Source organism: Ixodes scapularis, unplaced genomic scaffold (genome assembly GCF_016920785.2).
Source record: "Ixodes scapularis isolate PalLabHiFi unplaced genomic scaffold, ASM1692078v2 PGA_scaffold10__122_contigs__length_95168666, whole genome shotgun sequence".
Lineage (NCBI taxonomy): Eukaryota > Metazoa > Arthropoda > Arachnida > Ixodida > Ixodidae > Ixodes > Ixodes scapularis.
In genome coordinates, this window is record NW_024609836.1 from 81999213 (window position 1) to 82142529 (window position 143317).

Here is a 143317-nt window from a genome sequence, read left to right on the forward strand (position 1 = left end):
GTTCAAAATAAATTGAAAGTCACGTAATATAGTCTGATTTGCAATAAATGAGTACTGCTTTATTCGTTCTGCTCATGAATATGTGCGAAGATGCTTGTTCTGTGCATAAATCATCACCCGCGCGCTCCAAATCTTTGCAAATAGGGGGAAGCCAGAGAACAGGTGTGCGATAAAAACTGCCCGACATAGGAAATAATAAGAAAACACACCTTTCGTAGCCCACGTACTTTATTCTTCACGTTTCGAACGTTTTTTTTAGTCACTCGTAAAGATGCACGACGGGGTCATTTTTTATAGTGAGAGGACAGGCATATTAGCAGTATATAAGCACCAACGGAATGCTGGCGAACTTTGAACACACTCTACATTCCTTTCGATCGTTATTTTGCTTAGAATCGTCGGTCGTTTCTACATACCTGCCATGGAACCGAGGTTTGGGCCTGAAATATAGAGAAGTTTAACATCGTTCAGTGGTAAAAGAAAAATGCTGTAACTAAAGCAATTACACTTTCACAATAGTAATAAAAGTGCATACTATCCGGTACAACCGAAATAACAAGCGTTATTCATGTTATTTTCCGGCGACGAGACAAAATTCACGCGCGTTTTCCCATAGGAATACACAGGAAGACTGGAAAAGTAGACAGCATGCTGTCTGCTTCAATTTGCAACCGGAAGTCCCGTAGACACTAGCGCCAGCTGAGCCTCTAGCGTTTATTGTAATAACTCTATGGCGGCATTCATTGCTGTGGAAATGCTCGAGACACGTGCCGCGCGCCAATTCTGGGAAGAACATGGCGTCGGAAATCTCTGTGCTGCGCTGTGCCGTCATGATCTTAAGGGCTGCACGTGGCAAGTGCCTCGTGCATCGATGCACCTTGCGCTACTTTTGAAACATGAAGGAGCTTTAGGCGATATTGGTTTAGGTGAGAGCTGAGCCGTTTATTGGGAGAGTTTGGCCAATGAGCGGAGCAAAGGCCGCCGCCAGCGCCGAATACTGCCCCCGCGGTGAGAGCGTAAACTAAAAGGGTGAAACAGGGTCGACCGATCAGCGGAGCGTGACGTCACAATATTGAAAACGACATTTAAAGCGTGAAATAGAAGCGTTTAAACTCGGCGTCTCGGTGACAGTCTGCTCTGCCGGCTTGTTAGAACAGCGTCTAAGCTGAGACTGGCTGAAAGAAAACAGTGTAAAGGCTGGAGCGCGCGACCGTCTCGAGACGTGGCTTGAGTCCCGCTCAGCCAAAGGACCTTTTCTGAGAAGAGTTTTGCGCACGCGCGAGCGCCCGATGCCAAGCGGCGGAAGTCGGAAGGAAAAATCGAGGAAATTCGGAAGGAGGTTGTATATCAGCGAGTAGAACACGTAACTGCAGCATATATATAATTGTGTTACACAAAAAAAGAAAGTCGACGGAAAGAAAAACACGACGTTTGGGTGGACGCCACGGATTCCCCTCTTTAAAGGGATACTACAACGAAATTTCGGCGCTCATTTTTTGGTCTATATGTGTTCAAAAAAGCAGTATCACATGGAACATATCTTGTTAAAAAAGTCTCGAAAAGGAATTTTAAAACGAATTAAACGATTAGCAAAGAGCACCTAGTGGATGTCGCTAACGCCTCGTTTGTAATGCTCGTCTAGGAACCTTGACAGCTAGTGACGGAGGTTGTCTCGTCTCCGGCCACGACGAGAGAAGGGGGGAAGGAGGAACTCCCCTCTTCCCGAGAATCCCTTTTGTGCATCGCAGAAGTCGCTATTGTCCCCCTAGAAGATTATAGAAGATTAACCCGTCACTCAAAATTCGTACAAAAGCAGCCGCTTCGGTGGCTGGAACGACTAGGCCATCCTCTCGACGTCAGCCTCGCCGTAGCTTTGCTCGTCTTGAGACGACCTACGTCACGATTGCGTTGGATGTCACGTGCTCTAAGCTGGGCCTTCTCCGAGCGCTTGCCAGAGTGGGCTGTTTATAACGAAAAATACAGCCACCAGGATCAAAATACAAACGTGCGATTGTCATTTACGGATATTGTGGATAATATTCAACCTATTTTTGAACACGACGGGAATATTTCAAATTTCGTTGAAGTATCCCTTTAAAGTCGCGTTGGGCACGCGCAGCTGCTCAGAAAGCGAAGAAACTGGTAGTGTAGCCCCCATTATCGATTGGTAGCGCAGGTAGGTCACTTCCTCGATTTTTCGTTCGTGCAGCCACCGCCTGGTGCCGTCGGTATGTGGAAAAGGTCTATTTGGCTCGACTCGTGCGCTGACTTTGGCAGTGCTTTCTTTCCCCAGTCTCAGCTGAGACGCTGTTTCTAGCTAGTCGGCCCTTGTTTGGTGGGCACGTTCGTTCATTCTGCCGTTGAATATGGACGTGAGGAAAACCTCACATGCGCGAAGTTTTCAGTCACCGAGGTTTATACCTTTTCCCTCTAGCGACGCTAAAACGGCTTAAATTAGTCGTGTCGGATATTTAGAGCTCACAACCACCGCTAGGGGCTGTTTCGAGGCTTGTGGTTGGCCCCGAGATGCTCGCCTATTCAAACCAATGTATGGCCAAACTCTCTCAATAAACGGCTCTGGGTGAGAGCAGATTGCAACGCCCTCCCTTTGCGGGAGAGTTCCAGATTTCTGAAAGTGGGAGCTACGCTTGGCTATACAACAGCACTCTACACTATTTTCTTTTTTTTTTTCCTTTTTTTTTGCGAGCGAATTAAAGCTAAACAATTAGGCATCCCATTAAGGTGCTTTGTAATCGGGACACAGTAATCGACCACTCACTTTATTTTTGTAACCTATAGGCTGCTTCGCGGTGGAACGAAATCGGGCTTCCTCCGTGCAGTACACGCATTCCTTCAAACCCATATCTTTTGCAGATCCATATGCGCCTTCAAAAGAACGCGTAAGAAGAGTGAAAAGACTTTTAGTCTACCGAAACTCCATTCCCCAATTGTTCTGTGAGCGCCGCCATCGTACAATTCAAAAGAAAAACACTTTTTTTTTCGATGCGCTTTGTAATGTACAAGATGAAATAAACCTGTGAAAGACACCTTTGACGAAAAGTTTAACTTGCTACGTCCAGGCGCCGATTTTTACGGTCCATTTTAGATCGAGCCTCGTTATTTCAGACACCCTTCATATATATATATATATATATATATATATATATATATATCGTGCTGGGTGCTCGAGGACAAGGCAGTTGGCGATCGAACCGTTCTGTAGAGCAGTCTGTTACCAACCTACTTCCATTAAATCATCCCCATTAAAAACCCCTTCAATATATATATATATATATGGAGAACGAAAAGGCGTTTCCCGTGATCTCAGACAACGATTTCGATAACTAGCCACAATTATTCCAAGCACAAAGATGGCGGAAGCGTCGTTACTCTCTCCATGTGTAGCGACTCCCCCCACATAAACCCCGAAGCAGAGGAAAAAGGTGCCTTTCCGTTAGCGCCCAGAGACGTCCTCGTTTACAAATCCGCCTAATTCTGGACTCGCAGTCATTAGAGACCCTATTTATTGCCGAGGCGAAGCGCGTTAGGTGAACTTCCTTGTGCTCAAGACAACACCCCTTAACGACGTCACTAATGGCTCTACGTAGCGCCGCCCCTAGCCCGCGTCAGCGTCCCCGCCAGCGCGTCTTGCAGCGTCTCAGGTCGAGCGCGACGATAGCGCGCGGCGACACCGAGACGCACGCGTCAAGCTTCGGCGTGTTTGCCGCTCGGGGCGGGTCGGGGAGCCACTAGCGGTGACGTCACGAGCCGGCCTTGTCTTCTAGGTGGTGTATTGGACATGCGGCGAGGAAATGTGGCCTTGGCTATCTCCCCCTTTACCTTCTTTCTTCTTCCTTTTTATTATGTTCTCTTTTTTTTACCCCGAATGCGCCGTGGTAAGGCACTACACGACGCAGCTGGGCCGAGATGCGAAATCAACTTGGCAGCTGGCAACTCTGCAAAAACAAAATGAAGGTTGGGGATTGTAGCCCCCAAGACGGAGGCTACAAGAGGGGACAAACAAGACTACCTGAAGCGGGGCGGATTTAGAGGGGTGTCCGATAACCTGATCCCCTCGAAGGAGGGGGAGGGGTTCCTAGACATATGGTACGCTGACCGACACCTGACCCCCCCTCAGGAAATTCCTGCATCCGCCCCGTGGCCCTGAAGTGATAATAAACTTGGGTATAATTCTCTGTGATCTTGCCTCAAAGATCGGCCTGTCCCAATTTCAACCATCTGATGTTCTCTCAGCTCGGCGTCTAGGAAACGGACAAACCTGGCACTGCTCCATCGATTTTGGTCAGCTTTGCATCGTTTCCCCTGAAGGAACAATGGATGGGTTGCCGTGGGCGACTGAGGGAACTCAGCCACGCCGGACTGGTACCGAAAATATATTTCAACGAGAACCTCTCTCAATCTAACCGTGAGCTTTTCTGGAGGGCAAGGATGAAAGGAAAGGAGAAGCAGTACAAGTACATTTGGGCAAAAAATGGGCAAATTTATGCAAAAAAAAAAAAGGCGACAACACAGCTTTCCTACGTATTGTCTCCGTATGGGATATTGAAACCCTGGCAGCTACGTTTACGCAGTATAGTAACTTCTCGGACTTTCAGACTTCGCTCGACAAAAGAAAGAACTTTTATATGTTTGCATGTGAACCTACGAAGCCTCCTCCGCAAATACTGGGATAATTTTCAAATAATCGTTCGGAATTTAATGTTTCATGTTAATGCGTTTATTTTTACAGAAATCAATATTCCGGAGTTCATGCTGTGTCAGTACACCCTTACAGACTGCAACACCTTTTTTTTTCCACACGATCGAAGCACAGTGGTTGGGGTATTGTGGCTTATGTCCATAAAACATAGCAAGTTTCTCCCCTCGATTTATTTTTGTTTTTTCACACTGAGGTCCTTTCTCTAAAACTTGATAATTCGAGTTTCTCAATTTCTCTTCTCTGTTTTTATAGACCTCCGGCGGAAAGTGCTCGAGTGTTTCTTGGTGAGCTTGAATCAACACTTCATGACTTCTCCTCTACGCTACATCTTTGTCTGGTAGGCGACTTTAATATCGACATATTAAACACAACGAACCCTATTGTGTGTGACTACTTAAATATGTTATATAATGCTGGTTTGTAATGTGGTTTTTCTGCTCCCCCTCGAGAAGAGATGTTAGGGACCAAATTAGTCTCTTCGTGCATTGATCACATTTCCATACGAACGCCGAACGCTTAAGTGGAATCTGCCGTAATTCAAGAAAAAGTTAGCTGATCACTATTTTGTGGCATGTCGACTAACAGATAATTTAGCACTCAAATCTAAATGTGGAGCTTCACGACAAGCCCAGATTATTGATATTGTTTTGTTTGACAAATTGGTTGCCTCGTATGACTGGAAAGGCTTTCTAGGCTCAGTTAACACTACCAACGTGTATCCGCGGGGTTTGTGGAGGCTTTTAAAAACTTAACCGATTCTGCAAAACTAACTGTAATTTTAAACAGACGTAGACCTAACCATCAATGGCTCAGCTCTACTATCCTTAAGCTAATTGAGGAAAATGACCTTCTTTGGAAATGATGCCGGAGGTCTCCTAATAACAATGATTTGCGCAATGAGTTTCGACAAGTTAGAAATAAGGTAAACCCAGTAATTCGCTCTGCAAAGCGAAGATATTTCATATCAAAATTTAAAGAATTGAGATTTAACTCGGCTAGAACATGGTCGCTGATTAATCAATTCAGAAGTACTGGTACTGCGCGTTCCACTGATGACGCTCTTGAAAGAAATTTTGGTTCACTCCCATCTTCACTAGCCGACGATCATCAACAACTTCTTTGCCATATATTCTGGCGTGAGTAGAGGCCCAGTTGATAATTCGTGCACATTGAGTGACGCATGTTTAAAGTCAGCTTTCCGTCCCTCTTTAAATGAGATGGACCTCCATTCTATGTTGTTTAGTTTCAAAGCAAGCAAGCCACCTGGTGCTGATGGCATTCGCGCATATGATGTGCAGAGGAATTTCACACGAATTAAGGATGCTCTTCTAGTTATGCTGAATGGTTTTATTACTTTTGTCAACATACCTGATGGTCTAAAGGTTGCCATTGTAAGACGTCTCTTCAAATAAGGCGTCCGATCGAAAATGGAGAATTATCGTCCTATTCCTTTATTACCAATATTAGGCCAAATATTCTTGAGAAACACCTCTTTCAGTCGATGTATAACATTTTGGATACGAATGAAATATTTTCACCCACTGAGTACGGTTTCATCGGTGGAAAAGGCACGCAGCCAGCCCTTGATGATTTCTCTGATAACTTATATTCCACATTTGAAAATAATATGTTCGCATGTGCGCCTTTCCTTGACGTGTATAAGGACTTTGACACTGTTAGCCGGCAGTTGCTCCTAAGGAAATTACATCACCTGGATTTTCGTAGCCCTTTTTATTCTTTACTAGAAAACTTCCTCTCTCAACGTTCTCAACTCGTGTCAATCGGAGGTCTTAAGAGTTGTCTTCTTCCTCTAAGGGCGGGGATGCCTCAAGGTTCAGTGTTATCGCCTCTACTTTTTAACATTTTTGTTAATGACATGGCTAGGGTCGTCAATGGATGCACGCTCTACCAATACGGCGACGATACCCTTCTTGTATCGCGTCATATTAATTTCCATACCTCTGTCAACACACTTGAAGAGAATGCTACCCATATAATGGCTGGTTTGCTGACAACATGATGGACATAAATAGGTCCAAAACAAAGCTCGTTTGTTTTCGTAACCTTTTCAAACGCCACCCTGCTAATGTAAAATTTCTTCTTCACCGATCTAATTGTGATCCGTGTACATGCGTACCGATCGAGTCAGTTAATCATGTTAAATACTTAGGTGTTTATTTTGATTTTGATATGTCGTGGAACACGCATATTTATACTTATGTAGCAGACTACGAGCTGTGTCCTGCATGCTTTATAACACTAGAGTCTTTACACCTGTTGCTGTAAGGCTGCTAATGGCTCACGCACTTGCTTACAGTATCATTCGGTACGGCGTCACAGTTTTTGGAAATTGTTCTGGCCGCTTGCAAGATAAGGTCGATACCTTACTGAGAGGAATACTTACTAGCGTTGCATATAATACACCTATGTCAACCACTGGGGATATTTTTAAAGCTCTCCAATTGAAAAAATTGGCTTGCTCATTATGTTTATACAGCCTTGATGGAGATGCGCCTCAACGGGTAATCGGTCTCTTAGCTGTAGATGAGAAATTTAGCCAGTGCAGTACAACCGCTAACCTGGGATTCTTAACGTGCATCACGCAGTAGTGATCACACGAACGCGTGCCGGTACGAAACTCATCCAGATCGAAACGGGCGGGGGCGGCGGGGATCAAACCCAGGAGGTTCCCAGCGCAAGCTTTCGCTCCACGCTCCGAGCTGAGACGCGTTAGCCCACTCGGCCACTTCCTCCCTGTCTCCAGTTGCCAAACCTCCGTTCGCTTTATATTCAAACTGTTGTATTACGCAACTTTTGGAATAAGGATTTCTAAACGCCATCACTTCCGTCTCGCTCATTGCGATGCACACCTCGTTTCCAGGTGCCACATTGTTGGACCCGTTACGGTAAATGCACGCGCGAGTATTATGTTCCGAGTTTATTCAACGCTCTGCCGGACTCCAATCCTGGACATCACCTCACTGAAAGCATTGAAGGAAGGAACTGAAATGTGCTGACTGAAATGTGCTGAAACGTACTACTTAGTGAAAGCTTAGTGCCAGTATATACAAAGTGAATTTGAAGGGCTACTTTTTTTTCTTCTTTTCTCTCTGGCTTAGCTTATGTTTTGCCTCATCCTTTTTCCTTCTTACCTTAGTATATATGTAATAACTTCTTTTCTGTCTTAATTTAATTTGTTTCAATTTTTTTTTACCTTTCTTTTTTTTTTGCACTGCATATTCATCGCTCCACCCCCCCCCCCCCCCCCTTTTCCTAATGATTCTAATGACATTTCTATGTCTTCTGTATTTTTTTATGTTTTCTTTTACATATCTTTGCTTTCCTCATGTCATGTAGAATCGTTTTGTGACTGTCTCATTTTGCTTTCTCGATATTTTTTATTATTTTTTCCTGCTGACATGTGCTTTATTGTGCTTAATATTATTTTTTAAATTTTTTTTTTATTGTCTGATGACATTTACGATTTTTCCTTCTGCTTTTCTTTTCCTAATTGATATGTTTTTCCAACGTCATGTTTTCATGACAATATGGGTCTGCTGAAATCGTTTAACTTTTTATTTCCTTTTTTTTTATTATGATCAGCGACATTTCCAAGGTGATGTGCGGGCTGCGCTGAGGGTGGAGTGGAGATGAGAAATTTCCCTGCTACTCCGGACTTTCATCTTCTTCCTCCTCTTCAGATCGCTCTGTGCTCTTGGCTCGTCGATGATTATACATTCATTTCCATTGCTCTAATAGTTCTGATGACATTTATGTATACCTTTCTGTCCTAATATTGCCTTCCTTTAATTCGTCATTATTTCTACTTTTGACTCTTTGCTCATCTTATTGTATTTTTTAAGGCGTCATCACACAAGCCTTTTGCTGGCTTTGATGTGCCTATACTTATAAATGTTCATTCCGATGGGCAAATAAATATTATTATTATTATTATTTTTTTTTAATACTGGAAAAGCCTGGTCTCTTGTGAATGAAGCAAAAGGCAACAATATGCGGAGCTCTCTCGATGAAGTTGTTGAAAAAAACTTATTCCATATGCCTTCTGTTTCAATCTTTTTTTTTTTCCTTCAATCTTTGGCATATTTGACGATGGAAGTGCTTAAATTCTGCCTTTCTCCCAAATATGTCTGAACAAGCTCTTCATGTGTTGTTAAGCTTTCGTCCTCATAAGTATTCTGTTATAAATAAAATTAAACTCGGCGCTTCGCAATTTTAATGCCTCAAAACGTGTTCTTCTCCACATACTATACTTCGTTTCAGCTTCCGTCCGAGCGCAGCCAAAGCTACGTGCGGCCGGAGCCAATCACATGCCGGCAATAGGTCACGCGATCTCGCCTGCACTTTTGTATCACTCCGCTGCGCCGTCGGTCGGCCGCGCCGCCCCTGCTCGCCGAGTATTTCGTCTGCTACGGGTGTATCAACGATATCGACTGCTACAGGTTTAAAAAGTGTCCTTTCACGTTCTGAAACTTAGTCACAGGGGATGTAAGTACGCATGCTGGCTGCTGGCATCTGTGTCCGAGCTTTCCACCTGTTCGGCGTAGTTTCGAGTTGTAAGTACACGTTGCAAGATCCCCGATGACCCGGCCGTCGATGTTTCCTTGTACTGTTTGGATATACCAGGGCTCGAGGCGCAGTCCTTTCCACCAGCTTCTCGGCGTTCAATGTGATCGGCAGGTAAAGGGGTTCCCTGATTTCGCCGAGTATCTGAATTGCAGTGGCTTGGACGTTTTGCTTGTTTACAACGCGTCGGTACGACGCGGCCGGAGTCTCCTGCCGAATTTGAAAGTAGACATTCATCACGACTTCTCGCGCCCGACGCCCAAAGGTGCCTTTGCGAAAGGACGTTTTGAAGCGACTCGGTGAGGAAAGCAGCGAAGCACATGATTCGGCGATTACGGGAACGAAATCACGCAGAAAAACCGAGCGCTGCAGCCGTGTTGCCAGCGGATATACATGTTTTCACCAAACCACATGCATTTACGTATATTAATAGAAATATAAACTTCAAAGATTTGATTCCTTTAGTTGCAAATCATTCTCAGCAGTACACATCTGGAACATTGTGCAGTTTTTACGCACAAAGCAGTTATTTTAAAATAAATTACTTTTGTGAACTATTTTGTGGTGCGTAGGAATGCTCTTCTCGAAGTTGCGAACCGTCCCTCAGCCTTTGGCTGCGCTCGGACGGAAGCTGAAACGAAGTATAAACGGAATCATTGACACCGGGATTGTCCTCAAAAATTTCAAAAGCGCGTCAGATCTCTCTATAAAAACGGTGCACGTGGCATTGTAAAAAGACTATCGTCCCATTTCTATTCTTTCTTATTTGGCATTGGTTCTAAAAAAAAAACAAAAAAAAACATCATTTTAATACAGTAAGTGCCTGCTTGATGAGTACAATCTCTTATTACCTACTAGCCAACACGCGTTTTCATCGCCGGCCGCAGCACTATCTGGGTACTTGAAGATATGTCTGACACTTTACACACCTCATTCAAAAGCGTTTGATTCAATCAATCACCAGACACTGTAGAAGAAGCTTAGTGATTACAGATATCGAGATCCATTTCTTTTTTCATAGCTTCAAAACTTTCTGATTGACATATCGCGACAGGTATCGGTTTGCAACAAAATAAGCGCCAAAGTGCCCACATAAGGGAGTACCGTAAGGTTCGGTCCTGTCCCCATTGTTTAACATTTACGTGAACGATCTCGCCAGATCAACGTTACGATGTTGAGTTTATCAAAAAGCAGATGACACATTGTTATTATCTACTCATATCAGCCAGCGTATAGTGCTGTCAACATGCTCCAAAGTAAATTCTATGAGAGGCATAAAATGGTTTGAAGAAAATCGAATACCTGTGAATGGTGCCAAAAACGAAACTTCGTCTGTTTCCGTGATCCATTCAAGCGGACGTACTACATCAACGTACCTTCTATGTTACATTCATCGTCTTGTGTATCTTGCAGCTGTACGCTATATACCATTCGTAAAATACAGTCAAATACTTGGGCATTTTCTTCGATAGCAATCTCTCGGTAATTGATAGATTAACCAACCGATTAATCAATTAATGATATTATCGGGATTACCATTTTAACTGGTTAATCAATAGAATTTGAACGAACAAAAAGAATTCACGCTTTCACCACGCATACGTGGACGTATATATCTATATGATGGACAAGTTTTAGGTTAAAGTTTAGCCTAAAGTAAGCTAGGAGCAAGATTTGTAACTGCCGACAAGTAGAAAATTTACACGTGTGCTGACCACTTCAGCGCCTTTCGAGTGTCCGTCTAGAGCACGAGCTCAAGCAGTATTCAGCAGGCGTTTGTTGCGCACTATAAGCGGCTCTTTGAGACGAATGTTCAGGGAAGAGGGGATCCATCGTGTGGTGGTGCTTCTAGAGAGACGGAAAACCTGTCGCTGCCAATCACTATTCAGGAGGTCGAACGGGCGAAAGACGACCTGCCAACCTTGAAAACGCCGGGACTCGATAGAATATCTGTCGAGTTCTTCAAAAATTTCAAGAGCGTACTCGCCAGTGTGTTGCTCAAAGTTTTTAGTAAAGCGTACGAACGGAAAGAGTTACCCCCTTCTTATACGCGCACGTATACTGTTTTCATCCCGATGAGTGACGATGTCGCGGAACTACGTCAAGTCACGGGTTACATCCCGATCACTTTTTGTAATATTGATTACAAAGTTTTCACAAATTTTTAGCGCGATGGTTTCAGAGTGTTGCTTGTAAGCTTATCGGGGAACACCAGACACGTGGGATCCAAGGCAGAACTGTCATGACGAATGTACATCTAGCGCGCAGCGTGTTAGAAGCGTGTGATGGGGGCATGCAGTGGCGTACCAACTTGTTCTTGAGTGGGGGGGGGGGGGGGGGTAAACCATACCCCCCCCCCCCCCCCCCCCAGGGCCGGGGAGCGGTGCCCTTGGTATCCCTTGGGCACCGCCGGCCAGTGTTGGCCCTGCGCAGTGGCGGCCGTTTCAGGGGGGGGGGGGGGGGGGGGGGGGGCCCGGTTGGTACGCCCATGGGCATGAGCCAAGTAGATGCATGCTCCTAATAGATCTAGATAAGGCGTTCGATCGTGTCAAGCATGACGTCCTTTTTGATGTTTTAAAACGTGTAAACGTAGGTGAGGTCATTTTGGAAGGGGCCAAAATGGTCTATAAAGATTGCACCACAAGGCTCGTCGTAAACAAAGAAGTGACCGAGCAGATTCATGTGCGAACGTCCGTAAGGCAAGGATGCCCTATGTCACCGCTTTTATTTAATTTGTATTAGAACTTTTGTCTTAGTGTTTTGAACAGTACGGATTGTAGGGGCTTTCGACTGGAAAATGCCGAGATAAAAGCTATGAGTTACGCAGACGATATTGCAGTATTTTCCAGCGATAAGCGAAGTGCCAGTGCCGCGGTTGCTTTGGCGAAATCTTTTTGTGACGCTACAGGCGCAGCTATTAGCTGGGACAAGTGCCGCGGTTTTCGACACGGCGCATATAGGCCACAACGCCTTCAGAGTACGAAGGCGTTAGCTGGGACCGCGTGCCCTGCGCATATACCTCGGTGTGCCTTTAAATTCGTACCGCGAGAGCAAATCCTTTTGGTCGGGAGTCGCCACCGTCCGGACAGCCGCGCTTCTCGTTGGAAGCATCGTGATCTGTCCATCCTTGCGAGGGTGACAATTTGCAATATTTTTTTTTATTTCAATGATTTGGTATCTATTGCAAGCCATACATTGTGGCCGTGTTAATGTTCAGAAGTTTCACCGTGCTTTTGCTGTGTTCATCCGGGGATCTAATTGGGAAAGCATGAGGCGAGACAACCTCTTTCACAGGGTATACGTCACGGAGGGCTTAGGCTGTCCTATTTATTTGTCAAACAACTCGTGTCACGTTTTCTTTTTTTTTTTTTTTCGCGAGAGCAGTAGCACCCCTTCATCCGCACGTTCACCCAAACAAATGTTTCGCCTCATTTGACATCCTTTCTTGTTTTCTCTTATGGCGGCGAGCCAACAAGACTCCTGGGTTTTGAAAAGGAGGTCGTTAATACTGTATTATTTTTGTCTGCTCGTTTTTCTTTTGATTATTTGTCTTTAGTGAGCAAGAAAACGCTCGCGCGCGATTTGATAGTCAGTTCGTTCCCGATGCCGATGTATCGAACTGTTTTTTCGTCATGGCGGCCAAGATGTGCTGAGCCGAGTTAAGCGTATCTGTGTACCACCTTCAGTGAAAACGTTATTTTTTTAAGTTACACACCAATACGTTGCCTGTCAAGGTGTAGCTAAAGGAAGTGTTTTGATGTGCCGTGGATGGCTGATTGTTTTTTATGCAAGCAACCTGAGACTATGGAGCATGTATTAATTTTTTTGCATAAATGCCGTATTTTTTTTTTTTTTGGGGGGGGGGGGGGGGGACGTGCTCCAGCGCACGCTAAAGAAAGAGATGTGCATCACCCCGTCTGGCATTCGTTTTTTTAAAGCGATGAACGATGACTGCGTGCCATTTGATATGTTTTAGGGGCGAAGCTCCTTAAGGTGTATCCACACGACGGACCGGGCCGCGGACCGATAGATCACGTGATGCGCGGCCCGCGGGCCGCCCGGCTGCAATGAGCATCCACACGGCGGACCAAAAGAGCAGACGACAGAGTGAACGGGCCGGTCTAACCCTCGACCTCACAGCTCCGCCAAACGCGTGCAACGAGCTGCTTTGAGGCTATTTGTAAGGAGCCAAGATGGAGGTTGAACGAAAGAGACTTTTGGCCGCGGTGGCTTTGGCGTTGACTATTGAAGACGAGGAGGACTTAAGTGAACCGGAAAGGGCATGCATCTATTGTCCCACAGAGCGGGAAATCGCTCCACGAGCGCAATGAAGTAAAAAGTTGCATCGTTGCACCATGCCGCCATCGTCGCACAACAAAAGGTTTGTCGTCTTCGTCTTCAACAGTTGGCGCCAAAAGAACACGACTTTGGATTTGGATTCCATTCCAAACAAAAGTCAGCTTGTTGCCAGACTTAGCACTTCAATTATACTAAAAACGCCGCGGTCCGCCGCCAAGGTCCGGGCGAGAAAACTGGCTTGGCATTTCTCACAAGCGCGGGCCGCGGACCGCCGGCGGACCTCGAAAAGCGGTGGCGTAAGATCACGTGATGCGCGGCCCGCGGACCAAAACAGCAATTTGGTCCGTCGTGTGGATACACCTTTAGGGTCTAGCCTTGTCCGTCCGGCGTCCGTGCTCACATCGATCTTGCTGGTGCTCGTGCTCGTGATCGTGCTCGTAAGCTCACGTGCTCACGAGCACGTGAGCACGTGCTCACGTGCTTGTGTAGGGCAAAAAGAAAAAAAGAAGAAATGCTTGCGCAGTCGACAGGATTCGAGCCTGTGCGGGGAGACCCCAATGCATTTCTATAGTCGGATGCAACCTAAGAACAATCTTTTAGCTCCACCCACAAGCGCATTGCGCCCATGTGAAGTGCCTCCGCCGTCGAGAAAGTAGTTCGCTAGCAACGTTGCTTTTTCTTCCTCCAGGAAACGTGTCTTAAACTACTACAATATTTATTTAATTCATTCAGGACATTTAAATAAGTTAGAATACGTTTTTGTCAACGAAATAGCTGTTTAGTAAAGAAAGAAAGTCATGTTTAATGTACCGTCTTCCCAATTCATTTTCTGTCCAAGATACTGTCTGACATACCGTCTAACATACCTCTCAGCAGTGCTAAGCCTCGCGCCCGCTTCGAAATTTTCGTTGGCGATAGCGTCGCTGGATTCTCACGTTTTTGCGCAAAAACTGCTGCAAACGCAAGCCGATACCATTAAGATTTCGTGGCGTAACCTCGGGCACGTAAAACACGGTGCAAAAAAGCAGAATAATTGTCACGAGAAACTAGCGTCGCGTTGTTTTAAGGCCAGCAGCCATGTTGAGCTTCTTTTTTTTTTTTTTTTCAAAAGGATCGCGATTGGTACACGGAATCGTGACGTCATCAAAACGATTGGCTGGCGTTTCTCGGCGTAGGATTACATTTTCCTCTGAGAGGCATTTCCGGTTTTTTCTTAGCTTGCAACCAACTATAGTAACTCAAGAGCTGGGGATGTCATGGATGAAACGTTGCATGTATGCCCGCTCAGCGTCTATACAGGAGAGGGCGCTGCGGTCAAATGCGTATATAATCGCGTTAAACTTTGCATGCATTGGCTCAACGTTTATAGACGAGAGGGCGCTGCGGTCAAATACTCAAATGCGTATATAACCACGTTCCATACCACACCTTCTCTTTCTCTTTCTCACATGGGTGAAAACGAAAGAAAGGCTCGGTATGCTGCGGTTCAGCGCGTCTACGCAGACAAGCACCACCAGAGCTTCGTCCCCATCAACATCATTCACCACGTGGAGATGCGGTCATTCTTACTTTTTTACACCATCTAGGGGTTCTTCGTAGTTTTTTTTTGTATTTTTTTTTCTTTTGGGCCTTCGTAGTATTTGGCGCTCACGCATGGCAGTAGGGCATGCCGACCCCACTGCCAAAGAAGTTCGCTTCTATTTCTTCTCTCTTGTGAAGCAGGTCGAGAGTGTTTTTTTTCCACGCGCGAGCGTAAGCCCGAATGGTTAGGAGTTTGTAAAGCGCTGTTGGAAATGAGAGCCTTTTAACCTGCCCTGCAGAAGTCCTGCAGAGCTTTTTTTTTTTTAATTGAATTGACATGTGTTGTTTGTGTTGCAATAAAGAAAAAAAAAAGGGATCGGTGGCCGAGTGGGCTAGCGCACACCAGCTCGGAGCACGTGGAGCGAAAGCTCGCGCTGCAGAACCGCAAGATCCTGAGCTCAATCCCCACCCCTGCCCCTTTCGGTCTGGATAAGCATCGTACCGGCGTGCGGTCGTGTATCACTACTGCTTGGTGCACGTTAAAGACCCCAGGGCGGTTGTACTGCACTGGCTAAATTTCTTATCTAAAAATTGGAAGACTCGTCGCCCGTTGAGGCAGGCCAAGTTCTAGGCTGTATAAACATAAACACAGCCCAATTTTTTTTACGCGTTGCGGGAAAAGAGTTTGATCATATTGTGTGCCTTTCATCTCCAACAACCTTTCAGAGCACGTGTTCAAGGCCAGCATGAAGAAGCAATTAAAGAGCATATTAAATGATTAGCCTTATAACGTTTCCGTTGCCCAAATCTTGTGTCTATACAGGTTTGTATATTTGCATGTTTTTTTTCTTTGTCAAACACTCAGGCTTTCGTCGGTCGACTTGCGCCACAAGCCTCCTGTGGCTTTGACAGACCCGTTTTTGTATTCTGTTACTGAATACCTGCTGAATAAAAATTAATATTTTTTACGTGTTTCTTTATTTATGTTCTTTTTTTTTTTTGCCCATACGAATTTGTTGAGTCTAGTCCTATAAGCCATTGTCGGATTAGAAATGGTCCCGTCATTTGACATATTTAAAGTGTTGTGTGAATAAATATATTATTATTATTATCATCATCATCATCACTAATAATATTATTAATATTATTATTTTTTATTAATAAACGGTCAGCCTGTCAGTTATTAAGAGGATCTCTCGCAACACAGGATACCATAAGAACTCGAAGAGAGCCCCTCTTTGTGAACCTCATGGATCCGCGGAAGGCTGAACATACAAAAGACTTTAAACGCACGAGAAGGAAGTAACCGTTCCCTCCGCACTTCACGTATCCGAAAGGACACCCAGAGAGACAATAGCCCGAGCACCCCTTGACACACAAAGATATCTCGTCGGGGAATTTCCTTTCCATCGTATGACCTCAACGAGGCGCCGATTTGGCCAGGACGTGTTTTGCTCTCTCGCAACTATACAACTAGGAGGTGAACAGTGTTTTGAGTAAAGACCAGCAACACGCGTATGAATTCTGTTATGGCTTGCCACGCTGAAATAGCCTAATCATCATCGTGGTATTAAAAGATAGCGCGTGGCACGGTCTTCGAAAATAATGCCATTCGTGATCTAAGTACATCCGCTGGAAATCGCATTAATTTTCCCCTCTGACAATGGTAGAAAACTCTCTAATGTCTTTAGCTAAAAGGCAGGGGAAAAAAATCAAAACCGCGATTATCCTTCCACGCTATGGTGGGCTCGGGCAAACGCTAATAGGTCCCGCGGAGGCCGGGGTTGCCCACCTCACTTCTCTCAGTCCGCCTTCCGTAGAGTGCCTTCATACACACGCGCGCTTTTGCTTGAGTGGTGACATCTCAGCCATTTTTCCACCCAATCGTTTTTTGTTTTTTTTAGCATTTTGAAGCGCGCGCAATCCGGTGTCCCTCAGCTCGAGCGCGTAGCTTTGGCTAATGCATAGACGCCATTTTACCGCCCAAGTCACGCACCGAGTGCGCGAGAGCGTCACGCGCTGGCACATTCAAGGCAACAATGGATGTCTTCACCCTCAGACAGACAGACATGTAGGCACCCTAGCCTTCCGTCGTTTGAAGAGCCATCTAGATTTACGTTTCAAAACTGTGTGTTCCATAGAGTACGGTGAAACGCCATCTAGACGGCTGTCTCTCGAAACATGGTTATTCCATAGAATACACTACAGTTAACATAGCAGCCGTATTCCAAGTCCCCCAAGAACCGTGACTCGTGGAACGACGGGAGGCGAGTCGTGGTTAGTGAGGGGGGGGGGGGGGGGGGGGAGGTGTACTGCTCGTGCAAGCAGCGTCTATGGGCAGTTTAGTAACTGACTTAATATCGTAACGTTGGCTAGGGCTACACCGCCCATACTACCACGATCCGCATTAACCCGATGACAATTGTAACCACGAGATTGTAACGTCTTGAATGCTGCATACTGATCTCCACAGGGCGGGATGGCACACTGAGCAGGTATGGAGCCTCCGGAAGTAAGTGGCTTGTCCCGGAAGTGAGAGCTTGACGGGCTTTCAAACTCTTCCGCGTCGGTACGAACCCTTGGTCCGAACCAACGTCATTGTCCGAACCCGAGTCACTGAACAGGAACAGTATTCAGAGACATCGATCCAAACAATGTACAAAACGCCAACCTTTTTTTTTTTTTTTTTAATTTCAAGAGTGCTGGTTTGTTGCGCAATAACAGCGTACGCAGACCCGAAAAGTCTTCTAAAAACCCATTTGATGTGTGAGAATTTCGAATTTCTACTTGATCAAGTCCCGCGTTCCAATACCTCAGATTCAATACAAAAGGAGCTTATATTAATTAGCCCACTTAAAGATGCAAGAAAGCGTGGACCAAAATATCGTCTGATTGCACTAATACCCCTGTTATACCCCTGTTACACGGGCACACTTAACTGCAGTTACGCTAAACCACAGTTAGCGCACAAGACTTGCCGACAACATTCTGTGACTATACAGTCAAAGCTATGGGGGAACGTGCGCTTGAGCATCTTGAGCACACACCAAAGCAGTGCACGCGCTCTCTTCACTTCTTTTGAAATAGCTGTCCGAGGGTATAGTGCGGCATCTGTGCTGCCACGCAACCGCAGTTAAAGCTGAGTTAACCGCGGTTAAGTGTGCCCGTGTAATACCCCTGTTACACGGCCACACTTAACCACGGTTAACTCAGCTTAACTGCTGTTGCGCGGCACCACAGATACCGCACTATACTCTCAGACAGCTATTCCATAAGAAGTGAAGAGCGCGCGTGCACTGCTTCGATAGATGCTCAAGATGCTGGAGCGCACGTTCGCCCATAGCTTTGACTGTATAGCCACAGAATGTTGTCGGCAAGTATTGTGCGCTAACTGTGGCTTAGCGTAACTGCAGTTAAGTGTGCCCGTGTAACAAGGGTATAACAGGGGTATGACACGGGCACACTTAACCGCGGTTAACTCAGCTTTAACTGCGGTTACGTGGCAGCACAGATGCCGCACTATACCCTCGGACAGCTATTTCAAAAGAAGTGAAGGGAGCGCGTGCACTGCTTTGATGGGTGCTCAAGATGCTCAAGCGCACGTTCGCCCATAGCTCTGACTGCATCGCCGCAGAATGTTGTCGGCAAGTCTTGTGCGCTAATACCCCTGTTACACGGGCACACTTAACCGCGGTTAACTCAGCTTTAACTGCGGTTACGTGGTAGCACAGATGCCGCACTATACCCTCGGACAGCTATCTCAAAAGAAGTGAAGAGAGCGCGTGCATTGCTTTGATGGGTGCTCAAGATGCTCAAGCGCACGTTCGCCCGTAGCTCTGACTGCATCGCCGCAGAATGTTGTCGGCAAGTATTGTGCGCTAATTGTGGTTTAGCGTAACTGCAGTTAAGTGTGCCCGTGTAACAAGGGTATAAGAAGCCCACCACTAAATCCGGCAGTCAAGGACCGTCATCGAGGATCGAGGTCGCGCGTCGCGCACGCCGCACGCACCGAGCGTGGCCTGGAGCTCGGGCCGGGCGCCATTCTCGCCCAACTCTCGTTCGAACGAGGAGGGCGAAGTGGGACGGGCCGGCTCCGCGAGTTCGAATCTCCTCCGGAGGACGCCCCGCGCTTCCGCACCGCGTCCATCGGACGCCCTCGGCCAGGATGCGGCTGAGCGGACCCCCAAAAAAGCGGCGAGACGCCGCCCCGAACCGCATCCCGCCCATGTGGACGTCGGCCAGGGCCCCGGCGGTGACCCCGCCCGTGTGGCGGTTTCCGCCGCTGCGCTCGCCTTTCTTCGTACCCGCACCTTTCCTCGCCGGCGGCGCTGATGGAGGACCTCCGCCGTCCATGTCACAAGGCGGTAGTGGCGGCGCCGCGGCTGCCGCAGCGGCCGCCAAGAGGGACAAAGCCAAGATCGTCCAGTTCGAATGGAACGGCTGCACCTTCTACCGCTACATCCCGGATGGCGGCAAGCTGGGAGGAGGACGCCTGATGCCGGGTGAGCCTCCTTTCGGCAGGCCTCGGGGCTTCGAGTGGCAACAGAGGGGACCCCGGTCGCAGAGTCGACGTCGCAAGCAGGTAGTACCGCCGCTCCGCGCGGCGCCCACCGCCCCGCCCTGGTCAACCCCTGGACTGCCCGAGCGTAAGCCGTACGGGGCGGCTCCGTTCCGACCTCGGGACAACCCCAGGATTCCGCGCAAGGACAACAAGGCTCCTTCAAGCCATCTGCACCTGCCACCGTTCCTGGTGGGAGCGGCAGCGGCGGCTGACAAGCCGACGACGTCTGGGTCTTCGACCAAGAGCCAGTCGCCGGCTTCGACAACGTCGAACCTATTGGGCCCGCCACCGAGATCGGGCATCTTCCAGTGCAGACCCAAGGACACCGCGTTTCCGTTCTCCGTGAGGTCCTACAGGACCCCGGACGACTGCCTGCCGCCTCTGCAGCCCAAGCGAGAAACCGCGCAGACCAAGGCCAAGCCGACTGGCATGACAATCCACAGGTCTCAGGAGATTCCCGAGTCCGATTTGTTGGGAGCCAAGCCGAAGAGACCGCTTCGAATGACAACGACCGTGAAGCCAGAACGTTCCGCGAGCTCCACGTACAGTAACGCTAGCAGCAGCAATAAGACATTCTCGAGGGCACCGCCCTTCAGGAATAACCCACGAGTCTACAGTTCTACCGTGCTTAAGGATTTCAACCTGGCCGGAAAGCAGGACCTGGCAGAGAATCCGTCCGGAGACAGAGGCCCCCTGGTCATGGCGACGCCTAAGCGCGACTCGCCGCCCAAAGAGCAGCGCAGGCCGGAAAGAAGAGTGCGCTACAAGGCCGAGATTGTGGGCTCCAACATCATCGTAACGCGGGAGGAAGCCAGTCCCGACAAGAAGCAGGAAGGCGCTTTCGACTGCTCTAAAGCCTTTTCCATCGAGCGACAGGTCTCCAAGGTCAAAGAAGGAGAGTTCTCAAAGGGAGAATCCTCAAAGAGTATTTCTGCTGCTAAAGAACCACCGATAACGAGTTCAGAGGAGGAGACTGCGGTCTTGAATCAATCTCTTGAGGCTGACTTAAAGACAGGCCAAGGGGCTGAAGGCCTCAACCCGGCGAAAGCAGACGCGTTCACACAGCTTTCAGATGATTTTGCCACCAATGTTGGAGACAAGCTCGTTTGTCCCAGACAGCTGACACTAGCCAAGATAGACATTTTGTCGCCAGCTGATAGCGAAGACGACGGCAAGTTTCGAAGTGTTTCGGTTCAAACCCGAACTTCCGACACGCCGTCGGAGATGCAGCTTCTTAGCCCGGGCACGGAAACAGAAGGCAGCAGGTCTGACGACAAAGACTGGGATTCCAACGAAAAGCCGCACCCTCTTGACGACGCAGATATGTTCGCTGACCGCTACCGGCAGCTCACGGACGAGGAACGAAACTGTATGTCCGAAGATCCTCCCACTAGCAGCTCTGAGATCTACTTGGACAGCCTCGTATCGAACGGCACGTCGTCGTCGTCGCCCAAGGACGACGCCCAAGGTAAGTTGAGAAGGAATGGCACCGACGGAAAGACTGACCGGACGGCGCTCCTAATGGAAGATCTCGACATACTTCTCAAGGACTGCAGCCCAATCAAAAGTGCCGACGAAAAGAGTTCTTGCGAGTCTAATCCTAACACTTCTTCGACGCCGTGTCTGGATCCGATCAGCAACGACGACTCCGGCAGTTCGAGGGATGAGTTTCTTGACGTGCCCAAGCTCGCAAAAGACTTAGGGGACACTATCTCGACCACCAGCGATGTGATCCTAATCAACTTTGCGGAGGACACGACAACCTTAAAAGAGCACCTGGACGGGATCGTGGCCGATTACAAATCTAAGGCGGGGATCGACACCGCAGATTCGGGATGCAATGACCTCAACGTGCTGGAAAGTGACGCTGGATCATCTCTGGCGGAGTCTAACGCACCTGTTCTCAAGCCGGCCGATGTTTCACCCGTGCTCCACGACGCCGCTCTAGAAGACGCCGCAGCAGGAGACTACAGCCAGGATGGTCGGCAGGGGTGCCCGCCTCCAATGAAAACTCAGCAGAGAGAAGTAATCTCTGACAGAGGAGACCAGAGGAGCCTAGAGTATACCGGTTACACCGTAGCACACGGGTCGGGACCCGGTGTGACTGGCAGCAGTGACGAGAGCAAGAGCTACTGTAACAGTTGCGGAGTGTACAGTCCTTGCTGCAACTCGATGGACAGCGAGGGCGTGGTCAGGGTTTGCTCTTGCAAGACTAGGCTCGCCAGAAAGAGAGACGTGTGCAAGGCGGTGGCCGACGTGGCCCTGAAGGAAGAGTACCGTGACCCGGAAATCGTCCCTTGTTTTGCGGAGGAAAGTGTCGAGTACCTCCTCTTGGAAAGCGAGGAAGAGGAGTACGAAGAGGTGAAGCGCCGGGTGGCCACAGGCCAGCCGGGGGAAGAGCGCAAGAGGTATCCAGAGAACAGCAACAGTTGGAACAAGAGAGATACGATCTCCGATCAGGAGCCGGAGCAGAACGAAGCCGGGGCTTCGCGAGGACTCATCTACGACTGCCCGTGGTGGATCCACGACCACGCCGAAGACGCCATGTGCAAGAAACTCGTAAAGGAAGACAGCAGCAGCGTTGGATTCACGCGAGAACTCGCGCCCGCGGCCCTAAACCCGTGGTCACTCTTGACCGCGCAGAACAAGGAGTCCGGCCTCGACTGCGGCGGGCCGTCAGGAGAGGGAACCAATCCGTGGATCCCGTTCCTCGCAGGACCCAAGGTCGGGGTGATGATGTCTTCCGGAGACCACCACGGATCCGCAGAGGCCCGTCCTACCCGCTCGGACGCCGACTTCAGCACCCTCTACATGGAGGGACAGCCCCGAAAGCCGCTTCTCAAGCAACACTGGGCTCCGCTCAACATGACCCCCGAAGAGCTGCGAGCGCGCGGCTTGGACCGGGACTCGTTGTCCTTCTACGAGTTCCCGATGAACGAGCAGCAGGACACGCACGCGCAGTCGCTCAGCCTGGAGACCCTGGTGGGGTCGAACCATCAAGACGCGGCATCCACGTCACCAGCCGAAGGAGGACGGCTCGCCGAGGGAGAACTGAGGCGCGGTTCTCTCAACGGCAAGGCGACCGGGAGTCCGTCAGACTCTCAGTACTGCGAGGTGGAGTTGTACGCGCCCGTGAACAAAAGCGGGCCAGCCGTGTGCACCGTGGTCGTGCCGTCGCACCCGACTTCGGACGCGGACGGCAGCAAGGGCGATGTCCTGGTGGATGGAGGACCCGGGGCATCGACGCCTCCTGATGACGTGGTCGACTCGTGCGGTGACAAGAAGGCCGCGGAGAACAAGCCGATGGGGAAGATACGCACCCGTTTCCGCGATTTCTTCTGGAAGCACAAGTAGCTTTGTTGCTGAAGTCGGTTGTTGCTGTTGAGTTCACTGAAGGGACATCACTGAGCATCGTTGTTGGACATTGACTTTTTGTGCGACCAAACGATAGTTTCGCGTTAGCTTGTGTCCAAGCACACGTTAGAAGTGCAACACAGCGGAGCACGGCAGAATGAGGTTTAGTGAGTTGTTATTAACGCGCTCGCTGTTAACTCGGGCATTTTTTTTTGTTGAGTTATTAATTGGCTTATTACAGTTGTTTAGAAAATTCTCGTTGCAAATGGTGTTTTTGTAATCCCATTTTCGCGCAATAAACAATTAAACGTTCTTTAGTGTGTGGATCTTACCGGACCCCAACAATAATTACCTGTCATTTTGTTTTTATATTTTGCCGTTTGACAGCGACAGGAAGAAATTTCAGCTACTTGCAAACCGCAAATTCCAAGGCCAGCTTCAATACCGTAGACTTGTTCCTTTTTTTAATATTATTATTAATGCGTTAGCATTAGTACCCACATGACAGGAAAAAGGTGACGGCGTCCATCTGTGGACGGACGCCGTCACCTTGCCTACTGGAGAACCACTGCGATGGGCTGCCTCTTGAAACCTCAGGGTTCAATCAGGAAGGGATGTCACTTAAAGGGCCTCTGACACGCCAAAAAAATTTTTTTTTCCATGCTAGGCATTGAAATGGCATGTCAGGACATTACAAAAAAAATGTTTCACTATAGAGGTGCGTAGTTTTTTTATGAAAAATAAAAATACGAGTCCCAATTCAAAGTTCTTGCCAGTGCACTGTGACGTAACAGTGTACCGCAAGGTGTCGGGGCGGTCAGAAGGGAGGCATCGCCGGAAGTCACGTGAGTTGTATCCCTCCTCGGGCTTACAGCCAGCGCGTGTAATATTTTTTAAATATTTTTGTTATTCTCCGCACCTCCACGAGCGATCCAAGCAGACAAGGTTTCTTTTATTTGCTTTCCATCGCTTAATGTTGCTGTAAAGGTAGAAGAAGAGGAGTCAGTGAATTGACGTGATCAACTACAATGCCTAGAAGGTGCTGTGTGAGGGACTGTCTCGGTATTTCAGCAACTGAAGAAGAGATCACACTGCATGAATTTCCGAGAGACGGCAGGCATCTTCAGCCTGGAAAGTATACAATAATTCGACGAACTTTTTTTTTTTTTTTTATTTGTGCAAGAAGCATAGCTTGATTGTTTAGATTAGGTGCGCTATTTGTGCATCCCGTATAAAGCCCAAAGGGCTCCGGCATGCGCGTTCACTCTGGTTCATTTGTAGTAGTCCTCAGGGGAGGCCAGGTTGAGGTCTTGTGCCTGAGTCAGGGAAAGGAGGCGGTGCTGAAGATTTGAGCAATTCCAGAGAATGTGTCGGAGGCCAACTGTGGACGGCCTAGCAAAGCAGTAGGGGCACGCCGGGCTGGCATCATCGGGGCCTCGGGAGGAGAAGGTGTCCGAACCTTCAGCAATGCAATGCTCGAGACACGTGCCGCGCGCCCCTTCTCGGCGTCTGAAATCCAGCTCAGTGCTGCTGCAGTGTACTAGAATACTGTAGTGCTGCGATGTGCCGCCATGATCTTCCCAAGGGCTGCACGTTGCACGTGCCTCGTGCATCGAAGCACCTTGCGCTACTTTTAAAACATGAAGAGGCTTTAGGAGAGGCTAGAGTTCCCGTATCGACGCTTTACACACGCGTCAAATTACAGCCGCCATTGCTGACCTTCTCTTGTATTACCGAGATGCCGAGCAACTGAAACGGTTGACGATCCTCTACAAAGGCCGATGCTTTAGAAAAGGACACAGTTGAATCTAATATGGCAATAACCTGGCCTGCTATGGTAATGATGAACTGAAATGAACGAAATAAGAGGAAACAAAAACTGAAGGTCAATTATGGCGGCATCCATGCACAGTTGCTGCAAAGCGTCTATAGGCTCCCTACGGGAACCAGAGGTGCGCGTTCATCTCCATAGCGCCGTCTTTCCTGCACGGAATGTTGATCCCGCTCGTCACGTGACTGAATTCGGCGAATAGCGGCGCCGCGCGTTCGAGGCGCGCGGCGCGCTGAAAAAGCAGGGGAACGTACGCCTGGGCGCTTGCAACGTCTACTTTCCTGCACGGCACTTGATCCGGCTCCTCACGTGATCGGATCTCGGCGAATAGCGGCGCGGCGGCACGTGGAAAACAGAAGCGCAACTCTGGCTCCCGTATAGGGAGCCTATACAGGAAATCTAGGCGAGGCTAAAGCCCCTTGATAAAGGCGCTTTCACAAGTACCGCCAACCATTGTTGTGGAAATGCGCAAGACACGTGCCACGAGCGGGTGCTCCGCCGCCATTCGCTTCCAAGGGCCGCTCATTTCAGTGCTGCGCCGCCATTCGCTTCCAAGGGCCGCTCGAGAGCTGGGCCACGTGCGCTCGCGCATTTGGCGCTACTTGCAAAGACAAACGAAAACATCGAGGGGCTTTAGGCGAGGCATGTAACGGGCGCCCCGCTGCGGCGAGACGCCGAAACACACTTGTCCCGAACGATGGAATGTCCGCTCGTGCTCCTCGCGTTCTTCGCGCTACCGCTTCTTTTCTTGTCGGGTTTGAAACCCATGTTTCGGGTCCTCGCCACTGCAAAAGCTGTGCGCTGAATACCGGAAATGCTTTCTGCTACCAGATCCTCGCGCTCCAAATCTGCGACCGGGCACTCTATTACTCCGTCGTCGAACTGCCAGGCTTTGTGAGTACAGAGAAGGCTATGGTAATATGCTTGCTTTTAATTCGAACAAATAAAAAAAAAGTGGGTGAGAGTTACGTGAGCGCCCTCTACACCATATCTTATCAGGTTTGGCGGACACGCGGTGGAAAAAACATGTGTTTCTTGCACCGTGGGCGGACATTAGATGAGGAAATAATCGTCATGGTAATTTGGCTCATTAACTGAAATCCGTTAACTTTTTAATGATTAATTTTAGGGGTCATATTATAAGTGCAGTAAAGATGGCAATTACTATTAGAGGTCAGATAATTTGAAAGAATTCGTGTAAATGCCATGGTTGTTTAGACGTTCACTTATCAATATTTACGTTTTCCAGTCCATTAAAAAAAAAGCGTTCAGCCTTTCTACTCTGTGAAGAAGGGGAGCCGTAGCTTCTGCTCTCGGCGGTGGCTTTCCAGGCGAGCGATCTGCTCTTCTTTCGCAAGGGAATCTGAAGCGCTCGACGCAGCGGAACTTTAGGCGATAACGGCTTCGCGGCGGTTGCGGAACCATTCGCGCTGCTGCGCACATCGCCGCTCGTTCCGCTCCCACTCTTCTTCCTCCGAACCTCCGAAGAAAGGTTGCCGCCATCTATGAGCGACGGTGGATACCAGTTGTCTGATTGCCGCCGTCGTTCATAGATGGCGGTAGCTGTCCAGAGTTCGGTGTCATCATTTCTAATCCGGCGGACACGACTAACCCCACCGTTGGTTAGTGTGATTCTGAACCAACAGATGGCGGTGGGGTCGTTTTAAACTTGTACATCAGTGCAAGAAATCGTGTGTGATGGCGCTTCGATACAGGGGGGCATCTTTTCATATCCTGAAATTTACATCTCTGGTCCTTCGCTTGTTTTTCTCTGCACGAGCTTTCTTTGGAACGCGCATGGCTGCGCCAGTTCTCGTGCAGGGGGGTAGTTGCCTACGCTCCGAGCTCACGTCTCCAGCAAATGTGGTAAGAACAAAACGCGAAAATCGTCCTGAGCCGAATGACGAAACACATATACAAACAAACAGCTGACGCGCTGCAAATTATAAAATTGCCTGTGTGCCGTTAGCACCCCGCGGGGATTTCGGAGGCCAATTACACATGTTTCAATGTGAACAGATTTATTTGACGGCCCGGCCCTTTTGTCGTACAAGTGTTTGGCTCTTAGTAGATTTCCATGAAAACGTAATGACGTGATAGACTTGGGTTTCCAAAATTCTAGCTTGAGGAATTAAATACCTAAAAAGTCAAAACAAATTAACTATTTTCGGGGGGTTAGGTGTCTCATTTAGGTAGCTGGGTGTTTATTTTGACCAAAACCACGAGAATGGAAAACGCAAAAAAATGTCACTCAGGTTTAGATATTGAGTTTGGTAAACCCAAAGTAGGACGGGTGCGGGAGTCATAATAAAAAAATGCCAAGGTTAAAAATTAACTCGCAGCAATAAATTATAAGAATTCATTCTAATTTGGGTTCAGTGATAAATGCAATGACTGGCCAGGCAGATTCTGGGTCTGTGGATAGCTTTTGCACAGAGTTTAAACAATGTGCGAGTCTTAATTTGGTGATTTATGTGCGCAAGTAGTGGTGTGCAAAAATGAAGATTTATGCAAACGGGTGGAGTTTGACGTTGTATAAAATATAGGGTAAGCGCGCACAAGGTATACTGATTAAGACTGAGACAGCGCTAAATTTTGCGCTAGCGTTGAGCGTATCGAAAGTTAAGGTGTACCGAAAGCTAAAGCTTGTGCACATGTACTGCTCAGGTCGTACTGTTTGAATGTTCATAGTATTTTATTAACCTCAGATTTTGTGTAAGTCGAGTTTTCTTGTGATTGCTTACAGCAGGAAGAAGGAAACATTCTAACTCTGGGTTGATAAAAAAAATTCTACCTGGTGACAGCTACCAATCATCTCGGCGCCGATTATGAGTATTCACTGCTTGCCAACGGTCCGGTGCTTAGAAAGAGTTTTTCCCACGTGATTTCATACAATCGCAGTTGTTTTTGACAAACAATATTGTTTACTCACGCAAGTGGCCACGTGCGAAGTTTAGAATATTTTGTATGGATTGTGAAACACGTAACAAATAGCATAGGCTTTTTTTTTTTTTTTTTTTTTGCAACCAGCAAAATAGAATGTTTTTTGGTTACCTTGGGTCTCTAATGCATGTAGCACACAAAAGAGCACGAGCTGAATTGCAGCGGGAAACGAAAACAATAGGAGGTATTCACTGGACGCCATATTTGAGGGCGATGTTTAGAGCGCATGCTCAGAACGAGCTCACATTAATAGTCTGCAAAGACCGGCAGCCTTGATGGTGCTAAGTGCACGCTCCCAAAGGAAGCTCGCCGTCAGCACGCGCTCAGCAGCAGCGCACACGGATATCACGTTAAAACTGTGTGCATTGCACGTGCGCAGAAGGTAAGCTTCGGTTCACTAAATACATTACCTGTAAAGTATTTGGTTTTATCGTGCGAGCGCAGGGGAACATAGAAGCGCGAACATGCTGCCCCAATCTACTCTTCCAGTGTACAAGCGCACCGTTCAAATCATGAAGCGCGCTTTTACAGTCTTTGGTGCGCTCAAAATTTTTAAAACAGAATTATAATCAATCCCATTATTTGAACTTTTTAGATGCGGAGCATCTCTTGCTCGGGTCAACGTCCCGTGGCGTCGTAGTCCGCACTCACACCACGCATGCGCAACTCTCCCCCGTCCCTCTCTCCAACAGCTGCGCGTTACCGTGTCCGCACTCTCTCTCTCTACCAGCTACGTGCACTTCGCGTGCGTTCGCTTCTACTCACACCGCGCGCGCATGCGCAACTCTCCTCCTCGAGTCTCCTCTCCTTCAAGTGTGATTACAAGTAGTGGTAGCGCGCTGCGCGCGTTCAAGGGGAGGAAGTGGCCGAGTGGGCTAACGCGTCTCAGCTCGGAGCGTGGAGCGAAAGCTTGCGCTGGGAACCTCCTGGGTTCGATCCCCCCCGCCCCCGCCCGTTTCGATCTGGATGAGTTTCGTACCGGCACGCGTTCGTGTGATCACTACTGCGTGATGCACGTTAAAAACCCCAGGTTAGCGGTTGTACTGCACTGGCTAAATTTCTCATCTACAGCTAAGAGACCAATTACCCGTTGAGGCGCATCTCCATCAAGGCTGTATAAACATAAAGAGCAAACCAATTTCTGCGTGCGTTCAGTTCACCGCTGTTGACTCCACTTCACTCCGTTCTTCCGATGAAGTGTGATGGAAGCAACAGTAACGATCCGCGATGCTCCGCATCACCCCATGGTTCCCGCTCGGGAAGATGCATGTTTTTTTTTTTATTAAATGCGCCTATGATTTTTTTTTTGTCTTTTGCGTCAGAAGTCCGACAACTACAGTATGTTTCATCATAAGTAAGAGCCGCATAATAAAAAATGTAGACCAAAAAAAAAAAAAAGAACGCGAACACGCGAACACACATTAAAAATGCAATGTAACGGCGCATTCAAAATTAGTCTTTAGATTTTTAGAGAGCAGCGGAGGTTCATAGGGCGACACTGTTACCCGTTGTAGATTATAAATTTAGCCAGCGCAGTACAACTGCTAGCTCGGGGTCTTGAACGTGCATCACGCAGTATATGTGATACACGATCGCCAAACGGTAAGATGCAGATGGGCGACAGAACCCAGGGTCCCTGCTAAAGCCCCTTGATAAAGGCGTTTTTTTTTTACAAGTACCGCCAACCATTGTTGGGGAAACGCTCAAGACACGTGCCATGAGTGGGTGCCCCGCTGCCATCCGCTTCCAAGCAGTGTTGGACAAATACTCGATACAAGTATTTAAGTTAAGATACAAAATACTTGCTTCATAAAGTATTTAAAATACTACTCAAGTTACTTTCACTGTAACTTCACTGTAAAGTATCTTGAGTAGAGCACAAATACCGAGAAATGTAATTCAATTACTTTTGATAGTTCCGCAATCCGTAATTTGTGTCGACGTCAGTGACAAACACAATTATATAGTTGCGCAAATCTGGTTTTCCCGAATGGTTTATTAGCACGCAACAGACGCTGATTCTCAAACTTCTCGTCGTATATCCGTCCTCGTTTGCGCTGGAAGACATCACCGCATAATTTCGGTTTACCGTGACAAAAGGAAGTACAATCGCCAAATACAATACTAAACTCTTCAGGTTTTTTTATCTTCATTGCAGTTAAAGCGAACTAAATGCACATAGTAGTTGTCTGGAATGCAAATGCTTTGAGATAACATTAAACGATTGTACATGTAGAACTGAAGCATGAAAGCAAGAATAAAAATTAAAACGTACCATCAGGTGCTTCCGGATGCTGGAATTTGAAGCTTTGCCAACGGAGAGCATTCTCGTCTTGGGGACACGTAGCTTGCATTTAACTTGCAGATAGCTGCCCTTCTCGGACATACATTCAGAATAAGGTTTTAGATAGGGCCACAGTAGGACAGAACCTTCGTCTTCCATCTTGGTAAGCGTTGCAACTTGAGTGAGTGGGATTGCAGAAAGGAAAACAAATGAAGTGTTTTGCAGCCAATGAAGTGTCGAGAAGGTGGCTTTTATAATATAAAAGTATTTTTTTATTTTTTTTTTTATGGAGTTACCTTGCTGATGCGGCCACTTCGAGTCTCACGGCGTGTCGTGTCAGGGAGCCGGCGGACGCGCCACTAAGTGAGAGTTTAAGGGCTAGTCGCATCGACTAACGATTGTTCGAGAAATTCTCGCCTGACAGCTGTTGTCAGGCGAGAATTCACCGTAGCTTATCGGAGCTAGCAACAGGATTTGGTTGCTGGAAAGAATGTTCACGCTCCCTCGGGCCACGCCAATGACACTTCCTACCAAGAAACTTGGAAAATGACAGAATGTCAAAAACGTGTTTCAGATAATGAGTATAAAATGGTAAAAAAAAATGTAATTAAAATACAGTATCGAATACTCTCGATCAAAAGTATTTCAAGATACCAGGATACTTCAAAATGTAGTCTGCTTCCAAGGACCAATCCTTTTAGTGCTGCGCCGCCATTCGCCCCCAAGGGCCGTTGGAGACACAGGCCTCGTGCACTGGCCCATTCGACGTTATTTGAAAGACCAACGCAAACACATCGAGGGGCTTTAGTCCCTACAGTTTCTGCAGCGTGAGCTCCACGTGCTCTGATCTGCGGTGCCACTACACACTCGGCCAACGATCCCCCGCCGCACTTAGTTTAGCCTATTATAGTGAGCTAAATCAAATGAGCCACGCTTACCCCCCATTCACACTGGAAGCGGATCCGCGTTCGCGAAGCGGTTGCGAACGCGGTTGTATAAAGATCCAGTACAAATGCACGCGCATTTGATGTCATCAAATGCGCGTGCAATTGTACTGAATCCTTACACAACCGCGTTCTCAACCGCTTTGCGAACGCGGATCCGCTTCCAGTGTGAATGGGCCCTTAGAGTATCGGCACTCTTTTCCCCGATATTGTTGTGGGCGCCGCCATCGCGGTGATTAGTACAAAGCAGTCGCAACTGCCGATCGTCATGGTTCAAAAGTGCGACTTCCTCAGCATTAGTTTTTGCGTTAGGAAGCTCACGCAATATTGCTTTGCTTTGTTGCGAACTGTTTAAACATTTGTGGTGGACGGAAAACCGTTTCGTGCGATTTCATATAAAGCTTCAGATAACTGACAACCATATGGGTGATTTCATCTAAAATCAGGCAGGCTAAAAGCGCCTAATTTTTCATTTTGACGAAAAAAATATATGCCTTGGGGGCATTTCTGAAATGAAATGAGAACGTAAAGCGCATGTTGCCCAGATTTTCCGTTCTCGAGTTACGAAGCGTAGAAGCCGCAGTGGCGGAAACTAGTATTTTTGCCTCAGGTCGCGTGTTTAGCACCCTCTTATGCCGCTACTGTTTTTTTTTTTTTTTTTTGTTCTTTTTTATATTATCTTCACTTTATCTCCTCATTTAATAGGTACTGCAAATATACCTTCATGTATTGAAACAGTCTTAGAAATTTTAGTTTTTTTTTCTAAAAAAAAACAAAAAAACATCAGACTCGTCGGTCAGGTCGATTTTGGTCAACTTTGACAGGTCCTTACATTGTCTGTACTAAAAGTAAGTTGTTGCTCCTTAGCTCTATAGAAAGCCCAAAGCAAGCCCATTATAGATATAATAATACCATTATGATCTGTCGACTAGCCGCTCCGCCACCTTCACAAAAGTCAAAGTCAAATTTGGGAGTTTTACGTGCCAAACCAACGACGGGCATCTGGCACGCCCCAGCGAAGGACTGAGGATTAATTTCGACCACCTGGGGATCTTTTGACGTGCAACCGAAAGCTCGGTTACACGGCGTCGTCTCCGCAATAAGCCTCCGTCAAGTGGCGGGATCGAATCCCGGCACCTCGGCCGGGATTCGAACCTGCCACATAGGGATCCGTAGGCCGACGCTCTCGCCTCGGAGCCACCGAGGCGGCTACTCCGCCACCTTCACGTAAACGTTGTAAGAAACAACAAATGTTGAAAGTTTAAAGTCGATTTCCTCAAAAATCCCATTTCTGTAAATTTTTATTTCTTAAAATTTTAGCTATAATAGTCGACTACAAGAAAAAAACAATTCTAGAAATGTAATAGTTTGGATTGCGTGTCCTCTATTTGAGCTGCAGTCGTGTGAAATATGCGCTCATTTGACTAAAATACAGCAACCTTACCGGCATTGTGCGCAAAAATGTTTTTATTTTTGTTTACGTTTTTAAAAAGGCGAACTTGTGATATTCGTTGAAATTTAGAACTTGAACTAAGAGAGAAGCCACATAAGCACCCTACAAAACAATGAGTAACAAGAATATACACCATGTCAAAAACTGTTTCTTTATAGAACGGTTCAAATTAAAGGAGGGTGGCTGCTCATTATCCAGCCTATTACGATTAAATAATAAATTCTCATACCATTCAAATCTTGTACATAAATCTTTTGGTACTATGCACCGGGTTTTCTTCTCCTCACATCTTGCAGTTCGTTACTGAGGTGCAAGAACTGCACAGTTCTTGCACCTCAGTAATGTAGAAACGCGCACACAGAACCAGTAAAAAAAAACACGAAAACATCGATGTCACATATTTTGAAGGCAGTACACATTTTTACTAATTCCACGGAACTGTGAATCAGTTTTCGCACTATATGAACCACGCAGTCCACGGTTGTAGTTTCGAACATGCCGGCACGCACTCACAGATTATCTTTTGAATTTCGGGACACAAAGCGTTACGTGAATGCCTTGACACGTGTATGCAGCTACTCTGGGCTTTCGCAAATCTTTTTTAGGCCAAGGTTCAAGGCGCCTTCCTCCAGTGTCTTCCTCCACACGTGTGAGGATCGGATGCCCCCTAATTACCTTCTCCCCCTCTTTTTTCTTGAGCTCCCGGAAACGCGTGACTTTTGGCAATTAAGAGTAGAACGATCCCTTTGAATTTCGGTCTGACTGCCTCAACGAAGCTTTCCGCGTTCGGTAAAGAATACAATTCTGTAGATGTCAAGTTATACATGGATGCCTGGTGCTTGAGCACACCGCCCGCTCCATGCACACGAGCTTTTCCCATGCCCTGATGCGGAGAATATCCACTTGGAGATTACATTCTTTGTCTTGAATTCGTACACCTGACGCTTGTTTCTGGAGGGCACCGTCTGAATTATAAATGAGTCGCGTGAAAATAGGCAATACTTCCTCCAGCCGGCCATCGACAACGTTGGGCGTAAAGGGCGCGTGGGTCAAGTCGTGGACGATGGCGGCACCCACTACGCCGAAGATTGAACTTCCCTGTTCGGTCGTAGCCGTGCAGGTAAAGATGGAAACCATCTTGCTCTTCCAGTGATGTCCTTGCACCACGCGTTGGATCACGACACTCCAGCTTTCAGCAAAATCGAAGTGCAAGATGACAGCACGTAACTTCACATGCGCTTTCTCGAGCCATATGGCTCTTCGCTAGGCGCGTCAGATGAACAAGTGGAGAATGTATTTTTTGTCCACTTCTGAAACTTGCTAAAAAATGACGTGCCATGCCTTTGCACTTCCACAAGGCAGGCTCCAGTATGTTTGCGTGCTCGAGTCTGAGCTTAGCCAGCGATGCGTCATTCCTTCCTCAGACAGACTTAACATTCTAGAAAGAAGCAGTCTTGCGAAGGGGTCTTTTTAAAAAAACGTAAACAAAAAATAAACATATATTTTCGAAATCGCAGAGGTGCACAATGCGGGTAAGGTACCTGTATTTCAGTCAAATGAGCACATATTTCACACGATTGCGGCTCAAATGGAGGACATAAACCAAAAATATTACTTTTCTAGATTGTTTTCTCTTGTAGTCGACTATTATATCTAAAAGAATTAAAAAAAAAGAAAAATTTACAAAAATGGGGTTTTTGAGAAAATGGACAGCAAACATTTGTTATTTCTCACAGCGTTTACGTGAAAGTGGAAGCAGTATTATTTTTTTTTTATTTTTTTTTTTGGGGGGGGGGGGTAATAATACAGCGTGTAGTTGGTCTGCCATTGAAGTTGCGACGAGTCACACGCTGTAGATGAACAATTTAGCCAGTGCAGTACAACCGCTAGCCTGGGGTCTTAACGTACACCACGCAGTAGTGATACACGACCGCACGCCGGTACGATGCTCATCCAGATCGAAACGGGCAGGGGTGGGGCTCGAACCCAGGATCCCAGGGTTCTGCAGTGCGAGCTTTCGCTCCACGCGAGTCGAGCTGGGAGTGCGCTTCAGCCCACTCGGCGCTCTGACCCGTTTGTTTTCCCCACGCTCGGTGTTTACTCAACACAAGGCCTTTGCACATGCTGACAGGCCTTATGGGCATGTCCATGTCATCTTCTACAATAGAGCGCGGGGCACTGTTTAATGTAAAAAATACTAACAATCGACGAAGCGACGTTAAGTGCCGGATCTATCCTCAGAGAATGCGAGCTTGACCCACTTCGGCTTTTGTGCTAAGCTGGGACCGTGCATGCTGCATTGTTCATGCAGGCCGTAGTGGAAACAAAGGAGCCCCTCCTCCCCCTCGCCGGAGAACACGAACTCCAGCCGAACGCTGACGCCGCGTTCGGTTATGTCGGCCGAGCGCTGCGTCATTGTATTTGTTGTCCCCATCCGTGTAGTTGATAAGTTAACCACTTGGGGCGTCACGGTCTGTCCTCCTCCCCAATAGCAAATATTTTACTTCCTAAACAACTTTTTTTTAAATTTTGTTAATGAATACTTTAGCAGAAACGTTAGTTGAAAACATTTCATGTACGACCTATACTCCGTTTCAACTTGTGTTGTACCGCAGCGAAGGCTAGAAGCGCGAGCTCATAGCGTTGGCAGCTGCCCTTGGTGCACGAGAGCTTGTGCCGCCGAGGTGCGCCATAGAGCAAGGAGCTCGCGCTTGTAGACTTTCCTGCGGTACGACACAAGGTGAAACAGAGATAGTATGAAGCATCGCAACGGCTCTCTATTCCTTAATTTCTTTTAAAAAAAAAGTGGAGACATTATTATTGTTTGTTTTCCAGTATTTGCGTCGTTACAGGTTTTTCTAATCGGCGATGAAAAAAAAAATGTTTGGGGTCTTTGAAAATTAAACAGAGCGAGCACTAAACTTGTTAGTTCAGGCTTCTCTCCGGGACCACACATTGTTAATCAGGTGACCGAATTAATATTTTATCAGGCATCCACAGATTAGTTTCTGTATTCTTTAAATTCTAAGGAACGTTAGCGTCAGCGGACACGGCTGTAGACAATGGTATTCTTCCTCCTGGCATCAGTTAGTCGTTTTGCCACCGAGCCTATCCGAACGCCGAACATGACCATACGAAGCTGTCCAAAAAGCGTCCTCAGTTTATGCTCGGAATCACTTCGAAAGCGGCCACAACACGAGAGACACGTTTGCATCAGCGCCGAAACCGAAACCAAACAAGTCGCTTCGACTTGTTTGGTTTCGGTTTTGGCGGCGGGAGGGCGCAGCCAGCGCGGAAGGAGGGCAAGGAGGATCGCCCTCGTTGGAAAGGAGGAAAACGCGGGGATAGGGATAGGAGGGTTGCGCTACGATAGGTGCCCTTGTGCGTCTAATATAAATACCAAAGTATGTATAGCTATAAAAAAAAAAATTCCATCCAAAATTAATTTTAGGAAGAAAAGAAAAACGTTTTCAGGCCGATACGCTCGAGGTGCAAGCTGTGATAAAAATCTGGCAGAGACATTCCCACCAGAAGCTGGAGCGGAAGTAAAATGTACAAACCTTTGACTAACACTTGTTCTGTGCATCACCTAAACTTTTTTTTTTTTTTCGGTGAAGTTTTGGAGGTATAACAGTCTTCCCTCACTTTTTAAAATTTATTTATTCTGCACTGCATTTTTTTTTTTCATTCAAGGTGCAATAAAATTTGAGAGCTGTTTTATGCATTGTTCTGTCATTGCTTCATTTTCTTGCACAAAACTGATGTTTCAAAGGAACAGGTGACCTTTTAGCCTTGTTTGAACAGTGCTCATGGGGAATCTGAACCATTAAAGGGGCACTGACACATCAAAATCATATATTTTTTTTTATTATACGAAACGATTGAAAACGATGCCGGGACATTACCCTCAAAATTTGAAATTTGGGAATTCAGTATTCGTGAAGTAAAAAAACAATTTCCAAATGCCGAATTCGAAGTTCCCGCGCGATCGGCGCCGGTGCCTTGACGTCAAAAATTGCGGAGTCCTGAGAGTCCACTTTTTTTCACCACTCCCTGCTGTTGCCATGGCGACCCAAAGCGAGGAGGAAAGGAGCGAGCGCAGGCGTTGCGGCGGACCGGTTTTGAGCGGTGTCGCCTGTTTTCCGTTGGAGGATACAAATCCAGGAGACGGCACCACAACGAACTTCCGATTTTTGGTATTTCAAAAAGAAAGGCCGTAGTGCGTTCGCAATTGCGTTAAAAAACATGTTTTAGGATTGCCGTAATTAAATGTTATAGAGATGTCGCCTACAAAGCTTCTAAATTTCATGATTCTTGACGTCACCGATCAAAAGAAGCGAGGAGGCGAGAAAATCAAACGCCAAAAATAAAAAGGCGCGCGCGCGCAAGAAATTTTTTTTCGCGATGCGGTTTTTTTTGCGTGTCTATGACTGCAACTTGCATCGTTTTAGACAATAAAAATAAATACGACCTTTGGGGTGTCAGTGCCCCTTTAAACTCTAGTTTTAACACTGCAGAGCATAGCCATGAATTTTTTTTCGGGGGGTGGTGGGGGGCTGGCTGGCTGGGAAAAGGACGGGGCAAAAGTAGAAGCACATGGAACAGACACTATCCTGTGTGCTCCAACTTTTGTCCCGTCCTTTTGTGTTGTTTTTAGTAACGTTGTTCAATAACCAACTAGCCCAGCAAAGCACCCTTCTGCTGCAGAGTCCCATCTGCCTTCTAGATGTAACTAATTAAAACACATCCTCATAAGGTAAAAAAGTAAATGCTTTGAGGACGTCCAGAGTACATACTGGTACCGGACAAATCAACGTTTTGAGGACGTCCCGAATATGCACTGGAACACGTCAAATCAACGTTTTGGGGACTACCAAGAGATGTCGCAAGAACGTCCTCGGGACATCTTTACATCCGCAACAAGATGCCTTTAGGACATCCTCAGAATATCACTAGGGAGTTTTGTAAGTAATTTTAGCGCACGCTAGCGCTAAATTTAGCGCTTGCGTTAGCGCGCGCGACGCGAGTTTTAAGGCCGGTTCAAAAGGGTTCAGACACTTGCGTTTGACTGCGTTGCGTCGAGAACCGAAAGCGAGCACCGGAACATCTGTGCTTCGTACGAAGAGTGGAATCCGACTCAAGGTATCATCTTGGCACGCGATATAAGCAGAAGGGATGTCCTGGTTTCTCCCAGCCGCAACGCAGTCAAACGCAACTGTCTGAACCAGGCTTTAGAATAGCGTTTCTCCGCCGCGACGCAAAAGCCCAAGCATCTCGCGCTTGCAACGCCACCAATACACAGTCGCGATTTTATTTCACAGACGAAATGCTGTAACTTGAAAAAAAAAATATATATATATTTTTGGGTTCAGAGTAACATTTTACATTTGTTTAAACGTGAGAATGCGACGCGAGCGGTCGACCGGTCGTGTCCGCATGCGTCGCCTCGGCAAGGGTGTACTGACCTTCGCCGATAAACGTCCGCTCGTTGCAAGCATCAAGTTGTCGGTGATCGTTGCCCACCTTACTGGGTTTTCCAAACAGAGTGCAATGTCGTCCTGTATTGAAAATAGCAGTCGCGAGGATGCCACCGACGTCGCGCTCACGACGCCGCCAAAGGGGCCGCAGCCATGGTCCTGAGAACCGCCATTTTCTTTTTTTTTTTTTTTTTTAACTGTGCTCGTCTTGGCTTCAGTCACTAACCTCTTATCACGAATCCTCCTCCTCGGAGCGCAGACTTTTTGCGCACCCACGCAATTTCCGAGAAATAGCGTGCGCTAAAATAACGCACGCAAAAGCGCAAAACGTGGTTACCGTTCGGCGCATGCGCAGTGGCGACGACGCTGTTCTTTGCGTACGCAGAGCTTTAGCGTGCGCCATTCTAAAACTCCCTACTGGTAGATTAGAGAGGGCTCGATCATCCCAACCAATGGAGGGAGAGGGAAAGGGGGGGGGGGGGGTTTATTATAATGTCGGACTCCCCCGCACCGATTGGTTGCAAGTGCGCATGCGCTGCGTGGCGAGGAGTTAATCAGGCGGAAAGGAGGAGGCACTCGCAGACGACCAACGCTTTCGTCACCTCGCAGCGCGTATTGCAAATGTGGCCCATAAATCACGTGACCCCAATCAAGCAGTTCGACACTCCGTAATATCTCTATACTTTGTTTCGTCCAAACGCAGTCAACGCTACAAGCCGATGGGGCCAATCGCCGATTGGACAAGAGTTCTAGCCGAATGCCGACGCAGTACTCGTGTCCAATCTGTGCCCTTCACTGGCCCCCAGTTGGTGACGTACAAGATCTTGCAGCACAACCTCGTTTTCATTAAAGCTCTTTAGCTTGAATCACGTCGCACGCCGCACACGGTTTTCGTGCGAAGCAGATCGAGCGTAAGCTTTAAACGTGGAAAAAAAAAAGTGCCTCCTCGAACCAACAACACAAACAGAATTCATCTTCGTTTGTATTTTGACAGCAAACAGAACACCTTGGAACACAGACCTCTAAAACCGAAAACTTTTAAAAATAGTTGGGCTATAGTTGCACTCTTTCATTCCACACATTCATTCTATTAATATCGTCACCAAACTCGCTATGATGCTCCAGAGCAAAAATATACCTCGTATAAGAATTTAGATGTGGGCAAGCAATCGAAAGGCACTACAAGTATTGCAAGGGGATTCCCCACTCCCCACTGTGCCCGAGAGAAGGCGGGGTTTCGTGGCAGCAAAACCGCTACCGGCACATTCAAACACCACGGACTAATGAATGCCACGCAGTGCAAGAAAGAAAAGTTCCTTTCCAAGAGGAAATTCAATAAATAGGTCTCTCGAGTCTAAAGCGGGACAAAAATATGATTTAAATGAAATGAGCTAAGGGCACCAAGCTAGACGTCTACTTGTTAACCCTAAAGCCCCTGTATATGCAAAAAGTAATGCGATTCATTGTTCAAAATGTAATTCCTCGCCGGCCAATTCATTAAAAAAAATAGGCGTGCAACCAAAGAGAAGTGCCAGCCAATTGTGGCCTCGCAGACAAAACGCACGAAGCCACGATTGGCCGGCGCTTTCGCCCGAAAATGCAGTCGTGCAGCAGAGAGAAAACTGCTTGAACTTGGGAAATTGCGTTGCTTTTCCGTATGCAGGAGCTTTAGGTCCCTCAACAAGTCTGGTGTGTTAGTTGGAAGGCCACATATTGCATTGCGTGCCTGCAAAAGCATGGTGAGATGTGGGCGTTGCCACCGTGGAGATTTGTACCAATGTTGGGCAAGACGTGCAATGTGGTGGTAGTACCTGAGATACGCTACACCATGCGTTACGTGGGCTACAGCTCCCCCCCAAAAACGAGTCGACACCATCAAGGCGTTTTAGCGGATCAAGTTTCTATCACTTTCCGCTGCCCCAGAGAGAAAAAAAAAACTGGTCCGGCAAGAGGAAGGCAACCGTTGGCAAGAGCTCTGGACTCGTTCCGCACCAGTCCGCGCCGTCTTACGAATGTGTACGACTGCAATCGCCTAGCTAGAGCACGGACCAGGGAAACTAACCTACAACGATGCTACGTGCGACCTGCGTGCTATAATGGACGCGCGTGGGGCAATGCACGCTAGATGTGCGCAGCCCGACACACATGCTGCCGACGGATGCAAAAGGGGTCCCCTGCTCCAGCTAACCCCGACCGCGGCTGTACAACGAGGCGCAACTCGCAGACCCAACCGGGGGCACACGAGGCCAAGAGGTCGACCGGTGCTGCTACCAGAAACAACGAACCCGGCTCGAAAGCGAGTATTTTCGCCTCGCATATCAGATTTCGAGCAACCGTCTTTCTAAACAGCTTCCGACGCCGCTCAAAGTTTGTTTTTCTGCCCTTTTGTGCACCACACTCATGCGCACTGCTCTTCCGTGCACCACACTTTTGTGCGCCTTGCTAAAGTTGGCCCCGTGATAACACCAAAAATGCGGGCGTCGTCATCCCAGAGTTTCCCGTGATATTGCTCTAGTCGACCGACGACGACGTTGTGGGCCGAAGTTGGCCAGCAGCCGACGTTCTCTGCTCTTCCCCGTGTGTAGACGTTGGAAATGGCTTTCGATGGAATGTTGACCTTCCCAATGCGGGGCTTCACGCCGCACGTCTTGCCATCCTTCGACAGGGGACGGAAAGGTTTTCGTCAAAAGCTGTTGTTGTTCAGCCCGTTGAGGCGCTTCTGCAGTCCGTTCACGAGTTCTTCGAGCCTGCAACGACGACAGAGACGACTGCTGTCACCGCTGGAAAGCAGTACAGTTTTATAACTGGAGTGCATAATGGAAGCTTTCTACCGTTGAGTAAGAAGTATGGATGCATTGAACTGAACACTAGTATTATAGTAATTGTTTTACTTTACTCAAGATGCTGCAACTTTTTGTTTCATTCTGTTTTCGTGGATGAGCGAAATTTTGCACGCACATTCGCACGGTGCTTATCGTTGCAGGCAGCTTTTCCTCTGTCCGCTTAACATAGAAATCGTGTTGGTGATTTGAAGGACGGCGAAGGTGATTTTAGCCGAAAAAAGACAAACCAGAAGAGGGCTCCGAAAGTTTCAGTGATAAAGCCTCGGAGAACGATAGTGCTTGTTTTATGAATAAGAAACGGTAGTGTCCTTACGGGCACTACCATTTCTCAAAGTTGGATGCCATTCACGGATGTAGGTCGAGAATCTGAAACTTCTATTTTCAGTAATATTTCACGGACACTTTAATGACAAACTTAATTTGACGAAAAAGAACTATGCTAATGTTGTTTTAAACGTAAAATCATCCCGACCCGGGGTCTAACAACGAAAAAAGTTGCATGACCCCAAAAGGTTCACAAACGCAGGGTGCGGCCAGTCCTAATAGTCTCATGATCACCCCACAGCCGAGATTGCGGCATTAGCCAACAAGAATGCCCAAGAATAATCACGACGAAGCGCGAACAACGCCCCGCAATCGGCTTCAACGAGCCGCGGAAAACCCGTCGCAGGTATGGCCTTGCCTCTGGCACTTGAGCTCCGCCCCCTGGCGAGAGGCGATCTCGTCGTCAAGCCGCTGCCCGATGCGCCGCACCTCCTCGCGGAGTTGACGCAGGAGCGGGCTTCCGGCACCCGACGGGTCCCAGGCCTCCTCCACGCCGATGAAGTCCGTCTGGGCCTCCGTCGAGATCTTGGCCGTGTCGGCTGTCCTGTCGCTCCCACTGAAACGCAAAACTGGAGCGAGGATCCGCCGGACGGCGGCGGCGATGGGTGGGCGCCCCGGACGGAAACGTACCTTCCGTTGCCGAGCCCGAGCGTTTCCTGCATCTCGTACAGACGACTCGACGTCGCTGTCCTTTCGTTGGTCGTCTGTTGCACGGTGTCCTGAAAGAAGGGCGGAGTCGTTTGGCACCCTCACCGAGAAGTCGTGCGTGCCAACAATGCGGTGCCCGAAAAGCACCTTCGACTAGTGCGCTTATGCATTTATTAATGCATTGGCATTAGTACCCAGATGACAAGAAAAAGGTGACGGTGTTCATCTGTGGACAAAGCAGTGGAAAGGGAGGTGCACCACGTAGAGAGAAAAAGGGTAGCGATGAACAAAGGCGAGAGGGAGACAACGTCACGGGGCAGAAGCCAATGCGCACACGGATGCTAGGGCAAGTCTAAACTTGCAGGTGTGCGGGTCGCGTATGCTTTGGTTTGTGCTACAAAATGGAGTGTTAACCAAGTACCAGCACTGGTCCAAGTAGGCGGCAAAAGAAGATAGATTGTGAACGAAGGGGACGGGATACACAACATTTAATGTGTCCTCCAAAAGATACACAGCTTACGGCACAAAACACACTTCCAAAAGAGATTGCCAAAAGAAACCTCCAAAGCTAGAAAAAATTAAAGGAAGATCCATTGGTGGATCATTAGGGAAAGCGTTAGCGTGACCCTTGGGAAACTTCACACATGTTCCCCTTTGGGAAATTCTAATCCTGATCCCATAACGAAGCCAAAATGAAGCAGCAAAAAATAAAGGAAGCAAAAAAGAAACCGATAACAGGAAGCCACACAAGAGGGCCAAACGAGAAAGCTAAAGCAGAAAAGTGAAGAGTCAGCATTAGCGTCTCCCAAATGAGGATATGTATGGCGCTTCCCAAGGGTCATGCAACACATTCCCTAAGGATCCACCAATGTTTATTTCAAATACCCTCAAGGTAAATACATTGAAGAGGGGAGAGAGCTATAAAATATTAACCACGAAGTGTGCACGATAGCATGTTTAAACAAAACAGTATCAGCGATGTTATCAATAGGGGCAGGAAGGTGGTTCCAGCCTATCAATATTTCAGGCATAAAAGAACATTGAAATAACCAAGTTCTAAACTTCAGAATACCAACCTAGTGGCTACGACCAATGCAGGCAAAGGTGTCGAAAGGTGGAAATAATCAATTTATGACAAAGGGCAGCATTTTGACGAAATATTTTACGAAAAAGACACGACCGGCAGATATTTCGGCAATGAATTAGTCGCGGCACACCAAGAGTGTTTTTCACGGTAGAAACGCTCGCAGCGCGATGATACAGCTCGCCAACGCGACACAAGCCGAGGGGTTTCGAACGAACTCAAAAAGAGTAATTAGTGACGAGTGATTTTTGGCAGGTTAACATTCCGTACCGCCCTTACAACGAGGGTGGTTCTGAAACGGCAACAAACCATTTTACGAGAAACGGCACGTTGTGCAGTCGGATGTCGGAAACCCTGGCGATTGGCCGTGGAAGTTCCGCGGCAAAACCGACGAGCAAGCGCGATGGCCGCCGTCGTCGTGGCGTCCCAACTCGTGGTGCCGAAGCTTCCGTGACCTGTCAGGCTGGGGAGTGACCTAAGGCAGGACGAGCACCCGCCGCATCCGTCTCTGTCGTCGTGTCACCGCCATGATTGCACGACGTGACGTCGTCAGGAAAAGATCGAGGGACTGCTAACCGGTAATGCCGGTCAAAAGAGAGGCTGGCAATCTAGAAAGGAACGCATCTCGGCGAACTTTCTCCGCAATGGTTTACGACTTCCCTAGTTCGAAATCTCCACCGTCCTCGATTTCGATCGAGACGTAGCGACGAGAATGCAGAAACACCTTCGCCACGGTACGACCTCGACGCAATCTCTACGGAACCGAACGAGTCATCTGCGACGCGATCGAGTTTGGCAGCAGGCACTTGGGGTGGCATCTGTCGTTAGCCTTTCCACCCAATAACTCGGTTATTACTATCGCGGCCCAGGACCAGACTGGAGGGATTGTAAGTGTCATAGAGCAATGAAAGTCAATGAGATAAAAAGAAAACCACTCACGGAGCCCCAGTTTTCCGACTTCCAGATGGCCTTCATGTGGAGCTCCTGAACGTCTTTTTCCAGCACCTTCACCTGATGGACAGGCCAACGAAGACTCGTCAGCAACTTCGCTCGAATAGTTCAGACACCCAAGGCAGGCGACAGACACTAAGGTTCTCTCTCAACGAGTCTGGTACGGTCTGTTGCAGGCCAAGAAAAGCGGGACACAAGCTTTTCCCACGAAGCCCTCCAATCTTTCCAATTCAGCAGAGTGAACGCTTAGGAGAGGAAAGTGGAGGAAACCAACAGTTAGGGCGAGCTAAGAGCTTGCTGCTGCTTTTCTTAACCTGCACCAGACTACAGTGTGTACCATCCAAAGGTTTGCAAAAATATCTCCAAACTATTTTTTTTTTTTAAATTCCACGTTGATTGGCTCGAAAGCTCGTAAACTTTTGAGCGGTTGAAGTTCGATAAGTTTAGACTTGCATAACCCAGTTGGTTGTCGTCGCTGTAAACGTATGGCGGCAATTACACATTTGAAGCTGCCCCGCTAAACTTTGTACACTGCGGAGTGGGTTGCTATGCACACAGTACACAGTTTCACTCTGCTGAGGCTATTTATAGTTTTGATATTAGGCCCTGACAAGTGCCAGACAGTCGCTTTGCATGTCGGCTGCTCTGGCGGTAAAGGTAATCTGAGCGCAGGCACTTCCGATTCAGACGTTTTCTTGATACTGCTCCTTTGGGAACCAAACCCAACTAGTGGGAAACATCTTCAGGGATAAAAAGTCGACCATCAGTGGGTTAAATAGCTTTTTTGGGAGTCGATGCGAGTTCAAACGTTGCACATTTTACACGAAGCAAAGTTGGACCAGTTTTAACCTAATTTGAGAACCGAGTCTCTCGGAGATCGCGATCCGGTCTTTCAAAAACGTGGCATGCACTGCCCTCTCGACACGTGTCTACAGAGAGCCTGGGGAGCGAGTACTTGCCTTCTCGAGGGCCAGATCCCGCTGTGCCTGCAGCGCCCTCAACTGGTGCCTGCCCCGGCGGCCCCGGCTCTCCCGCAGCCGGTGCACCGTGGCCAGCAGGGTCTCCTGGTGGCGCGCCACCTTGGCCGGAGTCCAAGTGCCCTCAAGGCCTTGAATGATTTTGTCGAGACCCTGGCGGGTGGCACACGTGCGGCATATAACGTCCATCGCACTCTACAACACCGCCTTCAGCGGCGCTTCGTTAACTTTTCAATGTTATATAACCCCGCATTTTCGATAAATACCAATAAACCCCCCCCCCCCATCGCGCTACGGCACCTCCTCCTCTCTGGCTCCACGCCAGCTGTGCGACGCTCCTTTCACGAACACCCGGCGGTGTCTGTCAGTTTGTCAGCGCCACGGAGAGAGGGAGTGGGTTATGCATGCTGACGTCAGCGTTTCAGAACCCCAAATTTCGTGGGAAGAAAACTATTCTTTTTATCTGTACAGGGACGTTCTTTGAGTGTTCAGGTCACACATACTTTCCCGGGAGGTTGAGAATCTCGTGCTCGGGTCCGATTTTTTTTTACGTAAGCCTCGACAAACCTTGATTTTCTGTCAGATACTAAAAAATCGAATGCCGGAAAACACCAAATTAGTGGGACAAAATAAACCCCAAAAACCCCAGAATTCAAAGAAAAACAAACCCCCAAAACACGGAACCCTATTTATGACCGAGAAAAACTTACGCTGAGCACGAGGTTGTCGCAGTTCTCGTCGTCGCTCGACATCCCGTCCGATGCGTCACACCTGCAAGCGGTAATAATCGACTGATTGGTCGACGGTATTTTTTTCGGCTTCGGGGTACGGCCTCATACTTAAAGGCCAACAAGTGACCAGAAAGGAGGAAACTCTCCCCCGATTCCTTCATTCCATTCACGAAAGGAAAAGGCCCTCCTCCTTCCTGCGGGAAGAGGGCAACTGGGAACCAGCTTTCTGCCCAGCAGAAGACGATTCAGTGGGTCGGCTTCTTAAGACTCGCGCCGTCAAGCAGTAATAAGCATGCGCGTTTCTGCTTCAGCACAATCTCAACTTGGTTTCCAACAGCGGGGTTCGCGGCCGCGTTGGCACAATAACGCCGCAAACAAACTCGGAACAGACCTGGCGTCAGCGAGCTTCCGCAGCTCCCTCTGGCAGAGGTCTGCGCTCTGGCTGGCGCTGTCCAGGCGTTCCCGCATCGAGTCGTCCCGCTCCCTCTGCGCGTAGTACACGTCTGCCAGGAGCTCTGCAAATCGCCAAGTCACTATTTATTGGCACCGAGAATCGCGAACGTCTTTACCGAACGGGAACGAAACAATAGACCCCTTACCGAATAACCCAAGCATCAAAAAGAATGCTGGGAATGCAGATACACGCGCTGCGCATGCTGGCGTCTTCGGCTCTAACTGTTCGAAAGCAAAAATCTAAAACAAATGGCACTACTCACGCGCGCTCCACGGGCGCTTTATTCTGGTCATTTACTTTGAATCTTCTATAGGGAAGGCAAGCACGTGCAGTGCATGTGCCTACATTCCCAACATTCTCTTTGGTGCTTGGGTAATCTAGCAAAAGGTCTCGTGGATGTCCGCAGTTTGTTGGTTCTCAGGATGTGTGCTACGATGGACAAGGTCATAACTTTCCTGCAATACAGTGCAGGGTTTCCAAAACAATTCGGTTTTGTGGAGCATACACCAAGCAACGACCCAAATAACTACTAATAATAACAATAGTAATAAGGAGTTTTAGAATATCGCACGCTGAAGCTTTGCGTACGCAAAGAATAGCGTCTTCGCCGCTGTGCATGCGCCGAATGCTAACCACAATTTGCGCTTTGCGAGCGCTGTTTTAGCTTACGCTATTTTTTGAAAATTGCACGCATACGCAAAGAGTCTTTGTGCTCCTCTAAGGAGGGTTTGTGACGAGAAGTTGGCTAAAGCCAAGAAGAGAACAGTTAAAAAATGGCGGCTCTCAGGACCACCAATGCGGCCGCTACGCTGTTGTCGTAAGCGCGATGTCGGCGGCATCCTCGTGACTGCAATTTTCAATACGAGACGACATTGCACTCGGTTTGGAAAACCCACCCAGCTAAAAATTATCATTAGATCCAATTGGAATTCTAACTGGTTTTAATTGGAGCCAATCGGTTTTAATGGGTTCCAATTGAAAGCACACAGGCCAATGGGTCTCACCAGTTGGAAAAAATTTTCCAGTTGGAAACTTAATGGGTTTCAAATGGTTCCCGTCGGTTCCCATTGGTTCGCATTACAGTAACCAATCGGTTGTCCGAAAACCTAACTGGTACCAATTGGAAATTCCAATTGGAATCTAATGAGAATTTTCGACTGGGCAGTAAGGTGGGCAACGATCACCATCTTGTAAACCCTGAGATGGGGAACGATAAAAAAACGGACGAACACAACAAAATCTCAAAAAGAGATTTTGTTGTGTTCGTCCGTTTTTTTATTGTTCCCCATCTCAGGGTTTACAAGATGTCGATTAATTACCAGCTCGCTTGCACTCTCTCACTGCTAACGATCACCGGCAACTTCATGCTAGCGAAGTGCAAACATTTCTCGGCGAAGGTCAGTACACGAGACCTCTCTTACTGAGGCGACGCAAGCGGAGACGACCGGTCGACCGCTCGCGTCGCATTCTCATGTCTAAACAAATCTAAAATGTTACTTTGGACCAAAAAACTTAATTTTACTCAAGTTACAGCATTTCGTGAATGAAATAAAAATTGTGACTGTATCTTGATGGCGTTGCAAGCACGAGATGCTTGGGCTTTTGCGTCGCGGCGGAAAAACGCTATTCTAAAACTCTCTTGCATAGCGTGTGCTAACGCAAGCGCTAAATTTAGCGCTAGCGTGCGCTAAAATTGCGTATGCTATTCTAAAACTCCCTAATAACTTTATTTCCGTCGTTTATAATGGCGGACCCAAAGCAAAATGCCGTAGTGTACAGCTCTCGTCCCACTCCCACAGGTCGTACACTCAAATAGATGCCTACGGAGTGTATCGACAAATACCCACACCATAAAGAAATACGTGCAACAAAATAGTGGTATCAAAAAGTTGCTACCATATGACACAAGCAAACGAAAGACTGCGGTTAAAACAATGTGGAAGACCGTGACAATACTCTTGCATACAGCCTTCCGGCAATTCTAAGAATGTCTCCATAATAAAGGCGTACAAGGTAAAGATATGGATATCATGAAGCCCGGCCGAGATACCCTTTCGTTGAGAATTTTCGACGGTCATCGCAAAAGAGAAAGACAATCCTAAAAATGCAAATTTTCTCTTTTTTTTTTTTTGTTAGTTGCACGCTTTTTTAACAATTTCGTTCCAGTTTCTAAACAAGCTAGATTGTTGAGCTATTCATCACCCCATACTACTGATATAAAGGCGTCCGAGCAGCTGAAAAAAAGAACTGAATTTGCTGAAGACAAGTTTTGCTGCGCACAAACCGACTGCATCCAGTCAAGGAGGTGCTCACCGGCAAAAGAGACGCCCGTCGGCGGCGGCGGCGGACTTCCGTCGGGGCTCTTCAGCCTCCGCTGCATGTCCAGCTGCGACTGCAGATGCTGCAGCTGATTCCACAGCTGCAACGAGAAAGGTGTGCAGATGCATCGTACTGCGACGCATTCAGGAATTCATACTCGGCGTCGTGGTAGTTATCGACCTAATGTAGCAAAAAGGTTAGTGCGTATAAACAAAAGCTAGCGCCTGGAAAACCCGTGAACTCGTACGGTGCCGTACACGGCAGCCACCGCCGTGCGTGCGCTATGCCGTACTCGTCGCTTGTATACCCGAAAGCTAGCGACTGGAAAACAAGTGAACTCGTTCGGTGCCGTACTCGGCGGCTGTCGCCGTGTGTGTGGTCTTCCGTACTCGTCGCTAGGCCTAAGTTGTCATCTGGGCTCCGTGGATGGAGCGGCATTGCTTTACACCGCGCTGCCAGTGACATACAGTACTGGGTCCCTCTCGCTTTCGCGCTGCGGGTCAGTCCCAGACACGAAGGTTTGAGGCTCAGGCGCAGGACGCGGCGCCAGAACACACGTGGGCTGGGCTGAAGACGACTGATTTTCGTTCTTTTTTCCTCGGGTGCATAAAAGCCGCAGTCCAAAGTCCACTCGTCGAACAGCGTTTATCCCCACCTTCTCCAATTTCCGGTTCGTCAGACACTTGTGAAAAAGCACCTCCGTGTTGCGCAGAGGGTTGTTTGAGCAGCCCACAGCGCTACAGGTTGCACTCGGCATCTTCCGAGGAACAGCTGGGCAGTCTTGGGCGCACAGAGTTGCTCGCTAAAACGAGTCTTTATGTCCTCAAAAGCAAATAAACAAAAGGCTTTACCGAAGCTACACGGACTACAGATAAAAGCAACGGCTAAACACGCCAATCACAAGCCGAAGTAGCGGTGGTAGCGGCTCAAAGAAGAGCACTCCCCGCAACGCCTGCACCGAAGGAAAAAAAGAGGACGATACGGACGTCACGGCCCAATGTTGCTTTAGCGATCGGCAACCCGCCGGCCGCCCGCTAAGGAGCAGCGGCTCGCGGCGGGTCGCATTTTTGTTATCGGCATTAGTTGAGGATGCGGCGTCCTACGGACGTAATATTTTGGCCGGAGTCGTATTTTGTGTCACTACAGCGATACCAGTAATGTATTCCATTTTGAGTTTTGGCCGGAGTTGCCCTTTAAAGAAAAAATTTGACGAGTTCTAGGTGGGATTCGAACCCACGACTCTTTGGTTGTGAGCCAGACGCACTACTGACTAGCCCATGCAAGGCACGCTTGCACGGCTTGACAACGAGCGGGGGTTTAAATGTTTATATGCATACCTGTGAAGCAAAAGTGAGACGACAGGACGATCTCGAGATGTGATAGCGCCTCCGAGCATGAGAAGTGAATGAGAAGGCAATGTGAACGGGGCCCGATAACGCTATCGCATTCCACTCTTAAAGGCAAAGCTCAAGCGTCCTCCAAGTTTTTTTAATTTATTCATAAGCTGCTTATTTAATCGACGTTTTCGTGCCATTCGTATCTTTTGGTCTCGCGGCCACGTTGAGTGTGTTTTTTTCTGAGCACTGGTGCACTGCAGAGAAGCAGCAGTCGCGGAGCTTGCTTCCGCATCTGTTGCTTCTCTGCAGTGCACTAGTGCACAGTGAGAAGTGCACTCAACGGGGCTCAAGTAGGGCACCGCGAGCTATGAAAACGGGCACCACGTGGAAACTTCCGTGGCAACTTGCGCGGACGCTGCGACGTGGCGGCGTGGCATGGGTTCAGTTCACAGCGCCCGCGCAAGTTGCTACGAAAACTGCCGCAAGGTCCTCGTTTTCATTGCTCGTGCGTTTAAAAGTTCACATTAGACAACTTCTTGGCTTGACGAACAAACTTAATTGGGTTTCGAGTTGTCACATGCTGTCTAAGCGGTCCACGATAAACAACAACTTTGAGGGGTAAATAAACTTGTGTCATACATTTCGCAAACATTTCTTGTGTGGCATACCTGCTTATGATCCATAGGCCTACGTAGAGGAAATTGTCAAATGTCAGCTTCGGATGTGTACAGCATTCATATGACAAATCATAATTTTATCTGGTATTATATTTCAATGAATTTCTGATAATTCAAAACTTGCGATAATTCAGACAAAATTCGTGGCTTCCTTGAGTTTGAATTAAAGTGAGTCTCCTTACTGTACAAGGAAGAAACATGCCTCAGAGAGTATCTTCGAACTGTCTTTTAGTATGATGTATTAGCAGTGTGACCACAGCCTAAAGTTTACGGCCACCTGCATGTATAGTGACACAATTCCGAGTAGGGAGGCGTCTGCATCTCGTCGCTTCTCCCAACGAGGTGGTGGGTGGGGGGGGAGGGGTTACCTTAGCATTGATTTCCTTGAGGGCCTTGACTTCTTCTGGCAGCGGAAGTCGCAACCGAGACGGCGTCGGCGGCTCTGGCTCTGCCTTGCCTCCGCCAATCGTGAAGGAACCCATCCTGCGGGAAGTGACGCGGTCTCCAGTCAACGACGCCATTCGTACGTCGGAAAGAATCGTCGTCAGCATTGCGGTTATGACCGCGGCGCAATTGTAACTGCAGCGCTATAACAACACTGCCCCATATTGCGACGCGTGCGGTTATCATGCCTATTGGAGAGTGACGAGTCGGCAGACGCACCGCATTAACCTACGCTAGCCGAGGCGCACCAGTACCATACCTTCCCAACTATATTCTTTAGACAATTTAAAGGGGAGCTCCCTTCGGCGGTTTCTTGAGCTACCCAAACATATTTTTGAACATCCAGGCCAATAGCTATTGAGAACATGGCAATTTTTTTTTTATTCATTTATTTCAACATTTTGCCAGCGACGAGGCCAAAGCAGGTTTGCGGGTATTTTAAGAATACGAGCACGCAAGTATTATAAGTGTTATCACCAAAACTGCACACATTTTCGCTCACAACAGCATCCATGGATAGTTCCATTTATCAATACAGTTAAAAAAAAAGTTTCTAAGAGAGTCAGTGTTGAAGCGAATTGGCACAATAAATTTGCTATGTTTCGTTCTAGTTTCGTTAGCGAAGCTTGCATATTTCCGAATATCAATAAAGCGACGACCCCGTAGCACTTTAAAAAATAATTTCGTTCGAGTAAACATTGTCCTGGCACTTGTGGCCAGAAGGCAGGGCTGGGCAGTATCGCGATACATAGTATCTTAGAGATACTTTCGAGTATCTGCATCCCTGTATCGAGATACATTTGAAAAATGTATTTGTATCTCAATAGTAAAATACATTTACAATGTATCACTTGTATCACGATACTTTGCCAGACTAGGTATCCCGTTACATTCGTTGCCATTCTTAAGATAAATTTAAAGGATAAAAAAACATGCTTGGTGCAACTTGCTTCGAAATTTATAATCTCTCAGTCACCAACAATAAAAACAAAATTGTGGTTTAAAGAACGTTGCTTGCAAGAATAACAAAATCAGCTCCTCTCATAAAGCCCTCCACTCTTTCCAATTCAGCGGAGCAAATGCCGTGAAGGAGTTAAGTGGAGAAAAGGTATGGCCCTGTCGTCCAATTTCCCTACACTACTCAGAAGCTTATATGACAGTTTGAGAAGCGCCCTCATGCCAAAACAGGGTTCATTTCGCGCAGACGCCTTTTGTCAAGCATGGTACGCAGTCTTTATCGTTCTGTAACTATGTGGTTCAACGGGGGTGACATGTTTTTTTAACGGAATTAACGATAAAGGGTTCGAGGTAATGGGTAGTGCATAAAATGGCACAAAAAGAGGAGCATAAGCATAAATTACCTTTCGCATTCGCCACAAACCTGCACCCTCTCCACGTAGCACCATTCGGAAACAAATGTCTTTCTACGAGTATCTGTATCTGTAATCTAGAATACTTTTTCGCCATTATTGCGAAAGTATCTCAGGAATATCCCATTGCATAAAAGACAAATGTATATCAGTATCTGTACTTTAGCCTTAAAGCACATGTATCTCAGTATTTGTATTCCCAAACACTTTTTGGAGTATCTCTGCCGAGTCCTGGTAGAAGGTTCGCGTCGAATGTCAGCAGGGAGACAGAGTCTATGGGTCGACGGCGATCGAAAATAAAGGCGATGCCAAAACAAACATTCAGATTTTACCTATCTGTAGTGGCACGACGTCGCACGTCGTATAACTTGCAGCTCCAGCAAACAAACGCAACATTTTGCACCTTTTTTTTTTTTTTTTTTTTTTTTTGCTTACACGAGTTGAATTGGCGTTCATTTCACACCATCACACTTTTTGTGACCCGTCAGAATCACAAGTGGCAAGCTTGCCTGCCACGGATGTCACGGCACTGAAAAGCGCGGGTATGTTTCGAGTATTGGCTTCGGCATCATTTTCATTTGCCGATTTCACACTGACTATTCTAAATTTCGCTATACTAAACAGCATAGCGGAAAAAAATAGTAGGGGGTAGCTCGAAACATCGCATGGGGGTACACCCTTCAAAGGCCGGTTCACGGGAATTGAGGGGGGCCCCCACCTCTGACACGAGCTTGTCCATATTCCCTCGTTGTCCCGTCCCGCCCCCTCGTCCACCTCGTCCAAGTGGATGACGGGGTCACTGTGCGTCCGGCGCGGGCTGCCGGGGGGCGCTGCTAGTCGACTCCGGCCTGGCGCCCCGCCCCCCGCAAGCGCCTGGGGCTTGCGCACCTCGCAGCCGCGCCGGCACGTGGCCGCTGTCGGCCCGCCGGCAAGCACCGAGCGCGACACCACGTCCGGGACGTCCCGTTCCTGTCCAGGGGTACGGGCCGTGAAGGATGGGTACTGAAGGCCAGGCGGAGACGCCGGGTGGGGCGCACGGACGAAGGCACTGCGGGGCAGCAGCCCCGGCTGGCTGCAACGCTGCAAAGTGAGGTACGGGCGGGAGCGGCATGTAGCGTATCGTAAACATCGACGTCGGTAGTCTCGAGGCAAAGAATAAAAAAGAAAGAAACTTAAAAAGATACACTATTTTATGGACAATGACAGGATGAGAATGTTGGGGAGGCCTTTCGGTCGTCCCGCCCGCGGAGCGGGCTCCTCACTTTCAACAAAGCATCAGTGACCCAAGCCCTTAGAGCGTGGGCGCGCAACGCGTACCGCAGGCAAGGCGATCAAAAGGTATGCCCTGTCATTTCCGTTCTGTCAGTGACTACAGCCGCCGACACTTACCAGGCCAGAGCAGGACTTGCGCTCCAGAGAGACGCTCAGGGGCAGCGAACGGAAGTCATTGCCGCCAGGGACAGCCGCCGGGGCCGCCTCGTCGCAGCCGCCGCCGCCCCGGCCGCCGCAACTCAGGGAAAAACAGGAGGGGGAGCCCCCGAAGTTGGGTGGGGGGTCCAGGATCCACTGAGAGGTCAGCTCTGGCCCCCTGGAGTCCCCGTCCCCCGTCCGGCCCTGGCCCGACGCCGGGCCGACGCCCTGCGCCGACCTGCGGAGGCTTCCCACCACCGCGCAGTCCGCATCTGCGTCGGCAGATGGCACCGGTGAACAGCAGACGAGAATGGAGGGCCTAGATTGACGAGAGCGTTCATCTCTGACCACGAGAAACGTTGAAATTTAATCCAATAAATTTAGGGAACGTCCTATGAAGCCGAGAGTCGTGATTTCCTCGGAAACAAGCAGAAAAAAATTTTTAAACGGAAGTATGAGTGCACACCAAGTGAATGTACTTCGAGTGAAGTACAAGTTTTTTTCAAACCTACTCGTAGTAGTACTTTAAGTACAATTTACTCCAAGTACTTGCAACTGCTTACTACCATGTGCCTTAAAGGAGCGATGCAACAATTTTTGTACTTTGCGCAAATACCGCTTAAAACAGATCCCTAACGTTAATGACCTATGAAACATGCCTTCGTTCTTCACCCCACGCAATAGAAGTCCCAGAAAAAAATTTAAGAAAAACGAGCAGCGTTCACCCCTCAACTCACAGCCAGAACAAGTGGCCACGTGACCTGGAGGTGATTATATGCCGCCAGTGTTGATCATAGCCACACGCTGGGGTTGGCAAAGTGCAGGACACGCGCTGAGTTCCAGACATTGTTATGGCTCGGCTGTTGTCGTCGTTGCAGCGATTGGACACGGGTCACTACCCGAATGCTTCTCGAGCTAGCAAGTATCACGAGCCCAAGTCGAGTGCCCACGCAATGCTCAGGTCCAATCTATGAACCGCATTCAAATATCGTCACTTGGGTGTACTGCGATCCCCACGTTACGTCATCAAATTTTGCAAAGGAGAGATTGAATGAAAATGATCGCTTTTGTCCTTGAAATTACACCGCAACAAAGGAGTTCCTTGGCCAGTGGCGTTGCGTGTGGGTATCCTTGAGCCCCAGGTGTGCCAGTAAGCTCGTGTAGAGTGAAAAACATTCCAGTTGAATACCGTTGCACCGGTCCTTTAAAGTCTCTTACGACGAGGGCACGGTGCAGCCATCCATTGGGTAGCTGTGGTACACTCTGCGTTTCCGTATACTCCTTATTTTTTCTGCCATCGTTCTTTCTTCCTTGACTCGATAAACTTTTCTCACAATGTTTTAAATGATTGTTTTTCAAACATAAATACATACATTTGATCTCGCAAATACCGCAAAACCTTCGCTCTAGTGAAATGTATTTCCAGGGTCAGCTCATAGATGGCGCCATCGTGCCAGTGCGTTCCCTTGTCGTAGGACGTCGCAAGAACTCGGTCGTAAGCAGACGCAACTGCGCGAGCGGACCTAGAGCGATCGCGAGAGGATGCAACGAAGTCGAGCACGTCCACGTGCAAGTGTCTGAACCAGCCTTCACGTACGTGATTTCATGCACATAATTCGTGCAAACGGGAAGTTTCCGGCGGACACACCTTTGAGCGACGTGACAGAGTGGCGCCGCCTGGGAGGCTTTGCAGGAGGATTGCGCTTGGTCCCCGAGCTTTCGTTGGACGAAGTGCTGCGGAGAAAAAAAAAGCAACGCGCGGAACCTCGTTCCATTTGCGCGGACGTACACCCGAAACAAAACTGCGGTAAGGCGGTGGAAAATCACCTGACCTCCAACTTTCCTCTACGCGGCTCACACGACGGCTAACTGTTGCAGGCATATTGAGCCCAAGTCGAAATGTAATCCTATTTGATTGGCATGCGACGCGACCACGGTTGAAAACAACTGAACATTTAAATGAAAACTGAACTCCTAAAAAGTATTTCTTGTTTAAGTGCCTCATGGGACACACATGTCATGAAATAAACTTTTCTTAATAATAATTTGCTTGCAATGTTTGTATTGCAAAGCACGTTGTAGGCGAGATGATTCTGAAATTTGATCAGATTTCAAGAAATTGACACCGAAATAGAAGCATGTTTCGGAATCGTTCAAATGGTTCTCATAACGTGAATAATTATTTTTTTTCTTTTTTTTTTTTGGAAGGGGGGGGGGGGGGGGGGAATTGCAGTTTATTTGTGACACATAACTAATCTGCCCACTTAAAAAAAGAAAGTTTTGGGGAGTTTATAAAGAAAAAAAAAAGAACTTGCAAAAGAGTAACACATCAAGTTTGGGGCTGTGGTTTGTTCACTCGAATGTTTTGCTCAGTCTAAACATTTTTTTTTTCACTCGAAATAATGCACATGGCATCATTAATCGTCAAACATGACGTAGAAAACGCCAAAACGCTGCAAAATAATTTATTATTACGCTATTGGTTACACCGATAAATTTGGCTATTATTACGCCCCTAAATTTGACATCCCTGCTTTTTTGACGATCCAATAAACTAAAAATAAGTCAAACCTAAAAACAGGTTGTCACAAACCATCTTTAATGGGAAACAGATATATAGATCTTTCTAGAATACACTTATGTAACTTTTACTGCTTGATATAACCCAAAAGACCCATACTAAAACTGTCAGTAATTATAATAGATACTGCCCTCTTTTTTGTTGTCATTTTCAAAAGTGAAGAACAAAAAATTACGGAATTGACAAGCTTCTATGCATTGGCAATACACAAGAACCAATTCAATTAGTCCGCCAAGTATATATAACCATAATTTCATAATAATTAGGAGAAGCCACATACATGTATGTATGTGGCTTCTCCTGATAACCGAAGTGTAAACCCGAAAAATGCCTGGAAGCCTTATGGTGAAACTTTCAAAAGCTGGACGTGCTTCAAAGCAAGTGTTTCTTCCTTGGGAAAATACTTTCTCTTTGCGGGCCGTAATAGCAGCGCTGCCACTCGTCAAGGTCAAACCAAGGTCCTAATTAACGTAATCTGAGTATACAAAGCATGGGTGATTATGTGACATGTGAGAGTGAAAAGCTCACTGAATGACCAATGGGGAAGGGACGCGACAAGACAATGGAAGGAGGGGGAGAGGAAAGGAGCAGACGGACGAGTGGAGGCAAAGACATACATCTCCTGGATGCATGCGCGCCAAGTTCACGAGTTGACGGTGATTGGCCGTGATGGTTGGCCTCGCCTAACATATAGAGAAAGAAAAGCTGATTGTACGGTTCTCCTATTGCGATTCTTAGCAAACTACAAACTGCAGCGTCACATATGAGCGAAGTGACTCATGTTAACCTAAAGGCCCGTTCACACTCTTGCGACTGCTTGCGACCTCTTAAACCTGGGCTCCTTAAAACTTCTTAAACCAGAGAACACACTGGCGCCATCTATTGAGAAGCAGTGTAAACTCGGCGGTCCGGCATATTTTTTTTTATTTCTCGCGCAATATCCTTTCTTTTTTGGCTCGAAAAACTTTTGTCAATGTTATAAACAAGCCTTTCTATGGGTATTACGCACATTTGACCTCGGAAATCCCGTAAAACCTTCGCTTTTGTGAAATGCAGTTCTAGGGTCACCGCATAGATGGCGCCACAATGTCAGTGTGTTCCCTCATTCTAGAAACATTTAAGAAGTTGTAAGAGATCTCGTCTCTCTCAGTCGTACTCGGTCGCAAGAGTGTGAACGGGCCTTAACTGATATGCAAACAAGAATGAGGCGCACATCGTTCTTCGCAATTTAGTTTTCTGCCTCTTCTCTATAACAACAAAAGGCACAGCAAATAATTTATTAAAAGAGCAACTGCAAAGAAAAGCTTAAAAGTATTGCAGATACGCTTGCTGAATTACATTAATTGGGTAGCGACTGTTAATAACATGTTATATTCAAACTAATTGATTATCACAGCTTAAACATGGTGAGAGGTATGATGCATCAAACTATAATTCTGAAGCACATCAGTTTGTGATCTCTTGTGTAGTGTGATTAAAAAAGTCAAAGTAAAACGAAGAGGCTCCAAGTTCGATATAAAAAATAAAAAGAGAAAACTCAGACTAAACGCATATGCAAGAAAAAAGCTAACAAATGCGCATACGTTCTTTAAAAAAAAATAATAATAAAACCCCGGGGTGCATGGAATTGAACGAACTCTCGTAGTCACGCTTGGGAAAGCCGAGCGCTCGCATTCAAAAGTGATATCGTGTCCGTCATTTTATTTTTTACACAGAAAGTATATGATGAGCTGATCAGCGAGATCATACCTTAGGCTCGAATCATCGGGAGGTGTGTCTTGGAGCGGCATTAATGATTCGCCACCTTCCGCAATCCGAAAGTCCATCGACCTGACCGCCCGGCCAAGTCATACACCTGAAACGAAAATCGAAGCCAAACCACTTTAGTTTTTTTGTTCGTTTTTGCCCCCCAACACACCTGAACACTTCGCCGAAACACACAAATGCATATGTCGTCGAAATTTGCGATCTAAACCGATGTAAACGAAGGCGGAAGTTTGGCCGCGGAAGACAGAAGTGGTAGCTGTCAAACTTACGGTCAACATTTTTAAACTCGAATCAAGGTGCGAAGCAAACATCGATAAAGAAAAAAAAGGTCGCGACGTCGAGGAGCGTTGCACGTTGTCGTCTTGGCACGAAGTGGTCTTAAAATACGCTTATCGCGTGAAAATTAGCGAATAAAGAAATCCTGGCACGAATCTTGCATCGGAAGGCAAACAAATTCGCAGATGTGTCGGGCATACGAAACAAGTGGTTCGTAGCGTTCTATGCTGCGCTCGTTCGCGACCTGCAAGGGCTGACAAACTTACCAACGTGCGGTGCCAGCTCGTAGAGTGGTATCAATAATATATTCATCGTTGATAACATGAAGTAGTAAGCGTGGTTCCCTTTAAAGGCTTTAAATGTTCGATGGTAATCGCCTGATCAACCACCAACACACGTATCTGTTTGCAGTTGATGTTTGCCACCGTAGATGGCGCCAAGGTTGCTTTTGTTTTTTTTGTGCGTTTTTATTTTAGGTGTAGAGGCATTCTATTGTCAATCATTTGTCAGCTGTCTTGATCTCTCGAGGGAGAAGCTGGAAGTTCAAGGTCACATATTGTTTTACCTCCCTTGAGTAAAATTGTTACTCCGTAATCATTTACAAGGGGACCGAGTAGGGTCATATTTGCTCTTAGAAAGCTAGACGGATGACTCGATACTTGATCGCAGTAATTATTGACATGGACATCAGCACAATGGCGGTCGAGATGTAGCGTCGGTTGTGGTTTATGATGTGATCCCAATTTGTGCGGTTTTCCTCGTGTTTGGGTGCATTCCTGCGTAATGTCATTAGATAGGCACATTACAGAATGCTTTAAGATGAAAAAGCCGAAACCATCGCCGGAAAAAAGCTGTTCGAGCGCCACTACGACTCCGAAAAGACGCGCCGCAAAAAGCAAGCTCGCCTCCTCTGTCCGCGGTTTTTCGACACCGGTTGGAAAAGCTGGCGGTAAGTTCAATTTATATTTGACTGCATAGCTTTAAGTTTCTGCTAAGACGGGACAATTAATCGATGCCTCTCTTTACCTCAGTATCGAGACGCGACGCCTCACCGGACCTTCTCGATCAGAGTTGTTACGAGACGACTGTGGACCTAAACACGATCGCCGACGACTTGCTGTGCTCTCAAGACGTCGTTGCGGCCGATGTCATCTGGGACTGCACTTCGCCGCGAAACAAAGTTTTCAAAGGTAATTAACGTTGTCCTCGAAACACATTCGCCAATAGGATCAGAAAAGTGAGAGAATTGTACACTGTTAAAGGGGCCATGAAAAGAATGTTAGCTGGGATACATTAATTTAGTTTGGGATTTCACTAATAGCATATCGTTTAGTGGGCCAAAAGAAAGAATGCACAAAGTCAGAAGCCTGCTTTTTGGTACTAAAATATTAAAACATAGCGGAATATTTCGTAGCTCCTTTCTTTCGAAAGCTCTCCGCCTTTTCACTGTGATACATCCGCGACACCCAAAGCACGTCAGCTGGCCCTACAGGGGGCGCTTCTCTAGCTATCATCATCATCGTTTGCGACGTCACGGGTAGGAAAGACTGGGACAGACCGTGCAGATCTTGGATCCCTTGGCGCGACAGCCCGCTTCATGTGCTGTTTGGGTAACGTGCGGCAAAGTCTGTTTCACGCGTTTTGTTTATTTGGTGAAGCGATATTTGTAACTAATAATCCCTAAACAAGGGGGAACAAAGAAGACAGGGCAAACACAAATCTCCAAACACAGCTAAGTGTTAAGCAGGACTCCTGGTTAACTCAGTTCGTAGAGCACTCCACTGGAAATGGAGAGGTCCCTGGTTCGATACCAGAACCAGGCGGATTTTTTCGGTCGCGCGCCGGTCACCTAGCTGTGTTTCGAGATTTTGTTTGTCCTTTGTCCTGTTTGTTCCCCTTCTCCAGGGATTATTATTGTCATTCTTGTCCAGCTCGCCTGCACCTTTGCATTAATTTCTTTGCATTAATTGCATTATAATGATATTTGTATTGGGACATTTTACCAAAACTTGAAAGCGTGGCATGCGTAGTCGTGCTAACAAACACTTTTGACGCTGGGGTGGTGGTGTGCCGTTCTTAACCTCAGTACAAAAAGCAAGATGATAAATATAGAATATCCACCGCTTTATCCCAATACAACATCTACCATGGCAAACAGGGTGTATTTTTTTTATGATTCAGACAAAATAAAACTCAGAACTCTCATCAAATTGGAACTAGGAAAGCGAAATTCAAGAAATTCTCGCATGTCTAGTTAACACTTTAGTGAAAGCGACTCCGCGTATCCTGTTGGTTCTAATATGTTCTGTGAGTGCTGGTCTGTTATTAATTCCAAGCTAATCTTTTTTTTTTTTTTTTAAATTTTGTAAATCAGTAGAAAAGCATTTCCTTAGAATAACTGGCAGGTAGAAGCGGAGGCTGACTTCAGAGTCGTTTCAATTAAATACCTGCTTAATCACCTGGTCAACGTGAAACGTGCGACACCCCTTTGTGATAGATCCTTTCCGAAATTCAGTGCCATCTGGCGGTTCGTAAAGCAGTTTACGTTTTGCCATATCAATGGCGGATATGAACTTGTATCGGCACCGTCACTTCCGCAAGTCAACGGCACGCGAGGAATTGTTCAGTGTGAGTTCTTTCTTAATCACTTTCAGTTTGATGGTGACCAAGAACCTGCATTCAGAACAAAGCTCCAACCTACTCAGATGCCTCGAGAAAATTCTATACACCAAAGTGCTTTAGAACCGACTGTGCCACCCACAGATTGACTGAATCTGAGTTATTAGAAATAAACGCTTTCGTAGCTCTTGTGTTCCATTTCTACATTGCGTCGTACTGATCCCCCGAATGTACAGGCCTCGCAACATCTGCTTAGGAGCATCTTCAACATCTTCCTTTATCAGTCACAAGAAGGTCGCCATTAGTATGGCACAGATGCCGTTCCACAGATGATTAAAGTGATCAAAGTGGCCAGACTGAATTTCGGAAAGGGTCTATTGAAGTCTGAAATCTAGGGGGAGACTTCAGCGTCCCAAAAAATGATATATAGACCAACACGCAACACTGACATCATGCCCCTGCGGTAGGGCTGCTATTGGCAGGGCGCATACGCGGGCGCTCCACTTGAAACGAATCTGGTTCGTGCGGAAACTGTGCGTTTGCCCACACCTTGTGAGGGCTTGTTTGTAAACAGTGTGTTGGTCTATATGCCTTCTACGAATTACTACCGTTTGCATGTTTAATTTTGCGGACGCAAATGCACATAATGCGTGATGCGCTTCTCAGCGAGCGATTTTAAATTTGTAGACAATTAGTGAGAATCGGATTAGAACAAATCAATCAATTGCCTGAATTTGCCGGGCCATGTCCGACAATTTAAGAATTTATCAAACATTTCTGCTTTTCTTTTGAGCAGAAGTTGCGATGTCACGAACTTCTTTGCCACATATTCGATACAGGAGAAGCTAAGTGTCAATTACTGACTAGCGTTTGCTCGTCAGCAACTGTCGAGTTGCACTTGGATAGAAGCGTCGGTATCGGCAAGTTCAGTGTAGCTAAAACAAGTGTGAGGCGCTTTGCAGCACGACTGTGCGTGCAGGCACAGCTAAGAAGACAGCACATCATTTGCTGTGGTGAATGCGAAACCTTTTCCTACAACAGCCTCCACAGATCCAAAAATGCACTATTCAGAGAGGCTGTGAATAGCCCTGACGCACGTCTCACAAGCTGTAATATGAAGCTCCAGGGTTGTCTTTTAACATTTGAAACTTGTTAATATAAGAAGCAACTTCGAGGCACTGTTATTCATTAGAAAAATCGCTCACAAAAACGTTACACACATTTTTTTAATAAATACACCGTTTTTAATCTGCATAAATGCGAACTAACATACCCACACCGTGCTTTGACACAAAGTGTCGTCTGCTCGCATCCTACCAGCTCTATCACAGGAGGCCGCCCGTGAGGTGGCGCCACCAAGACATCTCATCGCCAGTAGACCTTATTCGTTTACCCTCGTCCCCAGCCACCTGGTAGGCATATCCGGTATGGGCGACGAAAAAAAATAATAAAATATTTCATCTTGCAAATAGCTGTGCACTTGGTGGACCAATCAGCTGCCTCCCTTTCATCACCTGATGCCATTCTCTGCGCTTGGTTATGCGCAAGGGAGCATGATCACATGGCAGAAGATAAAAGTGTGGCTGGCCCATCAAGCATGTAGCTCGCACAGCACTTGTCAGCTTAGGGGGAGTGGAGGATAGTTGCTCGCAGTACTGGGGAAGCTACAGGCGGGAGAGGGGGAAAAGCAACTTTTGTCCGAATTCGGAGCGACGGGCAAATCTTCTAGGGGGAGAATGGCGACGGCTGGGTACACAAACGAGGGTCCGAGTAAGAGGGGAGTTCCTTCTTTCCCTCCTCTTCAACTGTTTGGTAATGCTGCGCGATTTGTGAGTTGAAGGAAAGCTAAGAAGGAAGAAGTTGAAAAACGCAAATAAACTATTGCTTTTTTTCTCCTCTTGTAGGCTGTTATCAAAACTACCTGTATGGCAGGAAGTGATCTTTTTGGGCGCTAACCTAAGTGGTAAAGTTTGGGGCCCCCCCAATGCCCCTTCCGAGTAAAAGTGTAAAAAAGTGTGGATCTCGTGTTTGTGCTAACAGTGTTGCTCAGTGTACGCACCTTCATAGTTGATTGCATATAACTATGTACCTTCAATGTCATCATTTTCTTTGCAGTGAGAAAAAATGGGGAATCGGACGTCAAGAATCTGGTCAAGCATTTCAGATCTAAGGTGACGTCACAATCTTGCCCTCTGAATGGTTCTGCAGCAGTGGCATCACTGTTAAGGGGACCGCCCCTGGGTGCAGTGCTCAGGGGGGTGCAGCTGGGCAGTGAAAGAGGGGGGGGGATGTTGCTGCGGACCATTTCCCTGGGTGCCGCTGACCCTAATGACTCCGCTGTTCCGTAGTCATACACTAGTTGGTAAATGTCAGTATATAGAAATCAGGCGTGTTGACTGCGTCGCAGTGGTCGCCTATTATGCGCTGCCACCCAGCGGTAGCCGGCGCGGAATCATCGGGAAGCAATGTCAAGAAACTGCATAGCGGACAGCACCCCCATCCTGATTATGACGGGATCAAAGGCGGTTGTGAATCTAGAAAGGTTCTTTTGTGGTGTCTATATGACAAAGGGAAAACTTCTTCACGAATCTGGTCACTTGTACAACGTGAAGGATGTCCGTTTTGACGGACAAGTGGATAACAGGGAACTATACTCCGCAAACGAAATTCTGCGTGCGTAAGAGTTTTTTAGTTGGCGTTGAGTGGACTGTGCTAATGATGTACATTTATTGCTTTCTGAATCAGCTTGACAACAACCGGGTGATTGTTTTTTCGCTATTCTGCGATTCCCTGCCTACTCTTTTTTTGTGGGCTGATGGAAATATCCAAGGGTGGGTTGTAGCTTGGGTGAGCAACCTTGCTCCGCTTCTCGTTCCCGGTGAAGTGTTTGCTGCATATTTTAGAGTTTGCTGTAGGTGTCCATGTTGTTCCATCGTCGCTAGAAAAAGGTAATTGTATTATTCATCAGCAGCTTAAAGCAAAATGCGAATTGCAAGGTGAGAGACGCCACTTACTCGCATCGACGCACAAGTTGCATCCAGGTCGCGTCGCGCTCCGCGTCGTACGGCTTTGGAGGGAAGCCGTAAAACTTTGTGCCATGCACATTCTTGTGCGTACTGTTGCAGCCAACTTTGCAGCGGTTGTGGCTTTTTTGGTGCGGAATAGCCATTTCAGAGACTACAGCGCTTACCCACTAATACCGCTACAACACAACTAACACAGCGACTGGCAGAAGCTTCCCGATGAAGCCGACCTGTTTGCTTCAAGGGGCGCCCAAGTCGGGACTTGAGTTACGTCCGCCCGGTTTGCATTGTGTTGTGTATATGAGCTACAATGATCACACAGGACTATTTACAGCCAAAGGAGACGGAGCCAGCTGCTTTGTCGATATTGGACATCATCGGAACGAGCTACAACCATACGCCACCTCGAGCCAAACCTGACTGTCCCCGGTAAACGACATTACCGTCTTTGATTGGAACTTAATCTCCGGATTGATTTTATTTTTCACTCTACCTTTAGTCCTAACCTTAGGCTTAACTTGCTTTTTCACTCCACCTTCTATTGGCAGCTAATCTTGAGCTTAGACTTCCTTTTAACTCCACCTTTTATAATCTCGACTCCCTTTTCACTTCATCTTTCGGTGGTAGTTACTCTGAACTCCCTTTTCACTTCATATTTCTGTGGGAGTCACCCTTTAGTTTAACATCCCTTTTCACTCCACTCTTGGTGCTAACCTTTGGGTTAGCCCACTTTTTTCCTCTGTTTCCCATCGGGAGTTATTCTGGAGTTTAGGCTCTCACTTGACTACCTTTAATTTAGAGTTAATCTCGACTCCCTTTTCACTCCAATGATACTCTCGATCACCGTTCTAGCAAGCAGAGGAACCTGGCAAGCGATGCTGCGAACGCGCAGGTCATCATGGAGGAGATGCAGATGCTGTTGGACATGATGAAGCAGCCTGGGCCAAGTGGTAACTGCTTTGTACCATGCATATGTGCATGCTTTATGCATGCATTGTGTTTTGTCTTTTGGCATCTGGCAGTATTGTTATGCTGAGTTTTCTGTTTTTTGTTTGTTTTGTTCAGGTTCCGGAACAACTTTTGCAAGGTATGGCTACGTCTATCTATTCAGATAAACACAGCTGGTGTTTGTCTGTCTTTCACTGTTTTTTTTTTCATTGCACCATTTGTGCTTTTTATAATGAACCAGCTGGCCCAACCGTGTACATTACTGAAGTTCTGCTCCAACATTGCACGTCACTGAGGAAAAGAGAGTGAGAGAAATATCTGAATTGACCAGTTTCCGCGCAGAAAAAAAGGTGAATTTCGAGCCGCAAATATTTTTCCTTGGCTGTTGGGCGCTTGCATGTTTTGTTTCCGTGAAAATCCAGGTAGGCGATAATACTTTGCGTAGGAGCACTCTAAGAGCATGTTGGCTTCTTATTTGTCGGCTTCGTCGTGCACCCGATACTCTGCCTTTTAAGTCTGCAGTTAGACTGTTCACTTTTGACATTCTCTATCAGCCCAAGCCGCTCGAGAGACGTTGAGAAAACCGAGAAGCCCGCCAGGGTCGAAAAATCTGCCGCGAAGGTGCCGTCGCCGCCGTCGCCGACAAGCGATGAGAAGTGGGCAGGCGAGGACGACAGCCTGCTGGTTGCGGCGACGCAGGAAATGGAGATGACCGCCGAGATGAGGTGAGAGCATGTCTCGACACGTGCGGCGCCATGTCACGCGATGTGGCGTGCTAAGTTGAGAAGTATACCATCAAGTCCTGTGGTGCATCCATGACCTTTCTGTTTAACACTACAGTATACGTTTCGCGACGCCAGTCTGTACTCCGTTTCACCTTACGTCCGGACGCAGCGGACGCCTACAAGCTATCCCAGCCAATCCCGCTCTGTGGACGCAGTCCGTGATACGCTTTCCGCGTGTCGCTGTGCCCCCTCTCCAAGGTCACGTGACCCACACATGGCCTTGGATTGGCTCCGATGGCTCGGAACATCCGCTGCGCTCGGACGTAAGGTGAAATGGAGTACAGTATGAGAGAGTTGCACGGTACGTGTTGGTCGCGTGGCACTCTCGACGCCTGATTGGTGCGAATCGCTTGCACGGATTGCTGGGGCGAAACAAAGCATGGTCTCCGTATATCTTTCTATATAAAAAAATAGAGTATGTTGCCTTTTAGAGCGCAGCTCTTAAGTGCCCGTCTCCGGCTTGAGCGGCATTGCCGCCAGCGTAACCGTGAGGTCTCGTGACCTCACGGAAGTCACGTGATCTCACAGGGGTCACGTGAACTCATGAGGGTCACGTGACCTCACGACGGTCACGTGACTTCATGTCACACGTTGCACTATGGGAAACGTCCCTCCTCCTCCTCTCTCTTCCTTCCTCCTCCTCATCGAGAGCTGCACTCTAATTTTGCATTACAGAGATTTGAAAACGTCTTTCAGTTTTTTCATTAAAGAAAAAGTTTGAGGGCCTAGCAGAAGGGCGTACAACGGAATGTCCGCACGTAGGGAACTCGAAACCTGTCGTCGATGTTTTCACTGGCTGTGTCGCACAGTGTACCTTCCCAATGATGCCTCCGGGATTTTGGCACTGTTTGTTTTGTAGGACACCGTCAAGACTGGTGAAAGTGTCACCGGCGTCGCCTAGCGTTCCCACGGCGGCGTTGCAGACGCCTCCCAACATCTCAATGTTTGCATCGCCAATGCGGTGCCACCTGAAGCGGGCGTCACCACGGGACCGGTCGAGCCTGCTGCGCAAGTCGCCGAGGCTTCAAGCCCTGTCGCTGAACCGCACATCTTCTCCGCCGCAGCAGCGGAGCCTCGTTCCCGTCGCGGTGTCCGCTTCAGAACGGGCCCCGGTGAGGGAGTCGTCGCAGCGCGGTTGGGCCTTCTCACGGGCGATTTCGAGTGACTTACTACTGGCTCGAAATTTCGCTGGAATGCATGCTGGAAACTGTTTCCCCATACGTTTCTAGGTGCTCATTAGTTAGGAAATATGCATATAAATGAATTATACTCGATCGACTTGAACAGAAAATTATGAAACCACTGAAGGACAAAAGTTTTGGCGGCACCAGGACTTGACTAAACACAGATATGGCAAAGTTACGAATATAAAGGAGTTCTTTTTTTTAACTTGGTGCTCATTTTGAATTGAGCCGGAAAAATTGGCATCTGTGCTTAGCGAGCTCAGTTTTTCGTGAAAAGTATGCTGAGCGCAAGTTCGTCTGCTTCTTGCGCAGGGGTTGCGATGACATCAGAACGCCGAGCTCCGATTGGCTCTGATTGGACGGATAGTGGGTAGACCTCGAGGGAGCTAGCATTGAGGTCTACCCACTATCCGTCCATTTAAGCTAATCAGAGATCGACGTCCTGACATCACAACCCCTGTGAATGAAGCAGACAAACTTGCGCTCCGCATACATAAAGGGTGATTTTTACTGTGAGAATAGTATTCAAGGTGTAGCTCTGTTTTTGTAACAAATGTGAACAGCATCTTTGAGAATTGCATTGGTGGGAAATGAAAGCAATCGCAATTGTACATCCCCCCTCCCCCACACTTTGCAAACATGTCCCTCAACCCCGTCATCTGCTTTCAGTGACCTGTGACCCCATTTCGTAACCGTCTTCTGAGTAATAATTGAAATACCGCATTATTTTGTTGCACGACAGGTTCAATCCCCGGGACCGATCTTTGACGAGGATGACGAGGATGAAGCGCTCTTGGATCAGATCTGCAGCACATACGAACAGCAGCAGGAGTTGGAGAGGAAAATGGCCGCCAAGTGTCCACCTCCGCGTGCTGACTCTGGAACAGCAGCAACCTCCTCCAGACTCGACAGAGACAAGCCGTCGCCGACCGAGGCCGCCACAACGACTCTTGGACGCAGCGTACACGTTGCAACCTCTGGACTGCCCATAAATGAGCCAAAAAGTGCCACAGGCTTTAAACCTTGTGGAGTGACAGCACGAGTAGCGTCAAAGACGGCCGGTTCAGAGGGCGGCGTCACTTTCGGAAGCGGCAAGAAGGGCGCTGTTTCGAGTTCCCTTTCCCCGCATGGCACGGTGTCTTCATCTCACAAAGCGATACCTTACGTGACGCCGTTGAATTACGCCCACTCTAAGGTCGCCGGCACGGCAAACAACTGCGGAGTCTCGAAGAGTGCCGACGCGTCCTCAAGCCACAAACGACCGCCGACTCTCCTGCCCGGGGCTCGCAACGGGAAGCACATCTCCAGCGTGGTCAGCAGCGGCTCCAACTCTTGGGTCGTCAGCACTACTGCGACGGGACGTTCTGCCGTCAGCAACGGAAGCGGGACGTTGGTCGTCTTGCCGAGCGTCGCACAACCTTCGTCCTCGAGGAACTCGGCTTGGGCAGTGGCGACGGCGACAACCCGAAGCCCGCCAACTGTACCCAAGTCGAAGTCGCCCTTCAGAACCCAGGCGAGGATGCAGCTTTCAAGGGCCAAGACAACCAACACGGCAGATGCGAGTATAGACTTCGGAGACGACGACGACGACACGGACTTCGCGACGCCTGACGTCGTGTCCTGGCTGGAGAAAGTGGAGTGTGAGTGCTGTCTGCTTTTGGACACCTTTCGGTGCTGTCACCCTGGTGAAAAAATGCCGAGTCACTGGGCCGTGGATGCACGTGCGACGTGTAACATCCGGTAGAAGAGGGGTACTGCGTGTGCTCGAATCGTGTTCCATGGTCCTGTGGACAAGGATGGCAGCGCTCGGGAGGCAATTGTTAGAATGGCCTATTCGCAACTCCAGCCCGCCGCTCGCCCTCTTGTGGACGAACGGAGAACCAGAGAAGCAAGGACGGCAGTGGCGGCAGCGGCACGGAAACGGTGGCAGGAACTGTCGGCCTTGATGCGTGAAGCCGTTTTAACGAAAAAAGTGAGCGCATTAAAAAAGGAATTTTTGTGCTCCGCCTTGCAGCACTACAGTGTTTCACGAAGGACCGGGACGTCCAATTTCATTAGGGACTTTTCGTATATCGCATACGCTGCGGGTTTCTGGTCTTGTGCATGATCGTCAGCTCAGTCTGTGCTTAACGTGACGGCGGCAAACGCTCCCGCTAATAATGTAGAGCTCTATAGTACGGTCTACGAAAAGTCTATTCTTTGCCATAAGTAGGAGAAACCTCGTTGCACAATGGTATGTCGAGCAACACACACCGGGAATAGGTTTGCGCTTTAAGGCCGTTACAAGGAACATGACCATTCATTCCATGCATTTTCAAAAGACAAAATACGCATACTTACTTTCAGGTAATTACAAAGGAAATAATGAAATGTTCCAAGCATATTAAGCGCGTCTGTATTAGCCAGCTGTTTGTGACGAGAGCTTAGAACAGGCAGTTTTGGCGAGAGGGGCCGCAACGTTGCAAATAACACAATACAAAAAATGTATGGTATATTAAAATATTTATTTTTTATAGAGTGATTTATAAAACCCCTAAACACGCCGATTATGTTAATAGGCAGTTTTAGCATAGCATACAACACCCATAAACTGCAGTTGGACGTACAGCGCACTGACGTTCAACCGACGCTACCAACTTTCACGAGCGGCTTGACAGCCGAGTTGTACAACTTATTAAAATAGCTTAAATAAGTGTAAATGACTGTTAAAAAACAAGTAATTGTTTTTTGTTTTTGTTTACTGCAAAGCTTTGGTGTGTTTTTTTTCGTACTATTTGATGCATATTTTAGCTCTTTAAAGTCTTATATCGCACCATCTTTAAGCCCCTCGTAAAAGTTGGAGCCGTCGGTTTGACGTCAGTGCGCTGCACAGTGAACTGAATTTTCGGGGTGCCGTATATGCGATAAGGGGTGTAAGGACTGCAACCTTTTCTTTTAAAGCGAAGAGCACGGCAACGTTCCTGGTGCGCGCGGAAAATTATGCCTCAAAGGCACAGCGCAAACTTCTGGATGTAATGCTACACCGCACAGTAGCCTGCGGTAACAAACTTTCTATCAGTAACCATAGAACAGTTTGATCACGTGTTGCAATACACTGAAACTGAGATGGTAGCAGCGAGTTGTGAGCCTGTGACATGAAGACATCAATACTGTGAACACTGCCTTTCCGAAGTTCGACGGTTACCAGACGAGTCTTACTTTTTTGAGCACAAATGGTCAGGCCAAGCGCAAACATGATATCTTCATCACCCTCGAAAATATTCTGCCACAAACGGTGGCGTGGATGGTGCCCAAAATGCGCTCGCCCACCACAAAGCTTCGCAAGTCGAGGTTTCTGCAACTTTTGAATGTCAGCATGCTCGTTTTCCTAACGTGCGTCAACATCTCCGTCACCTGTAATAGGATCCCTCCCTAACCGCTTCACATTTGTAGACAAATAAATCGTTTTTAGCGCGTGACCAGCGTCAGCGAGCAGGCGCACGGGAAATTCTGGAGAATCTATCCCTGTCTCTTCCGCCTTGAAACTACCGCCCCGCCACCTATAGGGCGTTGGAGTTGCGAATATCGTACTTTCCCGAAGGGATTTGTAAACATGGTTCGGCTTACAGTCGTGACTGCGGGTAGAAGCAGTGTTTACTTCAAATATAAACTTAACTGCAAATGAGATCTCGCGTCAGTGCTGTCGGGTTTTGGTTTCTCTCCCTAATCTCGAGATTTCAAACCACATCAATGCCTAATCCTCTTGCCCGCGTGCTTTTATGTATTTTCGAGATGTGAACATAAAGTTAACGTAACAATCTAGAGGGAAAAGTCCTGTGCCTTTCGGCCGCTTCGGAACGGCTGGGCATTGACTCGGGCATTGGTTGTCTCGATGGAACCGCACTGCTGGTGACGCGTCTATATAAACAAAGAAGCGGGAAGACATCACGTTCAAGGTCTGCGTCTAGTTTTTTCTAGTTTTCATATGCACGAAAACATCGGCGTCGTGCGTCCTACGGAATAAAATTAAGTTGACAAGCATTCGAGCAGCTTCAGCTCACTGCTGCAAAACAAACACTCCTGACCTATCATCTGCTTTCTTTCTCCTCTTTTCTGTCACTCCCTTTCTCTCGACACCATCGATGTTGGTGCTTGCAGTTTGCCACGTTCTGTCTTTACCGCCCAGGCCATAAATGGTCACATTGTTTGTTTGTCTATTTCCTCAGCCCAGCGTGCTCCGAGCCAGAAATGCACCCCAGAGGAAATCGCCAAGAAGAGAGAGGAGGCCCTGCGTCGCCGACAACTCAAGGCCGCCCAAGCCAAGCACCAGTGGAGGGGACGTCTGCGGCCGTCCAGGTGACTGCAATGGCTGAAGCTGACGGAAGTCGTGAACTGAAGCTACGTTGTGCGCATTTCAGGAGACATTAGGAAACACGCTCACAAACATGTCGCAAGAATCGTGTGGGTGTGACTTTGCCTCGTTTGTTCAGGTGATTGGGCCTTTGTCAGTGAGGTGTCTGGAATGCCAGAGGCTGGCATAGTACTTTAGACAGTCGGGCTGTGGACAGTCGACATAGGAGCATCAACTTCTGATGTTGTAACAGTTAAGCATCCTCCAGGGAGACAGTGTGGGTGTTATTGCTGCGTTACTGTGCAAAGATATATCAAGATGCGTGTTTGGCGGGGTACCGGACAGCTAAAAGCAGCCTTCTGGAAAGCTTTCAGCTTGTGTCGCGACGGTTGATCACATACCTGATCTGATGTTGTCGAACCAGACTGTACTGTGTGTTTGTGTGTGTGCATAAGATCACTGGGACACTTGTGTTTACACACCTTTATCTTGTAATGCAAGTGAAGCCTTTAGTTCACTGACATGTTTGTTCCTCAATGCAAAAAGCATGCAAAAAATTTGGTTGATTTTTTTTTATAATTGTGTTTGCATTAGCTGGATGAAGTTGAGATATTTCCGTGTCTGTGCTTAATTAGGTGAAATAAAAGCCGTAGAAATGTTTGCTGCAGAGGCTTCGTTGGTGTGCCATTGGTTCATAGGTTTGTGGTCAGCATATGGCCAAATCAATTAAACACTATTTTTATTTATTTGTTTTATGAAATGTTGCAAATACTATAAGAGTAGAATTCATTTCCGCAGCACAGGAGCTGGCACAGGCACATCCTAGTGCAGGCAAATGGATTGGCCCTTTTTTTGTGACGTCACCCGTGCGATGTCCTAGGGTTCCAGAACTGCCTTTGGTTGTACCTTTGTCTTTTTATATGTATATATATATATATATATATATATATATATATAAATATGTACTTCCAAGCCCTTGTCTGTTGAGCCTTGGACATTTTCTTTCCATAATTTAATTTATTCTATCTTGGGATAGGAATATGGCCCACAGACTTGCCTACAATAAACTGTAGCAGTCTCAATAGCTTCGAGGAAGGAAAGGAAATAATCATAGAGCTACTATAATGTATGCTGGCGGTTCAACTGGTGCTAGTGTCCATGCCATTTCCGGGATGCAAGTGGGCAGCTCCAGCCTACCTTTGCGGTGTTCCTGTGCATTCTTATGGGAAAACGCGCGTGCATTAGTATGTCTCTTCACCGGAAAATAACATGGAACTCTTCTGTTATTTGGGTCATACGAAATAGTATGTACCTTTATTAACATTGTAAAAGTGTAATTCCTTTAGTTACATCATTTTTCTTCATCGGTGAACAATGTTTAACTTTGCTATATTTCAGGCCCAAACGTGGGTTCCACGAAAGGTGTGTAAACACGAGCAACGAATCTAAGTAAAATGACAGTCAAGGTAGAGTGTGTTCAAGGTTTGCCAGGATTTGGATGACACTTATATATTGCCAATATGCCAGTCTTGTCACATACTGTAAAACCCTTAATGTTCGCGAGCCTCTAATTTTTGTGAATTTTGCGACTTAGGAAATTCGCTAATTTTGGTGGCCGCCGATATTTCTATTGTGTGTAGAGGTGAAATCCAGCCTTTAGAATTCGCGAAATTTAATGGTAGTGAATCTAACCCCACTGGCCAGTTCGCAAAATATCGGAGCCACGAAAATAAAGGGTTTTTGCAGTATATGAAAATGGCCTTGTCGTACATCTTTACGAGCGGTTCAAAACGTAAAAAATAAAGTATGTGGGCTATGAAAGGTGCCTCTTTTTATTATTTCCTATGCCAGGCAGCTTTTATCGGGCACATGTTTTCTGGCTTTTTCCTATTTTAAAAGATTTTGTGCGTGCGGTTGATGTTTTGAATGCAGAACAAGCATCTTTGAACATATCTGCACGAGCAGAGAGAATAAAGCAATGCAGAGCAAGTCATCTGCTTCTTGCACAGGAGTTGCAGCGACGTCGGCACAACGCCGAGCCGCGGCCAAACTGGATTCGCGTGCTTCTTTTTCGCATGGCCTTTTCCGTCGCAAGAGAAAGCATGTACAGACTGATAACCCTGGAACGTGGGGACAGAAAAGTGACTGTCAGACACGAAAATCCGAACGCAGCTAAAGATTTATTTTTTAGACTACATCCTTAAATAGGCCCACAACCACACAAGGAGATGCACACTGCCTGAGGTCGCACAACTATGGCAGATAAGAACAAAAGACCCCGGTGACCTGCAAGAGGTTACTAGTTTGTAGGGACACAAGGAAACTCTGAAAGAACCAATGCACTCTCTAAATACAAGCAACCAACGCAAAGGAACCAAGATAAGCACTTCAACTACACCTTTCCCCCCACTTTTGCTTTAACAAGAAAGCATGTGCATCTTTCTGCATGGGGCACGGGCACCCTACTATCCTCGCTGTTCCATTATGCTAACCTTGCTTAGAAGGGTCGGTTTCTCGTGGCCCAATAGTATATTTTGTGTTTCCCAAATAGCACGTCAATATCGGGGAAGACTTCTGGCGTGTCTTTCCACCAGCTGCCCAGCGATGAATCCCTAAGCACCACGTGAAAGAAGAAGATACCAAGAAAGAACCTTTTTGTCAACCAGTACCCACCTGTGGTGTATGCATAAGGTCCTTTATTCCCTTAGTGAGGCATTTAGCAGATTATTGTTTTAATGGCAATCAAATGAGCAAACAAGATAACGCTCATACCCTGTGATTTTTGTGCCATGGCATTACCTCAAGGAGAGTCAACATTGAGGTCTTCGACCAGCACTGTAATTATGCGTTTTCTATTGATTCTCGGTGTTCATACTCAGAATTAACGTTCACCGCCAGTCACTGAGAATCCAGCAGCACCTTATGCACACGTCGCATTTCCAGCAGATTGTAAGCAATAGGGCATAGCAGGCTCCGCGATAGTTTCCAAACGATTTACGTGTTTGCTTCTTTGTCGGCTTCTCCAGTTCGCTTTCTGTGGCATTGCCGAAGAGGGGAAGAGAGCAAGCGTGCACAGCTTTGATCAGCGCTCCAGGGCGCACTACCGTACCTGTGATTGCAGCCGCGCTGTGGCACAGCTGCAATGCCTCACTGGACAGGCTGTAAAAAAATTGTGTTTTGTGTGTATGCTTATATAGCCTGAAGTTAGTCTGCCACAAAGCGTGATTTGTCTTTTGACTGTAAATGAGCAATACAGCCAGTGCAGTACAACTGCTAGCCTGGGTCTTTAACATATACACCACGCATTACTGATACATGACTGCACCCCGGTACGATGCTCATCCAGATCGAAATGGGCAGGGTTGGGGATTGAGCCCGGGATCCCTGGGTTCTGCAACACAAGCTATCGCTCCATGTGCTCCAAGCTGGTGTGTGCTTGCCCACTCGGCCACTGACACCCCAACAGGCCGTAAGACAGCGAGCCCGTATCCAATCTGGCCGTGGCCAAGCTCTGAATGGCTTGTTTGAAAGGATAATGGAATCCGGGGAACCTTAGGTTCAATCCCCACCCATGCTCGTTTCGTTGTGGATGAGCATTGTACCGGAGTGCGGTTGTGTTACTATACTGCGCAGTGCACGTAAAGACCCCAGGCTAGCGGTTGTACAGCACTGGCAAATCGCTCATCTACAGCTGAGAGACAAGACGCCGTTGAGGCAGACTAAGTTCAGGCTGCATAAACATATCAACAACCCCCTCTTTTTTTTCTTCAAAAGGATATTGGGTTGACCTTAATGCTGGATGTTTTGAGGTCTACCCACTATTTTTTTCAATCAGCCAATAAGAGCTCGGTGTTCTGACACTATTGCAATTGCTGTGTGGGAAGCAGATACACTTGCGCTCTGCATATAGTACTTATTTATTGCAAATTGGGACTATATGCGGAGAGCAAGTCGTCTGCTTTTAGCACAGGTGTTGTGGTGACGCCAGAACGACGCCAAGAAGCTACCTTTAGTTTACCCACATACTATCCTTCAATCCGAGCCAATTAGAGCTCGGCATTCTGACGTCACCATAACCCCTGCAAAAGAAGCAGACGAACTTGCGTTCAGCATTAACTTGGCCTTCGCTTTATTTTGATAGTTTTCATGCACAGGGAGTTACTGATCGAGAGTTACTGCGTAGTTTTCATTTCCGTGCTTGAGAAACGTTAAAAACTATTACATTATAATTATTTGTAATATTTCTTATAATCAAGCGCAGAAAAAAAATGCACCAGCTTTTCCCCGTAGACATTCGGTACTGGATGTCAATTTTCGACTGGTTGCTGTCTGCTTCCATTTGCAACTACTATCAACTAAGGGACCTTACTATCAACAGCACACTAGCGCCAACTGAACCTCTAGCGTACATTATAATATTTCTATGGTCGCTGTCACTCACTGATCTCTATGACAATTGCTGGATTGCGTATCTCTGCTTGGTCACTGCAGCGCAAGTGCGGCCACCAATTGGCCATCTTACATCTCAAAAAATAATGTTTTTGGAGCGTTGCGGAGACTGGCAGCAGCGTGCTGAAGACACGTTTTCTACTTGTTCGTCGTCATTTGCCTGAAGAAGTTCTTTAAAACCCCGGCGTGTAAGCTGTGAAACTTCCCGTTGAGAACATGTGGAAGTTGTGAGAAAAAAAGCACAACTCGTCGAAAGAAAGTTTTGCCGGGCGTGATGAAACCTTCCTTGGGAGAAGTGCTGCATCTCTGTGCCTTCGCATGCTTGGATACCGATCAAGTATCGACACCATGTGGAAGTGTTTTGCGAGTGCAATATGTGCTTGAAGCCGTATGTGCCTCTAAAGCAGCGTTTTACTTTACTCTGACTGTACTTGTAACTTGCGGCACTTGCGGTCCAGGAACAAACTTGATCCAGCGTCCAGTGCCGACGGAAGAGGTAGAGGCAGAGGCTTGTCTTTTTTTGTATCATTAGACGGTTTACAGAATACACGCACAACAGCTCCGTATCACTGATCAGCACTGGCTCATTATCAACCTACTTTATTGCACTTGTTGTTTGAGCGCGGCTCGCCTAATTGTGATTGGTCGACAAATTTAACATGACCGTATGGGCCGCGCTTCAAGAATTTTCATTTTCGCCGTTTCGAAAACCTTTCAAATGCCCTATAGCATTGCTTTATTTGTGCTGCCAAGTGATCCATTGGAGTAGATTTAGAACATAGCCATGGTATAATAGTGCATAAGAGCAACCGTACAGATTGTTTCCCCCCTTTATTGATTGCAACTCTCCGGAACAACTGGACGATCTAGATACTCCGTGGCCGATATATGATGCAAAGACATGTACGCGTGACACACCTTCAAAACTTTGCCGCGGCGCCGATCCTTGATCGGTATCCAAGTGTGCGAAGCCACAGAGACACAGCGCTTCCGCGTGCCAAGGAAGCTTGGATCACGCCGCGAGACTGGCGAAACTTGCTTTTGACGAGTTGTGCCTTTTTCCTGCCGCACTGCGGTTCCGTAAAAATTTCCACGTGCTCTCAACGGCAAGTTTCACGGCTTACAAAGGGTTGTAAAGAACTTCTTCGGCGAATGATGACAAACGAGTAGAAAACGTGACTTCAGCACGCTGCCGCCAGCCTCCGCATCGCTCCAAAAACTCGATTGTTCGAGATGCAAAATGGCCGTCCGGTGGCCGCCCTCGCGGAGCAGGGATGTCGCTACGCAAAATAAAAACAAAACAAATCTTGAAGTAGTGTTGTAAATTGGGCCAGTTGATAACTGCTAAACATGATGAAAAACAGTCTCACTATACTTCATTTCAGCTTCGGTCCAGACGCAGCCAAAGCAACAAGCGCGAGCTCCGGGCTTTCAGCATCCCTGCCAAGCACGCGCGCTCGTGCAGTGCAAGCACTGTTCTGGGCCACATGCTCGCGCTTGTAGCATCGGCTGCGTCTGGACCGAAGCTAAAACGAAGTATAAATACGGACGACGAATAAGAAATAAATGCGACAGAACAGCAAAAACAAAAAAAATCTTAAACGTCTAAGCTACTAGAGGGCGCGACACGCCGCCTAATTCAAAACGTTTACTTGCAGTTGTTTATCCATTTTGATTTATAATGCTAGCCTCTCGCTTTTTTTTTTTTCTCGTTCTTTTTCGTCCTTGACTCACTTCGCGTCGTCAGCGGAAGCAGCGTTACCAGCGTTAAGGCAGACTGCAGCGTTGGCCAGTTCGCGTCAAGCCGCGCCGTTTGACTTTAGCCATCTGCGTCGTCTGCGTCGCGCTGTGCACGTAAACAAAGCTCAGGCGTCGTACCGCGGCCACAGGACTCCACCGAGCAGAGGATTGTCAGCGAGCGAGACGACTGTTGGAAGCGTTTAGACATGGGCAGGGAATTCGACGTGGTCGTCTTCGGGGCGACAGGTGTGACGGGCCAGTACGTCGTCGAAGAAATGCACAGGACCGCACTAGCCGAGGATCCCGGCTTGAAATGGGCGGTGGCTGGCAGGAGCAAGGAAAAGCTGGCGCAGACGCTCAAGACAGCCGCACTGAATCTCGGGCTCGAAGGTATTTAAGCGTTCCTCTTTTACTTATTAATCTCTTTCCTTCGTTTTGCCGGCCTACGCTACGTCTAGCGGTGTGGGCGGTGGTCGCTACGCAGCTTGCAGCAAACGTTATCCGTCGGCGTCAACGCCTTTTTCTCTTAGATGTTATCGCTTAGTAACTGCCAAATTGTTGCCGTAGTAATAAATTTGCAATTGGCAAAGCTCTCTGGAAAGACGGAATTTTCTCGAATTGTCCGTTTTGAGAGCGAAATTTCCACATTCGAGATACGTTGCGCTGCACTTTATTTAATTTTTATCGCGTGTTAAGTATAGAAAATGTGTCGATAATGTATAAAAATGAAAGAAAAAAAAAAGAAAAAAAGGTCGCTCACCCAACCAACGTATCTAGAGCGTAGAGGTAAAGAAAACAAAACAGGCCATTCCTCATTCCTGAGGCGAGGAACCGGACTGTGCAAAGCGCGTAGGAGTGTGAAGAGCCAGTAAAAAAAAATAAACAGCAAAGAAAAAAGAAAGAAACGCCGCGTAAAGTTCACGTCCGTCCGTGACGCGGTTCTTAAAATAGACCGTGCTCTTTTTGGATATCGGCGACCCTCCGGGTGAAAGGAGGGATCCGTCTAGACTGCCCCCCCCCCCCCCCCCCTCGCCCCTCCCCTTTACGTGGCACATCCGATACGATACGCTTACGCTGTGCGCTTTCTTCAGGAAACAACTGCGGCATGTTTCATAAGCCTCCTGCGTTGCCCCGACCGCGCTGCAGAAAGGGACTTGTTAGGCCGTAGTATAAACTTAAGTGACCTAAACTGTCACACCAGCTTCGTCTGATTTACCTGCATCTCTTGCACGGGTGCAGAAAAGGCCGTATGCTTCCGGTGTATGCGGAGTGCAAATTCGTCTGCTTCTTTTGCGTTTTGCAGGGGTTGTGGTGACAGTCAGAATGTGGAGCTCTGATTGGCTCTGATTGAAGGGTAGTGGGTAAACCTTAAGGCAGCTTGCTTTGAGGCCTACCCACTATCTTTCAATCGGAGCCAATTAGAGCTCGGCGATCTGACCTCACCACCACTCCTGCAAACGAAGCAGACAAACTTGTGCTTTGCATCGAGATACGACCGGAAGTGCACGTTCCTGCACCATTCTGATAAATGAATAGTTGTTATACCCAACAAAACAAAGCTACTGTGCCTGCACTAGTTTGAATGCCGTCGAAGCACAGGTCAAAGCTACGAGCGTGAGCCAAAAGACAGTTTCACGCTTTCCAAAAGAAAAGGTATAGGAGCGTCGGGATGCCAGATATTTTGACGTAACCACCCAGAGACAAGACGCGTACCCTAGCGGTGGTGGCATGAATCTGGCGCTTTCGATTGTCTTACGGCGTTGAATTTAGCTGATTTCGGAAGTCGAAAGGTGTGTCTTCGTTCTTAGCGCTACACAGAAAGAAAAAAAGCTCAGCAAAGGTGCCACAAGTAGTGCAAGGCCAATTTAGGTGAGCTTGTACTACCCAAACAAAGGGTGTCGCAGTTTATTCAAAGCTTAAGCGCAGGAGGTGAATTAGTAGTACATAGCTTAACCTTTTGACTATCAAGTTTTCTTTCCCCATATGAAGTTTCTTTATTTAGCGTGAGCACATACAGTGCTTGCAAGCTGTTCAGGTTTAGAACCATCAAATGGAAATACCGAAGAAGTGAAATAGTGTCATTTTCCTTTCATTCGGTTTTATTCATTCCGGCGATCTCAAATTTTCAATTGGAAGTACTTTACAAGCTTCTTTATCGGATTATCGGATTGATTTTTCTATTGTGCGTACAGAGAATTTTATCTTGGATATCTTTGAATGAATTCGATTCGGCTGTAATGTGTGCCAATCATGAGATAGCATGCTCGCATGCCAGTTTGGTGGCTCCGAAGGCGCTGCAACACGACAGTTCAGTGTGGTTCTGACCGCGGGTCTTTCCCGTCAAAACAACTTAGGGTCACTGTGGTCTGGTTGAAAGATGCTTGCATCTAGACCGATATCTGTTTGTCCTTGTTTAATAAGCTTGGCAGTGTTGGATACTTTGTGCCATGCTGTTCCTTTATTTTTCTCTTCTATCGGGGTTTTGAGCCGTGTCGTGGCAACATTAGCTTCGGACAAGTGAACGTTGCATTCGAAATTCCCGCTGCATTCATGAGCTGGTCCTGGCATAGCTTGGCTCGTCTGAGCCAGAATTGGAGAATATGGATGTGGTCATCAAACGAAGGTTTGTACTGAATTGAGAGGGGCGGCGGTTTAGGGGGGTAGTCACGCGATTTCAAGTTCCTGTCGACTTGACTTAAGTCAGTGATTATAATAAGAAATCCAAAGCTTTCCTGCTTACCAGGGGAGACCTCTGCTTCATCTTTTTTATATTTTACGACCATCGCTTCGATTCAGGTTGCGCTATAGTTGGAAAAGCAGTCATTGTTTCGTATCCTTGTTGTTTTTGTCTGCTGTTCTTTTCTGTTCGGCTAGGCGTGTCCTAATTTCGCTTTTTTCCTCCGTTCTCATTCCTACTGCACCTTATGACAGTCTTTTTGAGATTATGTTGACCGGTATGATAGTCTACCATTTTGAGCCAATTGGTAAATTTATTTAGCCCAGAAGGTCATCTGTACCACTTATAGAATACTATATGTTGGCTACTTTAGCCAGTCACAGGTAAAGAATGCAGTAGATGCTTTGCCTATAGCACGGGCTTTCTGCCTTTGATAACAGCAGTGTTGGAAAGTACTTTAAGTAGGTTTAGAAAATCTGTACTTTAATTGAAGTATATTCTCAGAGTATCTTCTTGTATATTAAAGTTTTTTTTTTTTTGGTACTTTCCAAGGAAAGTGCAACTCCCGACCTCAAAGTACATTCCCCAAATTTGGTCTTGTTAAATTTCTATACAAAATGATGCTTTGTCAGCTCTGAAGAAATACTGGGAGGGATATTCTACTTTCACCAGAAACGCAAGCAGATGACTCATCGCTCTGTTCCTTCTGGGGGGGGGGGGCGAATTTCCCGTAGCTTTTTGAACTCTCTCTACTTCTCGCTTGGTCGGCACTAGCGAGGAGGTTAAAAATATTAGGAGAGAACAATTATTGATAATGTAACACCTGACACTGAGGTGTGGAAAAATGAAGAAACTCAAGTCACCGAAAAAAAGCACAGAGAATGTCTCAATGTTTTGGGACATTCTCCTCTTCTGTCTTCTCCTTCGACTTGAAAGTTCCCTAATTTTTCCGCACCACAGACTCGGGTGTCACATTATGACATTCACATTCATTTTGACATTCACTCTTATTGACTCCATGAAGCTATTTCTCAGTGTCCCCCAGTATCTCCCTTCCTCCCACGCCACACTCAAGCGCTTCCAAAGTGCATAAAGATCAGTTTCTGTTGAAAACAATCTTGGGAGGGGGGGGGGGGGGGTAGGTTGAGCTAGTTTCGCTTTGAAAGATGTGGTATTTCCTGCAGCAGTCTATTTCCTTCTCTTTCCGGGGAGATAAGTGCAGCCTCTATTTCGTAATGTGACTAGTTTCCTTGTCTTTGTGTTGCTGCAACGACCTGCCGAGGCTGCTGGTCGAGACTAGATTCTAGGTTGTACGCTTGAATGTGGCCTTTACCTTCTGCGCAACGGCGTTTTGTTTCCTGTTGCTACTTTTGGAGTCCACAAACGTAGAGGAAAAAAAAATGTAATGGAAAAGGAGGGGGGCTTGCATTATGGATAACCTAGCCTGGATTGATGTCTTAGCTTGCTACTTTATGAAAGGTAGAAAGAAAAATAAGAATGAGAAAGGTTTGTCTTTTTAGGCAATAACTGCAACACATTTTGCAGGGAGGCTGGGGTTGTTTGCTCTGAAGTTTTTGCTTGCTGCAATGGTTCTATCCGAAACGCACAAGGGGTCGATGTGAGAAGCAATTCACGTGCCGGCTTGGAGTCTTTTTTTTATGTTCCTTTGCCAATTCCGTAAACTCCTCCTGTCTGGTCATAGGAGTCGTGCCAGCTTTTTTATCGAGGCTCGAGGCAGTTTGAGGCCATCTGCCAACTGGGAAAACCTGGGAGATCTGCGTTGTCGGAGACCTTCTTGGAAAGTTTAGGAAATGTTGGGGAATCTGGCTATAATACTATTGCGGAAATCGGCGTTGGTGAAAAGCGTTACTCTTCCTGCAGCGTGCGTAAAAGCAGCATGGTCGTATTGTCTTGGAGTATGAGTGCCTCTGCGAATAGGTTGAATGTCGTACAAACGGGTTATCCAAATGTGGGTCTTGTTATTCGTTTTAAATTAAGACATTTGCATTGCCCCCCCCCCCCCCCCCCCAATTGGCACATCATTGCTGTTGTTTTCTTCATAAACATCTTGTCTTTTTAAACTTGAGGGGGAGATGCGAGGTAATAAAAACCTGAGAAATTTGGAATTTTGAAATGCACTTATCATCATCATTTATTTTCCTTGAGGACCTGCTGCTTGTTGGTTGTGCCACTGCAGAGGATTGCCCTTGTCTTCCAAAGGGACGCCCTGTGCCTGAGTCGTTTCAGTGCGTGCAGTAACAGGCATTAAAATGTTTTCTTGCAGAGAATGCATTGGACAAGGTTCCAATCATTGTTGCCGACGTGGCAAGCCAGAGCTCTCTCGAGGACATGGCCAAGCGAACCCAGATCGTCCTCAACATAGTGGGGCCCGTAAGTCATTTGTTGTCGATCACTTTAGGACCGATCGTTGATTGGCCACAAAGGATGCCAATCGAAGATAAACTTTCACTTCTTGACATATAATGCCAGACACCTAATACAAAAAACTGCACCCCCTCAGCAAGGCTTAAATTTGAGGGGAAGGTTTCTTCAGTCCTGTTGACAACATAATTTTTACGAGAAATTTTGGGCTTATCGTTTGTTCATTCAATACATTTAGTTCACTCATACCCAATGACGACATTTTTGGGGTGACTTGTGTGATACTTCTGGTTCCTTTTTCAGTACCGCTTCTTCGGTGCCCAAGTTGTGAAGGCTTGTGTTGAGAATGGTACTCATCACCTTGATGTCAGTGGTGAACCACAGGTAAGGTGTTAATTTTTTTTCTCCTCTTAAATAGTGAAGGTGAGCGGTTGAATGGCTGGCCAAAAATATGCATTTGTCGGGGTCGACACTTGCTCAGATAGATTCAGCCATGCCTCTGCTTTATGTTTCAAGCCTGGGGTTCTGCAGTGGAGACGTCTTTTCTCAAATTTTTATAGTATAAAATCGTCAAATTATCACCAGGAAAAGTAGGTAGAGTTCAAGAGGAACTTGCTTTATTTTTAGTTTTCCACTTAACAAAACTTGATCAGATAAAAAAAATATATGTTGGTTGAACTTCTTGAATAAGGAAGTGTTTGAAACAGTGTTTGGAACCTTTGTTTTTTATCAATACATTTCAGTTGCATCCCAGAAAGGAAGCCTCTCAAAAAGATGTTGTCAGATGTGCTGTTTTCTGCCTATGCAGGATTTTTTTTTTTTTTAATTGGAACAGTATGGCTATTTTTATTAAATAGTCATTTAACGAATTTTAATTAGCTGACTTTTTGTTACGATTAACCTCCTATACTATGTCCCCCTGGCCGTATAACTCACCTGCACAAACCGCATAAGTGTAACTTTCACGGCTTTTTTTAAAAAATCTGTAAAGCTTAAAAAAAACAAAAAAACTCCCTGTATATTTATATCTCGCAGTATAACTTTTGCCATGCTGAAACTTGTGCTGCCTCACTGAAGTCAATCCTCGTCATATCATTTATAGCACCATTTTTAACATCTTAAATTCTGAGAATATATGTCAGAAGTTCCTTACAGTATTGTCTGCCGTAAAGTTCCGAGAGAATGCCCGCTCCCGAGAGATTGCCCATCCCGTTTTGCTGGCTAAATATCTGTAACATAAAAAGTCAGAAACGTTGCCCCCCCCCCCCCCAATTCCCGTCTGACATCACGTGATGTCCGACAGGAATCTCATCAGTTGCACTATTTGCTGTACCTGCACGTCTGACAAGCGAGTTCATAGCGGGTTCTTGCGTTTTTGTCCGCGATCTGCACGCGCGATATCTGCTCCCATAACACGCAACTGGTTCTCGTTTGTATGTTGCACTGTGAAATGCAAATCTGCTGTATCCGTTACCTTAACAAAGTTTGTAGCAGATTCCCACGTTTTTGTCTGCGATCTGCATGCGCGATCTCGATTCCACAAGTGTTGGTCCCGCGTGTATATTGCATTGTAAAATAGGATTCTTCTGCGTTCGCGATCTGCGGTATTTGCTCCCGTAACATAAAAGTTTGTAGCGAATTCCCTCGTTTTTGTCAGCGACCCGCACGCAATATTGGTTCCCATGACAGACAAGTTCGTAGTGGGTTCCCACGTGTTCATTGCACCATAAAACTTCAATCATCATCTTCCGTAATTTGCAATATTCGTTCCCGTGAAATGCGACTTCCCGGCGGGTTTCCGCGGGTCCATCGCAGCGTGAAATGCGAATCTGCTGAGTTCGCAACCTGCGGTATTCTTTCCAGTGACACGGGAGTTTGTAGCGAATTCCCACCTGTTTATCGCATCTTGAAACGCGAATTTGCGGTGTCCGCGGTCTGCGGTATCAGTTCCCGTGTCACATGGTTTGTAGCCGGTGCCTGGGTGTTTATCATTAATTTTTGATAAAAAGTTTTGCTGTGGCATCTTCAAAGATAGCCCACCCCATGTTTTGCACTATTTATCTCTTCATTTTGGGTGGGCGTTCTTTCGGAACCTTACATAGTTATTTTTTGGTATGCTGCTGGGCCTCTTTTATTCCCAACCAGGATGCTTGTCAAAACAACAAAGGCTGGTAATGCATCGCAATCGCAAAGATAAGACTGTAGTATACAACAGTATGAAAAGGAGCAAATGCTGTTAAGGTTAGACATTAGATAAATGAACAAATAGAAAGATTTTTTATACTTTTGAGTAGAGATAAAAAACGGTTAGCGGCACGGAGCGTGCTTGCACGAACCCCGCTTCTAACCTTGTGAACCGTGGGTTGTGCCACAAGTAACTGAGAAAGCTCTGCTTTTGACAGTACCTGGAGCAGATGCAGATTGAGCACTTCCAGGCGGCGCAAGAGAAGGGCATATTTGTCATCGGCGCCTGTGGCTTCGACAGCATTCCGGCCGAAATGTGCCTCGCATACATGCACGACAAGTTCCAGGGTGAGTGAATGTTTTTCTCTTGCCTTCTTCCATCGGACTTTTCTTTTTTCTGCACCATGCAGTAGACTTTCATTAATTCAAACTCCAGGAAGCTACACATTTGGTTTCAATTGTCAGAAGGTTGAATTATAAAAAATTGATCTAAATATGATGCAAGGTAAAATTGTGATATGTTATATGGATGGCTACACACAGAAAGCAGCAGATGTTTCATGATTTTTACCACACAAGCCTACTAATCATAAGCAGGTATGCCACCCATGAAACACGGGACGAAATGTGTGAGATAAGTTTATTCATCCCTCAAAACTGTTGTTTATCGTGGTCGGTCTAGACAATAGCGAATTACGTTGTACGGTTTCTATGGAAACAAGGGGCTTGAAACTACTTCCGAAGTATACATGGGCCCTTGTGAAGTGCTTAGACAGACAGGTCCTGTCTGCTACAAAGTATGAGACCAAAATGTAACACGAGAATCGACTTACATCTTTCTCGTACATCTAAGTCTGCTGAAGCTCTATGTTTCCAGGCAGATACACAACCAGACAGACCACGGGACACAGACTGCCGCGGACGGACAGTCAACTATAGGAGGGAGGAAAGTGTGACAGAAGAAAACTTGAGCACTTCTAGCTACAGGGTGTGGGACGAAGGAGAAAGAGGGTGAACTGAGATTAAGGAGAATGATATACTTCGTAACAAGAGTTGACCTGCTACAGTAAATAAAAACACAACAAAACTAAAATCTTGAAATTTATTTGAAATAACCTGAAGTATAAAACATCCGTTTGAATTATGCGAGCCTACTGTAGTACACAGAGCCTTTTGGCTCTTTGTGTACTTCTATAGATCGGCGGCACCGGATTAGCGTTGCCTTCAAAGGGATTTCTCGCTGCTTTCAGGGGACCTGGATCAGGTGGAAACGTTTGTCACCATGAAGCACGGACCTCAGGCAAGTTGCAGAGAGAAATTCCTGTGCTCTCCACGACTTTTGTGCTTTTAGGAATCTTGGTTTTTGTACCAGGCTTTCTCATGAAAATGTCAGTCTGCTTATAACACTAGTTCTCTCTGTAATAAAATAGTCTGCTTACAAAAGGAAATGGTGACCACATACATCAGTGTTTTGATTATACCAACATGGCGATTGCTCGTACTGGTGTTACGGAGAGGTGTCATTAGTAAGAGGCAGATGTGCTTGAGGTACTTGCACAATTATTAATGGTATAATGAAAGAAACCATATTTATTAGGTGTACAATAAAAAATATGACTATGCTAAGAGAACTTTTAATAAACTTTCAAGGTTGACTCGGACATTTGAAATACAGGTTAATGTCAAATATTAGCGATTTCTCTTTGGGATAAATACAAAAGAGAAAAGTATATTGCTACTAGAGTGGTTTGCCATAACCCTTCTGTTTTTAGGCATGTTCTTTAGCACAAGGAATCTGTGAAACTCGTGGACAATGGTGAAATAAGACCTACAGACCTGTTTGTTTTCTTTTTTAGTTTATCTCTTTGTGCGTGGCGTAGTTACTCCATCACCTTAACTTTGGTTCTCTCAATGTTTCCCGACTTCCATCCTGGCAGGGGATGAAGATCAACTATGCCACTTGGCAAAGCGCCATCTATGGCCTCGCCCACTCCTCGGAGCTGGTCGAACTCCGCAAGCAGTCCCGGGAGAAGATCTTCACTAAGTCGCTGCCGCCAAACCAGTCGCGGCTCGCAAGGAGGTGAGAGCACTTTGGGCTCCCTGTTTTTTGCAGAGTTAATTTTTTTTGAAAAAACAGTGAGGGCGCAGGCGAGCTGGTGTAAGTTTACCATTTTTTACCACCTGAGACTGGGTGGAAGAAACACGACAACGTCTCAACTCCAATTTTTTTAAGCAGATTTGGTGTTTCGTGGTGACAATTTTTTGCTGTCTGATGAAAAATGTGTTCGTCGGTGGTTCGTCGAAGAAAAGAAGACACAGACTTGGGGGAGTTCCCAACTGCTAGGGAACATGCATGAGACTTGAATACTTGGAAAAGTACCATTAAAAGAGGGAAATAGAGAAAGAGTGTGGTTCTCGAAGAACGAAGCAGCATCGTGAACAATTCAGTGAAGGGTTGTGGTTCGGGTGTACACAAAATAAAACTGTAGATAAAATTGCTTCCCATGAAACTCTTTTTTTTTTTTTTTTCTCAAGTATGGCTTTGATATGGGGTTGTTGAGTTTTTACCGATTTGAATGAAACTGGCTCGGAGGGGGGGGGGGGGGAGGGGGGTCTATTTTTGGTGGTTTATTGGCATGAACCGAAAACACAGGGCCCTATCTTTACTTCGTTTACCCCTAAGCTGAGAGCATGGTGGAAACATGCTTGTTCAATCAGTGAATCATTCTTGTGTAAACTAAACACGGAACACACTGCGCAAATGCATCTGGATCTGTGGCCTTCTTGGCTAGTATTGGATTCATCCCGGATGTAGAAAAATAAATTAATGCGGTGGTTACCAGGCAACCCTTGCATCTGCTATACAAAAATATTTCTTACTTGAGCGTTTTTTTTTATAAAATACCTTTTTAGTGTACTTTTGAGACATTTTGCTTTCTTTAATGGGATGTTTAAAGAATTCCATATTTTTGTTCTTCGACAACCACATATTATAAGACAATAGGAATGTTTCAGGCATCTGCAAATAGTAAATTTTGAGTTTGAAGTGAAGTGGTTTTGGCTGAATATTTTCTAATTGAATATTGAATAGCTTCTCTAAGCATTTTACTACTGCACCCTGCTTAAAAGGAAAACCCAGCTGAACTTGTGAAGGTAATTCTCAGGCTTCCATTTCTCCATTTGTAAGCTAATTTTAATCTAAGTATTTCTTGACTTTGGCCTTAGAAATTCCAGTGCCTACATTGGAATGGCAAGTACGCAACGCTTTTGATAAAAAAGTTAGTCCTATAGGAATGCCCAGCTGCACTTAATTGAGAAATTTGTAAACTTTCTCGCTATATGCAAATATCCTTTCTCTGAGATCTCGAATTTGAGAGAAGAAAAAGATAATCCTCGAGAATGGACACAGTTTGTCGGGACATCTCTGCCTAACACATAGTGTTGCAAAATAGGCACCATTTAATATTGAAAATTTTACTGTAGTGTAGATATTAACAATCGCAGAGGTTACATTTCTTTTTATATACACCTGGCATGTGCCTGCACTATCTCGTTTTGAAAGTGCACCTTTTTCCTAAGCACCACACTGCAATATTTGTATACTTTCCGAAGTGGTGGTCGCTTTCCCTTGCGGAGATTGCGGTGGGAAACAATCTGCATGGGTGTTTAAGGCCTCTTCCCACCGCACTTCGAAAAACACAAATATCTCAGTTTATCTTAAATCGAGTAGCGTATTACTCTAAACTACTATTCGAATATTCGCGCAACCTTGCTGTTGCAAACATTTGTGGTTGCCCTACCCAATCAAGAAAATATATCAGACGGTAATGGTGTATTGGTTGTTAAAATATTATGCATCATAACTACAGCTTTACAATCGCACACCGAGTGAAATAGCAGTATTCGTGGGTTTTGAAATAACGGAGCAGAATGAGCATTAAATCTCTTTGGCTAATATTCCGATTGCTTCCTTTTGTAGTGTTCCAAGTGGCCGTATGTGGTTTTGAGAAGTAAAACCCTGAGATTTCGCATAATATTGGAGGTTGTTGGTTCGGTCAGGGGTCATGCGTTCGCCAAGTGATCAAGCTCCTGCCCATCCCCTCGGGCGATGAAAGGGAGGCAATTCATCAGTTCGGAAAGCGCCCAACTCCCACCGCACTGTCAGCTTAGTCGTGAACCGAGTATACTCGGTGCCTCAGTTCGATTAAGCCAATGCTGCCTTCCGAGTGGTATCGCCGTTGTATTATCAAAGAAAAGGTTTGTGCTGTTCGCTTGGAAGCTTCCTTCTCTGGCCAGTGGGTTTCGGCCACTCATGGTCTTTTTGTGGCTTCGTTCCGGTCAGGAACGGGCTGTTCCAGAGTGACGTGGCCAAGGGATGGTGCGTCCCCTTCCTGGGCAGTGACCGGTCGGTGATGTTGCACAGCGAGATGTTCCGCTACCAGTTCAAGGACAAAAAACCGGTAAGACCGTCTTCTAATCTCGACGATGGTGCTGTCCCTTCCGCTTCCCCGGGTTGCGCCGACGTCGGTCCAGGCTTCATCCAAGGCTGCGTGAAGTGACGTCAAAACAGCCTTTATGTTCAACTACTACCGTTTTGTTATAGGAATTGTGAGATTTCTGCTACAATGCTGTGCGCTGCCAACACCGCCTAGGAGACCAGGCCTGCGCATGACCTCGTAGTTAGTTAATCTTTGACTAGTCTCAGGTGGCAATCGCACCGAAGCTCGACAAGGGGACGCTTCTGTTTTGGCGTCACCACGTGCTTGCATCGCACTCGTTGTGAGATGCTGCAAGACGAACTGGCAGCGATGCCGACTCGGGTTAAGCGGTGCTGCGTGCATCCACTAGCGACGACGTTTGGGTAGGGAAAAGCGCAGGCCTTCTCTCCTACATGGTATTAGTACTGCACCGCCCTGGTCGTCATAACGCCACCGGTACCTAACCTGGACGTGCTCTCCCCATTGCGGCGAAATAGGTGCAAGTGCAGACCTACATGAGACTTTCGGGCTTCCTGTACGGCGTGGGCCTCATCTTCGTGGCGGCGGTGTTTGGCATCTTGAGCATGTTCAAGTTTGGAAGGTCGCTGCTCGAAAATGTGAGTTTTTGTCTTTTTGTATATCTTGACGACAGGTCGGAGACCGATATACGTAGGCTGCGGCATGACAGTGCAACGTAGCATTAGAGTGCAGCGCTGCCAGAATTGCTGGGTACAATTCTGCACCCAACATCCACTGGTGGAGGCTGGATAACCAGCACCCAGCAGTAGATGTTTTGCCAGCGTACTCGCGCGGGATTCAATGGCGTTGGTTTATGCGCTGGGCCGGCATTTTGCCTCGAGTGCCGAATAATATCTTGAATCAGGCCACTTTAAGCTTGACACCCTTAGACAGAGTGGTAGCAGTGCAAGATCTTTACCCCATTGCTCGCTTGAGGCCTATTTTGGTGTTGGCATTATGTAACTGAGGTTTTGATTGCACACCAAGGATGCAAAGGTCAGGACACCTTTGGTCTGTTTGGGGCTCTAGCCCCCATATTTTAGTCCCTAGTTCCCCAAACGTTCGTCTCATTCTGGATCCTTCACTTCCAGTTTCCCGGTCTCTTCTCGTGTGGAATGGTCAAAAAGGGTGGGCCCACCCGAGAACAGGTAAGTCACCGGGGCTGCTTTGTGAGGTTCATGTGCAGCTGTAAATGATTGTTGTTTGAGGCTTGTAACTCTTGTGCAAGGTCAAAGGGATCGGGAGTCCTTGCTTTATAAATCGTTTTCTGAAGTGCGATATATATATATCTTTCTAAGCTTTGAAAAGGGAACTTCTGGCCCTCCGACAATTTTGTTCTTACAGTGTTCAAATGATATATCTATTGACCTTACCCTCATGCAGTGTCATTGCCAAAAGGACCTTTAAAATGGAACAATTTCAACTTCAAAAGGATTTTCAGTTTAAATATTTTACATTGTTTATTTTACCAAAAGAGGTGAAGAAACTGCCTCATTCTTTTTAAATATTGAGATTCCGTTGCATAGTAACAAAGCAAAGAACAGGAATATTTAGTGATTTTTAGCCGCGAGTCGCGGCCACAGGAACTATGGCACGATGCCACCCTGGGTGCATTGTAATAAGTTGGCAAGATGTGTCATTATGCACTCGATATAAGGCTCTATGTTGTAAATATTGTCGTTTCAACATGAGTAAAAGCGTCAAAAGCCTCATATCGTCGACAAAATTGTGCTATACCTATACTTCATTTCAACTCAAGTCCAGACGCAGCCGATGCTACAAGCGCGAGCGTGTGGCCCTGAACAGTGCCTGCCCTGCATGAGTGTGCATGCTTGGCAGGAACGCTAAATGCCCGCAGCTCGTGCTTGTAGCATCGGCTTAGTCTGGACTTGGGCTGAAATGAAGTACAGAGAGTGTATTACAGGGAGTTTCCAGCAAGGCAAGCACTTTGCCCCCTCCCCTTCCCCATCTCAATGTCACTCAGACCAACCTTTACGAGAAGAGGCAGCGCATACCGGAGGCTCTGAAAGAGAACCCCTTAGGATACACTGTGTCCCAATTGCACCTGTCTACACTTCACTGCGCACGTGACTCGAAAGAGGGTGTAAGAGATCAGAGCGATTGGGAGGTGCACAAACCTTCACTTGTTTGGCAATATTTTTTAAAAGAACGGCTAACGCACGCAGGCAAAATTGGTTTGTGGTTCTTTACTTCGGACGTGACAGGAAACAACTCCCACAGTTATTTGATCAAGTTCTAAAAATTGTAGCTCAATAAATATTCTTTTGTTCAGGCGCTGGCCTGCTCGTTCACAATGGTGATCCGGGGACGGGGCTGGAACGAGAGGCTGACTGAACTGTCGGACAAGCACACCACTCCACCCGAGAAGACCATGGTTGTCAGACTGGACGGTCCAGGTGAGATAATGCATTAAAAAAGGGGTGGGCATCCCAAGATGCCTGGCAACTTTGGTCGCCGTGCGGACATCGGCTGCCTCATACCGTGCCAGAAATGTTGTGTTGTTCAAAACGCACAGCGACGGCCTATGCATCCCTAGGTGGCAGGTTTAAGACCCGGCAGAGATGCCTGCATTTTGACTGAGGCTTGTTGTGGAGAACGTGGCATGTAACTGAGATTAGGTTTCACGTCGGAATTCCCCAGGTGGTCGAGATGAGCCCTCTGTCTTTTGTCATGCCTTTCAAATGCCCTTTATTGGTTTGGTCACTTGTCACATAAAACTAAAATTTTGTTATCGGAAGGTCAAGGAAAGGGCTGTCTTTTATCAGTCCCAAGCTATAACCTCTACCCCTGTCTGGATGTCTCGTGTTTGCCATTTTTACATACCTTCATTGAGGCTGCTATGCAGTCAACTGCAAGCCAACATCTCCCGTGTAAGACTGCGATGCCTTGGTAAACAGACGAGTCTCTCGTTGCTTAATTTCATGGCACGGAACTTGGCCCCTGACTTAGTCTCTTGGCAAGATGTCTGCTGCCACTCTAATGCTTGTGGAAGGCTCTCTTCAAGACACAGAGCGCCCTTTCGTACGCAGACCCGGCGTACGTGACCACGGCGATGTGCCTCGTGCAAGCGGCCATGGTGATCCTCAAGGAGAAGGACAAGATGCTCGGAAAGTGAGTGCTTCGCTGGCGCACGCTCGTCATGTCGCCGGCTCGCGGCAGCCTACTCGCACCCCGGATTCTCAGATTCGGAAAGAGGAACGACGACGCATTTCTTGGACGTTCAAGAGACGTGCCGTTCCAGTCCCAAGTCTGTGAATGCGTACCGTAATGTGCGCCGCACGACCCGTTTTAGAGCCGCTAAATACGCCACGCTTCAGAGTAGCGACACACTGGCCATCTTGTTGCTTAAAATCCGAAGCCTCACCTGAAATCTCGGGAAACAAATTTCTGTCCTCCCAAAACGTTAAAAAACATTGACAGAAGTATCTGCAGACACGCCCGAAACACGTCTGCTTTGAGCATGTCTGCAAACGGTTTTTTGCGTAACAATCTGAAAACCGTCATTTTCGAAGGGCCAACAAAAGTTTCGTCAAAATTAATTAATATAAAAATATATGTTGTAGTTAAACCTCGATAGTTGCGTACTACACAGCCTTGTGCATGCCATGCTTAATTGACAGGACAACAGAACCATAACGTTTTGTGCACAAACTGAAGATGCCCCAAAATTACGAAAACAGGAAAACGTGTTTATATTACCCATAGATGTGTGGCAGTACTCTTTCGGCAATCACTATTTTGTGAGAAATCGATGGCAGAGAAAAATGTGACAGAGGTAACAGCTTGACCTACTTTTCAAAATAAGTGTGATGGCAGGCAACGTCGTAGCTTGAGGAACCATGCAAAAATGAAAGGGGCTCCAGTTTATACCTTTTTGGGTCGCCGGGAGTTCTTCCGATGCGTACTTTTGGCTAATTTCGCGATCATATTTGGTTATTATTTTATGCACAAAATATGCGTAAAGATGTTTGAAACATCGCCGTTTTTTTTTTACTTGCACGTGACTGGCCAGTGTGGGTGGGTCGTTAGATTGTATGTTTTTCTTGTTCAGGGGCGGAGTGTTGAGTCCTGGAGCCGCTCTGGAAGCAACTTCCTTCCTGGAGCGCGTGCAGAAGCATGGCTTCAAGTTCACTGTCGTCGAGGGCGCCAGTCCCAGCCACGACGAGTAGACGAAGAATGGCTTGTTCACTTCGCCAGGGACCAAGGCGTTGCTGGGAGAAACCTGTTTTCGAGGCCAGCGGGGCATTTACTGATACCTAATATTTTTGCCGAAGTTTAGTTGGCTACCAAGCAGGTTTTGCACCTTATTTCTGTCGACTAATGTGCCCATTACGGGCACTTGATTATAATTTGCCACTGAGTTGACGACGGACGGGTTTAAGTTTTAGGGCGTCCAGTTCTCTTTCGTGCAGTTTTTTTAGAATGTATGCTTTTCGCGAGGTTCGTGGAAAGTGCAACGTTTGTGCTATTTTGTTTGCATGTTGATTATTTAATTGCATTTCATGTTGGTGATTGTATGCTTTGTGAGCCCTCTCATTAAACACTCAATGTTACCCTCTCTGCTGTTGCGCGATTCTTAATACGGTTTAGTTCGGGAAACGAGCACGGCTTACAAATTCCATAGCAACTTGTGCCAATAACAAAATTTGTGGCGATTTTTACTTGCACAGTAAGCAAGGGGAAAAATTTACAGAGCGCTTAAGCTTCGCCTTTAAGTGGAACACGATAGCTAAACATATAAACCCCGCTCGTTCCCAAGACGTGCAAGCGTGTCTGGCTCGCAATGGAAGTGTCGCGAGTTCGAATCGTGCCCCGCATAAAATTCTTCGATTTTTTGCTTTATGAAAAATTAATTGCTGTATGAAGGGAACTTGTTTGAGACGTGCAATGACCTTTAATTCTTATTACATGTCACGTTTTATTCAAGTAGGTAAGCGCCAAAAAACACTGGCAGCAGAGTAGAAAAAGGGGTGCAACTCTTTGTCTACTTTGTTGTCCCTGTATTTTTTGGCGCTTACCTACTTGATCACGAACCAACTGGCCCAAATTGCCACTTTAATGCTTGTTTCAATCACTTTCATTCCACGCTTAACGTCACGTGAGATGCGAGCGTTGTGGTTTGTTTGAAATTGCCGCGCGAAGTCATGTGGCTGTGACGTCGTGGCCCTATCGACCAATCACGATTTTTATGTCCCACGCCACCGACATTGATGCCAGCTCTTCTGCGACACAAAGGTACAAAAGGACGTGTCAACGCTAGATACACGGTGTCTATCAAACGATGACGGTTCGATAGATCGAAATACAACCGAAAATGTTTTTGGCCACGCCACTGGCCAGAATCGCGTCCGCTCCAGTACACACGGTCGGTCATCTGGCTATACTGGCCGATATTTATTGGTACCAATCTGTGACTTGTGAGGTGCCCGAGAGCGCCGCCTTGACGGCTCGTATCCTGGGGTAGGGCGGACCGCATGCCTCGGCGTCCTGCTGGGTGTACTCGATGCCAAAGAGGGCCCAGCCCAGCCTGTACTGGCCCTTGAGCACCATCTTCGCGTCTTTCACCTGCGCGCAGTATACCCAAACATCGGGGTTCAGCGCGACGAGGAACTGAGGGAGATGAGACGAGTACTGCGGAGACGTCGGAACGCCGAGCCCTGGTTGGAATTAAGGGCGGGGGCAGACGCAAAGCTGCCGGACTTCGTCTCTATACACACTTGGAACGCGCTCGATTGCTAAACGCGGGTGTCCCGCGTTCGCGTTCAGACCATACCTCGGCGAAGTCACTCACGAACTCGCTCACTCACACTCACTCACGCTCACCGCGTCATGGTGAAGGGCTGTGAATGACTTCGTGAACTCGGACGAAGTCGTGATGTGAAGGGGATGTGACTTCGCGAACGCGGAAGGAGTCGTGATGTGAATGGGCGTGACTCCGTGAACGCGAAAGAACCCGTGATGTGAAGGGGATGTGACTTCGTGAACGCCGAAGGAGTCGTGATGTGAATGGGCGTGACTCCGTGAACGCGAAAGAACCCGTGATGTGAAGGGGATGTGACTTCGTGAATGCGGAACGAGTCGTGATGCGAAGGGGACTGACTTCATGAACTCGGAAGGAGCCGTGATGTGACGGGGAGTGACCTCGTGAACTCTGACGCACCCGTGATGCAGTAGTGAAGGACTTCGTGACTCTGGTGTATACGTGATGTGATGGTGAATGAATTCGTGAACTGAATTTGTGATGTGATGGGGACTGAGTTCGTGAACTAGGAGTCAGGACTCAGGAGATGTCGTTATGGATTTGCTTGCGTGTGCGTACTCTTCGCGACTGATAGCCGACTTGATATTTGGAAGTGTCTGCAGCATGTTGGTGCCCTTACACGCACAAACATGCTGTGGCGGTTAGTATAGAGTGCAGACGGAGCAGAAACTTGGAAGGAACTTCTGTTAGAGCCCAGAACGAGATTCGTAGGGGTGGTCTGGTAACGTTTGGGGGAAGCAACTGCAGGGGGCGTTTGCTTTGGAGGACTTTGAGAGAGGATGTGACATTTTGCGTGTGCGACTGTGCGCGGCTTAAGCGCGAAATCGGAAATGGGGAGGGGACTGTGTATTGCAGACGAAGCGGCACCAGCGCTTCCCAGATGGGGATTGGGGGGGGGAGGGGGCGGGATGTTTGGACCGGCACAGACTCAGCGGCGACTCCAACGAGTTTGGCGGACCTCCGGCTCCCTTGCCCCGATACTACGGGCGTGCGTACCCGCGTCGCGTAGTACATGTGCAGCTTAGCGAACGTTAGGGGAGGCTTTGTCTGTGCGCGGCAGACGTTTGAGCCTCCTGCATGGCCGTGGGGTTCCGTTTACGCGGCGCGGCTTGGCGGCTCCTCCTTTCGGTGTGTGTGTCTGTGTGTGTCATTGTGTGTGGGGGGCCGGGGAAGGTGTCGTTTTGCCAGTGTGCTATTCTGCCACGGGAGGGTTTCTCTTCGCGTTGATTGCATCTGCGTATGTCCGTGCGACCATGTTTTTGTCTTTTGTAAGCGCGTGCGTGCGCGCACCCCTCAAGGAAACACAAATAAAACCGTCTTCCCGGAGCTTTTACGCGAGTACTGGTGCGACCCTAGCTGGACTATACAATGTTGATTTTCTCGCTCTCGCTTAATATAATGCTTACAGATATTCTATGATGCTGGTAATATGCGGCATACGCTCGTTTTTATCCGTCCACACGAAAAAGCGTGCGCCGGATTTGATCTGTTTCGGCCGCTTCCGGATTTTTTCAAACGCTATTTAGCATCTAAGATCTCGGGAAGGCTTGACGCTATTCTAGAAAAATCACGGAAGATTACGGGCTTTATCCATATGCCGGAGAATTATGATAATTTTAAAAATGTGAGGAAGCAGCCGATTGGCATCACGGTTTGTCGCCCACGTTTCCTAACAAGCGCGCGGACATGTCCGTTGCAATAACAGGCGGAGAAGATTTTACGTGCTCTCAGGCGTTTAGGTGGGGGCTTCGCTTGCTGTTGCCGATAATAGTTTTCATCACAGTCGTGCATATTCCCGAGTTCTTGAATTCTAGGAATACGAACAGAGTTCTTCGATTTCCGTTGAACGTGAATATTGACTAAAGAGGTTTTTGTTTCTGTTTATTTGAGCAAAAGTCAGCTACTGGCACGATACTTGTGTGTAAAAGCCGGACCCCATCAGAAAATGTGCGACGAACACGTGGCGAAACTCAATCCACTAAGCAGCCTAGCCTTACTCCGTGAACAGCGCTTCGAACGCGAAGGCGGAGTACGAGTGTTCAAAGATTCTTGATAAAATGACATAAATCTTTTACAAGGGGGGAGACAGATAGTCCGTCCCCATTTCTGAATTTATCTCTTTTTTTATGCTAGCTAGTTTCGCATACGAACCATATCGGCCACATTTTTCTGGAGTGCTTTTCATTTGAAATCGAGACCACTCTTCTTACATAAGCGCTTAGACACTCGTCTCCTCGCTATTTTCCTGAGCAAGTGACTCATTCAAAGGTCTGCTGAGTTTTTTTCAACAGCGTCGGAGCGATACGAATGGCTCTCACTTCGATCGGAAGTGAGAGCCCATCACACAGGACCACAAGCAGACCGCGATTGCGTTGTCATCACCGTCATCCTGCTGTTGCAAGCAGGCTACCAATGAAAAACAACGTGCGCGGTCGAGGTCGAAGTCAAATTCGAAGTAAGTGTTTATACGACGTGCAAGTAGGGGTACCAAAACGTGTCTTCCGCGCTTGCGAACGTTATTGTGACCCATTGAAAAGAAGTAAATACGAAGAATGGCACAACAATCAGCGGGAAACATAAAGGGCGCGCACAGAACGCGCGAAGACGAGACAGAAAAGCGCGCGCCGTCATTGGTCAAAACCAGGTGTAAATAGAGGTACGTCAGAGCGTCTGAGGGGTAAACAAACACACGAGGTGCGCAAAGAGCAGAATAAGCCTGTTATTTTTAAAACATGGAAAACTATTGAACCGGGCTTTCCGCGTTTTTTTAAACTTTTTTCATGCACGTCGCCGTGCTGTTCTGGGGCACGTATCGTCGGTTCACTAAAGAGCTTTTACTTTCCCACGCTCTTTAGAGCCTGACATGTCCAGTTTTTATGACAGGCTGTGTTCCCCGTCTAGAAGTGTGGACGAGCTGTTTACCCGTCCTCCCATCTTGCATTTCCCACCAGACCTTGTTCCAAAATGACCTTTCTTTTGTAACGAAAACAAAATTAAGAACCTGCCTCTATTCATCTCAAAGACTATGTTTGATGTTCGCTGAAGGCGTCCTCACTGGCTCTGTCTGCTTGATGAAATCACCGGTTATCAAGGGGAGCTGAAGGAGCGAAGACGACCTCTGTTTCCCTTCCCTTCGAGATTAGTTAGCTTGCTTCTCCTTGCCAACGTCGTCTTTAATTTCACTAGAAAAACGATAAACGGTAGGGAGTTCTTGTAGACGGTTTTTGTGCTCGGTAACGATACCCAATAACGATACTACGCATGTTCTAAGACGACAGAGGAGTATCGGGTATCCTTACAGGAATTATTGGAACAATACACAAAACTCCCTAGTTTCTTAGACGTGTAAACAGGAAGTATAAGCACTTACTTAATTCGTCCCCAACACGCTCGTTTGTGATTAGTGCTTTTGTGTTTCAAGCTTGGGATAAATTTTTGTGTTTCAAGCTTGAGGCAACCTGTAGGTACAAAGTTTGACCTTGCCAAGTGTAGGGAAAAGTTCGCTGTTCGGGTTTTTCCTTTTACGTCCTTTGTCGACCCGTTGTGGCCTGTTCTTTTTTGTTACTGGTTACGTGTGGAGTCTGTCGCTTTTGGTTTTAAGGAGCCTTTTGGTTTTTGTTTTAAGGAGCATCTCTGTTACGCCCGACGCACCACCACCGCGCCGTTACGTAACAGAGATGAGTTCATGTATAGGTGAATATGTCGCCGAAATTATGTTCTGGCAATACGCGAACCAACGAACTCATCTGTGTTACGTCACGGCGCGGTGGTCGCGCGTCGGGCGCACTTCCGGTCTGGGACTGAAGGCGGAAGTCCCTATGTGAGACGTGTATTCTAGCGTTGTATTAAAAAAAAACTGACAAAAACTTGCCTTCTCGTCAAAACGCCGCGGCTGGGGCTGTACCAAAAGAGTCGAGAAAGGTTTGAAGATCAGTTTTCATGTGCTCGGTTCGTCCGAGAACGTGGATATGTGCCGTGAAAATGGAAAACCAGTCGCCGTCGGACCACGATTGCTTGGGCGGGAAGCAGTTTGGGTTAAATTCACGGATACTTGTTGTCATTAGATTTATTTGTTTTGTTCCGTCATGAAAGCGGGAATACCGAAAAGTTGTTGGGACCGCCAGCATGCGGACGTTCAGTGCGTCTTCAAGATCGAACGGCCGCCTGATTGCTCGAACTGTCGTCTGCTCTTTCAAACGCTTCTGCTCGTCGTCTGCTCTTTTAGACGACACCGGCCCGTGGACCAAATGTTGGCCCGGTACTTGCGATAAGAAGTGAGTGCGGAGATGTTAATCGTTGTTACCAGTGACCATCAACGACTTGTTATGCCTCATTCACTTGGTCCGATTCTGCTTGCGATTTTCAGTATCGATGTTGAACATCTCAGCAACGGTTCACGCTGTTGTAGCCCGAGCAACGTTATGACTGAAAATTGCGACCGAAATTTCATCATGCGAATCAGGCTTTAGCGTATCCTCTGCGACGTCCACGCGGAATGAATCGCCGCATGTCACATTATTCACTCGAAGTTTTGTGGTGTAGCGAGCCTCGGTAATTTCGCTGAGGCTGCTCAAGTAGTCAGGCATTGCCCAGGAAGACGTAGAATCAACAATTCCAACGCAGAAAAGTGCACGGGGACTCACACCGCCGCCGACAACAATGCAATTCAATGGTTTGTTTATCGGCGACGCGGCGAGCTTCTTGCCCACACCCCATGGCGCATGCCCGGCTACGATGGCGTCGGCGAGGAGCGCTCCAGTTTGTTTGTAAACGAGTTGGTGTATAAAATATAGTGGAAAAATGATGTGAAATGAGGTGCCACTGAGCACCACGTTTTACATGCACACGTCACGTCATGCGAGTATAACGTTAGAAAATTCATAAGTCTAGATACTTTAGTCCTTGTCATTCGCAGAGTTTTCTCCGTAGGTAGCAGCCGCCTGCATTACTGGTGTTCTCGCGGAAAGTGGCGCACTAGCTCCCAATCAATCGCACAGCGTGCCATCCTGACTGAAAGCAATGCCAAGGAGTGAAACTTGAAGACCCTGTCCTCTAATAAAACGCTTCGTAGAGATTCCCACCTCAAGAACTTGCGTCCTATCAGGTTTCCGAGTCTATTATATTCGCGAACACCGCCCCGTCGGACTTTAGCAAATGATTGACTCTTTGTCCAACAGATGTTTAGTCGAACTGTGGTAAAGTTTGAAGGTGGGCCAGTCGGTGCATAGTGCACAGTCTTTGTAGCAAGTTCGGAGCCCTCACCGGCCTGGCCGGAGCGGCTTGGTTGGTTGTGAACTTTTGACAAAGACCGTTCATACAAGGAAAAACGGCGCAAGAGGACCCAAGGAAAGCAAGTAGAGGACAGGCAGCGCTGTGCACGTGTCGCTGTTCTACTTGTGTGTGTGTCCTTTTGCGCCGCGGTTCCTTTCATGTTTAGTCGAACGGAGCTTCGGATGCGTAGGAGTTTAACGAAATACGGAAACATGCCGCCCACAGGTATCGACATAGGTGTAGCGACGCAGGGCCGTACCCAGAAAAAAATTTCGGGGGGGGGGGGGGGGGGGTTTCGGGGACAACGCCGGCCATTTTGAAAGTGTCTATTGTCTTATTTTCGCCTATCAATCATGTACATCGGTGGCATATAATGGAGAGTTACAGCAAACCGGAGAACCGGTCCCGGTTTCGTACCCGGTAGCCAACCGGCGCCACTGCGCGTGCGCAGAGGGGGAGATTAAAATCGGCTGGCTGCCAGTGCACCGACCAGGGCCGTATCCAGAAAAAAATTTCGGGGGGGGTCAGAACCCCCTAACCCCCCCCCCCCCCCCCCTGGTTACGGCCCTGTGTAGCATGCCAAGTACATTCAGCACACTGCGCTATTGTACTTATATTCAGTGACCGGTGAAGACCGCAGTGCAAGGTCCGCCTTCAGCGCGAGGTTTCTAGCCTCCGGGCCACCACTGCGCATCCGACTGTTGGGGCTGGTATACGTTCTCTGTGCCTCGACTCTCGAGGCATGCGTATTTTGCGCGCCCCGGGAACTTTGTCTTTTATTGATTTTGTGTGCATGTTATTTTTGTGGACCTGCGTCACCAGAAAAGCACAAGCTTACAAGCGCAGCGAATGCTCGGCGGAAGGGAGCGAGTGCGCGCTGGGGGCTTCGAACTGCAGTTTTAACCAAGTTAAGAATGCAGTAAGCTCCGCATTTTGCGTGAGCTCACTACAGTATAATTAGGGCTCCGCGTTTTCGAATAAACCCTATAAAATCCGAAGAACACTTGCCGTTTAAACTTTTGCCGATTCGGGTTTATCCGAAAAACCCCGAATATTTGGGGCTGCCAGAAGTAATAACGCCCGACAGGTCTTCATATTTCCCCGGAACTTACAACAAGCTTTACGTTTGTCATCCTTTCTAGTTGAAACTTATGAACTTATCCCGTTATTATAGAAACGAGGTAGCTTCTCTTACGACCACAGTCGAAGTCTCGCATATGAAAAGGCTGATTTACTAAATTCGCAAACTGCTGTTTTCTAAATTTAATTCGCACCACCGAAGAAGCCGACAAACTCCGAATTTTGTATACCATTAAAGAAAGCTCCGAAAAACACCCCGAATTCATTGTAAAAAAAATTGCAGTGGCTTAGCTCGGCTATGCCAGGATATACGTAGCGTAAGCTTAGGTTCAGCTGGTTATTCTTAGCTTTCCTGGTTGTCTACGATTAGCTTGATTATCATGCTTACTGCTGCTTCAATGACACAGACGGTTTACGGATTATGTGACTACTTCGGGATCCGATGAGTTAAGCTTCTCCGCTCTTCTTATTGCGGAGGAGGCGCCGTGTAATTGAGCCTTCGGTTGCACGTCAAAAGATCCCCAGATGGTCCAAATTAATTCTCCGCTGGGGCGTGCCAGATGCCCGTCGTTGGTTTGGCCAGCTGTGCGCCGTGTTATGTATCAAGCAACCAAGCTGCCGCCCAGAACAACCGGACAGCGCGAGCCATGATCTCGAGCGGGTCCATGCGCGCGGCGCGTGCATCGGGGACTGACACGTGTGACGCAGCACGGCTCGCCAGAAGCCACGCGAAACTGCTCAACCTCGGCCAGTGTAGCCTACGCTACAAAATAAACTCCGAAAAACACGCTCCGATTCTGTTCAAAAATGAACTCCGAAAACACAGTACGCTACCTATAAAACGAGTCTATGCGCAGCCAAACCCCGGCGTAAAACAACGAGCGCGAGGCGCGCGTGAATCGCGCGCCTCGCCTCGGTTGAAAGCTGAAAAACGTGGAGTCGACCGCCATCATTAGTTATCTCGACTGCATTTCGCTCAAAGTAGGTTGAGCGACACGAGCACGCTCAGAAGTAAACATATTGCTTTGAGGTGAATGATCCAATGAGTGGTTTAATTAATGATGAGGTGTACTCTGACCAACGGGTTCGAATAAAACAGATTTCATTGCTTCGGCAAGCTGCAGGTCGCCTTTTGAAGAGGTTTTTCAGGGGAGGCACTTACTTTTTTATTTACTTGTTTAACTGACATACCCTCAGGGCCATCGGCATTACAGAGGTGAGCGGGAGTTAGAAGAGAACAGAACAAAGCTGTACACTTTGAAGCGCAGTCTGAGCTGTATAGATTACTTACGGCAATTTTAAGCATATAGTAAGTGGCAATTGTGGCAACAGATGAGGGAAGGTAGTTCCAGTCCCTGGAATTTTTGGGAATGGATGACTCTTGTTTTGGAATGTCTACTTTATATATATATGATGAAATCCGTGGCAAAATATTACATGGGTGATTCAGCGGTCGGTTGTGAAGTATTGCGTTATTATGGTATCTCTTATGAAAGTGACATCATTGCGCTATTTTACGACGTCAAGTGAGGTAGGCAACGATAGGCTGGTTGCCATGGATCATAATTATTAAGATAAAACACACAAAACAATTTTGTACTGATTGAACGACGGTTAGCGAGCGAAACCTGACCCACGACGTTTCATCGAATGACACTTTAGCGAATGGCGACGTTCATTTGACCGAATAGATAAAATGGAGGCCGCCGCCGTCCTGTTTTCGAGCTTGCCGAATCTTTGGCGATGGACGCTCGAACTTGAGTTCATTTACTTTTCCCCAAACTATAGCAAAGCACCCCTTGCTATCGTTCCGAACAGACCCCCTGGCGCGGTCTGTTTGGATGCCCAGTTTGCCGCCCCTACAAATGCCTAAACGTCGACTCGCGTATGTGACCTCTATTCGCTAAAATGTAATTCGCTAAAACGTCTTCGTTCATATATTATGGACTCGTATTAATGTTTGTAAGATGTTTCACAAATATCGTGCACGCAGGTTCGTGACTGTTTCTCCTTTTTGCCCCCTCGGTGAGCGGTCGTTGGCAAAAATATAAGCGCCTTCTTTTTTTTTTTCGTAGAAAAAACCGTGCGCAACGAAAGTAAAAGAAAAAAAAAAGACAGGCCAGAAGATTTTGAGGTGGGGTCCCCTCCACAACCACAACGCCGACAACCAGGCGAAGTCTAGGGAGCCTTCATGTGCGCTTTGCTAGGGTGATGCCACCCTTTGTAATACCGCTCGCCGACAAACCAGCAGCCATTTTGGTTCTGGGCATCCGTGGGGCTTATAACTCTCCCGGAAACAAGCACCTTATCTCACAAGTTCGGAGCAGGGAAGTCAAGAAGCCGCTCGCTCCCCACAGCATGCGCACACGATGAAGAAAGCGCGAAACAAAACGAAAATAAAAGAAACGGGACAACAAAACTAAAAGCCAGAGGGAACTAGCTAAACAAACAAAATGACAAGAGCAGGGTGCGTCGTCCGGCCCAGCCCAATACCCCCCCCCCCCCCCCCCCCCCCCCCCACACACACACACAGACACAAACACACATCTGGAGTCGTCAGCGCCGCTGCGAAAGAACTTCGAGGATGGCTGAGAGCCGGAGGCAGTGGCGGTGGCCGCGGCTGCAGGGGCCGACGCCGCTTTCCGTGACCTCGGTGACTCGGTGACTCGGTGAATGGCTGTGACTCGGTGAACGGCTGTGACTCGGTGAAGGGCCGTGAAGTCGAACCGGTCGAACGACTTCATGAACGGGATCAGTTCACGGACGTGAGGGGAACGACTTGCTGAACTCGATGAGCTCGTGATGGGACGGTGAGCGACTTCGTGAATTCAGAGTTGGCGGTGATGGGATGGGGAATGTTTCATGAACTCTATAGGATTCGTGATGTGACGGTGAAGTACTTCGTGAACTTGAGGGATTCGTGAAGTGACGGTGAATGACTTTGTGAGTTCAGAGATTGCGGTGAGGTGATGGGGATGAGTTTGTTGTCCGGTTGAACTCCGTGATGTGAATGGCCGTGACTTTCGGACGTCGGTGTACTTTGTGATGTGAAGGGCCCTGAATATTAGACATCGGTGTACTCTGTGATGTGAAGGGCTGTGACGTTTGGACGTCGATGCACTTTGTGATGTGAAAGGCCGTGACTTTTAGACGTCGGTGTACTCTGTGATGTGAAAGGCTGTGACTTTTGGACGTCGATGTACTTTGTGATGTGAAGGGCTGTGACTTTTGGATGTTGCTGTAATTAGTGATGTGATGGTGAGTGAGTGGGTTTGGAAATGCCGACCTATGGTTCAGACACGTTCGAGGAGTGAGTAGAGGCAAAAACGGCTAGCTTAACGTCTGTTCACTAATCATTACAGTAAGTCGGTCGGTCCTGTGCGCTCCCTGCCACCGCAGCGTTTACCACGTAACCCTGAAGAGGACGAGAGGGTGCCGGAGTTGCTCGCCTGCACTAACCCGCTTGTCGCTGCCGCTGTCGTTCGCAGTACTCCGTTCACCCCTAAACTGACAATGCGGTGGGAGCTAAGCGCTCGCGGAGGGCAAGTCGTCTGCTTCTTGCTCAGGAGTGGCGGTGACGTCAGAACGACGCCGAGTTCCGATTGGCTGTTTGAATAAAATAGAGGGTAGACCTAAAGACATCTAGCATTGAGGTCTACCCACTATTTTTTTTAATCATCTAATAAGAGCTCGGCGTCGTGCTGACGTCACCGCCACTCCTGCGCAATAAGCAGACGAGTTGCTCTCCGCATCGACCGCCTCCCCTCTCATCGCCTGCCCGGCTTTCCGCAAGTACGTCTGAGGCGGGAGCGTAATCACGTGACGAAAGATACCCATACTACTGGTACAACGAGCCAACTTTGTCAGCTTAGGAATGAGGTCATAGAATCGGTTTTACATAGCATTTACGGCATTCCTTTCGGCGCCGTGGACGGCGCTGCACGCTTCATGCATGTAGAGTTCCTGGATATGGTCCCCCGAAGGGGCATACAGGAACTCTACATGCATGCATGGACTGCTTGCTGAAGGGTCAAAGACTCCCTAGGCAGAGCCACGTTGGATTTATCTTTTGGATATTTTGTAGAAAGGGATGAGAATAGACCTTTCGAGAGAATCCCCAAAGGCTGCGCACGAAGGCCTGTACGCTCCTCGCCCCTGCAGTATCTACCACCTGACAGGTAAGAAAGCGAGACAGGGGTACAGGCTAGAGTGCCTTCATGGGACAGGCAGTTGCTGCAGTTGCTCGCCTGCCCTCGCCCGCTCGCGCGCGTTTCCTATCGGCACCGCGGTCGGCGTTGCAAGTTTTAAAACGGGTAAAAAAATAAATCGCATTATTCATGTGTTATTTGATATAGCACAAGATTTGGTTGTCTGAGGGAGAAACTATGCCTAGGGCGCTTGGAACCTGTGAGTTTTGATAAAATAACGGCAAGTAATATATTTTTTATTATTATTCGTTACATAATGGAATAAATGAGTATTGCTCCTATTGCCAATAAATCGAACGAGAGCGAAGCACGCGTATAACGTTGGCACGCGTGACAAATGTCCACGTGCCTTGCGTCGCATGGTGACTTCGTCGTCGAAGGCGAAGACGGTCCAAGTCCCTGGCACTTTGCCTAACCGCAATCCGCTTGCAACGTGCATGGCGCTGTCCGATTTGCAGACCTGCCGTGAAGGGCGTGAATATACATGTAGACCAACTCAACTCGCTGACGTCGTTCCACTGGGGTAGCGCTGCTGTTGGTACTGCGCATGCGCAGAGACGCTTCACTCCTCCCGAATTTGTTTTTTGCGCACGCCAGTGCCCACGCCTGGTGTGGGCAAAGTGGGTTTCTCTCTAAACAATGTGTTGGTGTATGTATAACGACGTTCCGAGCGAGAAACAAGCCAACAGGTCCGTGCGTTTGCTCACACCAGGCGTGAACAGTGCGCATGGGCAGAAAGATCCGATTCGCAAGAGGCGAAGCGCATCCGCCGCGGCACCGACAACAGTGCCACCCACTGATTTCTACCGGGTGAAACAAGGAGACGGTAGGCTCTTTAAATCGACCGGAAAATTCGGTTTCTTAACCTATCGCGCTACGACTTTGTGCAGCGTTGCCCACAGATGGTGCATTTTTTTCGTAAAATTTGCAAAGAGCGAACTTACCTGAGGAAAAAGTAAAGAAAGAAAAAGGCTTAGCTCCTATGGAAACGCAGCGACGCCACCGGTCTGCAATCAACACGGCGCCGTTTCGCACGGTAGACAAGAGATGGCGCAAGCGGTCGCGACGCCAACTGCCGCCAACGAACGAGCAGACGACGCCGAGAACCGGCGTTTTTAGCGGACAAGGAACTGCAGTTGCTTGTTGTTACCGCGCCTGTTTTTGTTTCTGCAACTGTCGCCGTTTGCGGAACGCGCGCCGCTTTTGATTCGAAAAGATCGTCTGCTAAAAACGCTGGCTCTCGGCGCCGTATGCTCATTCGTTGGCGGCGTTCGTTGCGCCATCTCTTGTCTACCGTGCAAAACGGCGCCGTGTCGATTGCAGACCGGTGGCGTCGCTGCGTTTCCATAGGAGCTAAGCCTTTTTCTTTCTTTACTTTTTCCTCAGGTAAGTTCGCTCTTTGCAAATTTTACAAAAAAAATGCACCATCTGTGGGCGACGCTGCACAAAGTCGTAGCGCGATAGGTTAAGAAACCGAATTTTCCGGTCGATTTAAAGAGCCTACCGTCTCCTTGTTTCACCCGGTATTGTAGTGCCACCATGGGCGTACCAACCGGGGGGGCAAGGGAGGGGCGCCGCGCTTAAATGCCCCGCCCCGCCTTCCCCCCCCCCCCCCCCCCCCCCCCCAGTTCTCAGAGTGGGGGGGCAAGGCACGTGTTTTGCCCCCCCAGAAAAAGCCGCCACTGGGCATGGCAAACACTACCCGTCGGCGCCAGGGGGATACAAAGGGCACCGCCCCGGCCCTGTGGGGTGGGGGGTTCTGGTTTGCCCCCCACTCAAAGACAAGTTGGTACGCCACTGAGTGCCACCACTCCGACGTGATGTCAGTGGCGTCTGTTGTTCGACAACTCTATAGTTTGACCAAGAGGGCACGAGGGTAATAGCAGATTACTTTATTTGACCGATAGAAATCGTTTGAATTCAAAGCGCTTTTTTTACCACGTATAAGATATTCTAGAACCTGCATTTTTTTATTGTATCTATTATATTGAGTATTCTATTTTCGTCTTCGTCTCACACCCTGCGTATTGTGTCGAGGCTTCGCTCACGCGCACGAAAAACTCCATAAGCTGGTATAGTCGCCAATTTAGCCACGTCGCAATAAAAACAAAAACAAAAATTATTACACTATGTCGTTTCTGCGCACATGCTTCGAGAAACAAATTTCTGCGAATCCGTACGCGCGCCCTCATTTCTCAATCTCCAATTCTACAGGTTTCTGCTCATTCGCGCCAATTGTTTACTTCAACATGTTCGTGTAGGCGCTGATCGTCGCACCTTGTTGTCGTAGCGGGCGAAGGCCTGGCTGTAGCAGATCTGTTTCCCGGTCTCGTTCTCGGCGACAGTCTCGGTCGCCCACCCGGGGGTGAGGCGGACCACTGGCAGCCAGAGGGACAGGGCCAGAACAGCGTCCGGATTGGCCAGCGTCACGCCGCCTTCCAGCAAAGCCCTGGCTACCGCCTGTATAGATTCCGAGACAGACACTGACCCTCTCAAGCTCCGAAAGAAACATGGACGATCATAACAGTTTGCAACTACGATCAAAAAAAGAAAAAAAGGTCGGGTCTCTTATCATCATTATCACTATCTCTTTATTTTTGTGTATGCTTGCGCATAATGAGTACCAACCAGGGCGAAACCAACACCACCTAGAGTAATTGAGACCTGCGAACATGCTCCTCTTATTCCTCCATGGAACGCCATCACGGTCGGGGCGCTGAGGGGATCGACTAGTGATGACGTTTAGAGGAGGAAACGCGCAGGGCTTGTCTTCTAGGTGGTATTGATTGTCCAGGCAGGTGGACACGCAAACATTTTGAGACTGTATACAGAGCTCGGCACGGTTGGAACGAACAAGACATTGCCAGTTTCGCTGTTCTGTTATGTAATGAAAGGCTCTAATCGAAGCTACTAAAGTTCCTGACAGGGTAAGAAAGGCAGAAAGGAGCTTCTGTCGTCCCGCCTCCCGCGCAAGCTTGCTAGCTTCAACAATGCTGGGGCGTCTAGTGCACCTCGAGCGCACGCGCGTGCAGCCAAAGCTCCGCGGAGGTCGTAGAGAACGCGCTGGGGGCCGGTCGTTCGAAAGACACGCCCAGTCGTTCTCATTCTGTAACTGAACAAGGGTGCTGCCTAAGGTGCCCTTTTGAGGTCGTTAACGTAAGCGTTACATCTTGATGCTTGTGATTAAAGAAAAATAGGTGAAAAAGAAAAAGGGGGGGGGGGGGGGCGCTGTCGTGTTCGTGCACTGTACTTTCTATGTTTCGCGTGACGCGTTCGTTCCGTTATTTTGGCACCTCACCATTTTTTTGTAGGTGTCATCCACTGGGTTACGTAACTGAGGTTTTCACAGCGCAGACTCAGAATAAGACCCACTTAACAATTTTGATAGGGACTATACTGTCGAGACCGGTTATAACGAAGTCGTTTATAACGAAATAGCGAATATAGCGAACTGATTTCCGATTCCCGTTGACTTTGTTATAGCCGGTCTCGACAGTACACCCTGGTGGTGTGCAATGCACGCGTTGCGGAAGCGTCGAGGAAGCTAATCGTGGACTCCCGTTGAGCAGCGAGGGACTCAACTATGGCCGACAGTGAATACCGCCCCACTGGCTTACCTTATGCAGGTCACGCATTCTTCCCAACAGACCGTTTTCAAAACTCAATCAAGCAAAGCTGGCGGCCACCACCTAGCCTGTCTTTTTTAAGCTTGGGCTAGATGGCGCAAGCTACCGCCCGTTACAAAGGGTATAGACATTAACATTCATCCATCCCTGCATTGGGCGTACCAAGCGCGTGATTGGATCCGATTCCTCGCCGAACGCGGACGCAGCGTTCGTTTCCGATACGAGCTGAGCCGAGTTCACACCGAACGCCGAGGCGACCCTCGTGTCCAATAGACGCCCAGAGTACGTTCCCAAACAATGGCGTACCCGGCTAATTGACGCAGCAGCCACTAGGTAAAGCGCACTTTTGAAAAAAAAAAAAAAGGGTTCATTGGAGGTGGTCATTTCACTCACGCTAGGGTCTCCGAAAGGCGAGGTGCCCGGCGCGGTCCAGCTGATGTATGGATTCCCGATGCAGTCGGCGTCCTTGAACGCGTGCGTTTCCAGGATCACGATGTTTGCCCTGGTAACAACAACAATACTAAACCACTCTGTTGGCAAACTCACCCTTGAAACCTGGGCCGCTGGCGTCCACCGAGACCGAGCTAAACACGATAACAGCGCCACCCTTTAGCGACGAGTTGAAACATGAAAGTTGCTTTACATGGCTACTGCTAGATGGCCTTGCAAGATGGCGCCACCGGCCCTTCCGTGACTCGACGGAACCAGTAAGTGCAGCCGTGCAGTTTACGGAGTGGCCGCTACGGGAGAAATGGCAGCGTTGCGATCGCCATTTGCTGGGTACTAGGATAAGGATCGGCGCCACTTTTTTAGGGCAGGCTCTATGGCAGTTTCCCAATTGAGGGGTTCTAGTAACGTTGAACAGTTCGGAACGACGGTGGCAGAAGAGAAATGTGTCGGTACAAGGCGAGAGAAGGGGGCCGAAATCCCGCTCGGGTTTCGCGCATCTCACGGCAGGAGAACTGTCGGTCTCCCCTGCCGGGAGATGCGCGAAAGCTTGCCCCGTAAAGGATCAAGCTACACCTCTCCCGGCTATCCTTCTTTTCGGTGAACAACACCAAACAAACAAGAGATGAGTCGTGCGCGTGCTTCTTTCGTCACTGCAGGCCTTAAAGGGATACTACAACGAAATTTCGGCGCTCATTTTTTTGGTCTATATGTGTTCAAAAGAGCAGTATCACATGGAACATACCAATATCTTGTTAAAAAAGTCTCGAAAAGGAATTTTAAAACGAATTAAACGATTAGCAAAGAGCACCTGGTGGATGTCGCTAACGCCTCGTTTGTAATGCTCGTCTAGGAACCTTGACAGCTAGTGACGGAGGTTGTCTCGTCTTCGGTCACGACGAGAGAAGGGGGGAAGGAGGAACTCCCCTCTTCCCGAGAATCCCTTTTGTGTGTCGCAGAAGTCGCTATTGTCCCCCTAGAAGATTATAGAAAATTAACCCGTCACTCAAAATTCGTACAAAAGCAGCCGCTTCGGTGGCTGGAACGACTAGGCCATCCTCTCGACGTCAGCCTCGCCGTAGCTTTGCTCGTCTTGAGACGACCTACGTCACGATTGCGTTGGATGTCACGTGCTCTAAGCTGGGCCTTCTCCGAGCGCTTGCCAGAGTGGGCCGTTTATAACGAAAAATACAGCCACCAGGATCAAAATACAAACGTGCGATTGTCATTTACGGATATTGTGGATCATATTCAACCTATTTTTGAACACGGCGGGAATATAGGCGGTTTTTCTGCTTTCGCTAAGTGCTACCTAGAATAACTTTCTAACTGAATAAACTTGCCTTACTTTTTTTTTCTAGGCAATGGCAATCGCCCCCCCCCCCCCACCCCCCCACTCAAAAAAAAAAAAAAAAAATCGAGAAATATGAGCATTGTTCATTCCCTCAACTCGGATCCAGAACAAGCGGCCACGTGGACTGGTGCCTATCCTATGCCGCCAATGTTAATCACAGCCACGCACTGGGGTTGGCAAAGTAAAAAAAAACACGGGCTGAGCTCCATACATTGTTAGAGTTCGGCTATTTTCATTACCGCAGTGGACCTTGGACATTACCCGAGTGTGGCATCGATTGTTACGAGCCGTAGTCGAGTGCTCACGCAGTTCTCGTGTCCAATTCATGAGCCGAGCTTGACTGTTGTCAGGCGTGTGGTCTCGATTCCACAATTACGTCATCAAGGTTTGCGAAGGGAGACTGCAAAAGAGTCTCCTTTTTATCCTCGCAGTTTCACCGCGACCAAGAAGCTTCTGAATCAGTTGCTGTCTGTGCAAGTATATTTGGGCCAGAGTAGGACCAGTACACCTCTGCAAAGTCATGAACGTTCCAACCCTATATCGCCTCATGACCCCTTTTAGGCGCACTCACACTGCAACAAAACGTTTTTGAATTAAAAAAAAAAAAAAAAAACGCGCGTCTAAGACGACGATGCCAGGAGACTACTTCTCTGGATCCAATGCTTCCCTCGACGCGCGCGCGCTTGAGCCAATCAGCGAGCGACCGGATGTGACGTGTCGTCTTTTTCCGGTTAGGATCTGTTTCTGCTGTTTTTACTTTCGACCCACAAGGAAGGCGAAAAGGCAGAGGGGTCCAGAGATGCGCGCAGCCGCCAAAACCTTGCTGGAAGCACTTGAGCGTGGAGAACAGCAAGCCGATTGAAACATCTGACTGGGAGCGGTGTTTTCTGTGCGTGTGCGATGCTGTGAAAACTACTCTTCATCGCTTGCGCAAAAGCCGCCCCCGAACGACGAACTTCGAAATGTGCTCCGACTGCTGCGCGAGGACGATCACCCAAATGTATTTTGTGTACTTTTTGTGTGCACGCCATCCTCACGGAATAGAACAGTTCGTTTTTAAAAACACTATCGTAAAAGTACGGACGCGTGGGCGTAGCACAGTGCTAAGCTTTGTTTGCACAGAAACGCGCCAAAAGAGCACCTTCTGAAGTTGCGCACCCGAGCCCGTGCGTCTCACACACGCTGCTTACAACTGGAGTGCAAGCGTATATATAATCATCGCCGTTGTCCTATCACTAAAAACTTTACATTTTTTTTTTTTTTTTTTTTAGAACGTTCATGCAATTACGAAGACTAGTCAACGAGGATCGTACGAAGCAGACGAATAAAATATTTCCGTGTTCTCTCGACAAATGCGAGCTTCCTCGAGACGACGCCGACGTCAGGCAACCTGTGTTACTGTCTCGCTTTTTTTTTGTTTCTTTTGTACTTTGACCGCTTTGACCGGAACGCGCATTTCTTTTTTTTTTTTTCTTTTTCCCCTTTTTTGTGAATAGAGGAGTTTTTGTTAGGTTGGCTTCGCCGCTAAGCAGAATATATAGCGGTAGAGCACGCTTTACAGGCGGCGCGTCTGTCGGTTTTTTTTCTTCTTTTTTATGTGTTATTTTAGTTTTTTTAAACACGTCGTTATAAAGCCAGTTCCCTTTAATCTGGCGTGTAGGCTACGTCCTTGACGAGGGTAATTATTAAAAACGCAAGACACAAAAGAAATACTCAAAAGCATTACAACAAAAAAAAAAAAAACAACAACAACAATGGATGCGCGTCTTTTTTTTTTTCTTATATGCGATAGCAATTTGTTCAGCTGCACTGAGACGTTCTAAGAAACAATACTTTATTAGAACATTTAATATAGTTTTCGCTCCCTGTGTTCCGACACCACTGCTTTAACAAGTCGAACTCACCGGACAGTGGACATGAGTGTCTTCAGGATGTTCCTGGCGGTAACGCTCGATGCGATGCTTGACCTGGCTACGAGTCCCATGAACACCTCGGTACCGGCGGGTTTCATACTCGTTATCATGTTGAAGAGGCCCTGACACGTGATCGGAGCAATGATGTTACCCTTAGCTTCCTCTCATCTAGCGTGGAATCAATTGGGTGCCCTCAGACACATCGCAATGTTCTTTGAAAAATGATAAGAAACCGAAGTTAGGTTGATAAGCTGCAAGTCGCTAATGCAGTTAAATACAAAACGAGCGTGTTGGTAACAGTATCCACCACGATGGAAGCTAACAGAGAGAAGTTAACGATGACTTCCATTGAAATCATTGATGTCCGTCCCCTTCTCTGTGTTACCTTCCTCATGTCGCTAAAATAACTTGCAATAAGCTGCAAGTTTAACAGCAAAAAAATATTGACTAAATCGTTGACTTTATGGATGGCTAAATAAAAAAAAAAAAAAAGTGTGATTTGCTCAGTGTGACTTGCTCGCTGTTATTTTTTTCTTTTTTTCCGGTTTATGTACGTTTTATTGTTCTATCACCGTCAATATCCAGCAATGAGAAGAAACTGCCGGAACCATATTCGTTATATTTAGGGCTCCGTGTTCTCGGATAATTCCGAAAAACTCCGAAAAACACCCGCCGGTAAATTTTTTTCAATTCAGACTTATCCGATAAACTGAGAATTTTTATGTGCCAATGCCACCCCCTCCCCCCTCCCACAACATCAACAAAAATATTATTATTATTATTGTTTTTTTTGTTTTTACTATTTGAGCAGCGCAGGATTAATGGTCCTGAGAAAATGACACCATAATTATCTTTCAAGCCTCGGACCGTTGTCCAAAGGGGGTCTTACGGCTTGTCTCGTCAAAGTTGGTTCAGGGGAAAAGGTCATCGTACCATTCGTGTCACGACAAAAGTCACTCTTTTGGTTTCCAGTTTGGGCCATGGGATTTGGGATTTAGAGAAAGGAGAGGGTATATTTCTGGGGGTAAGAGTGAAAGCTATGGACTATAGAGATTGTATAAAATAGGGAAGAGGGGCAGTTGAAACTTCTCTATTGCATCCTTAACCACTCCACCTCGTGCGGCCGCGGGATAGATTGATGGGATGACTACAAGCTTCCTTGCGGCTACCTCCGGCAGTTTATTGATTTTAAGGTATCGACGTTTCTCGAAGCCACACTTGTGTGCGACTTTTGTCGTGGGACAAATTAGTATTGCCAATGACACCAACGCCAAATTCAACTGAAGAAATCTTAATTGATACAAGCGCGTTTTATTTTTTATCTGGCATACGTTTGCATCCGGTTATTATTTATTATTTTTTAATAGAAAACACTGCGAAATTAATCTCGGAATTTCGGAGAATTGGGGATTTACGAAAAATAAACTCCGATAAACACCGAATTTTCGCTAAAAAATAAACTCCGAAAAACACCCTCCGAATTTCACGAAAAATAAACTCCGAAAGCACGGAGCCCTACTTACATTTTATAGGTTTTAATAATAGAGCTCGTATTTTACTAACAAGCGCAATGGATGTCTAGCGATAATTTCAATCGTAAGTACCACTGTACAAAGAAACTCGGCAAATTTTACCAATTGAGGAGTGAACCCGAGACCGATGGACAAAGGAAAGGAGGAAAATACGCCTTTTCGTGGGGACCATCATCACCCATTCTCGATTTTTTCTTTTTTTTTCAGAATGTTTTTTTTTTTAATTATAGTTTTTGCGCATGCGTATGTTCTCTCTTCTCCCGCGCGACCAACATAATCAGCGCATATTTTCGCGCGTATTTCGTCTTCCTTAATAACTTTTTTGAGCATCGCTATAGTAAGTTACAACTCAAGAAGGTAGGGCGAGGGAGAGGAAGGTTTGGGAGGAGAAAGCAGACGGAACACTGGAAGGGAGAGGGGTAAACCTGTTTCTCTCTCCAGCGTTCTGTCTGCTTTCTCCTCCCCGGCCTCCCTTTTCCTCGCCCTACCTTCTTGAGTTGCAACGGACTATAGCATGGGGTATATAAAAAGCTACGAAAGCCGATGCAACGGCACGATAAGTTCGCAGACAACTCCCCAGAGGGCGTTCGTTACTCCAAAAATGTAGAGTGACTGTGTATACTCTAGAAAAAGGTAGACGGTAAAAGCGGTTGTACGACACCTCGATCCTCAGCAGGCTGGTGTACTGGGTCAGCGTGTGGCCGGGCCTGCTGAGGCCCACGTCCAGGAAGCCGAATCCCCGCACCCGGTGCTGGATGTGCAGCACGGACAGGGCGAGGCCCAAGGGCACGTGCGAGGCCAGCGAGTTGCTCTTCAGCGCCAGCATGTAGCGCGTCTGCACGGCCGAGACAGCGTGCCGCAGGAAGGGCGCGTACGAACTGCTGGCTGCATTGCGGACAGGTCGCGCCGCTGGCATGACGCTTCACAAGCACAGATGTTGCAGCTCCATACACCCTAAAGGCCCGTTCACACTCTTGCAACTGAGTACGACCGAGAAAGACGAGATTTGTTAAACCTCTCAAAATTTCTTAGGACAAGAGAACAGACTGGCACTCTGGCGCCATCTATGCGGTGACCCTGGAACTGTATTTCACAAGAGCGAAGGTTTTGCGGGATTTCCGAGGTCAAATGCGCGTAATACCTATAAGAAAGGCTCGTTTATAACGTTGACAAAAGTTTTTCTAGCCAAGAAAGAAAGGATAACGCGCGAGAGAAATAGAAAATATCCCGGACGGCCAAGTTTATACTGCTACCCAATAGATGGCGCCAGTGTGTCCTCTCGTTGTAAGAGGTTGCAAGGCACCTGGTTCTAAGAAGTCGCAAGTGTGTGAACGGGCCTTAAGCGCTTACCCGGGAGGAAGCGAAATCCACGGCAAATATGGCGGCACCCGCTGACTACCCGACTTCCTGTTCTGCCTCAACAATCGCAACCTTGAAATAACCTGCTCCCGTATCCTCACCGCTCCCCGGCAAGCAAAAGCAAGGTTCCTCTAAGAACGGGCGACCGGATGGGCATCTCCGACGGGAGCGGGCGAGCACGTGACCCTTTCTTTTCTGGGCTTCTGATTGGTCAACTGCAACACGTCGCGTTAGAAAGTGGAGCCCGGTTCTACTCTCTTGCGTTGCGCTGCGGAGCACAACGGCGCTCTTCGTACCGCCAGCAACCGCTTACTGCACCAGGGACGTCGTTCCGCACTCAAACCTGGCGCAAATGGGATGGCTTACTTTGACTGGGAGCGAAGGTGAAATTGCCCATGAACTGGACCTCTGAGAAGATGAGGACATCGCAGAGGCCGTCCGGGGGAAAAGAAGGTTGGAACTCGGCGTCACTGCCCATGACGCAGACGACCTGGGACTTCGCATTTCTCGCGGAAGACAGGTCGCCGCGACCGAAAGATATTCGCACTGAAAAAGACGAAGACACTATATATATATATATATATATATATATATATGTTTTTTTTACGGTTATTGAAATTAGCGAAGATTGATGTCGCGGTGACATACACCTAAATTAAGAAAGATCAAGGAAGCGCTTCTGTGTGAATGGGCCTTCACAGCCCCGGTCCCTTTAACCATAATTAGAACATCTAAATAAGCTGAACTCGAGAGTTACGATGGAGGTAGAAAGCTTCTGGAGGCGACATGACGCCACCACAGTTGAAGCCAGAAGTGTGGAGGGACAGACCCCCAACGATGACCAAAACCACCGCTGTTTTGGTCATCGTTGGCGGCGTGTCTCTCCACACTTCTTCACCTCTGGTGGCGTCCTGTCACCTCCAGAAGCTTCCTGCCTCCACGGTTACGACGCCTCGGCCATCTTCAGATCATTGTTGCCAGTTTTCTCGACACTGTACCTAGATCTCAGGAAGCCGCATTTCTTTTAGTCGCAACGATAACTAATGCAGAGCGCAAGTTCGTCTGCTTCTTGCTCTGAGGTTGCGGTGACGTCAGAATGCTGAGCTCTGATTGGCTCCGGTTGGAAGGATCGTGGGTAGACCTCAAGGTAGCTAGCATTGAGGTCTACCCAATATCCTTCACCAAATAGAGCTCGGCGATCTTTCGTCGCTGCCGGTCAATACAACCCTTTGCGCAAGAAGCAGGCGAACTTGCGTTTGACATTGAGTCCGCTCTGCACTAAGCTTCAAAATGGCGGCGCCCAGAAGGAAATCGAAAAAGTGAGTGCCGTGTTATCTACGGGTAGCAATGATTTGATAACTCTAATAGTAATCAGCTACACCTTTTGTTTTTCGTCGCTACCGTGTATAGTAGGGTTATAAAAGACGAGATCGCGCGTCTGCGTGTGAACATGTCGTCGTCTGCTATCGACCGGAACACTCGGAGTGGAACCTACCAGCCTCTGGGACGGCGTCGACACTAGGGCGCTCCGGCATGGTAAATCCAGCTTCTGTCTTGCTGATGTTTTCGACAAAAGAAGGTTGCGGTTCGGTTGTTGACGTCTCACAGCTGGTCTCGTTGACGCTCGGCCTAGCCGTAGTCGACGCCACCATGGTCGACGAAGACGTGGTTGGCAAAGACGTGACTGGCGATGACGTGGCCCACGACGACGTCGATGTCTTGGCAGTGGAGTGTCTCTCGAGTGGTCGCACCCCATGCTCGGGCTCTGGCCGGTGCCTGGCCCGAGTGTCTCCTGGCTTGGTCACGTCCGCGGAGGCTTTCTTCGCGATCCGTTTCGGGAACAAAAAGTTCACGTTGTCCTCCATCACTGCGCGGGCTGATCACGAAAAGTCAACGTTTATGCATGTCTCATAAAACGACGCACGTCATTTTCAACAGCGACAGCCCTGTAGCTAATTGGCCAGCTTTCGCAGCAGATCCCGAGGTTACCTGGCATATGACGTCACAATTTCACGCGACGCGACGTTTTCTGCCATATTTAGCGGAGAAATTGTCCAAGTTGGTCACGTGACCTCCATGACGTTACTTAACACTACGGTGCCTGGAACGCGTCTCCGACTGGTGTGTTTACCGCGACCAAAAAAGTGGTCCCTCGATTTCCGCCTGATGACGTCATACAAGTGTCATGCTGTCGCCAATCGCGACCCTGGCGGCGTTCCAACAGTTGTGGTATGATTAGCAGACGCCTGTTCCGCTGCAGGTCGCTCTCCACTGTGACTGTTCACGGAAGCTAGAGCAGCCGGAAGGTTGGGGCGCCTGGGACACCGTGACGACAGCGACACTCGCGTTCGCTCGTGCTTTTCGCCAGCATTTCTACGCCCAACCGCCAGGATCGCGACAGGCAAAAGCATGACACTCCGGCTTCTGTGACGTCATTTGTTGCCACTTTGGGACCACTTTTGATGTATGGGCGGTATAGGACGCTAAACACACCAGTCGAAGACGCGATCCAGGCACCATACTTAAGTGGCGCCATGACATGACATCATAATGTCACGGCACACGGTACCATTACGCGTCAACGAGAAGCCATGGGGTCATGTAACGTAACCACGTGACGAAGAAAGTTTACGTCACGTGACGAGAAAAGATGTGACGTCACGTGACGTCATGGTTACTTTTTAGCAACGTTACTAGATTACCTCAGTCATGGAACTCCTGCGGAAGGGGGTACCCCCCTCACTCACTTCAGTCCGCCGCCCGTCGTTTGAAACGCCATCTAGATTTTCGTCTCATAACTGCGTGTTCCGTAGAGGACACCCTGAACGCCATCTAGGCGCTGTGTTTCGAAACGTATGCATTCCATAGTATACACTGCAGTTACCATAAAAGCCGTCCGGCGCGTCGAGCGACGGAAGGCGAGTCGTGGTGAGTGAGGGGGGTTACTGTTCGTGCAAGTAGCGTCTATGAGCAGTTCCGGAATCGAGCTAATCTAATAATAACGTCGGTTTGTGGTGGGATTGTGTCCAGTCAGTCTGTGTAGAAAAAAATGTGCAGTGCCTCGGCTGTCGCCGCAGTTGATTGGCAGGACATGGCAAGAAACCGCGGGAATCATTTTTACCCCCAGTCTCGACCAGATCAGTCAGCCACAAAAAGGACAAACTAAATATTGAATATACTCGTTTCCTTTAAAGAAAATGTTATTGTTGTTGACTGTAAAAATATAACTGGGCACTGCGGTCAGCGGAGTAACCAGGGGGCATACGGCACTAAAGCTACTCTCCTCCACAACTGCGGGTGATTCTTTTTATTAGCGCGACTATTGTGTGAGTGTAACAAGTTTATTACTGCGTGAGAAATACTGCGACCACGCAAATGCCATGTTTCTTCCATTTCATTCTAAACTCAGCCAGTTTTGAGTCATATAAAAAAATGCGCAAGGAGCTCTTCCCACGTTCCATTTCCGCTGAAGCATGCCTCCTCCATACTCCCAATCCCAGGCAGTTCGACGACGGAGCCATAGAGTGCCCGGTCGCAGATTTTCAGTGCGAGGATCTGGTAGCACAAAGCATTTCTCGGGTAACCTGGACGTCAGCGCACAGCTTTTGCAATGGCGAGGACCCGAAACATGGTTTTCAAAGCAACTAGAAAAGATGCGGTAGCTCGAGGAACGCGAGGAGCACGAGCGGACATTCCATCGCCCGGGACAAGTGTTTCGGCGTCTCGCCGCAGCGGGGGCGCCCGTCACGTGACTCTCCTCTCATTCGTTGTCTGCCGCTTTACCTTTTCAATTTCGGCGGCCGCTTCTCGTGGCGATCTTCCAGGCTTTGCAGTATAGAGGAGGCAACGGCTGGAGTCACTGTTCCTCCGCGATGGACACATAGTCCAGAGGCACACATCATATAACTCGTCAGAGCTACTACCTTTCTCCGTTGATCCGCGGAGCATGCTCGATAACGAGGCTGGCGCTTGGTGGTATTTATTCAGCGCATTCTTAACTTGTATCCGACCACAGCTCAGATAACACATCAGACCGAGGGCGGCGATAAATACATGGTCACTCGGGCACGGTCCTCCTGGACTGGCTACAACAATTGAAAACTCAAACATGCCCCGCGAGTCTTGTGGGCGAACGCTGCCTCGTTTGTAGGCACAGTCACGTGGGGGTTCTAAACCGAATTTATTGCGGGATCTCGTGATCGAAAAGAGATCATCAATGCACCTACCATTTTCCGTTTTTGGCTCAGGAGACACAACCGCTTCCGAGGTTCCCACTGCAAGAACAAGCGGAGCATTGGATCACGCGCGACACGTACGCGTCTTAAACTTTCCAAGATGGCAAAAGAAACCAAAGGGAGAACAAACATGCGACGGACCATATTTTTTCATTTAGAACCACGAAAAGAAGCCACTGCGGATACAAGAGCAGACATGCGCGGCTTAAATCCCTAAATAAAAAAAGATCGAGGTACACCTAAGCACTTCTTATGAGTTGTGAATGCGAAAGCATGTACATCATTCTTGCTGTACGCGTGTTGGCGCGCTGACTGGCGCTGACGGACACGCAGCGCCATGAAGTGGCCGGTCGTTGAAACTAACGCGCAGTGTCAATTTCAACTACTGGTCACCCGATGGTGCTGCGTGTCCGGCGAACGGGAGCCTGGTCGACGCGCGCTAGCCAATGGGATCGAAGCGGTGTAAAAGGTGCCGTGGCTAACCGGCGAATGAGAGCTGGATTGACTTGGAGATGAATTTAAGAGCCGTTTGGCGTGGTTTCAAAACTGATGGCGTCGGCTCGCTCCATGAAACAGTTAATGCTTTCGAACTAAAACGTTCGTTCAACTGAATTTGAGTAAAGTTTTCCGGTAGAAACTGAGAGAGGAGAATTTGAGTGCGCGCGGGGACACCGTAACATCGAGCTCTGACCGGAATGGTTTGTGGATAGATGCAAAGCTCCACTCACTGTTCTCGAACGCGAACGCCAGAGGCCAGCGTCCGAACGGTTAAGATTGCGTCAATAATATGACATTACCGTAATACATTATTGTAATATTATTATAATACAATATTATCAGCCTCGTAATTCCCCGATCTCCCAAGTGATTTTCAAAAAAAGTAGACGCTCCAAATTGCTTAGAGAGTGTTGAAACCTCGCGGTGCCGTTACAGGATCATCGCGATGGTAAGACGCGATCCTGTGGTGCAAAGCCGAATGGTTTCATGTTTGCGAGGTGCAGCCTTACGGGGCAGCACGAAGAGCGCCACGGTGACGAAGCCCACGATGGCTGCGAGAGAGAAGGCCATCGCCAGGATAATCCTCCGACGGTTCGGGACAGCGATGTTTCCTCCGCCTTGGCACGCCAGACTGCATGCCGTTCGTTCGGGAATGCAAGAACGAGCGTGTTTATCCGCGGTCTGCGCATGCGCACCGTGGTGGGCGCTGTCCACGCGCACAACCCCCCTTTTGGAGCATTCAAACGTCTGCGCACATGCTTCGTTCCCCTGCCAGCCATAAATGACGCCCATCGAATACTTGTACTATAAAAGTTCCATTTCACGCCCTTACAGGGGTAGTGCAACGATTTTAGTGTTGAAGGAATTGGCGATTGGTATTTTTTATATTGTTTATCCAAACACAAGTGACCAAATACGCGTCACCTTCCCCCGAAAAACTGCTATTCCGGAGCGTAATCGCAAAGAAGAAAACGATGTTTTGCCGATCTGCAGCCGCTTGTGGTGGTTAACGGAACTGATGTGTGACGTACTCTGGGGGATACGCGGAAGTGAAGAAAACCTGCCCCCCCCCCCCCCCCCCCCCCGTCCCCTCCGCTGCTACACTCGTCGTCACTCCCTCGGCGAATCGTCTTTTGTGTCGATCGCTCGCCGCGGCCTTCGACGATGCTAATTTTTTAAAAGTCATTAATCGTGGAGGAAGCGGCTGGGGTCTCTGAAGAGAGAAGCCAAGGGGAAACCACGAGATCCCCCAGAGTACGTCACTTGAAAGGCGACGTGGAGAGTTGAGAGGCACTTATTTGACCTTCGATTTGAATCATTTTTCTTACATAAAAACTAGCGCTCGCAACAAAATACGGTTTTCTGTTCCGATTTCGCCCACGCGCCTATTTAGTTCTTTGGAAAAAAAAAAAAAACAAAAAAACTCGCTTTTCAGTTACTATTAACTTTTACACCGTCTTCCGAGTCACGTGCGCAGTGACGCGCACTGGAGGCACAAAGAATCCGGCTAGGTTCTCTTTCAGATCCTCCAACGCGCGCGGCCTCTGCTTGCGATTCACAGGGCGATCTTGAAGGTTGGTCTGAGCGATGTGGAGAGGGGGAGCGAAAAAAGGCTACCCCCTCCCCTCCTCACTAACTTTAGACCGGCTCCCGTCGTTTGAAGCGCCATCTAGATTTTCGTTTTATAACTGTGTTCTATAGTGTACGCAGAGCCGTATATGGGGAGAGTTTGGTCAGTCTATGATCTCGCCGCCGTAACGCTCTCCCCCCGAGCCAGCCAATCAGCACGCGGCGCAGAGTGAGAGGCATGAGCGCATGCGCGTGAACTCCCGGCTGCTCGCAGCTGAGTGGAGAGGGCCGCCATCTTCGATCATTCTCCCGGCGGAATGCGTGGGATCGGCATCTAATATCACTGGCTCTGGCAAGAAAATGACATTCTGTTGTTCCTGGGTGGGTTAAAAAGCTAATAAATAAAGATATTTCGGCGTATGGCCAGAAACTTTTATTCAGGCGAAAAAGAAGTCGGCCCGTAGCAGACAACGCGTAGCCCCAGCAGTGCTCTTCTCCGACCAGTCTCCGACAGCGTTGCTAAAAAATGGCGGTCGTCTCCTTTCTGCTCCCTTCTTTCTCTCTCGCTCCTTCGGCGCTCTCCTCCCTTTCATTTACTTTTCTCCTCTCCGGCGCCTTCGTCGCAACACCCACTGGCCGAACTCTCCCAATATACGGCTCTGAGTGTACGTACGGTGGAACGCCATCTAGACGCTTTGTTTCGAAACGTGCGTACTCCATAGAATCAACCTCGTTGCATAGTATACAGTGCAGTTACCATAGCAGCCGTCAGGCGACGGGAGGCAAGTCGTGGTGAGTGAGTGAGGGGGGGGGGGGGGTTCTGCTCGTGCAAGCAGCGTCTATGAACACTTCCGTAACTGAGCTAATCTAATAACGTTGGTTAGATTAGCATCTGCCCGTGGCGCCACCTCGGGCAGATGGCGCCACGAAAACTGAATATAGTACAACTTTGTCGATCATATGAGGTTTTTGACGCATTTCCTCATGTTGAACCAACAATATTTATCAAATATAGCATTAAATTGAGCACACAATGGCACACCTTGCCAACCTATTACATCTTACTCATTGTACGTCACGCCTTGGTTCCCATGGACGCCACCCCGCGGCTGCATATCGCGAAATATTCCTGTTCTTTTCTTTGCTATTACGCAACAGAATCGCGATATTTCAAACGAATAGGGCGGTTTCTCCATCCCTTTTGGTAAGGTAAACAATGTAAAAATGGTCTGCAAATTATTTCGAAGTAAAAATTGTTGCACCGCCCCTTTAAAGGCCGACCGACAAGCAGAGTGAAAACTTTCCTTTGATTCCTCCTTTCCATTTGAGAAAGGGGGAGTAGCTCAGACAGACCTGCTCCTGTGGGCAGAGGACGAAAAAAGAGTGCGAGGGGAAACGGAGAGCAGGAACCTCGGAACCGGATTTCTGCCCGGCAGAAGACGATTCTCTAGGTCGGCCTTTTGTGCGTAAAAACTCCGTTTCAGAGACTTACACCTAGGGCTACAAAATCCTTTTCAGCAGCCTTATTTCGACCTAAAACATCCTTTTCAATCGTAAAATAGGGTGTTGTTGCATTGAACACTCTTAATTTTTTAAGGGCGTGAAAAGGGTGTGGAAAAATGTGCTACGGCGAAGTGAGGCGAACAGCCTTTCTGAAGGGTGTCGGTGGAACACCCTCAGTGTGTCAAACTTGAAACAAGCTGATATACACCCTTTATGGTGTAACATGTTTTAGTGTGTGTCTGAGATAAAAATTGTGTCCCCTGGAAGGCCTCTAGGTGGCATCTTTTTCACTGTCTCCTACCAACCTTCGTGTTTGGTTTAAACGTCATTTACGCATGGGCGTATACGAGGTGTCCAACGTTGATAGATGTCCGAATCGCAAAAGTAGCCTCGCCTTAGTCGCGAAACTCGTTGCACCGGCGCCTGTTTCTACCCAAACACAAGATATTACTTTACGGCTGGATGGTTTCACTAAACAAAAGGCGTCTGTGTTTCGTACACATTCGATAATACAGGGTTTTAGTAGATCGTTTCGATGACTCCGACAACCATACCCGACCCCCCCCCCCCCCCCCCCCCCCGCCATTTTTGCGCATGCATCCTATGGTTGTAAACGGCTGCATGCAAGTTTGGTTTCGCACTGTTATTTACTTACCCGTCGGCTTCACCTAGAAATATGCGTAACACGTGATGTGGAGAAGTGATCGACATGAATAGCGCTGCCGAGCTTCACATGTAAACATAAAATGTGCGTTTCGCACCACTTACCCTCGAGGCGTTTGAGTATGTTGTCGCTACTTCCTTTGAAACCAAGGGCAGAAATTTCTGTTAGCCATTTATTAAGGCGCATGCTCAGAATGATCTCTCAGTTTTTGTCTAAGAAGGCCCTCTTGCGGTTCTGGTATAGACCCTTCCCCAAAAGTGCGCATTAGGCCTCTATACCCGTACTAGAAAGAGTCCGGCACCTCGCGGAGCATTACAAATTTCCTCCTTTATGTGTAGCTGGATGTAGGTGCATTTTAGATGAGATATGTGTTACCATACATTTCAGACGCTAAAGACACCGCTTCTTAACTCCGACAACTAAATTTCGTAAGAACTATACTTAACGCAAAATTAACAATGCGCAAACCTTTTTTTTTTTTTTTTTTAGCTGATAACGAGTATATTTGCTGCTGCGTCGATTATCCGAGGCCGCCATATTTTGATCATAGGCGTTGAGCATGCATTGGACACGAATGCCGCGTCAGCACTCGACGTTACCTCTGATCCAGTCATACGGTTCGCGCAATAAAAACGATGCCCAAGATATGGCGGCTGCCAGTATCGTACCCGACGGACCTTCGAAAAGGATAACGTTGTGGAAACTCGCCACACGCACCGATCACGACGACACATGGTTTCCCCACGCCGCGTCATTCCTCACTACTGGTCTGCTGGTCGTTATTACTTCTTGCTTGCTTCTCTCGTTCGGTGTCATTAACGTGGTGGGCGAAACCACGCGTATGAACAAGTGCCCTTGTTCGGTGTCATTAACGTAAGCCCACCAGCAGTGGTGAACCAGGCCACCTCATGTGCAAGCTATCCCTATATATGTCCAAGGGGTTATTCACTCACACTAATTTGTTCATAAAGACACAACTACGCTCAGTCACGGCGTCGCATTTTTTTGGTACTTTTTTATGTGCACTAATAGAACGGAGATATAGGGAGTATTTCGTGGGGCAGTCGTAACATTGCTGTTGAGCGGGTGCGGACAGAGCCTCCAGCTGGAGGCTCTGTCTAAGCTTTTATTACGTGCAAGTCTGCAAGTCTAATGAATGTGGCTGGCAGTGGCATAACCGGGGGGAAGGGGAGGGAGGGTAACATACGGATTTCTTTTGAAGACCCCCCCCCCCCCCCGTCCCGCCAAAGTCATGGACATCCCAGCCCCCCCCCCCCCCCCCCCCCCCCCATCTCAGCCCCCTGCGTAAAAAAATTCCTGGCTACGTCATCACCGTTTTTGGAGTCTCAGATATCGCACCGTCACTAATTAGTGCGGCGGAATCGGCGGGCGCGTACGCAAACGACTGAAAAAAAGAATGCGCACTGTCAACGTACCTGCAGCCATCGTTGGAGTCAGCATGTTGTCGTTGAACCTGCTGTTGCCGAATAGTATAGCGCGCGCTCGAGGCGCCTTCTTCTTCCTTGCCTAGAGGAAAGAGGCCACGGGCTCAGCCAGTGGCGTACCAACTTGTTTCTAAGTGGGGGGTGGGGGGCAAACCAGACCGCCCCCCCCCCCCCCCCCAGGGCCGGGGGTGGTGCCACGGTGCCCTTGGTATCCCTGTGGCGTCGCCGGCTAGTGTTTGCCCTGCCCAGAGGCGACTGTTTCAGGGGGGGGCAAAACACATGCGTTGCCCCCCCCCCCCCCACACTCTGAAAACTGGGGGGGGGGCAAGCGCCCCCCTTGCCCCCCCCCCCCCCCCCCGGTTGGTACGCCCATGCGCTCAGCTATCTATACAGACTTTTCCAGCATTACCTGGGTGAAAAATTGCGTGTCACTGGGATGTGGGCACTGGGCATACGTGGCGTCTAATTTTCCACAGCAGAGAGCTATTGCGCATGCTCAGAACGTGAAACTCCCGCAGCCTACCAAAAGAAAGATGGCAGCGCGATTGACTGGTTCTTGGCGGCCATTTTCTAATCCGTGGCTGTTCCACGCTTTCGTGAAGCTTTAGTATCATGGAATAATTACGTAAATGTTAATAAACGCATTGGCGTACACGTTGCACTCACAAACGCTTTTTTTTTTACTGACGCATTTTCGATAGTCGCGTGCCGATTATTAGAAGGTCGGAACCACTGCACAATGGCGGAACAACTGACATCGAGGAACGTGCAAGTCATTCCATAAGGTAGCTAACGTCGGAGCGCGGTCGACGTTAGGAGCCCACGACTCAATCAAACAGCGTTTAAGTTAAATGGGTAAAATGAAAACATAAAATATGAAAACATAAAATAAAATATTGATATTCGAATTGAGCGGACCAAGCAACCTTACTGCTTCATAATATCTTAATGGGATAAACTATTTTAATTTATTCTCCTAAAATTTTAAAACACATTTACAAAAAAAAAAAAAAAACTAAATAGAAGACACATTTTTGAGATATTCATCTTCAAACTTAGATTTCATGTCACTTACTCCTCTATCTATTTATCTTTCTGAAAGGGGGCACTGCCCAGCACCATAAAAATAAAAATAAAATAAAAAAATAAATAAAAATTTTAATGATTTTTGAAACACACATACACCTCCCTAAAAATAAAACCTGAGCTTTCAATCACAACTTCCTTAAATAATGACATAAATACTTAACAGGTAATTAAAGTACTTAATAAATACATGTCTCCGTAAATATTTATATATCACTATCGCCTCCTCCGACCCTCCTCTGTACATAAAAAAAAAAGAATCCAATAGTTAAATACAAGTAAATTCTTCACCACACATCATAGGAAAGCCATAACTCACTAAATAATAGTTTATACGCAATATTCCTCTTTTCAGAATAAACATCGCGCCGCCGTCGTCCACCAGTTAGGAGACACGAAGCCTCCTTTGCTCTCAAGCAAACCTAGTTATGGATACATAAAAGTGATTTCTCTCTTTTTACGAATGAACTCCCACGCTGATTCTTTTCAGGTCCATTCCAGTAACTGTAGCTTCGTAGTCTCCCCTGTTTTTCTTTATAATTGGCTTATTAAAAATACTTCGATTCAATTGCAATCCTTCTTATATTTAATTGGTTTAAACCTGTTATACCGTTAGGTAGTGCAGGTAGAGAGAGACATTTTATTTTTGTTTATTTTCGCTAGGTCTCACCTACAGTTCTTAATTTGTAATCAAATAGCGTCGAAAGTGCAGCGTCACTGCGCTCAGTACCCTTTTCTTTGGCTGTTGTTTTGCCTTCGAATCCAACCAAACGCGTAAACTGTGCCGTGAAGTTGCGGTTTTAGTGCGCCATTGTGCAGGGATCCAACAGCTGCCAACAGGGGGCAGTGTTTCGAAAGGGGTCTCTATATTTCGGAGTAGGGCAGTTGTATATCACAAACGGACGGAACAAAGTATGGTCCAAGTAACTCAGCACCTGCAGCTCTTTTAGGATGTCGGATTTTTTATTTATTTTTCTTTTACGTACCAACGGCGCACGTACACACCCACTCAAATCAGAACAATAGATGGAGGGGTCCGTAAAGCAGGCTTGGCGGCACTTTATAAACGGCCCGTCGACAACACAAGCCTTTGGTGACACTGCGAGGGAGGCATCAACTGCCGACGTCAGGTCAAAGAACGCCGAGCTGAACAGGTACGCTAATCAACTTTATCGGGAGCGCGTTTTGTACCCCGCACCTTTAATTTTTTTCATGTTTTGCATTACTGTTTACATGTCGTGATACTGAATCGCAAGAGTTGGTATCACAAATATCAATACGTATAAAACACCGCAAAAGGAGGGCATGTTTAAGGATTTGAAAATGTTGGACGTTCACAACACCGTAACCTCACCTGTGGCTGTGGCACAATAAAAAGAAAATCCTAAAGAGTTCTTCTTCCCCTTTTGTTTTTGAAGCTTATTTTTTTATTGCGTCCTGGAAATCGGATGTGAAATCAGCGCGTGTGCGTTCGTGTTTTCCTGACGTCCCAGTTGAAATCGGTTTGAAGTTTTACGCATGAACCCTGTTGCGTCATCAGAGCGACGGAGCGTGACAGCACACCACAGGCGTGCACTCTTCCAGTGATGTGATTGGTCTGAGTCATTTTATGAGCTCCTTTTGAGGCAGCCTAAAGTCAATTTTGGAGCAGCAAAAAACCCTTATGGAGTTTTAGGAGCAAACCCATATGACAACTAACAGCGTTTGAAGTTTTTAGCGTGGATGCGTCTGGATTGAAACACTGTCCACTCAGGCCTACACTTAGTTCTCATTCGCACCTCTGCGAATTCAGTGTTGGCCTGTCCAACTACAAGACGACTACCGTACAAGACATCTTGGCGGCAGCTGTCCTGCCCTCCGACGGCCGAAGCGCGAAACCAAATCCAGACAATTCGCCAGTCTCGCCCGCCCGTCCGCCTCCCTTCCTTCTCTTGTAGAAAACAGAGTAGCGCGGCGCGTGTGCGGCCAGGCGATATAAGGAAAGCCTCGCTGCGAGAAGGTTTTGCGCTTCGGCCGTCGTACGGCAGGACAGCTGCCGCCAAGATGCGCTTGGATAAGAATCCGAAAGCAGCGTACGCGCCACAATCGAAGGGTTTTTCAAAACATGGTAAAATGCTCGGCATGCTTTATATTTGTATAAAAAGGGTTGATATCGAAGTTATTGATGATGCCCAGTATGTTTGTAATTGAAACTATGACCTTAAGATAAACAAATAAAAAGTTACTTTGTAAAAAAAAAAAAACTATATTTTTTTTCTAACCGTTATTATGTTTTCTAACTAGGCTCTTGGGCAGAAACCAGCACGGCATCGACCTTTTTTCTGTGCGATGCTTAGTTTTCGCAGGAGCGATTTGGCCTGCTTTTTGTGAAACACCCTGTATAGTATATTCGATGCCTCCGTGTGCGACAGTATAACGTCCAGCTCTGAAGGACTGCTTTTGCGGCGAAGCAACATGCACAAAATCGCGATGCCTACTTCACAGTTGTGGCTTCACTGCAGTGCACCAATATGCGATGAGAAGCGCACTCAACAGAGCTGACTGATCCGTCAGAAGATGTGGTCAGAAGTTAGGCAAGGACTCCTTAAAGAGGGCTTCCCGTACTGAGTGGACAGCGTTTCAATCCAGACGCATCCACGCTAAAAACTTCAAACGCTGTTAGTTGGCATATGGGTTTGCTGCTAAAACAATGCTGAAATTTATCGGAAGCCATATTTTCAGGTTTTCAAAGCAGGAACGAATCCTGCGTGTGTTAACGAGAGCAGAGAGCCGCTACTTGCGGTGGTCCCGTGGGCGTGAATGGAAGCCCGTTTAAATCGAGACGCAACCACGCTACGTTAAATCGCTGTTAGTCGGCATGCGGGCTTGCGACTAAATCAATGCTGAAATTTACCGCAAGCCATATTTTCATAATCTCCAAGTAGGAACAAAGACTGCGTGCTAACAAGAGCACCCAGAACAGACCACGAACATGAAATGGGGTGGCACTTCAGAATACTGTCAGAGTTACAAAGATAGGATCGAATAGTAAGTTATTTTAGGCGATAATTGGCAGTTTTGACAATTTGCACCAGCCAATCGTAAAGATCCGGTCGTGTAGTGGGACCCGAGCTATTGTATTCCAACTATTAATAAAGTGCAATTTAGTTTTGGCACAATGTTGATACAAATTCATCATATTTCGACAAAGTGTAGCAGAATGTTGCAGGCTAAGCAGTTTTACGCAAATGGTGTAGCAATCCCATCACTGCTTTTCCTGTGGGGAGCTGTCACGTGCTTCGCTCCGTTGCCCGATTGGCTCGTAGCATTTGCTCCTTGCCAGGTAACTGGTCACAGTTGAGGCAAACTGGTCTTTGGTGGAAGCAAACTGGCACCAGTTGATGTCAGCTTGTTCCAAAGACCACCAGGTTTCATGACAATAAGCGAAGCCATGATAAAATTAAGAGCAACAATGTAGTCACCAGACTTGCATGACCTCAATCGTGGTTTCCGCGGAAACCCCGATCGAGGGTCGTGCAAGTCTTGAGCAAGCAAAACCTTAAGCAGACCTCCATGTAGGAAGTCTGCTGGTTTTGCTGATGGTCCTTTGCACTGCTTTGGTAACGAGTCTTAAAGTCCCACTAGGGCGACACACCGATACGACACCGACAAGGTTCCAGCCTATGAATCATACACACGAAGGTATCCTTAGCAGGCTTGCAATCACTCCTGCTTACTTCACGAGCACTGAGACTGCAAGCCTACGAAAGGTACCATCGCTTGCATGCTGCACATGTTTGTGGTTTGACACTTATCGGTGTCGGTTGTTTGTTTGTCGCTCTAGTGGGACTCGCGGGCATTACAGACGATCCTGCTGATGTCACTCTGCAGACAGGTTTGCTGATGAGCTGATATGCGTTTGCAGGTGGTCCCGCTGATTACCGTTGGATAACAGTTTTTTTTTATAACCCTTTGCAGGCGGTTTTTGCTGATAAGCCTTTGCTGTCATGCTGATGACCCTTTGCAGACGATTCTGAATCCAGCAATGCCATCCCTGACCAAAGAGCAAGTGGTTTTGCTGACATTACTGCTGCTGGCAGCAAGTGCCATTGCGCACCTGGGCAGCCTGCCGGTACCAGTCAGAGTGAGGAGGAGCGCGGGGGCCCACCAGACCCAGGAGATCGCCAGAGGCATGAACGGCGCCATCAAAGACATGTTCAAGCTGAGCGACATGGTGGCCAAGGCGCAAAAGATGGAAGCCGCTGGATAGCCTGTCGGGAGCTGCCTTGCTTGGTGTGCTCTTGTCATCGTTGCGTATACAGATTGTTTTGCCATCTATCCAAGGAGGTGATGGGATGGGGCTAGTTTTGTTTAGTTTTTGGAGGTTTCACATCCGAGACAAAGCTGCAAGGGCATATCAATGGCTTCGAAATGCTCTTTTTTTTTTTCTTTTTTAGCACGTATGGTCGTTTCGCAGGAGCAAGGTGCACATAACACATTCTGAAGATGCCCATGATAACAGATGTAAAACTCGACACATTGATCGCTTGTCTATGTTGCAGTTGTGTGGTGGCCGAGAGTTTGTACCTAGTATATTTCACAAGCGAATTGTTATTGGGCATAGATAATACACAATTCAAATCAGCAGTGCTTATGGAGGCCCAGGCACCTAGTGATACATGAAAAGGAAGCAATTAAAAAAATCATTAACAAGCAATGAGTTGGAGCCACCTATTTTCGTTGAGATTTTTGCGTGCACATTAGTTTTGTGAACAGAACAGTCGCATGGTTCGAAAAACTGGCCCAAACCAGTGACGCAAGTACAAGCTAACGCAAATGACGTTGCTAACCCAGGGCTGGGCTGTTGTCCCTAATAGACTACTTCCATAAATCCCTGCATGCAACACGGCGCGCGCTGCACTCTTGGAACTAGTTGACCCGGGAGGAGAGTGGCATGGTTTCGGTTTCGATCGACACGTCGACAAGAGATTATACACAAAGCGTGGACTATTAACGCCGTTATCTCACGTTTTCTGGTCTCGAGAGCGTCATTTGTGGTCTCTAAACTAACTGAAATGGCCAGACCTCGAAGCTTTAGCACAAGCCCGAGACGTATAGCTTGTCTTAACACATGCTGGTTGTATTTTTGTACTTGAGCCTTTCTGTTAGCGTTTCGAGGTACGTGGACGAGCCAGTGCTGGGAATCTCGACGCTGCGAAGCTCGGGGATCTTGCTTGTGTACGAATCAACAAGCTGTAGCATCCAATAAGTGTGCATACATCGAGCTCGCGCCTTTACATTAGTGTTTTTGATCAGGAAGTTTGTTTCGTGCGTCCATAGACGAAATATTACTTTTTGCAATTGCTGTTTTTCTTTATACGCATGAGTACGCGAGGTAAAACTTGGAGGCGCCATTGAAAAGAACACACTTCTTATCTCTTATCTGTACTGACCCGCAGCACTGTACGAAGCGAAGATCCCGCCCGCTTGCATTCCACTAATATTCAACATCGCGTATGCGCATAAAGTTATCTTACCAATCATATAGACACATTCGCACATACAAACCGTTTTAAGAAAGCAAAAGTCGAGCACTTGTGTGAAGAATGTCGCACCGTTCGCCGTAAGTGCTCCGGACGGGCATGAACCCCTATGCGGTGCGCCAAACGAACGGAATTATTCAAAGCGCATTTGACGGTTGCTAATGGCCCTAATATTTGCTATGTGTTCGCTTTCTTCCTGACTGAGTATGCCGAGATAATTTCAGACACACTGCTCAGGCACAGATCTTGGGCGTCAGTAAAAGCTTGTTTAAAAAGGCTTCGCGAGGAGAAGGGGACGCTTGTTAGGGCCTCCTTCGTAGCTAGCCGATCTCAGCGTTTGCGAAAACTTAATATTCTCTCAGTATAAAATTATAGTGGGAGATATATGATGACACGAGGAAGACATCATAGTAACTTTTGTGCAGCAGTGAGGTCGAATTTATTGCGTTTCCTTAAAAGTTCATGCGTCAACGCTGAGCTCAACTTTAATACTCCTGTGAGGATGCGGCTTGCTTTTCGCCCAATGAAGTAACGAGAAGCGAGCGTTTGGCATAACAAATACATGTAAGGCTCAAGGTGACCAAATTTCAGTTGTAGTTGAGTGGTACTAGACGGTATTATTGAAATTGAGCTCAAAGACGCACTCGTGGGGTGAGGTGACTAAGCCACGTCTTACTACGTTTGCATACGCACGCACAATATCTGGTGTTTCGGGACCGAAGGAACGTGCCCCGGCCTCCTTTTGTATCGCTCAAGAATGAGTGTATTGTGCATTCGTACAAAGTCAGATAATCGAAAACGCAAGCAGCGCGTTCGGTCGCGGCATGATAGCATGAGATGAAGCTGCTCAGTCGAAACCGAAACTGAATGGCCAACTAGTTCCCAGAGTGCACTGCGTGGTATTTCGCCGCGATGGGGCGCGTCGGTTTTGGAAGAAGTCTATTACATCAAACTATCCCCAACCTTTTTATTTTGTTCTTTACAGCGGAGCTGTTAAGGTTTTGTTTCCTCAGTTTCGTGCCCGTGGACAAATGAATCTCGACACAATCCTCTAAACAGCTACAGCCATCTATGAACGATGGCGGCAACCAAACAACCGGCTTGCCGGTTGCCTGGTTGCTGCATCGCTCAAAGATGGCGGCACATAGTACAGCTCCGCTGCTCTTTCTTCTTCACCAGAGTGGAAAGCCTGAAAGCTTTTATAAATTACATATAAATATGCAAAGTCTAAGATTAAAAAAAAAAAAGAAAAAAGAACTTCATTTGTTTACCACTTCCTCCGTTACCCCTCCGTTACCCCTCCGTCACTACCCCAAGTTCCTTCTTCCGGAAGATCGCTCCCTTAAACCCCACGTTACTCATTCCGTTCTTCTCTTTGTTACTCCCACAATTATTAATCGATATGGGTGGATGTTGATGGCTATACCCTTTGCAACAGGCAGTAGCTTGCGCCTTCTAGCCTACGTCTAAAAAGACAAATATATTCTTTTCCCCGCCCTTACTATCATCAGGCAGTGAGGGATATCACTAGGATGACGTTTAGAGCAGTAATTTTGGCGAAGTAGTGCGCTAAAGTTACCACTCGTGGAGCAAGTGCAAGGATGGGGCTCTGAGAAGAGACGGGAAAATCGCGCGGGCGCCTTAAAGGGGCCCTGCAAGGACTTTTTTTACTGGTTTTTACTTTGCACCGAACCTGAGCGCACTGAACGTAGTAACTTAAAATTACGCTTTATTTTGAAAGTATAAGCAAATTAAAATTACAAAAACAAGCAAAAAATAACCTCCTTCATGACGTCCTTGGTCGCACGAGTGGCTGTGAACTAGAGGAGGGGTAGTGAGCTCAGCGAGCGCTCACGACTGCCGCACTCCGTGCCGACGGCTTGAGAGGGCGCCACTAAAGCATGTTCTGTATAGGCTGTGTGAAGCGGGCAGCCAGGGCGGGTCGGATTGCATTTGCTGGGCGATTAAACAATAATTCGGCATGACAGTTCATTGGCCACAAACGACAGCAAACACGGGTTAAGGATCAGTTCAGAACGGGAGCCACTTCGCGCTGCCATATTTCCAAACGGCCGAACCGCAAGTCAAACCTGCTCGCCGAAGGCCTTCGGAACGTTCGGAACCGGTCGGACCCTCAGCCCGTATACGATCGCAGCGCCGCCGCGTACATCCGGGACCTTTCCGCGTCGGCGCCTGATCCAACTACCGCCGCCTTTTCCACCGCTTGGTGACGGGTATGTCGACGGGTCATTTCTTGTTTCCGTACTTTATAAACTGTATTTGTTTCTTTTGTGATCTAAAATACTGAACAAAATCTACTTTCATAAACAACTGAAACGGTTCGCGCCACTTATATTTTGTATTTAGATTAAAAAGAAGCTTCTAACGGCTCTGACCAGTAGTAAGCCCAAAACCAAAGACTTCACATATTGCGCGCTTTCGGCACCGCGGGTCGCCCCCGTAGGTGGAGGTTTCCGCGTCGTCCAGTTAAAATATGACGCACTGATATTTAGTTACTCTCTCCGTGCCCGCTGGCTTGCCCGAACTCAAAGAGAAGTGGAAACCGCGAACACTCTCTTCTCCGTGGTCACGGGCCGTTCTCAATCGTTTAGACACATCCACCAAATTTAATCAAAATCATGCGTCATTGAAGGCACACACACAATATTAAAAATAGAAACAAATATAAAACCCATTATTTATTTATTTATTTATGCATTTATTTATCAAGACTACTAATCCTCATTGGAGGATTTTTGTAGGGTGGTACAAAACACAGATGCATAACCATAGTGCAGAAAAAAACAGAGGGTAAAAACAAACGGAGTGAATGATACATGGTATTTTCACATCATGAGCGCTTCTAAAAAGCTGCAACTACGTTGATTAAAAAAGAAAAGAAAAGACATTTGCACAGAGAACCGGAAGCACTCTACGTGTTCACTGCGTAATTTTCACCACGGCTTCGTATCGCGTATCGTGGGACTCGAAGATGGCAGCGGACGACGGGCATGGGACCTCTAGTTCAGAACTGTCATTCGCGGTACCGGCGAATCTGTCTTCTTTCAAAAGAAAAAATTATGGACCGATCAAAAGATTTGGGATTCATCCCGTACAACACGCCCGACTACCAAGACGATTTGCACGAAGAGGTCGCCGAGCCGTCGGCCCTTGTCGTGGCTGAAGACATCGCTGGCCCAAGCGTAAAGGACGTAGTGCGTACTACGAGATGAATATGCACGCGTACGATTTCTTTACTATATGTGACCAATGCGTGGTGCTGCCAAACTTCGAGCCTGGAGTGCCTTTGCTGGAGGGAAATTGGCAGCGAACTTTCCGATCTCCCAATGCGAAAAAAGTGCAGTTTTACTTCTTTAGTCTTTCTAAAAAAGAGTAGAGATTGTATTTGCAGAGTGTGACCCGAAGCCCGAGTGGTTAAACATTTGTAAGAGCTGCTCGATATGCCAGTTTTTTTTCACATGTTCTGAAAAAGTCCTGTAAAGCTTTTGAAGTGACTTGACATTTTCGCTTTTTGAAATTGTTGAAGTTGAAAGGTGTCCGCTTTGCACACACCGGACCTAGGTTCAATCTCGAATGTGGGCGTACCGTTTTTTTTTTCTTTTTTTAAAAATCTTCGATATCTACTTTTTCTTAAAATTATCACTGAAAAAAACAATTGTTGAGGACGAAAATTCGCTGAACTAAATGGTATGGGATTTGTTTTTTGACACCTCCGAACTCAATGTAGTCACTTTCCACAAAGTGCAAGTAGCATATCAATCGGGTAGCGTCCGCTTTCCGAGCTTCGGGAAACTCTTCTACAGGAATTGCAGCCAGCCATTGGTCCCGATTCCGTTGATCTTGTGGAAACTTGTGCAGACTCTGTCGCACAATGCCACTTTCGGATGCAGGACCTGTAAGGCAGCTTCTCACGCAACACCTTGGGAGTATTCTTTTCGGAGCCGATCACGGGAATTCACCACGGGCACTCACTACTCATTTCGAACTCTTCAATATACAAATCAACTCATCTTGATATGCGAAACAAACATGACTTCAAAGGGATCGCACGGCAAACCCGCAACGCATGTCGTCTGCTGCAAGCGGTCAAAAAACAAAAAAACAAAAAAAAAGAAAAAAAAAAAAAGAAGAAAAAAAAGCGCACGGTCGGGTGTATTCACTTGACTTCCGGCGCTATCTCCTTTTCTATATTTCACCGACCTCCGTGCGCAGGTTTCGGTTTCTAGCAGTTGCGTTTTTGGACTTTACTAAAAATATACGTGACAGTAGCAAACTGTAGCGCGGACGTCCAAAAACCTGTCTTTCTTCTTGCGTTTCTTCTTTTTTTAGGGGGTAAGGGGTAGGGGGGTAGGCGCTGATTGTCTTCCTTTTGTGGGACTTTTCACACAAGCACAACGAAAGACTGGCAGAACAAGCGCACGTGCAATAACCTTGCAGGAGCTCTGCGCTTGTGGATCACGAGACGGCACGAGCTCTGGAATGCGTGGCCGTCTGCTTCTCTCTGAACTAAAGTTATGACGGCGTCACGCTTGCGCCGAACGCTTAGATAGGTTAATTCGGAAAATGAATATTTAACAGGGAATTATAGCTGCCAATTTATATTTCTAAAACTCTCAAACTGTAGTAAAAAAAATTACCGGGAACCGCTTTGAACCGATTACCGATAAAATATTTTTTTTTTTTTTCCGGTTGAGTTCCGGTTCTGTTCGAAGATGGTGGCGACGATTTTGTTTCGGAATTCCCGTTATATAAAAATAACGGTTCGGTTCCGGTTTTCGATTTGGTTCCGGTTCGACCCTCCGCATATCAGTAAAGCGAGGAATAAAAATGTGCTCGGTGCCGTGTATATTCTCACATTCTTTCAGAGTGACATAGCCTGTGTATCAGCTCTTCAAAGAAGGCATCCCCCGCGATAATTAAAGCGATGATTCGAAAATCTCCCCAACATCTTATTACGTTTCGAGGAGAAATATATTTGATATTTCTTGCTCGAAGCTTTTTTTCAAAGAAAATAATGTCAAATCTGACAGACGCTAATATTTTGGGATAAATCAGCAAATTTTATATAGCGCTTCAAAAACACAACACAAAGAGCTAAATATAGATTCAATGACTGTAATCACGAGACTGCCTTCAATAAAAACTAAAAGCGAACAACAAAGACTAAAACGGTGGTTGTTTAATGCTCTATTTTATTAGGTTTTAATGCCTTGGTGGGTGTTCCGGCCGCTGTATCAAAGATGTTCTCCTGAGTCAGCGATGGCGCACTTTCGGATTCCCTGAAATTAGAAAGAGGATTAAGCGCGTTGGTTTCACTTGAGCGCGTGTGCAGTGTATAAGAGCGCCGACTTTAACATTAATTATGTAGCAATATTTGCCAAAACAGACTGTGCACAATGTGAACGATCTGAGAGTACACCTATTCTAGAGGTGCAGCTATAACGAACGTGCTTGTTAGAGGGCATGTTCGTTAGATACCATACATTACACCTTCAAAGGAGAAATATTCCAGGCGTGCGGTTTTGCAATGACAAGTTTAAAAGTATAAGAAGCAGTAATACAAAGTATAACATGTGAGGGAAAAATTACCTTGCTGAAGCAATTAGCGTTATTGAACTTGGTACAACATAAGCCCGTGAACTTCAGTGCCCAAGCAACGAAGTAATTATCGGTTTCAGTTGAGCTAGTTGGTACATGAACAAGGATGATGGTCGAACAGCTTGAACATTAAACGATTACGCAGAAACAGTATAAGAAGCACACATGAAGCTGCAATAATGGTGGGGAAACAACACGAACATTAAACAATTGCACAGATACGAAACTATCACTGAATTTCAAAGTGGCGCGCTGCAGTCGTACTGACGTTAATGATTGCTCCTTGGACCACTAGTATATTAAAGTGTTTACTCAAAATTCGCGTCGTCGTATTCATAGTGAGCTGCGTTTCGAGTCTCATGACGACAGTTATCGCAATTCATGGACAACCAACAATAGTGGTTTCTGCAGCCAAATTTTGTCGTGCTTCACGGGTGAAGAATTAAATACACAAGCGTAAAAGTTTGAAGCTCCTAGGAAACATTTTACTTCATATTGAGTATAACGTAATTGTTCGGGGTATTTACAAATCTTATATAAAAGCACTGCGGTTTAGACGTTTTGAACTTAGGATGCAAATCATATCTTTTTGTGATATATTCCGGAGTACCACAAGGGTCGATCCTTGAAGATTTGCTTTTTAATATATTTATAAACAGTCTTGCAGCTTGTGTCAGTAATTCAGAAAAGCTACAGTTCGCTGATGACGTGAAACTTTATCGTAGTATCCACAAGACTGCTGACTGTGAACAGTTTCACAACGATGTCGATGCGATTCGGCTGTGGTGTTGTTCAAGCTTGCTCTTTTTAAACCCCTTTCAAAACTAAGGCTGTATCTTTCTTAAGGAATACGTTATTGCTCATTTCTTAAAATTACACTTCTCAGAAATTGAAGATATTCTGTGGTACGCGACCTTAGTGTTTTCATTGACTCTGAGCCAAATTTTAATTGCCATGTTTCAAAAAGTATCAATTATTCATTACACATACTAGACGTAATTGCACGCATTACCCGTAGTTTCCGCAGTTTTACCTGCATACTGCACATACTTCGGTCGTTAGTTTTTTCAAGGTTGAAGTTCTCCTGTACTGTGTGGAATACCCTGGGACTCAGTCAAATGGTAAGGCTACAGTGCGTACAGCGACGAATTGTAAGAAGTATTTATGATCCCAACATTGGAAATAGAGTTTTTTTTATGAATACGTACGTCAATTGGAAACACTTGTTAATTCGTCCCTTTTGAATAGACGAATAATTCGCGTCATGTTATTTTTGAAATATAAACTGCTCAACGCTGCTACTGATTCTCTCGTGTTCATGATTAGAATCTCACTTCATGTTCCCCAGCGACAAAATCGGTCTACGGTTTCTGTTTACCCTTCGAAACTAAAATCTATTAAACCGTTTACTCGGATGTAAACCAGGTATTAAAAGTGTTTTAACCCTGGACCTGGACTTTTTCGCTACCCTTGCATGTTTAAAAAATAAGTGTAATACTGAGTCGCACATCGCAGAGTGAAAATATTTTTGATCCGCTAGTCTTCCACTTCGTGCGAATGTAACCCTCCTAAGACCTTAGCAGCTGTTTGGGACATAATAAAACACACACACACGTATACATGTGTTTATATATATATATATATATATATATATATATATATATATATATATATATATATATATATTGTACAGCCAATTGGTCCGATACAACAAGGAACATATATTTAATTGAAAAGAAAATAGGTAATTTGGTCGAGAAATTCACCACGCAAGTACTGTTTTATGATAAAAAAAGGCTTCTTACAAAGGAGTAAATGCTGGTGAAAATCAAGCCGCACACATTCACTACAAGACCTTTAGATTGCATGATGCAATACACAAGAAACGAATAAAGGCTGCTCGTATGACGGATATGGTTTTGTTTAGCTCGCGACATTGGTTGGTGAGAGTTACCGAATCATTGGCGAGTAGACTTTCAGGGCTTGGGGGACTTTGGCTTGTGTTTACCTGCGCGAGAATACAAGTGCCACTCAGCGTCAAACCGGGACTGTTTTTCTTTTGATTTTTATTCCTTGATTTGTACTAAAGAAACATAAATTAAACATAATTGTTTGGGGACCGATAAGAGCAACCCCTGAAATAATCTTACCATCTATTTTTATAAGATGCCAGTAGGAGTTGCTAGTCATTAGAACCGTCCTATAGCTTGCAGAATGCACTGCTTGGTACAAAAGCCTGATTTGGCCATATTTATGTTTAAGTGCACTTAAAGAGTAGTAGCAAGACGAACATTGACGTTAGGCAAACAATGTTCACGGTGAACAAGGGTAAAATCGTTATCTCATATGCCATACACAATAATATTTTTAATGATATGCTCAACCTTTAACATTCTAATGATTGCGCTTTTCGCGTTCGCCTCTCATAATATAAGTTCGTTACTCCCCTATACACTCTAAGAAATGCCTTCACGTCCACTTACCCGAACAGCCTTCGAAGAGCCAATCTCTGCGATCTACGAAATAAGCTCAGCGAATGATGAGGCGGAACATTTGTTTATACCTTAAAATTAAGTCTGCGCTGTGGCATTACGCAATGAGAGCATGACGCTCTGCATTGCGTAATGCCACAGCGGAGACTTCATTTTTAGGTCTAAACAGATGTACCGCCTCATCATTCGCTGAGCTGATTTCCTACATCGCAATGATTGGCTCTTCGAGTGTTTTGAGGGTAAGTAGACGCGCAGACATTTCGCAGGGTGTGGTAGAAGGCTCATGATGTAGTGCTATACTGATATAGCAAGAAATGCACAACCTAATACAGCAATTGTAATTTTCAAGACTGCGCTTAGTTATCTGATACAATAGTGCTTCCGTAAACAGACTGCGTAAAGGCAGTTGTAAATTCCACGTAAACGTGGTTCTTGTTTAATACATGGCACGTCACAAAGCTTCGTAGGAAAACAACAGCATAGTCTGTGGCCCGCGTTGAATGGAAGAAAAGAAAATAATATGTGCAAAACTTACCGTAAGGACAGGCATCCATGCAGGCACGTCTGGACCCAAAATCATTAGGACCCCCTCCACATCCATAGTATTCCTCGCATTGGTCGGTGCCGTCGTCAAAGTAGAACATCGATTTAATCGGTTCACCAGCGGTGCAGGTTGCCACAGGATGTGGTGCTCTGCAGATCTTCTCTGCAGAGAAATTTGGTGATATATTGAATATGAATGAAATTATTATGTATAACAATTTAAGATGGTCGCACTCACGAAATACGGTTTCGTCCTGAGATCAACTCTGCCCTGATATGTTATGTCGAGCACCTCTCATGTAATATTCAAACTAGTTCGTAGTATTGGTGTTATAAGGCACGGGAAAAACATGGAAATACACTCTAATTTCAACCGGCAAACAGTATCCGTTGTTTTCATATCGTGGTCCTTTACGTAAATTCTAATACCATTTACGACTGTTTTACCATGTTATCACAAAGCGCTGATTGAATTTCTTTTAATAAAACCATTTATCTAAAAATAATGCGAGTTTTACATTCCGTAAAATCTCTTCATTAAATGCGTTCACGGAGAACACCAGTTAGAAGATGAGGTGGCATCGAAAAAAACGAAATTTAAAACGCCACCACTCCCCCCCCCCCCTCAAAAAAAAAAAAAAAAAAAAAAAAAAATAAAATACAACTATTAATATATATAATTATAAGCTTTTGTGATTCTTTTTTGGCCTCGTGTTAGTTTTGGCCTTGTAGGGGCACTGATGGGTTGTCAGTCTGCACAAAAGCAGTTTTTTGCATTGGTTTCCCTCCTTCCTCATGATAAAATAAACAGTGTTTCATATGTTTCAAAGTAGTGAAGTTACTGGGGCAGAAGTAATTTTATATCCTCGAGTACGAATTATATACTAATAAACTTGAAATTTAGTTTGTTTCCGACATGCCCTTTCCGACAAGCCACTTTGCATATAAAAATCCGGTTCTCGCAGAAAGACCAAGCAACTAAATCTGGCGGCTGAGGTATACGAAATTTTATCGTTGGTTTACGTTGATTCGGTACAAAGCAATAGAGCTCGATGTAAGAGCTCAACAATTGTGATGCAGATTGCGGGCCTAAGAAAAATATCTTAGAGCTGGAGAGTCATAAAAATGCAACAACTTCGGTAACAGACTTACCAGGCAGCAGCGCAATAGTGCACACCACTGTAGCTAGGAAGCAAACGGCTGCAAAGGTTGCCTTCATCTTGAACGGTAGATGTCGACGATGTAGTTACAGATTTCGGAGTGGGCTTATATAGTGCTTCGCCGGTGTAAAGAAAGCATTATTTTTATGGATATTTTTTTTTGTAGAAAAAGACACGGCCTGTCACACGTATTGTTCTTAAAGTCCGTGACAGCGAGCTAATCACAACAATTGAATTTCGCACTGCCTATGAGAGATATTGACAAAATATTTGCGTCACAAGCTGTGGAAATTTTATTCCGCCTGCCTGAGGCCATTATTCTTTTTTATTGTCTTTTCTGAACATTGGCATAAGATTTTGAAAGATAACAGAAGGAAAGTCTCAAGAAAGAGAGGAAGTTAAAGATAATTTTAAAAAAAAGCAATTTTTCTTGAGCCACTATACCAGTGGTACCAAACTCATTTGAGTGTGGGGCCCAGATGGCCCACATCGAAAAGGTCGAGGGCCGACGTAAGACGGGAGGGGGAGGGGCCGGGGTGGGGGGGGGGGTGTTATAAGTTATAACGTTTTAAGGAGATTAGACCTCGTGCTCCATGCATTTTATAAACTCACAGTTTTTCCAGTGACATCTTTAGATTTGATTTGAGTACTTTGGACCCTGACCTGATGTGATGACAAGTATTAAAATGACACCGCCCGTCAACCTGTTTGCCTTTTTAATGGAGTAAGAGAGCAACTACACTGGTCGTTCCAGTTGCTCAATTCAATCAGGAATTAACCAAGCTCAACGTGTCTCTGAAAGAAAAGAGAAGTTAGTTTGACATTTCTTGCTATTCTGATGATTTTGTTCCATGCGAGGATGCCGAGTATCTAGCTGTATCTTCGACAGATGTCCTGCTGATCGAGAGTTCGCGCAGTCGAGAAGCGTTCTTCAACGAAGAACTCACGCTTGCATCCTAGTACCGGAACTGTTGTGCATTACAAAAAGTTGTGAAGCGAAAAATAAAGCGAAAACAAAGAAAAAATTAACATAGGTAAGTATTAGATATGCGAATACGTTAAAAGAGCAGAGCTACTTTTTGAGCGAAAATTCATCCGCGAGGTGAGATCAGCATGGCCCATGCCATTTTGGCGTTCGAGACTTGCGAACCGGGATTCGTATCCGTACCGATAAAAACCAGTATATCTTTTCGCTAACTGGATTATGGAACAGAAAATCTAACTGTATTTCTCGCTGGCAACCTGAAATCTAGTTCAGACAATTGTCTGCAAACCGGACTTCAGGTTTCCAGCAAAAAAATTTAGTCAGATTTCCTGTTGCATAATTCAGCTATCGAAAAGTTATACTGGGCTGCAGGCCGAGTGCCTGTGAGTCGCGGGCCGAATGCGGCCCGCAAGCCGTCTGTTTCTGACCTCTGCGCTTGACAG

General features: G+C 47.2%; 5 protein-coding genes across 5 annotated transcripts; 3 read left to right on the forward strand and 2 right to left on the reverse strand.

Annotated features, from left to right (window-relative positions):
* The first annotated feature begins 19289 nt into the window (after positions 1–19289).
* On the forward strand, positions 19290–23039 carry LOC120849862. The gene has a single exon (XM_040222123.1). It carries the CDS (start codon positions 19290–19292, stop codon positions 23037–23039), a length of 3750 nt encoding a protein of 1249 aa, XP_040078057.1.
* A 15901-nt stretch (positions 23040–38940) lies between these two features.
* LOC8028159 lies at positions 38941–58585 on the reverse strand. Its single transcript, XM_029982471.4, has 14 exons — positions 58431–58585; positions 57871–57976; positions 55189–55274; positions 53520–53812; positions 52849–53210; positions 50685–50799; positions 48297–48402; positions 45921–46044; positions 45509–45569; positions 44781–44951; positions 43810–43881; positions 41769–41857; positions 41497–41694; positions 38941–40718 (listed from the first exon to the last, which is right to left on the reverse strand). The coding sequence occupies exons 2-14, from the start codon at positions 57945–57947 to the stop codon at positions 40655–40657; spliced, it is 1818 nt and encodes a 605-aa protein (XP_029838331.2). The 5' UTR covers positions 57948–57976; positions 58431–58585; the 3' UTR covers positions 38941–40654.
* Positions 58586–58866: 281 nt separating this feature from the next.
* Positions 58867–71714, forward strand: LOC120849868. The gene is made up of 10 exons (XM_040222128.2): positions 58867–59113; positions 59196–59354; positions 62899–62954; positions 64141–64235; positions 64659–64756; positions 64872–64893; positions 65309–65479; positions 66399–66651; positions 67466–68363; positions 70929–71714. Exons 1-10 carry the CDS (start codon positions 58948–58950, stop codon positions 71060–71062), a joined length of 2052 nt encoding a protein of 683 aa, XP_040078062.2. The 5' UTR covers positions 58867–58947; the 3' UTR covers positions 71063–71714.
* Positions 71715–77213: 5499 nt separating this feature from the next.
* On the forward strand, positions 77214–93560 carry LOC120849864 (saccharopine dehydrogenase-like oxidoreductase). The gene is made up of 12 exons (XM_040222126.3): positions 77214–77632; positions 82204–82310; positions 82605–82685; positions 84704–84833; positions 85736–85785; positions 86423–86565; positions 88828–88945; positions 89461–89580; positions 90073–90129; positions 91275–91398; positions 92032–92113; positions 93054–93560. The coding sequence occupies exons 1-12, from the start codon at positions 77449–77451 to the stop codon at positions 93169–93171; spliced, it is 1314 nt and encodes a 437-aa protein (XP_040078060.1). The 5' UTR covers positions 77214–77448; the 3' UTR covers positions 93172–93560.
* A 46110-nt stretch (positions 93561–139670) lies between these two features.
* LOC120849865 (tissue factor pathway inhibitor-like) lies at positions 139671–141948 on the reverse strand. Its single transcript, XM_040222127.1, has 3 exons — positions 141882–141948; positions 140722–140892; positions 139671–139702 (listed from the first exon to the last, which is right to left on the reverse strand). Exons 1-3 carry the CDS (start codon positions 141946–141948, stop codon positions 139671–139673), a joined length of 270 nt encoding a protein of 89 aa, XP_040078061.1.
* Between the last annotated feature and the right edge of the window lie 1369 nt (positions 141949–143317).

Coding starts and splice junctions, on each gene's coding strand:
- LOC120849864 (XM_040222126.3), top strand. CDS start 77,449: ATGGGCAGGGAATTCGACGTGGTCGTCTTCGGGGCGACAGGTGTGACG. Junction 82,311..82,604: donor TCCTCAACATAGTGGGGCCC/GTAAGTCATTTG, acceptor TTCCTTTTTCAG/TACCGCTTCTTCGGTGCCCA. Junction 91,399..92,031: donor TGTCAGACTGGACGGTCCAG/GTGAGATAATGC, acceptor TTTCGTACGCAG/ACCCGGCGTACGTGACCACG.
- LOC120849868 (XM_040222128.2), top strand. CDS start 58,948: ATGTCATTAGATAGGCACATTACAGAATGCTTTAAGATGAAAAAGCCG. Junction 64,236..64,658: donor GCCAAACCTGACTGTCCCCG/GTAAACGACATT, acceptor TCACCGTTCTAG/CAAGCAGAGGAACCTGGCAA. Junction 68,364..70,928: donor CTGGCTGGAGAAAGTGGAGT/GTGAGTGCTGTC, acceptor CTATTTCCTCAG/CCCAGCGTGCTCCGAGCCAG.
- LOC120849865 (XM_040222127.1), bottom strand. CDS start 141,948: ATGAAGGCAACCTTTGCAGCCGTTTGCTTCCTAGCTACAGTGGTGTGC. Junction 140,893..141,881: donor CACTATTGCGCTGCTGCCTG/GTAAGTCTGTTA, acceptor ATTTCTCTGCAG/AGAAGATCTGCAGAGCACCA. Junction 139,703..140,721: donor CATGGATGCCTGTCCTTACG/GTAAGTTTTGCA, acceptor ATTCTCGCGCAG/GTAAACACAAGCCAAAGTCC.
- LOC120849862 (XM_040222123.1), top strand. CDS start 19,290: ATGCGGCTGAGCGGACCCCCAAAAAAGCGGCGAGACGCCGCCCCGAAC.
- LOC8028159 (XM_029982471.4), bottom strand. CDS start 57,947: ATGGACTTTCGGATTGCGGAAGGTGGCGAATCATTAATGCCGCTCCAA. Junction 53,211..53,519: donor GCAAGTCCTGCTCTGGCCTG/GTAAGTGTCGGC, acceptor CTCACTTTGCAG/CGTTGCAGCCAGCCGGGGCT. Junction 44,952..45,508: donor GCGACAACCTCGTGCTCAGC/GTAAGTTTTTCT, acceptor GCCACCCGCCAG/GGTCTCGACAAAATCATTCA.